The following is a 115,178-nucleotide window of genomic DNA, read 5'->3' on the forward strand; positions in this document are numbered from 1 at the left end:
TTAATGTGCATATTTCCTATCTAGATCAAAATGGAAGATATGTGGGAAGTATCACCAAAACTAACCCAAATCTCGGCCAATTATCTATGGCTATATAGAGCTATCCGGCGGCCCACCCCGCTCTTCAGTTTGCAATTTTCTAGGCAAAAACCCAGCGAAAATACAGCACATTTCGCTTGCAAATTGCTTGTGTGTAGGTTTTGGACCACTTTTTTCAGTTAGCATCTTTCTATTCCTATAATTACCACAGAAATCGCATAACAAGCGGCTGCAACAGCGATAAAAACCAAGCCGAAATATACGAAATGGGGGGAGTAGCTGAGGAAACTGGGTCAGCACTGTGGCATTATTGGTTTAGTGGATCAAACCGACAACGACTACGCAAAAGGCAATTTGAGTTGCAGAAAAACAAAACAGAACAAAAAGCATGGACCTCCACTGGCCACATTTATTAGATCAATGTCTCGGCAACAGCTAGGCAACAACGAGTAGTATCGGAGTATCGGGGTATCGGGGGCTAAGGCTACCCACAAGACTGAGACTGCTGAATAAATTGCAGAGGCTGCGGCCTACTCGAGCAGCAAGGAAGACAAAAAATGCTGGGGAAAACACAAAATCAAACGAATGACTAGCATGAGGCCAATATATAATAATGGTTAAACGCCCAGGCAGCAACAGTCGCTGCACCGCAGCAACATCTAATAACAGCAGCAACATCACATCGGCAACAAGAACAACCAACAACCAACCAACAACAACCAACAAGCAACATCAGCCAACTGCCCATTAAACGGAGCTGCAGAGAAGCCACCTCGATTGGCATTGGCGAAACAATTTAAATAGAATTCGCCAGCCTCAATGGGAAATTCGAATTGAATTTGTTGCTGATGCATGTCCATGTTGCTCCTGTTCATGTTCAATTTCCCAGCACCACCCAATCAAAAAAAAAACAGAGAGTGAAGATAATGATTAAAATAAATTTTTAGGAGATTTATATACTCTTGAGATTATAGATAGGAATTAAAACAGGAATTTAGCAAAAATAAGAGGACGAGACTTTAAAGATTTTTATTAGGATTTCCTATTTGAAGAACACACTTCTTATATAAATTTTTAAAAACTTAACATCTTACTTATCAGATAAATTTAATAATAATTTTAGTAAACCTTTTAAATTGACTGATTTTTATTTTATTTTGGAATTAAAATAAGTAAGAACCTGCCATGATTTTAGTATCCACAATTTTTATTGCAAATTTTGAAAAACCTAACACCTTACTTATCTTATAAATTAAATAATATTTAATTAAATCCTTTACTGATTTTTATTATATTTGACTTTTGTATAAAATACTGACAAACCCAATCAAAGGCTAAGTTAATCTACCAGGAAATTGCTACCATATCTCAACAGCTAGAATGTCCATTCAAATTGGATAAATATCCATTGAAACCTTCTTCGGCCAGAGTAGCTGACTGCATTTGTTGCAAACGCACAGGCACACTTGCCGCAAGATTTATATGCATGTATGATCGGTATTAGAAAATTGCCTGAGCAAATGTTTTTGGCAAGCATGTTGCACATGCTGCACAGTTGCTGCCGCACATAGTTGTAGTTTCTCCAGCAAGATCAATAAAACCTGGCCGGCTACTGACTACTGGCCTTGCCTTAGTCGGTTCCGCCTATTGCCTGCCTGCCTGCATATTAATTTATGTTTCGACATTTGCCTTGGCCTGCAGAATTTCCAAACCGAAACCGAAAAACCACACCCAACTGCAATTCGTTGTTTTTGGCCAGAGTCGCCTGACAGGCGATGCCTAAAATTCAATTAAAAATATTAAGGCTGAGCCTGGGCTACTGCTTATTAGACTTTTGGGCCGAACATTTCTTTATGGCATTTGATTTGGGGTTCTCCCGCCCTGCCCTCGCCTTTGGGCCTGTAGAACATTTTCGATCAGAGATCTGCAATCTGGTATCTGAGATCGACCCCTTGAGCCCCTCAAGCCAATGGTTTGCTCGATTGCTTTGGCTACCGATCAATGACCGAGCGATCTCCGAAAAGTGTGTTTATCCAGGCCGAACCGTAAATTATCACTGCTCGTAAAGAAAAACAGCTACGTTTTATGACTTGATGGTTAGATTTGCGGTGACGATTTCCAAGAAGTTTTTTAATAGATTCACAGACTGGCTTAAAGTGCACCCAGCAAAAAAACAAAGCAAAGCAAAAAGCAAAATTATTAGAAATCGCTTTATTGGGATATTAGCTTTATAAAAACACTAGGACCTTTAGATTTGGGATAATTTTTGAACAAGTTATAGGAGAAAAACACTAACAAAAAAAAAAAATAAAAGCAGGAAAGTGGAATCCATATATTAGCTTTACAAAACACTGCTTCTTTATCACCATTTACTAACCATTAAGCACCCTACTTAACACCTTTTCTTAAGCTGTAGATTTAACAATAAATTAAGTGTAAATGCTCATGTAGGGTTTTTAGTTCTGCTTTATGTGTTCCAACATTTCCGGAACCCCCTACCCCCCATTTGGGAACGATCCCGAGATGGCCAGCGACTCCGATTCGCGATGATCTTGACCATGTTAATTCCCTTGGGGGTGTGTGCTCTGTTACGTTAACTTTAACTGCAGGCCAAAAAAAAAAAGACAAAAAGACACGCACTGTGCACGCTCCGTTAACCGGGAAAAAAACGAGAAACGGTCGACAAATTTATGACTTCACAGTTACCCGAGGATGGAGATGCAGATCCCAGAAGGGGGATCTTTTGACTGTGCGCCCAACTACCGCACAATTTACGATCGGTTCATTTAGGTGGCCCATTGTCCACCGTCCACCATCCGATGTACCGATGTTTATGCAATGTTTTTGTGATTTCATATCGGCCAGCTGGGAATTTGTAGCAGCAACGCCTTTCGGCATCTCATTGTGGGCGTTGGGATTTGGGATCTCATCCTTTTTCCCAAAAAAAAAAAAACAAAAACCATCTCCCAATCCCAATCTTTCTCTTTTTGCGCTTCTGGGAGCGCTGGCTCATCCTAGCCAAATATGTGCGAGCCAAAAACGTGAGCCGAACAAATTGTTACTGCCTTAAATAGTAAACAGATTTTTTCGTCCACGGTTACAGCCAAAAACGGGGTCTGCGTATTACGGCAGCGGCAGCCAGAGACTCTTGGCCAAAATCGATTCTTCTCAACCGATTCCCGATTCCCAGAGGGTTGAGCTGGGTCAATCCTCGGCAGAGGTCCCCAGGAGCATTTAAAAATCAATTTGGGCGCATTTATGTTTCACACGATGGCCCAGAGAAACAGCAGAAGAAGAAGTCTCGTTTGATGATTATCTCGCTTTCGGGGCGACTTTCGGTTTCCAAGCTCGTGTTCGAGATCCATGTAGTGTATATGGTGTGTGCCTGGAAAATGGTTGGAAATGTGTGTCACCGGGTCTCTGTGTCTTTACAAAGCTGGCAATCCTCCAACTCCCATTTTCTCTGCCATTTCCATTTCCATTCCCAATTCGAAACAATTACCAATTGTTTATTTGTTCTTACAACTTGTTGTCGACTTCCCCAGTGGCCTCCTCCTCTTCGGCTCCTCCACGAATTCATCAATTGCCACACTATCTTGATCTCGAGTCAGCGCACAGAAGTTCGCTCTGTCGAAACGATCCCGAAAACCGAAATCCGAAAACTTTCCTTGGCCACTTTGACAGTCGGCACTTTATCTTCGCCGCGGCTTTTAATTTCACTAATGACAATTGATGACCGTACACGTTTATGAAAATGGAAAATCGAATGAAACTGAGTTTCCCAACGAGAGTCAAGTCAAGTAGATCCAGTAGCGCGAAGTCCAATGTCAATGTGTTCGATCAATCAGGGGTAATGTGCAAGAAGTTGTCAGTTGTCTGAGAAGGCGGCTTTAAAATCTTAAAAATTAACTTTATTGGAAAAAAAGGAAATTTTGAAGGATGTCTTGATATAGTTAAGGTTAGGAATGTTATTTTTATTATTTATAAAAGCATTAAAAACATAAGAAAATTTCACAAGTTAAATAAAATATTATTTATGTTCCAAAAATTCAAAAAGGTTAAAAAAATACTCTGAACTTTAGAAACTTCTTATTCTGTGATATTAAATTTTAAATTAAATTTTTAAATTCCTAAATGATATTTTCTGAATTAAGAATTAAATTAATTGTTTTCTGATATCCCAATTTTAAAAATATTTAAACTTTAAAATTTCTATTAACTTCTTATTCTGTGATATTAAATTTTAAATTAAATTTTTAAATTCTTAAATGATATTTTCTGAATTAAGAATTAAATTAATTGTTTTCTGATATCCCAATTTTAAAAATATTTAAACTTTAAAATTTCTATTAAAATTTCTATTAAAATTTCTATTAAAATAATTTTTTAAATTAAGTTAAAGTTTTTGATAAGCCTTTAAAATTTATTTCCTAAATTCAATAATTCTAGATCAAGATTTTACATTTAAACTAGGTTTAAATGGATTTTTAACGTACACCTTCCAATTAGCTGGGTTATTGAATAAAATGTGGCACTGCCACACACATTTGGTGAATGCTATTCTCGCGTAGGTATTTCAAGATCGCGGCACTCGTAAATCGCCGACCAGCCCACAAAACACAAAGCGAAAACCCAGAGACAATCGGCGAAACAGGGATGACTAGAAAAGTATGCCAGCAGCGTTTTGCACTCGGTATTGTTGCTGTTCTTCTGTTGCTTCTGCTGCACAGAAGTTGTCATCGTCAATTAGTTTAAAGGCAGTATAAATTTATGTTAACAGCTACCAAACATAATATCCCCCGAGAGTCGAGAGTCGCGGTTGCAAGCGGAGCGAAATCGAAACGAAACGAAACAATTTTCCCTTTTCACCAACATCAACGCGAGCTACCGTTTTCTGCCACTGTTGCAAGTTGCTGATGTTGTTGCAAGTTGCTTTTGATTTTGTGGCTCTGTGTCAGTGTTTTGGGAAGCGCGAGATTTCGTGGCCGTTATAACAGGCCCAAAGAATCCGAATCCAAGGCGGACGTTATGCCTCAATGAAGTCAGAGTCTTTCAGTTGGGGATCGGGAATCGGGGATCCCCCTTTCAAGCCCCGATCTTTGAGAGAAGAAGGCCAATTGGGTCGTGGCTGGGCCTTTGATGTTGTCGCAGTTTGTTAGAATCTGTTGTTGCGGCCAGGAGCCAACAACAATAAGCGAAAAAATTGCACATTGGCTCTGGCGTAGCATTATTTAATGTAATCGATCGTGATGGGTTTGTTCTAATTTGCGGTGATTTTGTTTTTGGCGCTTGTTATAGAACTGAGAGAACCCGAGTGAAAGAGCCAAGCGAAATCCTTTGAAGTTGGTCAACGATTTAGTGTCGTATCTTTTATGGTATATCATAAAAGTTTACGACCCGTGTTTAATTAGTTGGTGGATTGCTGGAGTTGGGACGTGTGTGGCTGAGGTGCCATAAATTGCTTTGGCCCGTCGCATTTTTGCACCGTTTCAAATTATAGTTTAGTAATTGGATTAATGAAATAGATAATCGGATGAGAAAAGCTTTTTGGTTAGATATCCTAAATAATATATGAGCGATTCCTTGTGAAACGTATCGAATTTTTCTTCAAGGTTTTAAAAGGATTTTTCATTTTGATCGCAATAGTAAACCATTTATGTGGGGGTTTAACAATAATTTTATTAATTTAATGATAACTATTTTTTTATAATAGACATAAAAGGCAGCTTTATTTAGAATTTAGTTTCTTTCTATGTATATTACTGGTTCCATGGTTTGTTCTTATTTCCAGTTGCGTATTACAGGCTAATCAGAGCTCGTAGCTGCATTATATACATATGCGAAGACTTTTCTCAATTTCCAGTTGGAAATTGCATGGACAACTAGATGGTAATTGCAGGTGTGCAACATGGTAATGACGACTTTGGCCAGCGGCCTCCTGCATTGGATGGAAGTGGAGCCCCCAATTGGGGGATGATTGGATTGGATGGGTTGGGTTGGGGCGAGATCGGGAATTGCGTTTGGAAGAGGCGGCGACTTCCAGTCGATTATGTTCATTACTATTACAGGGCACTGGTTAGCTATGATCAGATCGGAACACCCATATCATAGCATGACCCAAATTCTAAAGCGGATATAAATATGTAAACATCAAAAAAATCCCTATAAAACATATCATTTTTGTGGGATGTCTGTGGCTTTTATATCTGAACTTAATTCATTCAGAAAAGATACATCGGATACTTTGTAATCCATTATGATATATCAAATATCAGTTCAATGACCTTTGATTGAACCACCTGCCCGCTCTTAACCCCGTTTGATCCGATGCCACTGAAGTCGGCCTGCCAATCGCCTGAATTAAGTAATTTCGATTCCGTCACGTCAGTCGGCAACCCACGCGACGGCAGCTGAGTAGATAATCAAATAAAATGGATTGTTAGTCGGGTTAAAAAAGAAGAAAGAAAAGAAAAGAAAAGCGCCACTCGGGATTCGGATTATTTGCTCTTTTGAATGTCCCCACAAGGGTCAGGGACAACAGGCAGTGAGGTAAACCAAACAAATTGTATCGATGCCTTGCCAATGAAGTGAAAATCGTGATTCGCTAGCCGAAACAGCGGCCTGTAATTTTCACTAATTTCTACACGTTTTGTTTTCCTTCGCTTTGAATTAGCTTGCTTTTTGTTTTGTTAGTTTTGCCCTCGTCAACATTTTGTCGAAATGCTTCCCAAGTAGCTGAAACAATTATGCGAATTAACGGCGCAATTTCAAAAGTCCATTTCCAATTGGCAAAGAGTTCAAATCGATTGCGACTCATTTAAAGTGACGTCACAATCGCTGTGCCGCCAAGAAAGGCAATCTATCCAGAAGGAAAACACAGCCCAAGTGTCCAAGTGCAGATATCCCAGAGTTCCCGGGAAAAACTCCATAACAGCAAATGCATTCTGCATTTTAAAATCACCAAAGGGTTTTTTTTAGCCCAGAACAGTCGCACGTCCCAAGGGAACGTTAGTTGACATTTATGGAATGGGACTTCTGGCTTCTTCGAAGGTACATTTCAGGAGCATAGACAGGAATTAACAGGGGGGGTTGAAATATCTAATTAAATTCCCATTTTTGTATTGTTGATTGTTTTTTACAAAGATCAGGCCTCCACAAATAGAGTAATTTTATTGAACTAATATTACAAGACATTTTATGATTTTTTTTTATAAAAAAAGACCAAATAAAATCCCCTCTGCGGAAAATCCTATCTACGCCCCTCAAACAGTTGATGATACGGCAGACTGCTTGGAACCATCGACGTCTGAACAAGCTCATTTATTCAGCTGTTTTTGTTTCAACCTGGCTGCAGCAGAAATTACTTGAAATGGCATGTAATGAGTCGACTGCTCTTGGTTGCGCTTCTACTTTTTATGCGAGTAGCGAAGGTGGGTATGATGAGTTCCTGGAAAAGTGTTCAACAAGTAGAAGAAAGTTTTATCTATCAATTTAATATACAGATTCGATCGGAAAATTCTCTGCCGCCCATAATTTAGATGCTGGAATTAAAGTGATAACTTAAATAGTATTATTTACATTTGACAATTGTTAAACAAAGTATTATTTATTTAATTGGTCACTAACGTCTCTACCAGTAAAAAGGTAGGGTAGTTTTAAGTCGATTGTATTTCATCCTCAGGCTTGTTTTTCCATGGAAAGCTTACTCGAAGCTTTATTTGCACTTGCGCATGGAGCCCGCCATAACAAAACGGATTTTTGGCGTGCTCTGTCCAACTGGCTCGTTGGTCTAGGGGTATGATTTCCGCTTAGGGTGCGGGAGGTCCCGGGTTCAAATCCCGGACGAGCCCAAGAGAAGGTAATTTTTTTTTATATGAACCTTTTTTTTTTGCAATTCTAGGCTGTGTACGGATCGCTTGACCCTTTATCTGTGTTATACTCAGAGGAATGGATTGCCAGTCTTGTACGCCTCTGCTAAATCTGAACCATTTCTGTAAACATCTTTGTCTCGAACTGATTCCCATTGCCCGAATGGAATTTCATAAAACCCCTTTAAGCTCTCTTCATTTTTTGTTCTTTAAACCACCTCCCAAAAAAGTAAGCAGTTTTATTGCATTATGTTCAACAAACAACATTTAAAAACTTACGATTGTAAATTATTTATTGTCATAGCGCTTATTATTATGAGCAAATATTAAAAACAATTTTAAAAAAAAAACCTTCTTGGGCTCGTCCGGGATTTGAACCCGGGACCTCCCGCACCCTAAGCGGAAATCATACCCCTAGACCAACGAGCCAGGTGATCGAGGCGGTTCCCAAAATCAAAGCCAGTTTCCCACAGCAAATCATCTGCACGCGCGGTAAGCCAAGTAGGCGTTTGGACACGCTACCGGCAACTGGCTCGTTGGTCTAGGGGTATGATTTCCGCTTAGGGTGCGGGAGGTCCCGGGTTCAAATCCCGGACGAGCCCAAGGAAAAGACTTTTTTATTTTTTTTCTCAAATTATAAACATTGCTTATATTTTTTATTTTTGTTGCACAAATAACGACTTACGGGTAAATAATATTAACATTTGTTGTTTTGCCCCTCTTATTTAGTAAGATTAAGATTGCATTAATTTAGGTAAAATATATATTTGATTAATACCAATGGTTAACAAAACAAAAGTAAAATTAAATGATTTATTGTTTGTATTTTCCTTTATATGTATAATGCATTTACATGTATGTAAGCTGAAAACAATTTCGATATATTTAATACAAACGAAACAAAGGGAAGCGAATAAGCTTGATTGACCTATGAACTACATATAAACATAAATAAATGACACATTTTGTGGACATAGAGATTGGATAAACCGTACAGTAGAATAACATACAGATACAATGATAGAATAGATGATAAATACATAAATTTGGCCCAAAATTGTTCTTGTTTTTGTAGCTGTTGATGACGCAGTTGTTGTTGTTACTTTTGTTGTTGGGGGTTAGTTTTCCATTGCTCGACGTCCCTTCCACTTTTTGCATTGGAGGGGGGTGAACAGTCGTTGTTAGCTCAACTCAACTCCATATGAAATCTGAAGCTCCTCTACGCATATTTCACTCGCATGCTACATCACCAACATCATCATCATCATCATTATGATCTCCTCAACCAGTTTTGCGCTCTGTTAGAGAAATGTTACTCGTTTTATGTACATACATCATTTCGGATGTTGTGCCGTTCGATTTTTGTCTTGCATTTGGTTGCTTGGTTTAATTAATATACTTTAAATAATTATAATTATTTAGTTATTATTAGCACTAATTATTCTTTGGTTGTTCCACTGGTTCTGTTTGTTGTTTGCTTGCTCTTGGTTATTGCATTTCGTTTTTCATTTCGATTTGTTCATTGTGCTTTTTCTTCCTGGAGTTCCTGTTGCTGAATGTTAATGACGGCAGCCGTTTTAAACATTTGCTTGTGACTGGGCTTATTTGGATCGGTTGTGGGTGCTGTTTTTGTTGTTAGTTCTGATGATGCTGGTGATGTCTGTGCAGCGGACTTTCTCAAACTCTTGCCAAACGTGGAGCTGCCCCTCAGACCTGTAAAGAAACCGAGGAGAAAAAAGAGAACACACCCAGAATTAGTTTATTTCGGTTTTTATAGGATAGCTAGTTATAACATTTATATGTTTCTATCAAGAGGACTAGAGGGGAGTTAAAGAAGGACGAAAGACAGAAGAAGCAGAGACAGCCGTGATGATAATGATGTGTGTAGAATGTGGAAAGAGGAGTGCGCTGCCCCAGGAGAGAGTATAAAGAGTGGATCGTTTTCTTTTCTTTTTCTTTTACCTTGGAAGCTCAAACGATTCTGATAGATGGCGAATATATCGAAGGGCCTGTAGCATGGCTCGTAGCCATCCTCCAGCCCATCGAGATCTCGATAGAGTAGTGGGGATCTCTCACTCTGATCAGAAGCGTTTGCGGCAGACGCGGGGGAACAGTTTAGCATATGGGAGGGTATCACGAAGAGACTTTGCTCCATTTTCTCGGGTGCTGATCTGGAATCGGCGGTTTCTCTATCGGATTCGGACTCGGAATCGGGATTGGACTCAGTGTCGCTCGAGGCCGCTGTTGTGGTAGTAGTTGCTGTGGTTGTGGCAGTTGTTGCTGTTGCACCCATAATTTGTGGTGCAGGCTTGGTTGTTTGTAGTTTGTGGTGTGTTGTTTGTGTTGTGTGTTTTTTTGTTGTTTATTTTTCATTTTGTTTGGGGATAGTGGAAGATGGTAACAAAGTGGATTAGTTGTTGTCTGCTGTTGTAGTGATCAAGTGTTAGTCACAATTCGTATTCTAATCTATCTAGTGTTAATTAGGGGGTGTTTTTATATGGGCCGTAATGCTAATTTCTTACCTCGCTATCTTCACAATCAGCACCCTCTCGAGCGTCGGTGGTCAGGCCCTGCACGAAGTGAACATCGTTTGATGGATCATCGGAGGCCAAGTGGGCACGAAATTGCTTGTTTCTTTGGGATATCATATAAATTTAATTTAGGAATCATCTTAAATTATCACCAAGATCACCTTACCTCAGCTCCAATTGCTGCATTTGCTGAAAGTGCCTCAGCTTGCTGTTGGCCATATGCAGTTTCTCCTCTAAGGCAGCATTTTCCACACACTTGATGGAGTACTTCTCGGAAAAGGACAGAATTTCCAGACGAAGCTCTCCGAGATCCTCCCTAAATTGGAAAAGGTGTTAAATTAAATATTTTAACAAGAAAGGAAGCTAGCTTCGGCCAGCCGAAGCTTAAATACCCTTGCAGATCATTCCTATTAATTAACAAATCGCAAAAATGTTCAATTAATTTCATTAATTTTCCGATCGTTCCTATGGCAGCTATATAATAATATAATATATATAAAAAATAACATCCCCAAAAGTAGAAGGTGATATTTCAAAAAACACCGAAGCTAGAATTTTTTTAACGTTTTCTTTTCCGATCCTTCCTATGGGAGCTATAAGATATAGTTGTCCGATCCGGTCGGTTCCGACATATATACTACCTGCAATAGAAAGAAGACTTTTGGGAAAGTTTTATCCCGATAGCTCTAAAACTGAGAGACTAGTTTGCGTAGAAACAGACAGACGGACAGACGGACAGACGGACAGACGGACAGACGGTCAGACGGACAGACGGACATGGCTAGATCGACTCGTCTAGTGATGCTGATCAAGAATATATATACTTTATGGGGTCGGAAACGTCTCCTTCACTGCGTTGCAAACTTCTGACTGAAATCATAATACCCTCTGCAAGGGTATAATAATTTATTTTGTTTTTTTTCGACACAATATTAATTAGATTTTCCACTTTTCTACTCACTCCTTCAGTTTGGCTCCATCACCCCGCATTTGCTCGCCTCTTTGGACCTGTCGCAGGAACTCCTGCTTGAATCGAGCCACCTCCCGCTGAACTTCGCTCTGGTGTGCCTTTCTCATGGCATCCAGGGCAGCTAAGGTGGCCTGTTAAAAAAATAAAAAATAAAATACATAAAAAAAAAATAAAAACGGATGTCCCACCTGAGTCTCCTCGGCCAGCGCGGTTTCCTTCTCGGCCAGCAGGCGCTCAATCTCCATCTTGTGCTTCTGCTCCAGGTCGCAAGTAAGCCGCCTATGAGAGGTCTCCATGGCACTCAATCCCTTCTCGCAGAGGGTCTAAAATTTAACAAATTAATATTAGGTATTGGAAAAATTATAACTTAATAAATATACTATATTTGAGAATAAATGTTTAAAATTAAAATAAAAAAAAAATTTTACTTGTTAAGTTAAATTTTCGCCTCAACTGTGAGTTAAATTAGTACATATTTTCTAAGAAATTTATGAATAGATTTTTATCTAATCTTTTATTTTTTCTATATATTTATTTATTTTTGTTTTTTATTTATTTTATTTTATTTACGTTAATTTTTGTACTCACCCTTAGCTGCTCAATTTCGGTTTGGTAGCGCTTGCGGAAGCTCTGCTCATCCGCGGCATTGGCGTGCTCGGTGTGGTAGACCTCCCTCAGGCACTCCAGCTGCTTCCCATGCTCCCGCTCCAGGAGCTCCAGTCGCTTCTCGAGTCGCCGGCACCGCTCCTGCTGCCTGCCCAGCTCCTCGCTGAGTTCCCTCCGCTGCTGGAGGAGCAGCTCCTGTTCCTGCTCTTGGTTTGCGCACTTCTCCAAAGCCTGGGCGAGATCCGCCTCCCTTTGCTCCAACAGCTGCTCGCTCCTCTGCAGATCCGTCTCCGTTTGCTGCTGCAGCGCCGAGAGCTTCTCCACGCGCTGCCGGAGATCGCAGCACTTGTGGCAGGCATCCTGCAGGCAGGTGAGCTCCATCTGTTCGCTGACCATCACACAGGTTTCGGCCAGAGCCCGTTCCAGTTGTCTGAGGCCATCTTTCCTATCGTTCATGGGCGAGACGGAGCGCCGTGACCTTTGACCCGCTCGTATCTGCTGCAGCTGGGTGAGACTCTGCTCCAGGCGCTCCTTGCTGCCCAGGAGCACGTGCTCCAGGCTGTGGAGTCTCTGCAGCAGATGGGCATTTAGGGGTGAGGATTGGCTACTGGATTCACTGCTAGAGGATTCCATGGGTGGTGAACCCTCCTTTGTGGTTTCCCTCTGCAGCTCGCTTAACTTGAGTTCTAGTTGCTCTTTTCCCTTCAGGCTCAGCGATCGTCGCCTCTCGGATTTGGCCAACTTTTGCTTCAAGGCCCTCACTTGTCTTTCAGAACTACTATACTTCAAAGTCAAATCCTGAATCCGAGCTGCCATCAGCTGAAGCTGAGCTCCATCCTCGTGCTGCCGCCTCTCCAGCTTCTGCTGCAGTGCAGCCTGTGCCAGTTCCAAGGCATCATATTGATTTTGCGACTGTTTGAGTTCCCTCTTCATAGCTCGTATCTCATTCACGGCCTTCTCAAACCGCGATCTCAGTTCGTTATACTCCTCGGCCAGGGAATCCCTCTGCAGGCAATAGGGATCGATGTCGCTAATGGTGGTCAGATCGCTGAGGGAGTCCATTCGCTTGATTTTGTGACGCTGCAGGTTGCTCAGGGGAGTTGAACCACCACTGCTGCCCTGGAGTTCCCTTAACCTCTTGTAGAGTCCTTCGTTCTCCTCAATACCCTGTGCTAAACGATCCTCCAGCTGCTTGATTTGCCCGTGACTTTCGGTCAGCTGGAGTCCTAGGTTATGCATTAAATCAGAGGCACTCTGCTTGGCCTGGCTGAGTTCGCTGTTCAGCTGCTGCTGTTGCTCCTGAAGTCTAGCAGTCAACTGCTGTTCGGTTCTTTGAAGGGTGGCTAGAAGTTCAGACATTCGAGCCTCCCTCAGAGAAGCCTCTGCCCTTAACGTTTCACATTGCTGCTTGAGTTCCCTGCTTTCGGTTGGCAGTTCCTCTGGCAGAGCAACCAGGAGGGGCAACTCATCACTGGCCACACTGTCCACGGTGCTGCGTCGCGAACTTGGCGGCGAACTGCGACTCCTCTTGTGCAAACTGGCCAGGCTGCGATTGCGCAGGCAACTCCGGAGGACAGGGGGTGATGGGGACAAGGGAGATCCCCAGTCCAAGCTATCTCTTCTACCTCCCTCCGAAGCCGTTCTATACTCCTCATCCGAGGAGAAATGGGGACCTGCGGGGGTTCCTGGAGTAGCAGGACTCGTTGCCGTGGGCTGTTGCAACTGCGCCTTGATAAAGTCCTGCTCGATATCCGTCTGCTTGGGTGGCGTACTATCCACCTGGGGTAAACCCGCTGCACTCCTCAGCACAGCCAACCAACTGTTCCTCGAACTCGGCGACAGACTGGCCAAAACCAAACGCTGTTTGTCCCAAGTGGTCAGCTGAAAGGCGTGCTGTTTACTGGCCGAAGGTTCCGCCACCACGGATGTCAAGCTATTCACATCCAGGACTCCGTCAAGAACTCCTCGCTCCTCACATAAAGGATCGCGGTAGTAGAAAAGTGCAGCTCCACTCAAAGTAAACCAATGTTTGGACCAATCGCCCGTTCGATTGTCCTGCTTCATCAGCCAACCCTTCTTGGCATTCAGCGATTCCTCGGCTGCCGCTTTAACCGGCGGTTTGCCTTGACCGGAGGTTGTCTTACCGGTCGCTTTTCCCACCGATCGGAGCTCATCCGTTTTGGCCATGTAATTAACGCACAGCTCATCCAAGTTGCATCCACCATCGGGATCACCACGTTCATGTTGATAGTGTTTGGGGGATTTAAGATGCAACTGCAGCCTGGCAGTGGGCTTCGTTTTCTCACCCTGCTCCATAACCGTGGGTATCTTCTTGACTATGGCCGAAACAATCGCCGGCGTGGAATTGGAGGCCAGGGGCAGTGATTTGGGTCGCTCGTTGGTGGGATTTTGGGACTTGCTATTCGAGGACACCACCTGGAAGTCCGTCTCGTCCCGCGATGAATTCACTTGGCTGTACTGGCTGTGATGGCTGAAGTGATGCTGGTTGTTCAAAGCATTGTTGACCGCCGTGGACCAGCGCTTGTTCTGCTGCTGACTCAGATTCGTAATCGTGTTGGCAATGTCCTTGATCGTCTTCTCGTCGCGACGAATGTCCTCGATCAGCAGGCAGGTGGTGGGCTGGGAAACTGAAAAAAGTAATAGGGATATAAATATTAAAGCTCTTGAGAAATAAAAAGTGTTACTTTTAAAATAAAAAAAAAAAATAATGTTTCCTTTTCGATTTCTCAATGTCTATTTACATTTTTTCATTAGGTTCAATTGCTGTTTTCAAAATATCATAGTATAGATGGTAGAATATTATGTTAGGATTCATTTAACTGAACATTCCTAACTAGAGATTATGTTCTAGTTAGATTTGTCATTAAGAATATTCCGTTTTCTCAATGTCAAGTTAAATTTTATTCATTCAGTTTAATTGTTGTTTCGAAAAAATGTGGAATGTAGGATTCATTTGACTGAAAATTCTTAACTAGAGGTTATGTTCTGGTTAGATTTATCATTGTGAATATGTATTCGTTTTTACAAACAATTAAACTTTATGTTAACTTCTGACAAAGAAAGAAAGATTAAAAAGTAACCGCCATCAAGGCACAAAGAGAAGATCATTTAGGCAGATAATCAGGCAATTAGACGTAAACGAGCTTGGCGGTGATCAAGGATCGTAAATTGTCCATCTGCCTTAGCCCAAAACAAACCTCGGCCAGCAATCTACGCATTCTTCTCTTATAATTGGCTCAACGTCTTCATTAAATACTTTGAAATATGAGCATGTCGGTAATTTCTTTTGGCCAGCTGTCTGGGATCTTGGCTAAGCAAACCATATCAATGGCATTGACTGAAATTAACTTAGACAGAGGATCGTGAGGATGGTGGATTGGGATTGAGAACTGAGGACCTACTACTCCACCCCTAACAATATTTATGCCCAACATAGGGCCGTAAAACGCGGCAAAGGGCCCAAGTTATGTGCGCGCAAATATAATAAAATTATTAAAACGGGCACAACAACTTGGTAAGGGGATACGAGGGATCGCGATAAGGCTGACCAACCAGAGATCCCGGCAGAGTGCCATAATTTTATTAACACCCAAACTCTAAGGAGACGAACCAGAAAGGCAAGCTCCGCGATGTCCCATAAAATATGTGATTACAAAATATATATATTTAGACCTGTTCCAGCCAGCCGCCACATTTAGGTTTATTATGATTATGATACAAATTTCCGACTGGCCATAAAGTCGAGCGAAGGTACTGAACCCTAAACCTGAATGTGAACCCAAGAGTCTTCGCTTTCTGAGTGCGCATCAATTCGGTCAGTCGAACAGGTTGGTCTCTCTCGGCGTTTATCTTGATTATTGAGCTGTTGCGAAAAGCGAAAGGAGGTGGACCAGCAGCCTCTGAACCCCAGCTAAAGATCGGAATGGGTATGGGATCCAGCTGAAAACCCTGACAGAAACAGAGCCACTCTGACTGACTGACTCACCGAGCAGGTTCAAGGTTACTGTGCTAACTGCCAGTTAAAGGGGAGTCTACGGGTTACGGGAATTACCTTAGTCGATGCTTGATGGTCGATGGGCATGGGGTATGGCTTTAATTGGTCGACTTGTCGGCCCATCGACTCAAAAGACTCAAAGGGGCTAACCAAAGTGGACCCGGCGACGCTACGTCGATTAGGGTTTGGTGCCCGATCCCCGGGACTATGTCAGCAATGGAATTTATAATGCTTGTGATATTACACATAGCCCGAGAGGAAGGACAGCAGGACAATGGTGCTCTACTCCCTGAATGGGGTTCATTATGTTTATAGTGCGGCGATCAGAGATCCTCTGAAATATGAGTTTGGTTCGGGTTCGAGATGTTAAGTATACTAAAGATCACTAAAGGATTTTTAAGAAATATTAGATGAAACATAATTTTATTACAAAGGTATCAGGGTGTTTGTTTTTATGTTAAGTATTCTTCAGCCACATAAATAAAAGAAAATAATAATTTTAAAACATCCTAAAATATATACTATTCTATATTTCATCCCATAAAAATTATTGAAAAATCCAATTAAATATAAAATATAAAAGTGTCATAGCAAAAACCCTTAAGCATAGACAAATATGTGTGCCATAAATCACATTTTCTCAACAACCTCAAAAACAAACTAAAAACCATAAAGTTTATTAAAAAATCCCTGGGGCGTGGGTAATAAAAATTGCCTCTTATACTTTTAAGGGCTTACATGACAAGTTTACAGGTCATCACTCATTCGATTCTCAGATGCCTCTGCAAACTACTGGCCCATAAAACCATCCCCACTCGCTGCTTTATTATCTGTGGCTCTTTGTTTCGCTTCTTCAGCCTGCCCTTGATGTGTTTTGCACCATTTAATATTTATTGTGGCTTTTACTACGCGCTTTCAAGTTCAAGATCAAATCAGAGACGCTGTGTTCTCTGTCCAGAGTGGGGCAAAATGGCAAAAAGGCAAGGAAAAAAAAGTAAAGGTGCTAAGTGTAATTAAGTTGATAAAAACAGTGTTCGCAGATACATGGGGCTGGCACAAGTGGCTTGATGCCGCCCGTTGATGCAGAGAGCCCTATAATTATGGTTTCCTTCCCTTGCAGATGAAAAACCCTCGAGATCAGACAATGTATATAGGATCCTCAAAGGGGTATAGAGATTTTTGGAATTGTCTCTCTGGTGGCGACTGCTTTTTCATTTCTTTAATTAACAGCATTTGATTAATTATGGCCACAATTAAGCGCACTCAGAATAACCCGCTCAATCATGGCCTTCTGGCTTCCTGCAAATAACTGCCGATATTCCCCTGACTTTGCCGTATGAAGCTCCTCCCCAGACGTAATAAATAATCAAATTGCAAGTTGATTTACCTGCCCGTCGCTCTCTGCCTTTTGGGCGAACGAAAGCGAAAATTGCCTTTGGATTGGAATCGCTCCCGCCCGACCGTCCGTTAAAAAAGCCTGCCCTCCAGCCCGAGGCTCCCCTCACACGATGACTTTGAAAAATTTCTAACTGGCCAAGAAAAAATATATATATAAGACCCTGCCAGACCGGACCCCAGGTTGTTGCATAAATTTTGCTCGCAAGTCGTTACACTTATGAATATTGATTGGTTATAGGTGATGGTAGCTTCTACAGCTCCAAAGTTCTCTGCAGTTCTCTCGAGTCTCGTAAATCGCACAACCTGCATCGTTAGCTGGCGAGACGCCTCCTCGACCATCCAATGCTGTCATTTTGCATTTGCACAGAAGTTGTCCGGCCTCAATGGATCTGAAGATCGGGGGACCTGAGGATATGGGGACCTGGAACCCGGGTCCTAACCACGTTTGTTAACATGCTTTTTCTGTGTGGCTCATAATGGGGGCTCCTCAATAGAAAGATAATGAATTCACCGCCAAACTAATGGAACTCTCTCTCTTTCGAACGTCCTTTAGTATTCTACAAAGTTGCAAAGGGTTGTAATTAGCGATTGATATAGTATGAAGGTTAGGCAGCGATAACAACGCTTGGCAGATAGTTCAAATGCGAGTTCTATGTTAAACATACACTGGGAGAAAAAATTCTGTAACTATTAAAGTTGGACAAAATCGTTATAATATATGAAAGACATTAGGTATATTTATTTTTGGGATTTTATTAAGATTAGAGATATCAAGAATGTAAATTTAAAATAATTTATTTCAATTTTGAAAGCCTTTTTTAAATTGTATTATTATATAATATTATTTATTTATGAATATATTATGTGATAATTATTCATCCCTTTTTATAGAGATTATAGATATCAAGCACAAAGAATAAATTAAATACCATTTGTTAAAAAATTTATTGATAAATTTTTTTTCTACTTTTTCTGCAAATTTTTATTAACTTTCGTTCAGTGCATCTGATTAATGGAATGTGCAGCTACTTTGTTGCAATCATAAGTAGTTACTTCTGCCCGTCTTCTTGTCCTGTATAATTTGTCATTGTATTACAATCTTGCACTTAATTCTTGTGAAACGCCAACTTCTTTGGAAACTTGTTCGGTTCGCTTGTAATGGGCCCATGGGCTGATGCTTTGATTGTTGGCCTGGGATTTGTCTGGGGATTTTATATTTTTTTCGGGGCGTTTAATCGCTGGTTTTGTTGGGGAAGTTGTGAAGCTGCATTTCGTCACCTCTGCTGTTGAAATTTCTAAACTAATCCACAGAGGGCCTGCTTTCCACACACACTCCAGTCACCAGCAGTCACCGAGATTTATTTGCACTGTAATTATTCACTTTGCCGTGAAACTTTGCCCATTACAAGTCCCTAGTGTGGAGAGAGACTCCAGATGTCCAGAGGGGCTATCATGTAGCGCTGACTTGGAAAATATTTCAACTGGCCCCGGTCCCTGACATTGGCCTGCCGACGGCTATTAGGTGTAGACAGTTTATAATCTTTGTCGTTGTGCATTTTAAGAGCTTTTCCTGCCTACCATCCCATCCGCAGCTAGCTGCAAACACCCATTCAGAAAGTGCTCGCCCAATGAATTGCCTCATTTGCCGCACAATTTTGCTTATTGATGGAATGTAATTAGTCTGTGTCAGCACCAGTGAGCGAAATGCCCTAGAGTCCCGAGTTCCTAGTCCTACCTGGTAACTGATCTCGGTCTCTTGAGGTTTTCCAGACTTTCGGACCTCCAGAGCCTCCATTACTAGCCAACGGTGCATCGCTAATCGAAAAAGGTGGCAAATGTGAGTGTGAAAACTGACCACTAGAGTGGCTTTGGCACCAGAAGCGGTACTTTCCGCAGGTAAATGCAATAATGAAATGCATTCTGCACAACTATTATTATTACAATTTGTCATGAGTAAAAAAATGGGTACATTTGTAGTTCTTGCCTGACTGCAGTTTATTGTAGACGATGTATCCGGCTCGAGGGACCAACAATTAGTATTTGAAAATATTTGTTATTTTTATTTTATTGCAAAAGCCAAGATTTTTTATTTTAAATTTTCGAATCATTTTCTAGTTAATTTTCGCTTTCCATTTCGTGAACAATTCAAACTGGTTCACGTATTTAACTGGCGATTTATCAACGGAATAATGCCATTTGATGTGGATGCTGAGCCTTGAATTTGCAAGCATAGTTATAAGGAGGGAGTTCGGATCTGGATCTCTTTGGGTCCCAACCGTGATGGCACAACACAACGGATCTGAGGGCAGACACACTATAATTTAAGCGTGAATATCATTTTTCCATGAACAAGTATCCTGCAGCAATGTATGTGAGAACATTCACAGTAACTGCAATTACCGACCCACCGAACCAAGCGATCCTCACAGCGGACGAACTGGAGAGTCTGCTGGGATCTAAAGAAAATTTATGAAGCCTACCATTATACGATCTTAAGTAGTGGCGGGGATTCCTTCTCAGCCTTCTCGGCCAGCTTCACGTTTGTCCCTGTCTTTGTGTGTGAATTCAAGGTTAATTTCGTGGCTGCGGCTTTAACTAGCTGCACGCACTGCCCTCCATCTTCATCTCCATCAGCTCCACTTCTCTTTTCCCTGTGCAATCCCTCAGTCCCTTGGACTCTCCGTCTCGGGACGAGGTTGATAATTTTGATTGCTGCAAGCCATAAATGATCATAAAAATTATAGCAGCCGATACGAGCTGAAGCGAAGCCAACTCTACGCTCCTTTATTCAAGGGAACAGGAACGCGGCAGGCGGAACTGAGTTCGCGAAAAAGGGTTCAGAATTCAGAGCAAAAGATAACGAAACTTGAAAGGCATTTTCTTCAAAAAAGTAAAAGTCAGTTTCATCGGCTTTATGGCCTAAAGATTAATGAGTTTTGCGCCCTACAACTTATCACTGGGATGAGTGGAAAATTACTTGAATTATTATAGGGTTTATTAACTGAATCATAAATTCTTAGAGATTATTCTAACAAAAAATTTACCAGTTTTATTGCACGTTAGTATTTCTATGGAAATATAAAGTTAATCAATCAATCATTTCATAATTATTATATTTCTAGAAAGAATATTCCCCAAAAGCTTTCTGTCATCACAAGGTTTGTGATTTTGCTAAGCTCTAGTTTACCTGATAAACTTTTGGGGTCATTAAATTAATATTTTAATGAAAAATGGGATTGAAAAAATATAGTTTAAATGAAAAAAATTATTTTATTAAATTAAATTATTATATTAAGATAAACTCACCCCGATTTGTGATCTCGTTGCCGGCATTCCGATTGTTCTCGTCCTGGCCGCCAAGGCTGACAGTCTTTGACTTCCTGGACACCGACGTCTCATCCTCCTCGTCCTCCTCGTCGACATCCTCGCCGGTTTCCACTCCATCGTCCTCCTCGTCGTCGGCGAGAGGCGATTGCGTGGTGTTCAGTGGCGATCCACCTGTTTTCGTGGAACTCGGTCCCAGATCCAGCGAGCTCAACAGGTTTCCCGCCGACTGCGAGGACGTGAGGGTGTCCTTGTGGTAGGAGCTGTGCCGATTGCCCAACTTGGTAGATAGCGTTAAATCGCCATTACTCGACTGACGCAGACTGCCCACCACTTGACCACCGGGCAGCGTGGCACTCCTCTTGTGGCGACCCTTCGACTTGGGGAAGGCCGCCAGGATGTTGAGCCACCACTGGGACTCCTCTGAGCTGGTGCCCTTCACAAAGGTCACGCGCTCGGGGGCGGTTATGGCGATGGAGTTGGGGTGACCCGTCACCTCCACGGCGCCCGTCACCTCCAGCACTTTGGTCATGTCGACGCTCGCCTGCGGTATTGTTTCGGGCTAAAGATGGGAAATTTAATAATTTTATTAGTTTTAAAGGTTTAAATTATTTTATTAATTTTTTAGATTAAACAAATAAACTGATCAATAAAACTTAGTAAAATTTCATAAGATTTATAAATATTATTCGATACCATTATCTAATTTTTGGAATTTTAAACATTATAAATAAGAAAATATTAAACTTAATAGTTATTGTTTTTAGAAAAGTCAATAAATGTTTTAAATTAAATTCTTTTGTTTATATCCTAATAAATTTATATTATAATATATATAATATTTTAAATTGGGGATTGTGACACATATCAAAGGGTTTGTTATTGAAATTTTATGATTTCGTAAGCATGATAAGTTTATTATTTATTTAAAAAGCTTGTAAGCATGATAAGTTTATTATTTATTCAAAAAGCTTGCCGAAATAAATCAATCTAATGGCAATTAAAAATCCCCTCCAATTCCGCCACTTTATAAATAATCTGCTGATTAAACACTGGCAAAGTTCTTAGTTTTGTACACTTTTATAGTCTACCGATAACGTATACTCAGTAAGCACTTATATGGTTTCAAGAGCAAGGCCATAATTAGAACCTTTCCCTTTGCATCATAAAATATTTAACGAGCTCTCTTATCTTTTAATTCTTGACCTCACCACCTATAATAGTGTTGTATTCTTTCTACATTTTCTTGTTATCATTTAAGAATCACTTGGGCAATAGTGAAAAATTGCATAATTTTTATTGATAGTAAATAAATATTATTCTTTCCAAGTGTTAAGTAATCTAAGATTGCAAAAATGTTCAAAGTAATACTTACATAATCATCAACCGAATACGTCAGCTCGCCATCGTCATAGAGAACAAACCATCTTCTCTGCCAGCGCTAGAAATGAAAAATAAACAAAATATTTATTATAAATTAATGATAAAAAGTAAAAGCGTCATAACATAGGTAATAAATTAAATTCTCCAATCCTCTTTTCACTTTTAGCCACCTCAAAACGTTAACATGCCTTTGTTATTTATTCCTCACTTAGTCGTAGGTCGAAGTTTATCGCGATCGCTTGATCTCATCACTCTAGAACAAATTTGCATTGTCGCTTGCAATTTGCAAATATGAAGGGCGGGGGTAAATAATGTTCAACGCCCCCGACAGAAATCATAATTCCTTTATAATTCGTTCTTTCATATATTTTCTGGCGTTGTCATTCCCATGAAAGGTAACCAAGCCCCGAACGCCTTCGCACTGATTCGATGTGGATCTGGATGTGAATCGGAGTCTGAGAATCTGGATCTGATTCTGATTGTTATTGTTGGTTGCCAGAATCATAACAAACGTGCAACAGCCACAAGGGCATGGGTATAGGAATAGCTATAGGACTCAACGTGTGTCTGATATTTATGCAAATTGCTAAAAGTCAAAGCAAATTAAGCTCAACCTTCAGCGAAGATGACGTTGAATTCTGTTGCCCCATTGCGTTGCAAGTTGTAGGTTGCTAGTTGCCAGTTGCAACTCCCCAAAGTTGATTTCTCCTCAGGTGAGAGAGGCAGTGAGTGTGGAGTGCTGAGGTGTGTCGAACGTTTTATTTATAAGACCCAGAAGAAGGGAACTCGCACACGAATAATCAAGCCCCAGCACCATTTTTCACTTTACGCTCTAGTTCTTTATATTTTTCGTATTTCTTTTTTCACTTTGTCCTTTTTTCGCGATTGAATTCATAAATATTGAATCGAATCTATTGGATGTTTGAGACCACAAGAATGTAGGGTTTAATGAAGTGAGAGGTAACGATATCTTTCACATCTGATGAGCTTTCTTTCGGGTGATCAGAATTTGTGAGGGCAATAAAAACAAATTGGCAGTGATTTAAAAGAATATTACAAGTCAAAGGTTTTGAATTTAAAGGAATAGAAATTTATTTTATTACTAAAGGGTTAACAAGAAACCTAAATTCATAGAATGTAACCCATTAGAATATTTAAATTTCTAATTGTTATGGAAAATAATATCATAGAACCGTTGTGCGGTTTTCTCATAGTAAAGAAACCTGATCCGCTCGATGGGAAAGATTCTCTGCACTCAATTACGTCAAACCAGGTTGATTTCCTCCTTTTCGCCGAGACGAGAGATTGGCAAGAGTCAAATGGGTCAGGCAGTGGAATAGTAAATTAGATTATTTTGCATCGAGTTGCAATGGAAACCGCGCCCCAAATATGCATGTAGAACGCATGGCCCCCTCCAGAACCCTTTTTCATCACATTTCCCACATTCGCCGTAGTGTGGTAGTGTGGAATACTTGAGGTAATCAGCTTAAAGCCAGGGCGTTTAGAAGCCCCAGTTTCGTTTCAATAGGCAGACACAGACACTCGCAGCGGGAAGACAATGCCAGTGGCTTAATTAGCCCGCCGAACGACATCTCAATGTTGGGCGAGCGCATACTTATGGGCATGACTGTGTGAGAGCTCTGGTGTAAATCGGTTTTGACAGGTACGCCGTTGGCGTCATTACCCCCGCAGAGGTTGAATGTCACCGGCAGCATGACTTGGGGGCCAAGCCGATAAGACTCACACTGCCCACTGTACAGTGCACACGGAAAAAAATTCAATATCTTCCAGAAAAAAATTAAAATTAAAAATTACAATGTTTATGGTAAATACATTTTGTAATTCAATAAGAATTAATTTTAGATTTTTAATACTTTTTCAGTGAATATTACGTTTAAATCCCTTAAATTTAATTTATAATTTTCTAATTGTAAGGAATTTAAAAAAAAAAGTTTCAATAAATTATTACCAAAACAGAATTTTATTTTAAGAAATGTCAGCATCAAAAGCTTTCCCAAACTAACTATAGAAAATAACAAATGAATTTATAAATAAGTTCTCTTGACGTAGGTGAAAAATAAAATAAACAAAATAAAGTTTTTGTTTATTTACTTATTTGCTATGTTTGCAAAGGCCACGCGCCAATTAAATTGTCATATTTTTCACTCAGTGTAGCCAATAAAAATAAATAGTCGACGGGTTTCGATTTGCCCCTCTAAGCAGTGCGAAGATGTTAGGCACGTCTGCTGATAAGGAAAACTGTAGCCCCAGACTAGGCCAGACCATATTAAATTAACGTCTAGAGGGGCGAACAGTCATACGATGTTGTTTATACGTATGTATTGACTTCCCGGTTCCCCAGTTGCCAGTTGCCCAGTAGAGCAACTCGTTCTACCTTAGTGGGTCAATGTGGAAAATGAGTTATTGATTGTGGGAAAATTTCGAGCTGAAAATCCTTATCAGTGGCCGAATTTTTCCTAACATGCTTTCTCCAAGTGACCATGCGTGGTTTGTGTGATAACGTTGAGAGCGACCCCCAAAGATTATCAATTAAAACACTTAATATAAATAAAATTAATTAAAATAAGCAAAGTAAAAATAGATTCAGCTTTTATTGAAAAATTAAACGTCCGCATAAAGCTTTCAGAGATCCAAGCCATATAAGTCGTGACTTCTGTATAGATTCTAGCCCACAAAGTGGGTGAAAATATACACAAGTAAATAAATTTTCACAACAATAAACGGGCTCAAGTTTTTTATGCAAATTGAAAGCTTATTTCTTCCGCATGCTTATCTCTTTCGCTCCCATCACACGTGCCAATTGCTATTGCAATAGCCTCCTCCCTCATCCAATTTAACCCCTTGAGTACTTTATATGGGACTATATCTTGGATTAATTTGAAAAGGTTTTCTATAGAAAACCTTAAAAGCTTATCTAAGTAAATTTTAAAATTTTTCAATTTTATAAATACAAATATTTATAAACACTAAACAATAAGATAATAATAACAATAAGTGATAGTTAATTGTCGGTTAATATCCAGTTAAACGTATTTTATATTTATTTAAAGCTTAAAATTACCACATTTTATATTCATTTATTCATTCCAAATCCAGCAATACTTTTTTTTAATATATATAAAGAGTCAGATATTTTCTTTAGCTTTAGGCTTTTTTCCTTTTGTTATCCAAGAATGGGTTAACTTTTGAGAGCTGCACTTGAAACCGCTATTTCAGCTCGGCTACGAAGTGGGCTTGGTCGCAGCAGCGGACAAGTGAGATTGCTAATGAGTTTGTTTTAGGGGGCGTGTTGTGCTTGCTTTCCTACTTTTCTAGATTGATTCTACGCTGCCTCCAGCTATACTAAATATATACACCCCACCCCACACCCACCCAACCCCTTCGAATCCCTCGCGCTCACTATCTAAGTTACACGTATGCAAATTAAGCCGAAGTTCAATTGCGACCACAGCAACAACACAGGCTGGGATCTTTCTACACTTCTGCTAGCCATGCTTGACATTCACAAGGTTAAAGCTCTTACTGTTCTGTTTCGCGGGCTATGCACTGAAAACAATCATGTGTCTCTATTTTTGATTTTATAATTTATTTATTGCTTTATAGGATCTTTTATCATTGCTTTTTATATTATTAACAAAAAAATGTAATAACAGAATATTAATTACCTTTTATTCAATTGTCTTTTAAATTGTCTAAAAAATTATTAAAATGAATCCTGAATACGTGTCCAGTATTTTATTTTATGTACGAGAATTTTCTTGCATTAGAATATTATTATTTAATTTCCAGTGCACTTTTGTTTGCTCCATTTTCTATTGGGCCCTCACCCGGCATTTACTTGCAGATCATTTGTTTGCGTATTTTTATTGCATTTTACATATTACAAATTATTTGAGCGACGCTGCCTCCGTCGCTGTCGACGTCGACTGCAATCGCCCCCACGACGAAACAGTATTTAAGGAGCTGCAAAAGGCGAAGACGCCGATTATTGTCTCAGTGCAGTTGTCAGTTGCAGTTCAGCAGACCGGCTAACGAGTACTTGCATTTCTTCAAATTTACTCAATTGATCAAGTAAGTAATAAAGGGGGAAGCCACTTTAATTTATTTTAAGAATTGGAATAATATAAGATTATTTATTCTGAATACATCTAAAATGTATTTAATAATTGAGAATAATACAAAATAATATTCATTCTGAATACTTTTAAATTGCACTTAATAATTGAGAATAATGCTGTTACTGTCTGTGTAAACCCAATAAATTGATAATCAAATCTACATTTTGGAGGCCGGCGTCTCGCTCTCGAATTTTCCTTGGAAAATCACCTGTTAGTTAACTTCTAAAATTAGATTATTTTAACATAACCCGCCCCTGTTAACCGGCGCCGTGCCTTCGTTAGCTATCTCGAAAACCGAGGCGCGTGCAGACCAGCAGTAATTTTCCAAACATCAGACGTAGTGCGGCATAAATATCAAAACATATACAAACAAGAATACTAATCAAGCAAAAGCTTTGCCGGCACCAGATCCCAAACAAAAACAAACCCAAAGTGTGCCGAAAAAAAAACAGAAGAAATAATAAAAATAAACCATAAACTAGGCAGCGTAACGTAACGTAGTCGCGTAGAGATCGCGTAACGATAGAGATAATAAAAAAAGCTTAGCGTAACGGAAAGATCTTCCTATAAATACGGGGCCGTAACGAACTGGAAGCCTAACAACTAACGGAGCCCTCTTCCCATCGAAACACACAGATCGAAAGAGCCAACATGTCGACTACTTTGACCAACAAGAACGTGATTTTCGTTGCCGGTCTGGGAGGTATTGGCCTGGACACCAGCAAGGAGCTGGTCAAGAGGGACTTGAAGGTATAGTCTATAGAGAATCCTTAAAGGGTAAAATTATAATTTACAAAAATGTCTAACCCACTAGAACCTGGTCATCCTCGACCGCATTGACAACCCGGCTGCCATTGCCGAGCTGAAGGCAATCAATCCCAAGGTGACCGTCACCTTCTATCCCTACGATGTCACCGTTCCCATCGCCGAGACCACCAAGCTGCTGAAGACCATTTTCGCCAAGCTGAAGACCATCGACATCCTGATCAACGGAGCTGGAATCCTGGATGATCACCAGATCGAGCGCACCATTGCCGTGAACTACACGGGATTGGTCAACACCACCACTGCCATTCTGGACTTCTGGGACAAGCGTAAGGGTGGACCAGGTGGTATCATCTGCAACATTGGATCCGTGACGGGTTTCAATGCCATCTACCAGGTGCCTGTGTACTCCGGCACCAAGGCCGCCGTGGTCAACTTCACCAGCTCCCTGGCGGTAGGTCCTTCGAAGAAATCACCTCAAATATATCTTATAAAATCCCTTTAACCTCTAGAAACTCGCTCCCATCACTGGAGTGACCGCCTATACCGTCAATCCCGGCATCACCCGCACCACTCTGGTGCACAAGTTCAACTCCTGGCTGGATGTGGAGCCCCAGGTCGCCGAGAAGCTGCTGGACCATCCCACCCAGCCCTCTTTGGCCTGTGCCGAGAACTTCGTCAAGGCCATCGAGCTGAACCAGAACGGTGCCATCTGGAAACTCGACTTGGGCACTCTGGAGGCCATCCAGTGGACCAAGCACTGGGACTCGGGCATCTAAACAAAACGTGATACTACCCAGAAAAACCAACACACATAACATTAGTACTAGATATTCATGGATGGCTATAAGTCTGATTCGATGCACACTCACATTCTTTTCCCTATAATACGATAATAATAAAACTCACCAAAAATGAAAATTGAGAAATCCAAGAGATAAGCTAGTGGGCCTAATTAAAATAGGTAAATGGGAGTGGCAGTCAGTCGTAAAACAGAAGTCGTGGAAAGCGGAAAGAAAGAATATGTTCGATTTGACGGGCAAGCATGTCTGCTATGTGGCGGATTGCGGAGGAATTGCACTGGAGACCAGCAAGGTTCTCATGACCAAGAACATAGCGGTGAGTGGTTGGGTTTTTTTTAACCAGATCGAACTCAAAACTAGTTCAGCCCGAGAGTCGCTGTCGAAACTAATTAAGTTAATGAGTTTTTCATGTTCGTTTCGCGCGCTGCTACCAATTTTATTTTTCAGATTGGCATAGATTTTACCAAGGGATTTAGCACTTAAAAGTGTAAAATAATTAAAATATTTTGATTTTATATTAGGGTTTTAAAAATGGCTATCCAACAAAGTCTATTTTCGATACTATTTCTTATCAAAACTTTTATAGAAGTGGCGATATTAACCCACCCATGAAGTATATTTTTTATAGCAAGATAAACCATTTTTTGTTTAAGTATTCTAACAGCTAGTCTTTTTTATTTCTTATCAATATAATTTATAGAATTCTCTTTATTGCAATAGTATATTTTCTATAACAATGGTTATCGTAAGATAAACCATATATTGTTTAAATGTTTGTTCTCCTTTTCTTAAAAAGCTTTCATAAAAAAATAAATGGAATGGTTAATAAACAACAAATGAATTTAACTTCTTAAAAATCATTAAAAAAATTAAAATTACAAGCTTTAACTAAAGTTGTTTTTCCCTTAGAAACTTGCTATATTGCAGAGTGTAGAGAACCCCCAGGCCATCGCTCAGCTTCAGTCGATAAAGCCGAGCACCCAGATATTTTTCTGGACCTTCGACGTGACCATGGCCAGGGAGGAGATGAAGAAGTACTTCGACGAGGTGATGGTCCAAATGGACTACATCGATGTATTGATCAATGGAGCCACCTTGTGCGATGAGAATAACATCGATGCTACCATCAATACAAATCTAACTGGAATGATGAACACTGTGGCCACGGTTTTGCCCTATATGGATAGAAAAATGGGTGGATCTGGTGGACTTATTGTGAATGTTACCTCGGTCATTGGATTGGACCCTTCGCCAGTGTTCTGCGCCTATAGTGCCTCGAAATTCGGAGTAATCGGGTTTACCAGAAGTCTAGCGGTGAGATCTATAAAAAATCAATAACTTTCTGATCCCTAACTTGGTGTAATATCTTCTTTAGGACCCCCTCTACTATTCCCAAAATGGAGTCGCTGTAATGGCAGTTTGTTGTGGTCCCACCAGAGTTTTTGTGGATCGGGAACTGAAGGCCTTTCTGGAATATGGACAATCCTTTGCCGATCGCCTGCGTCGAGCTCCCTGCCAATCGACCTCGGTTTGTGGCCAGAACATTGTGAGTGCCATCGAGAGATCGGAGAACGGTCAGATATGGATTGCCGATAAGGGAGGACTGGAGTTGATAAAATTGCACTGGTACTGGCATATGGCCGATCAGTTTGTGCACTATATGCAGAGCAACGATGAGGAGGACCAAGATTGAGAATGTCGAATCAAATAAAACAACGAATTACGCCAAAAGTAGGCAATTCATTTTGTTGTACTCGTAATAATAGACCTGGGTCATAAATGGGGTGGGTGTGAATGAATATGAGTGATGATGGCGGTGTGCCCAAAAGTATGCAGGGAATTTCAATGGTAACTATAATTAGACGTCTTTATTAAGGTGGTTGGGGATACCTATTAAAAGATTTTGAGAAGTAAATAAGTGTAGTGGGGAAAATACATAAAACTAAAGGGAATTTTTGATGATCTAGTGATTATACTTTTCACATTTTTTGATCAATTGCTTTCATTTATATTTTCTCCTTTCAACCTTTGATCTAAATTGCAAATTTAAAGTCAAGACCAACTACTCAAGACTTTTTCGCCCGTCAATATCCTCAGCATTTTCGTGCACATTTCTAGACCGTCGTCTCTAGTGCATCTCAACTATGCGAATGCAGTCGAAATTTTGCTAGAGCAATGCCGTGCATTGAACTTTGGCACATTTCCAAACGCACAGCCAGGCAGCCAGCCAACCGAAGGAAATCCAATCGGGCGACCGAGAATTGAATGCGAAAACAAACAAATCTGCCGACACATTGCCCAGGAAAATGGGAGTGAGGGGCGATAGATGTACAGAGAGAAAAAAACAAGGTAAGTGTTAAAATTATCAACTTGATTTAAGTATATTTATTACTGATTGAGAGCCAAGAAATAAAATATTTCTGAAATTTTTTTAATATTTGTTGATTTCGTAATTCTCTTAATATTACCTCCTGGATTAAAATTTTTTTGTTACTGATATTTATTTATGCTAAGAAATGGCAATCATCTATACTTTTCCTATACCATTTTTTCTCTGGGTGTAGATATATGCCAACTATATAGTAGGGTGAACATTGTGGGCTTGCCGCCTTGGCATACTTCCAATTCGTGTGCGTTGTCTTCCCAGTCTTCTAGCCGGGGCCACTTGGATCGTAAAAAAATCAATAGCCAGCAGACCAAAGAGAGCCACAATGCCATCGGACATTATTGAGGACCCAACGCAGCGGAATGGAAGCAATGGAATCTGGCCAGACCATATCAAAGCATTTTTCCAGAGTGTTCCCCCCTCTGCTGCCATCCAGCAAGTTTGCTTTCCTTTCCACGGCGCAACTTAATTCCAAAAATCGATTAGTCACTGTAAGCGAACCATGCAATTGTCCAGCATTTTTCATTTATAACTCCTTTTTTTCGTTTAATTTTTGCTCGTTTCTTCCCCTTTTATTTTCTTATTTTTTGGCACACGCTTGATTAATTTGGTCGGCTGCCCGGGAGTCGAAAAAAAGGGGGGAGGACATTTAAAAATGCAGGAAGTAATCGATTGGCTAGGGCACAATAGCCAAAATGGGAGAGGCCACGGAGCGCAAAAAATGTTGGGGTAGGTTGGCTAAAAGGAAAATCTAGCAACCTAGCGATACAAGAAAAAATGCTATAGATAATAAATATTCTTGGTAGGTAATTGACCAATCAAATAATTATTTTTGACACGGATTTCTATAGCTTACAATTATTACTTATCTGTTTATCGCACAGAACTTATTTTAATGGATTAATAGATTGTAAAAAATGTGCTGGCATGCTAATTACATCTATAGATTTTTGAAAAATGTTTCCTATATTATATTTAATTATATTTATTTTTAAGAGTATCTAAGCCTCGACGAGTTCTAGTATTTTTTTTTACCACCGTAGATCGAACAAAAACATGCGACCGACCGGTTGCCGGCAGTAGGTGGAGATTAATCAACAAAAAAATGTACGGAAAAATGGAGAGAAAAAAATAACTGATGCTTTTTAAATGGCAATACGTGCCAGGTATTTTACTAATTAACCTGACGGATGCACGCCACCGCCGAAGAAGATTGTGATTATGCAACTGCATGGATCGCATCAGCCAGCTGTCTGTCTATAGGCGTTGTGAGATAATAAAGCTCCGATTCGATGGGGAGTTGTATGTACCAAAACACTGATAATGTACTCATTATGGAACGTAATGGTTAAAAAATTAAAGGTAATTAACCCAAGGGTTATCCAACTAAACAGGATGTCTGATTGTTCCTTCAAATGTTCCGCTCTGATAGAAGATATAATTATGATCTAATAAAAAAACAAAATACCTATAGATATTACTTGACCTTAATTTTTTGAAATGCCACAGGAAGCATTTTATTAGTTCTAAATTTTTTCACTGCCGATTCTCTGATCTACTTCCCCCCGGGCAGAGTTCACCAATCTCAACTCGTTCGGTAAGACAAAAAGAAACTCATAAACACATGTTAGATATGAGAACAAATCCGCTCTGAAACTCTGAAAAGCCAGGTCCCATTTGTATGGCCGCCTCGTAGACTCCATAACTGCAGAGATTTAAACCGAGAGGCCCGAGACCGGAGTCTCTGAGTTTGGAGCGGCGCATAAAGATTATCTATGGCCGCACATGGCACCAGGCGGTCAGACAAGATTATATGCGAAATGCGAAGTCAAATAACAAGTGTTACTCAAGGCAGCAAATTAATAGCCAACATTTTTCTAAACTAATCACGACAAGTGCTCCGGGTTTGGAACTGACACAGAAACTCAAACAGCCGGCTCAAAAGGCGAAAAACTTGGCCAACTGGCGGCCGAAAAATACGAAAAAGACAGATAGATCAGAGCGGTGGGGCTTAAATGCCAGAAAATGCAGTAAGCGAAAAATAAACATGAAGAAAAATGACAGGCGAAAAACGTTATTTGCCCTCCGGGGGTCGTCGCAACCGAACCACTCTGGATTTAGGACCATGGAACTCCATTCCCGATTCAGGAGTGGAGCAGAACTTGAGCCCCTGATCTGAGATTCCGACACGTGCCGACTGCGACAATGGGTCCATAACAATGGAGCTGGAGTACAAATAGCAAAACATTTTGTAAATTTGCGTCCATTGACACTTTGAATGATACAGATCTCTCGCTGCTCTCGATCTTCGGTTCTCATTTCTGATGGAGGTGGTGGGTCACCCTGTTAAACCGGGAGGGCCACCTAGCCGGCAGATTGGCCCACGCAAAGTTCTCAATCCCCATTCCTCCCCAGTTTAGCCCCCTTCTGAACCTCACTCACGGTACCCATTTCAGCCTTGAGGCAGCAACCACTTTGTATGTACAAGAGACGAATGTGAAATGATGTCGTTGCACTGCGAAAAGAAGGATCCTCGAAAAGAGGTTCCAATATTTTTGAAAAACATTTTTAAAAATTGTATTCATTTCATCATGAAAATATTTCTATAAGTAATAAATGTAAAATAAAAATGTAACCGAATTAAAAAAAATAGGAATTTGAATTCATTTTTTAAATAAATAAATATATTGAAGATTTAAAAGTCTTTTTGATTCTATTTATATCATTAAATTTTTATATCAACTGATTTATTAAGTAAACTTTTATATAATTTAAATGCATTTTATCAAAACTATTTTTATCAACAAAAAAAAAAGAGTTTAAACAAATATTAAATAAATAAATAATAAATACTAAAGTCTTATTAATTCTACATTTTTTAAAATGAGTTCAATAGATATTTTGTTTTGATAATATTTGATAACATTTCTTCAAGAATTGTTTGCATTTTGGAATATTCCGCAGTGTAAAAATAAGCAATATTCTCAGAGAGGTGGTCGCAAAGGGTGGTGGCCGAAAGGGGGATGGGGATGGGGTAACCCGGGACCGGTCCTGGGTGCATGTAACACAATCAGGAAGTAATTTTTATGCTATGTACCCATAGCATGTGTCGCCGTCATCGTCGACGTAGCTGATGTTGCTGCTGTCGCTGTTGATTTTGCCCAGTTTGTTGGTGTTGCCCCAGCCAACCGAAGTGGATGGGGAAGTGGATGTGGATGTGGATGCGAGTGATCTGGCCAGTCAGTGGAGACAGTCGCTCAGGCAGCCGAGAAGTTGGCAAGTTGAGCTGGGTTCTGAACTCAATGCCGAAGATTGTCGGGGGAATTGCATTCCCTTCTCCCTTTTGGGAGTCGAAATCGGGGGAACTGGGGGCACGGCATTGATTGCCAAGATGATGATGATGACGACGAGATGATGTGAGGCAATCGCTGAATCAATCTTGGCCAGTAGTTCAACGTTTACTGTTATTAGTTGCTGGAACATTGCATTTTGATCTTTCCCAATATGGTTTGCTCTTCGTATTTCAATAGAAAGAAGCCTGGGGCTATGAAATGGGTGTGCACTGGCAATAGAGTTTGGGTTTATATGTTAACAAAATATTAATATATTTTGGCACTATATTTTTGTCAGCATTAAAAAGGGAAATATTTGAAAATTTATTTATAAATTCATATTTTTTATTGAATTTTTTGGAATAAAATATGATGTACATTATAGTCAGTTAAGGATTTAAAAATCTTTGGTTCGCAATATTTAAGATTCAATATTCAATATTTGATAAATAAATAACATACAAAATAAAACACTTTTAGTTACTTTAGTTAAAAGGCAAAAGCCTTTTTAAAAATATAGACATTTTTACCGAGAATTTCCAGAGACCCAGTTAATTATGATACTTTAATAACCAGAAAATGAAAATGAAATCGAAACCACTCGGGCTGAACCGTCCAATCAACAACTCTATCTAAATAACAAGTATCTCGAGTGCAATTTAAGTTGCCCCACGAAAGACCTGCGAAATGGGAAACTAACGGAAAAACAACGAATTGTGAAATAATTTGGCAATTTCAAAATTGATGGCAAGCTCAAAATTGCGGCAATAGAAATCGATTAGCGCCACGCTTCAGCTGACCAACAAGAAAAGCATTTTGGACAACAAAAGAAGCCAAAAATAAAATTAAGTTATCGACAATGGGGAAAATGTTCGGTAGTACTAGTGAACTGGACTCGTGCGGAATGCGTTTGGGTTTCCCTCTCCCTCTCTCCCGGGAAAACTCATTCAGCCATTAAATGCCGTTATCTGCTGATTACACAATAAAAGCACAACCACAAAACAGCAAAGAAGCAATAGCAAATGCTACTGCAGCAGCGCCCAGAGGCCAAGAGACCCAATTCGAGGCGCATCTGTAGAAGAGTTACGGCAACTGCAACTGCGGCAACTGCAGAAACTGCGGCAACAACAGCCGCATGCTATAATATAACGTAACATTTAGAACGTCTTTGTTGTTGCGGCTGCAACTTGTGCTGCTCTTACCCACAGAAAAGCTGAAAGGCGACGCTGACCAAGAGAAAAAGCTGCCGCAACAATTTCTCGCAACATTTTGCTGCCTTGCATCATTTAGACCTGCACTCGGCAAAAATTCGCACAGTTTTCTGAGTGGTAAACATATTTCGGAATTTATTCTCATTCTCCTTTTCAAAAATTAACTTTTAAACAATTTAATAAAATAAACAAAAATAGGTACCTATTACCTTTTGGTGCAATATTATTTTCAGTAGAGTACAAATATTCTTGAAGACTTTGTTGGGCTTATTTCTTGGCGTTAAGTTTCTTTGAGAAACATATATTAAGCTTACATATTTTTCCTGTGTAAGAACTGCGTTTACTTGATGGATAAGAAACGAAGTGGCACACGGGGCTTGGAAAAAGTATGTGCAGCTGACTAAGAACTAAACGATTTGATTGCCTTCATCTTTCTTTTTGCTTTTTGCTGGCAAGGATATGTCAGGCCAGCATCCCCAAAGAAAAGACTTGGAAAAATGGCGAGGTAAAGATTAGAGAGCCTTTCACCAAGCACATTCTAATCCCCACTAAAGAGACATTCTGAAAGACGAATTCTAATTTAATGTTTGTGTACCTGATTTTTCATATTCATTTTTCTTTTTTTTTTAAACTAGACTTTAATATACATTGTTAATATGTGTCATTCATTCTCAGGATATTTGTACAACAACATCAACAGAAAAAGGCTTTTTCGTATCCTGAGATATAATATTGGTGAAAGCCACACAAAAATATTATATCCTTACAATAGTCTTTAACATTAAATAACTTAAACATTTTATTTTCGATTTTTTTAATTGTTGTACGGTTAATGAAGGTTTCTTATTATTCTTATTATTTGCTATCTAATTTTATTACAAAGATTCCCATTTTTTGAAGGTTAGGGTATCCAAGGACTGGGCTCCTTTGTCGTCAGCTTTCCTTTCTTGTTTCGTAGCCGAGAAAATGCAGTTGGCGATTGCCGTGTGCTGTTTCTGCCTTCCAACCTGGGCTGCCTTGTATCTAGGTGCAAGAAATCGAGTCTCAAATTGCGCCAAAGCCGCAAACTGGCCCGCTCCCCCTCCTCCTGCTTCTCCTCCTCCGCCGCTCTTGGCCATTAGTTATTAGAGCTTGGTCAGCAGCGTGTGTGCAGCGAGGAGTCTTTTGTATTGGTGTCTTGGAATTTTCAACAAGTTTTGCTAAAATATGATATTACCCAAGCAGGTTGCAGCCGAAAAAAACAGCAAAAATACAGCAACAAGCGCGCAAAAATATTTGTTTGGATATTTGGAAATGGCGCTCCGTTCCCAGTCCGCGTGGCTGGGTGAACAAACTCCGAAAGTGACTTTGGTTGCAAGACCCCAAACCCCAAAAAAATGCATATGAAATTGCATTAGAGGGGAGCGGAAACTATGGAGCTGACCATTGATTGACGTTGATTGTTTGTCGCGCGTTCAGTGAACTCATTTCAAGCTTCGGTTTTCGGTTTCTTTTCTTTTTCGCAGTGACACGGCATTAAATGTCAGCTGGAGTGCCTCCAAAATTTTTGTCAGCCCATCTGACAGCTCTGTGTGTGAGTTGTGACCATGGAGAAGAAAAACACTTGCGAAGGAAGATCTATCTTGAATTAAGATAGAGGCGTAGAGATATCCATGCACGTGGTCACTCCACAAAGGCATTTCGCACGATAATGAAGCTTATGCAAAGTGCCGAAGGTTGAAGGCCACTTTGCTCAGCTTCATTTTTTGTCGAGATTTTCAGCGTTTGATTTATGAAAATTGCCAATGTTTTTCCTTTGTGCAAACAAAGTGGGCAGCAGCTCCAGTGGAGTTTGGAATTTTAAGCAGTTCCACTTTTTTAAACTCTACTGCTAGTTTGGCAAAGTCGTAAAGATTAAAAACCTCATGCAAATTTTTCTGGTGAACTAGTTGAACTAGAAAAAAAAAGCTAGCTGACAGCCAGGTTTTCAAATGTTTATATTAAACTTTGCGGTTATTTCCTTAAGTATTTTTCTTTAACCGTGTCAATTGTTTTATTTTTTTGTATTTGTATGACTACCTTTGAATTGTGTAGGGTTATCGAAGGTTAATAAATCGATTGATTGTATATTTATTTCCATATTTATTTAAGTTGGCGCCTTGTTTCCAGCAAATAATATTTTTTCTAATCAGTAACATTTCATGAAAAATCTAAAAGTATTTAGTAAAAGTATAAATCTAAAAATATTTTTAAAACTTTGTGCTGTATAAATGAATTATTTTGTATGTGTTACTTCATATTTTTGTAGCTAAACCTTCATCTATTCCTCTATTATATTTAATTAACCCACTTCTGATGACTTTATCTCAGTCAGCTTGGCTTTTATTCCAAAGTTTGCGCAAATAACTCCCACAGTTCAGGGTGTATGTGTAATATGCCATAATAAATTGATGCAAATGAACTTTTGACTAACGAAGGTCAATTGTCTTTTGTCAGTGTTTCTGTGTTGTGTTTATTATGGTGTGTTGTCATAGCCACAACAGAAAATAGATGGATGGATGGATGGATTGGATGAGGTTCCCCGAACCGAACAGATAAGCTTGGGTTAATTATGAGCCTCCGCAGTACAGAAACAAACTAATTGAATCGGCCAGAGTAACGAAAAAAAAATACATACATATAACCAAAACAGAAACGGAAAAAAATCGAAGAAAAATGCCATAATGGGTTCACTAATTGCTTCAATTAGACATCGACTGGGGCCTTTGAAGGCAGCAACAGGTGTGCAAAACGACCGACAAAGTTGTGCAATATTATTGTCTATGAGGCTCAATTGCAGTCGTTGGGTCTCTCGGTTGGGGCCAAGTACTACTACTCGGATCTCGGATCTCTCTATTGTTTTCGAAAGTTCACGATATTTTTTCTGTTGTTTCGCTTTTTGCGGTCACACCTTTGTGGATTTTTCAATTAAACGATCAGCTGACCTTGATACTTGTCTTGTGTGCTTACTCGGTTCAATCTCAGTATCTCTCTCAGTTTATTCTGTTTATTTTCGATCATCACTCACCTAAAAAGAAAAGAAAACATTTGAAAAGATTCATTAGTGAGTTATTAGATGCAAGAACACGAACTTAAGGAGAACAACACACACTTCCTTATTGCCTAAGGGGAGATGCCTAATCTGGCCGGCCATTGAAAGCCAAAGAAACCCTCTTACACACTGCGAGAAATATAGCACTAATACGAAATTAAGTATAATTTTATCAGTGGTAGAAAAAAAGTAAGTAATTTATGTGTAATTTATATACTGTGTGTGTTGGCAGAAAGGAGGCTGAGATCCGGCAGAGAAAATTTGTTTTCCATGAGAATACTGATTTAGTCCTGCATATTTAATTTGGAATTTAATTTACTAAATTAAAATAATTCCCGAAAATTATTATTTTATTACCGATGAATCTTAAATATAAATATTTTTTCTAATTCTACTTATTTAAACCTTTTTTCCAGTGCTATTAACTCCTTGATGCTTAAGAGATCCCAGCAAAGAAGAGCTGGCTGGCATAATGAATTGTCAATCATTATGCAATCTTCGAGTGAAAAATGATGCAGCAGGTTTCCCTGCCCTGGTCTCGCTGGGATATCTTTTAGCTGGAGAATGCGTGGGCCGCCAACATTTAGACAGACTGCGAGACATACGGACAGACAGACGGACAATCTTGTGATGTGCAACAAGGTCTTAGATCTTTTGCCGTGGCATGTGGCGCTAGAGTAAAAGGCTTCGGAGAGAAAGAGGCTTGAACTCGAGCTCGAATCTCGACTTGGAGTTAGGCCCCATCATTTATAACACGGACAGCTTGGAACGGCGTTCCTTACCCTTTTTTTTTTGGCGTTTATTATGTGGCGTTCTCGTTTGCATTCGGAAATACATACACTCATAAAAATTAATTTCTAAATTTTGGAAATCTCGCCATTGAATCGGCCTACCTTTGAAAATAGAAAAAAAATTTCTTGTTATTAGAAAATTGGCCTTTGAATACAGAAAACCTTTCTTGATGGAAAAAATTCAAGAAAGAATTTTTCTTAAAAATAGAAAAATGAAAATCTCATATGTCTGTTTTGCCGTCGCAGCCAAAACATTTTTGTACGTATTTTAGGACAAAATCACCTTTGAATATATGAATGAAATGACCCTAGAATATAGGAAAGTAGCCATTGACTTCCTTCGGCTGCCGAATGTTAACGACAAGAAAAACGAAGTGGGACGAAGGGCCTACTCGGCCCGACTACTATCCGGCTACCGACTTCTCTGATCCCCCGAGCGTCAGTTGTGAAAAAAATTCGTGAGTGATGGACGTGATTTTCAAGCGGATAAGAGGTGAAGCCTTTTTCCGAATATTCAAAGGTATGTAAATATGTATATAATTTTTTGTATAGCGGGCGTACAATTGTATGTATGTAATTAAAGGATACATTTCAAATCTCTTTAACAAGCTTATACCAATTTAGGTGAATTGTTTTTTAGCTAAGAGCTACGTACATACATACATTTGTACATAAATTTGTGGGTGTACAGTTCTATAATAACTTTATCTTATTACTCGCATTTTATTTATTTTTCAGAGTGAAAATACCTGCAGTTGCATCAGCCAAATAATTTGTTTGTCGAAGCTGTAATTTTGTTTTAAAACCTTCTAAGGTAAGAAAAATATGTTGTATTTGTTTGACATACTTATGTATGCATGTAAATATCTATGCATGTACGCGGCTCACCCGATCTGAAACCCGATTTTCAACCCTTTCATATTCTGCTCCTCTCTCTCTCTCGCTTGACCTACGCGTCGCGACGTTTCTCTCTTCACCTTCTTAAAACTGACACGATCTGCCCTGCTTACATTCGGTCTCCCTTCGCGCAAGGGACTGTATGTAAATATATATGTATGTATGTACGTGTCTCTCCCGTGCCTCTCTCTCTCTGAAATTCGATTTTCAACCCTTCATTTTCTACCTGTCTTGCTCCTCTCTCTCGGTCGTCTGTCCAACGTGTTTGTATTTTGGCTATTATTAACATTACATTATTTCAAAAAAGGTGTTTATCAAAAAACAAATCATTGATATCCCAATAACTCTTTTTTTCCAGATGAGGAAAGCCGAAGAAAATAATTTTTTATGCCTGCAACTACATATTTGGTTATAATAATGTTTTCTTAAGTCAAAAATGTGTTATTTAAAATTGTTTAAATGTTCAGTGTTAAATGTTTTAAATTTAAATAAATAAAATATGCAAAAGAAAAAACCAAGTTACATTTTATTTTTAGGGTTTCAGTGTTAATATAAAACTTCCCTTCAAGAAATATTATTTCTTAAATCAAGAAATAAAATTTCTTGAAAGGAAATTTAAACAAGAAAGAATTTTTCTTGTTCAAAAGGTGCCTTTCTAAAAAACCCTTTCTTGTTTTAAGAAATTTAATTTCTTGAAACAAGAAACAAACCACCTTTGAAACAAGAATCGCCTTTCTTGTTTTAAGAAATATTTTTTCTTGTTTTTATGGTGGCTTTCTAAAAAACCCTTTCTTGTTTTAAGAAATTTAATTTCTTAAAACAAGAAATATTTTTTCTGGTTTTAATGGTGCCTTTCAAAAAAACCATTTCTTGAAACAAAGGTGAGGTCGCCTTTGGCAAAAATTCAAGAAAGAATTTTCTAGATTTTATGGAAATTCTTCGATTTTTTTTTATGAGTGTACGTATAATACGTATACGCATAGTGTATGTGTATCTTGCGAAGACTGGGCCCTTTTAGGAGACAAGACAAGTTGCGCGATGATGGATGCCACAAGCTGGGCTCATAAATTGAGCTTGTTTCTTTTTTTTTCAGCCGGGGCAACAGAAGATGGACAGATGTGAGGGGGCGTCTCTATTGGTTAGCCTTGTCAACACACCCAGTCTGAATGGGAAATGCCTTTGTGATCTGTGTTCGATTGCTTACGAAATAGGTTTTGACTGACAAAATGGCTGTAAACTGATTTGGAAATAACTTTTTCACGATCCAAAGTACCTAAATATTGCACATTCGCTTTAGATAAGAAATAAAACCCATGTGGGCTTGAACATGTTTATTATGTTTTTATGTCTAACTATTCAAATGGTTTTATACCATTTAATTCTATGTTACCTGAATTACTTGTAATAAAAAACCAATATTGGTTAAGCAATTTATTTGTGTCTTAAATGTCGGAAGCACTTATTTATTTTTATTACAATCTTGACTTATGACTTCCAATTCCAAACAGTTTCCACATTTTGGGAAATTTTTAATGACGTTGTTTGGCGAAAAATAGAATGCTTAGGCTAACAATCAGTGCCATTCTACAGCTTTAATTGACAATTAAAAGTTGTCCTAATAACCAATCAGACTCGATACAAACCACAAATTACATAATCATAATGAATGCCATAATGATCGAATGCGATTGGCAAAGCACCGCAGGAAGTCAATTATTGATTTAGTCATTACCAAACAGCTCGAAGCTCTCATTTTCAATATATATTCAGTCGAAAATTGATTATTTCAGCTGTTCTTGCGACTCGAGAGTGAAGGCAACTTCCTTTGGGGCGACAAAAGAGCACTTGTTGTGGTCATAAAAAGTTAATAGAGTTGCCTATTAACTTGTCAGTGGGCCCCACAGCAGCACCATTTTCTAGAGGAGCTATAGGAGGTATAGGTATTATGTATACATGAAGAATCCAGAGTTAGCAAGTCACCAAGTCGTCAATCATTTCCATTTCGTTAAACGTGTCAAATGACGGTCGCGAGCGGAAATCGTTCGCCAGTAGTTATTTTCTTTTATGGGGGAATGGGCTAACTGCCCGGCGACTGGGAGAGTTTGCAATTGGCTTATTAAATGCGCCTTAATGTGATACGTGTTAAACGGGGAGTGAGCTGGAAAAACAAAGTAGAAAAAAACAGCGAAAAACAATTGCAACATCGCTGACACGCCCACAAAACTGCAGCTGCAGGAGGCGTTTTTTTTCGTAATTAGTGCGAACGAGACACTCACCAAACAAAGTTGGAAAAACAATACCCACTGACAACATACGGTGGTAACACAAAAAAGGTAATTACGCGGAAATCAAACATCTAACGTATCTCCCTGGTGATTTTGCAAAAGTCGTTACCGTTATGATGAAAACTTTAGAGCGACCATTTCCACCATCGCCCCCTCCCCCTTCTTTTTTCACCCATATTTTCCCCCTCTCTTTTTTTGTTTGGCTGCACAATATTGCACATGGGCCAGATGACAAAAAAGCAAAGCTACTGCATCGGCTATAAAAAACAAAATGATATACAAACTTGCATACAACTGGCAGCAAATGAAAAAAGTTGAATAATACCTTAAAGGGGGGGTGGTAAAAGGGGGGTCCTCAGAAAGATGAGTAGAGATCTCATAAGCTTTCAAGTCTGCGAGTTTCGAATGGGGAATGTGCTGTAATCATAATTAAAGGGGAAGTTCTTCCCTTGATATATACTTATTATTATTTCTTTAAAGACAAAAAAAATGTATAGAACCAATACAAAATGTTTGAAATTCCATAAGAATTTTTATTAAATCAAAAAAGGTGGTAGAAAACCTTAAAAAATATTTTCAACAAGATTGATAAATGTGTAAACAATAATCATAATATTTTGTACCAATCGTTTTTTATTTTTTACTATTATTTTATTACTATAATTCGTAATAATTATATTTTAATTATATTTTATAATTTTTTAGAAGTATTCTTAATTTGAAAACGACACACTTTTACCATCCAGGGTATCCCATGGGCAGAAGCAAAAACAAAGCAACATTTTTATTAAGGCTGGCCCGCTAGGCTTGATGAGCACAATAATAAAACCACACCACAGTTAGAAATATAGCCCCTCTTTCCGCCGCTAGGCAGTTCGTCAATGCAACCACACATGGGCTGGCGAACCCCCTCCTCATCCCCCCTCAGCTGCACCACCACCCCCCGCCCATCATACATAGCTATAGAGCGGCTCCATTCAACGACAATGACGGCGTGGAAATCCAATACGCGATCTCTCCAAGTCAACGTCATCTTCGTTAGACGCTCGGTCTACGTAAGTCTCGCCTTGTCTCAGTTCGCTGTTTTATGTAATGGCAAGAAGCTAAGAAAAAAGCGAGGAAAAACACACTGAAGGCGAAGGAGACTACAGTTGGCCATATTCCATTGACAAAGCGGTATAGCACTCAAAATGATACCCATTGAAACTCCATCGAAGTTCTTGGAGTCTTTCTAAATTCGAGTAATCAGCTGGGAAACAGAAATTCCTGAGTTTCTCAAAGGTACATTTAATTCTCTTTTAATATTACAAATTTTATGATCATTTTCATTCTTATCTCCAATATGAAAAAACCTCATTTTGGCCACTTCTTTTTTTTTTGTGCCGGAAATTTTTAGATGGTTATTTTTAATTTCACCAAAAAGAAAAAGAATAATATTTTTAGAAAATACCATAGTTTTTATAAGAAAATTATGAAATGGTATTTTATTTATTTATTTTAAGATATCTTGTCAGTTAGCCATATTATTAATTTCTCGCCCTTTAACTTTATCCCCAATAGGGTATCGAAATGCCTTAGGTTTCTTTAAATGATTGTCACTTTGAAATATGACTTTAAACAATGTGGACAAGTAATTCTCTTGTCGTCTCGTTTTTGCTGACTGACAGAATGGAATGGACCCCGGGAGATGAGTTTTGTTTTCCGACTTATTTTCTCCGTTTTTGCTTTTTTTTCTGCCATTGAATTCTCGGGGATTCGTTGGTCGGAGCCTGCAGCATGTACCGTTAGCAATTGTGGGCCCTGAAAGACCCGAGCAATCAATTAACACACCTTTGGGTGGGTGGAAATAGGGAGGTGGAGGCGAGCACCCACGTCAAGAACTCCATCCACTCCATCCGTTGACAGTTGCAAATGCATCAGGCGCTCGCGAGTCGTGGGCTAATTTGCGGTTTCAGCTTGCAGCCCAACTAATTAACATATAAATTTAGAGGTGTTGCACTTTTGTATTTATTTATGAATGAAACTGACAGAGACAAAGAGACGACTGGTCGTGGAGGTGGAAGAGGAGGCTGCCAACTGGGAGAGTTTCCACTACACTGGGAAAAGTTTTTGTTAAAGAATAAAATATTTATTTGACGAATATATTTTTAAGTTTTTTGTAATTTGTTTTTTGATTAGGAATAATTTAATTTAAAAGAATTTTATACCAATTCATAAAAATATTTTACTGTTAAATTATAAAGTGTTCAGAATAATTTTAAAGAATTATATACCTTTTCATAAAAAATATTTCTTTCAAATAAACTTAATTATCCAAATGAAAAAAGTGTTATTCAAATTTTTAGCTCTTAGGTTTTTCTGTCAGTGTTCAAATCTGCAATATGCATCTCGTACTCATATGCAAGCCAAGGTCGCATTCAGTTCCGTTCAACTGCAGCAAAAACAGCCAAAGCAGCGACAGCATCGACAACCAGCGATTGCAGTTTATGGAAAAAGAGTTTAGCCAGCCCAAGATTTATTGGCATGTTATTCTAATTGCTATTTATTAGCGGTGGGAGACGGCAGAGCAGCTGCCTCGCTGTCTGACAGTCAGTCATTCAGTTAGTCATTCCATTCAATCGTTCATGCAGCCATTCTCAAGTTGGCAGGCCGTCAAGTGTGCAAATTAGTTTGTTTGGTTTGGTTTTTATGCATGTGCTTAACCCACTTGTACGCTATGTGCTCAGAATTGATCGCCACAAAAATAACTGCATAATTGCTGGGTATTTGCCAAAATGTCAAATAAAATATGGTTAATGTTGGTAGTAAGCAAACGTATTTTAAAATATTTTTATTAATTTTTTTGCAGTTCAGTATTTTTATTTTAATTGTTTTTATTTATTTATATTTTATAGCCACCACAAAAATGGCTGCATAATTGCAAAATATTATCTAAAATGTCAATAAAAATCGTTTTATTTTTTGTCTCAGTTTGGATTTCTTTTTTTTATTGCCTCGTAGTTTAATAAAACTTGTTTATCATTTTTATGTAATTAACAGTTTTGAAATAGTATTCGTGATGTAAGGATTTCGAGGCTTCTTGCTGTTCACTGTCCATCATTAACACCCAATTAACAAGCTCATAAATTCGATACAAACTTCTTTGGGCTTACAGCATCGTGATCGATTTGTTTAGAGGTGATCGATCGTTATTTCTCCACAAGCCCAGACTGCATACTCATTAGTTCTGGATTACAAATCTCCCGCCTATTCATCCGCATCACCCACAGTCGCAGTCTCACCGGCAATCCGTTTCCACTTTTCCATCCGTCCACCCATTTCGATTCGAACGCCCACAATCGGAACGGAACGACGACTGCAATCTGAAGCGAACTTAATCGATAGTCTCCATTCCTATCGTCCGTTAATTGCGACTAATGAATTTGCTTACGTGTAGACAATTTTCAGTTAATATTCTAATTTGTTTTTCTCACCCTCTCTCGCTTCGTTCGTAATTAGTTTTTCGAGAGGAAATTAGAAACGACTACGCACTCAGTGGGCGTAAGGCAAGAAAATATCAGAGCTCTGGAAAGATATGGGTATGGAAAGAGAACGGCGCTATTGGTCGTAAAATGTTGGATGCTTATTTTTATAGCGGATTCTCTCGGCTATCAAAATGCCATAAAGCGAGGAGTCTGGGTCTCTAAGCCTGACCGCAAATCGCGGCTATTACCGCTAGAGAAACTAAATTAATATGCAGCATTTCGTGTAATTCGCCCACCAAGCCAAAACACTTCCTTAATAAAGCCCAGGGAGACCGCCAACCGTAGACCGCCAACCGCCGGGCCAGCTAATGCGTGCATAATTTTTAATAAATATTTTTTCAAGATCCCCACAGCTGCAGCAGCTGTATAGTATAGCTATAGAGTTTAGACTGCCCGCGGAGGCAGGCCGAAAATGCTTCCTGGTTTAATTAATAAAGCCCCTGAGAGAGACTCAGACTCCTGGCCAACTTGTCAATCAACAACATTTCTGAGCCGTGACCATGATGATTGTGATTATCAATTTCATTATCAGAGCCTGGCTCTCAAGATCAACCCGGGGCAGAAAACACTTCCGTTTTTGAGAGAAGGGGTCTGCGTTTTTCAAGGAGCAGGTCCATTGAACTCCCCTCTCGAATGCCTCCTCACGCAAAAGTCGTCATTATGAAAATATTTCCCCAGCAAAAGCTTATCGGCTGCTGCTCAGCCAGCGCTTATGTTGCCCACGTGTCCGTCTCTCCATCCGTCTGTCCGTATGTCCATTTGTCCGTATGTCTGTCCGTCGTCTCTGGAGCAGGTTTTTCCTTTCTGGAAATTATGCACTTTGTATGCAGAAAAGTTGGCGAGGCGATAAAAATCTGCATAATTCCAAGCCGCAAGTTTATTGCCGTTTCCTAGGCTTTTGGGGCCCGGCAAAGGGAGAAAGATGCTCAGCGGGCAAGAGATAGTAAGAAGAAGAAAAAAAGGAGACCCCAGAGTTTTCCCCCCTTTATAATCGTAATCAATATTAAGTTATATGATAAATTATCGGATACCAAATTGCAGCATTTAACTTGTCAAAGGAAATTATCGGAAATTATGCTAAAAAGGGTTTCAACGGCAGACGCGGAGAAATTACTTTCGGATCTCCAGACGCTTAACTTAACTGTCGATTTGTCTTAAGGGTTATTGGGCTGGAAGCTGGAATCTGGAAGTCGACTTGGACCAGTTAGTACAAGATGGAGGATAAAATATCTTAATTGATTTGTTTAACAATTTCAGAGATTTAAAGAAAGTGACTTAAGTAGTTTTATCTCGGCTTTCTTCAGTAGAAGTTCGCTTCCTATCGTTACCACCCACTAAGACCCCCAAATCTAATCAAAAACCATGGTAAAACATGGCTAGCTAAACACCTCGAGGCCTCCTAATCAAGTTCAGGTGCATGGCCAGCAGACCCCAAACACAAGCTATCCTAATAATGTTCAAACAACAAAAAAGTGCCAATGCAAAAAGTCGAGACAATAAGAAATTGGCTGCACCTGCAATTGTTGGTGGGGTTCAGTGGTGTTCGTTTCGGAAGTCTTGGAGAGGTGGACTGCAGAGGACTGCAGACTGCAGAGCACGTAATTGCCCCACTGGTGGTACATTATGGTTCCATTATGGAAAGGCAGGAAAGGGAGCAGGCATTACTTCTTCTTTGTGGGTAACCCAGAGCCCAGAGCTGTGGATTTGCTGAAGGCAGTGAAGGAATGGGGCACCATCACTTGACGACTGGCTCGGCGGAGATAAAGAACTGATGGCCGATGGAGATATTTCCCAAGAAGCCGGGAGAATTAAGCAACCCGATACAAAAGACTTTAGTGAAATGGAAATTGAGTGGGGAATTACCATAGCGAGGGCAATTTGGTAAGAGATACTAGGTTACTTCCTATGGAGTGAGGTGATGGCTCGAATAAAAAGTGATATAAATCAAAGGAAGCACTAACCCATATTATATTATTATTTATAGAATAGAGTTTAAAGACAATATTTATGAATATTTGAAAGAGATCAAAATCTTTTTGTTAGAAATAGTATATGGATTATTTGCCATAGGTTATTATACTTTACAGAACATTGGATAAACATTTAACATTTTATATTCGGTTCATTAGGAGAATTAGTTACTTATATCGCTATATATTTTATCGCTCTCTTTTTCGAAATCAGAAAACCTTCAATATGCGTATGAATACCAGAAATTTAACATGCGCATATCGATTTGATCCCTGCTCTTTTTTTTGTGTGCAGTCAAAGCAAAAGTTTAGTGAATTTTCTGGTTAATTCAATTACTTTTGAACATTCGCCAAAAGAAAGTCACCGCTGGCCACTGGTTAGTTTGCTTAAATTTATTTCCTTCCCATTCCCGCTCGAGCACCACAATTAGCCCCGCCCTCGATTCAAGACACTTGACGATTGTCTTCCCCGCTCGCTTGAATCTGAGTGCTTTTCCCGTGCTGAGCTAGCACAACAGCTCTCGGCGGCAGAAAACAACATCCGGTTTGCGAGCGACTTCGACTGCGACTGTGCTTCTGCACAAATGTTAATTAAATACCTGTCCATCTATTAAAAAACATACGTAAATTTATGTTGTTAACAAGGAAGTGCGCTCTGCGCATGCGCACACTTTTATTATTATCATCAGCATCGCTGTCTTTTGCCGTCGCTCAGCGAAAATCAGAGGAGGAGAGGCATTTGGCCACCATTTCTAGCTGTCCAACCCACCTGCCTCCCCCTTTCCCCCCAAAAGAAACCCCTGAAACCACCTGTAACTGTTTGCAGCCATTTGCATATGTCGCCGAACGTTTGCGTTGCGGTTTTAACGATGCGCTGCTGTCGCCACGTCGCTACGTCATTCGCTAATTGGTCGAGATACAAATCGCCACGAGAGAGTGAAGTGACGACGTCCAAGTTCCCCGGTCGAAAACTGAAAACACAAAACCACGTCCAAGTCCCAAGTTCCAAGTCCCCAGGAAGAGGATGAGGATGTGAAAGAGGCGTTGCCGGTATACTGACTATCAGCTGTTGCAACTGCGGGTGCTGTTCGGTTTACTGAATGCACTGAAACAAAAATTCTACCAATTACGTATCTTAAATAAAACGCAATTTTCAGTATCCATTGACCCAGGTATTCTTTTTTTTCTTGCTTCGAGCTGAAATAACTAATAATCTAAAATAATGTATTATAAAATGAAATATCTATTAGATACCTATTACTTTTAAAACCTATTTATTTATGTAATTAAATTATTTAATCTAAATAAATAGAATATTTGACTGGGAAATCTAAGTTAAAGCTAATAGGAATATCTATGATGAATAGGAATATCTATTAGAATACTTCTCTATTTCTGTACCTAAAATTCTAAAAAAAGGAAAATTTACACTCAGAAAAAAAATCGCCCTTAATTTTAGAAAATCGCCCGTGATTTTAAATCGCCATTGAATTAAGAAAATTTTTCTAGATTATAGAAAAATTTTCTTAAGTTTATGGAAATTTGCCATAAAATTTTTTATAAAATGAATAAGAAGAAGAATAGTTGATTTTTTTCTTGGATTAATGGCGATATTTTCTTGGATTAATGGCAATATTTTCCGGACTTTTTTCTTGAGTTAATGGCGAAATCGCCTTTGATTCTAGAAAATAAATACCTATTTTTTAGGAAAGTTGTGTAATTTTTTAGTGTTCTAGTATGGTGGCCTAGCTGTTAGAGGCGTTCGGACACTAAACATGTGTACAAAAGTCGCCGCGGAAACCGCGGTTCGACTTCACGCAGGGACGAGTCTGATTTTTTTTTTTTAATAGTTATTGTTTTTTTTTTTTCGTATAAAAAATCTTTTGTTTTGGTTTTCCATTCACTAAATTGTTAAAACTGTTGTTAACAAGATTTAATTAAAGTAATTGTAATTGGTATACCAATAATACGACCGTTAACACTTTAGGCATCTTAAGCCATTGCATTGCAAGAAGCACGCGTGGCCGAGTGGTTAAGATGTCTGTCTATGGTGTGAGCGGTCGCGAGTTCGAGTTCAGGTCGAGGTAAGAATTTTTCCTTAAGTCTTTTATATGTTTACAAAAAGTTTTTTCTGTACTTAAAATGCATTGTAATTAATAAACATTTATAATAAATTTGAATTTAAATTAAATAAATAAATAAATAAATAAAAATGTTTATGATTGTCACTAAAACATGAAAGGTTTCCTCTTAGTTAACAAACCTAAATGCAAAAGTGATAAAAAAATCAGTCGGACAAAATTAAAAAAAAGGTTATAAACAAATATACTTTTATTTTTCTATTTTTAAGAAAATTTTTCTTAATTTTAGGGTTTTTTGCCGTAAAATTCAGAAAAATTGGTTATGATTTTTAGAAAGGCGAAACCGTAAATTCAAGAAAATTATTTCCCATTATTAATGGCGAATCGCCGTTGGCTGAAAATCATAGGCGATTTTCTTGAATCAATGGCGAATTTCTTGAATCAATGGCGATTTTTTTTATGAGTGTAGGAATGTTAGGACTAATATAAAAAGACTTTTTTGAAGTGCATCAAGTGTCAAACTGTCATCATCATGGCAGTGTTCCCCCTCCCCCTGTCACCTTTCCCCTCGCCATTAAGGAGCGGCACTTTCTTTGCCAACCGTCCAAAAACAAATCGGTGGCTGCGGTGCGTCGCCAGATGCTGTCAAATATTTGCTCAAGTGTTTCTGCTTTTCACACCACCCCTTCGGTAGCCCCACTCCCTCCCCTAACTGAAAACTTCCCCCTCTCCCCTTTCCATCCCCTCCCCCTGGGTGGACAAGGCTGGCAATTTGCTTTATGGGATTTACTTGTAGTGGGAATAGGTGGTTTGGCATTTTTGGGAAAGTGGACATCGGAAATTTGGTTAGCCTTAATGCATTCAAGGTGTGATTTTTTCTTTTCGAGGTGCCCCCAAACGAACTGGTTCGCCAAGTGTGGAACTCTTGGGATGAGGATCGCTCTCTAAGCAGTCAGTTTATTTGAGAGCTTGAAGTAGATGAGGTGCTAAACTTGTAGCGGTCATTAGGTTCACCACGTATTAGATATGGATCTTGGATGTTATTCTTGAACTAGTTTTAAATGGGTTTCGTACTCTAGTGAGCATATAGAATAATTGGAGATTCGCAATTGAGCTCTGAGATTTTTCTTAAAATGTTCCTGTAAAACCTGTGTTCATCTAAAAATATACATTCAAGTCTATTCCTGAAGCAGCGAATGAAACAAACACGTGGACTTGTAGGTTAAAGAATAAATGCTCTTTTATTGTCTAAGTATATTTAAACTGTTGGTACATAACTCGCGTGATCTGCGGCTTGAAGCTGACTGACTGCAAAAAGGGTTAGAGTCGCGCTTATCTACGCTTCTTTAGATTATAAATGATGAAAGAGAGATAAGCCGTTACTTTTAAGCTTTTACATATGATTCTAATCTCTTTATGATATTGGGCATATAGAACTGATCATATCATTTACATTTGTTGCTTTGATTAATATTACTTAGTTTCAACAATTCCAGTAAAATAAAACGTTTATTATAGATTATAAATTAAATCATGTCTTTTGTTTGGTTAGATTTGACTACATAAACCGAAAACATTGTTATTTTTAAAGATGTCGTAAAGATGTTAAAATCAATATTATCACTAGAACTTACCTTTGTTCTGTACAATGGATTGCTAAAGTCCCAATCTGGCGCCACAAACAGATATCCGCATTTGGAGACCTTTCGCGATGCCTAAAGAAATGTCGAAAGAGAGAAAATAAATATGTTAATAAATATGATAAACAAAAGTGTCGTATAAGACTAATAAACACATTTCAATGCTGATTTGTTATGGAATATAAATTACATAATTTTGGCTTGAAAGTCTATCTAGTGAATTATGAAAATATTTTCGAGCCGTTCGATAACGAATGTTCAATAAATTACCGAAAAATGTGTAATCTTAATTAGCAAAACAAATTTCTACGGAAATATCATTGGCGAAAAAAAACGAAAAGAAAAAGTAGACAGAGCGCTATCATATCTCGCTTATCTCTTAGCTGGAAAAAAACAAATTTAAATGTATTTTTAATTAAAAAATGCCAAATTTTCTTAGCCCCCTCTTGTGTTTTGGCTTTAACGTTGTCTGCTTATCGCGCACGTGTTACGTTAACTACCCCGCCACTCGATAGATACACTGATAAATTATTCAACAATGTGAATAAATATAATTAGAAAATATTAGAATATTTTATACATTTATTAAGTCTTAACAAATATATTTTATTTAATGTTTAAAGTCCTCAAATTAACTAACAATTAATAAAAACCGCAAAGGAAAAAATTAAAAGCAGAATGAATTTAAAATGAATATGAAATATTGGAGATTACAACCTTTTTTTTATCAGTGTACACACATTTATATTGTTCTTACCCAAACTATTCGTCTAAGCCATGACTAATGTTAATGACGTGCGCCAATTTAACTGTCTGTGTGGCTTTGGCTTTTATTTGTATTTATTTTTATTTTTTTGTGAGGGGGTTAGAGCAAATAAAATAAATTACAAGTAGAAACAACTACAAAAACCAGACCACTGGCTGCCACACATTGGTGGGGTTTCGGGGGGTCTTGGCCTTTGCACACCTCTAGTCAAAAGCAGGCGAACAATAAGCGACAATTGGGCCGCATTTAAAGTGGATTTCAGTCGTTAGTCGCGCCCGCCATTAGGCTGCTGTCGGTGGTCCCTGGTTTCGGATTGTTTTGGTCTGGTTTCGGTGGGTGTCTACTTGTACATATATTTCTTTTCGATTTGACAAAGCTGCAAATGAGAGTGCCAAGTAGGGAGGGGATAGCACAATGCTCCCTCCAATTGAACCCAACTGAACTGGCATTTAATTTAAGGCAACTCCAACGGTGGCCTAAGGTCGTCAATCAGTAGGTAATTAAGGAAAGTGAGACAATCTTAAAATGGCAATACATTATTTTTAATTGATAAAGAATGTAGTTCATAATGCACTGGACTTTAAACAGATTAAGAAACTCCCAAATAAAAAAGATATAAAAAGTTATTCATAAATGCAAGGGCCATACTAAGTAAAATTTCTCAGTAAACAATATTTAATAATTTTAAATAAATATTTTTATCAACTCTACATTGAATTTTTATTAGTGATTTTTAAGAAAAGAATACAGGTTTTAAATAGATAACTAAATATGAAATGTGAAAAAAATAAATAAAAAAACGCATAATCTTTTTAAAAATTTAAAATAATAAAAAAAATACGTAAATTTTTGTAAAATACAATTTTATTGAATTACAATTTTAGCACACTGCCTTTATACTTTACTTCACACTACTTTAGTTTCAAATGAACCACCAATTAAGTCACCTTTTGCAAATGACCAAAGCCACCTCAAATACTGCCTGGTATCCCGATTTTTGACTCGATCCCGGTCGAGACCCCGATCATGTCTTGTAAGCTGACACCATAAAATGTTAACAAAACAATAAAATAGGAAAAACAAAAACAGAAAACCAAAGCCCAAAAGTCCAAAAACGAAATGTGTAATTCGGTAGTTCCCGGCCACTCACTCGCCTCCAAAAACTATCCAACAACTTAACAAAGTCGGTCGAATGGAAAAAAATATACCTCCCACTCCTCTGCACCTCGGAGGTCTAATCGAGCTACTCTATATACAGATTTTCCCCCCTTTTTTTTTGGGGTCTCTGGCTGCCAGGTTTGCAATTACGCTGGCTAATTTTATTTATCTGGTTTGGGTTTTTCTTTTTGCATTTTATGATATTCTCTGTGGTTGTTGTGTTGGATGTTGACGGTGGTGGGTCGTTTAAATGCGCCATTAACATTGATTTATGTGAAAAGTCGCACGTTTGTATTCAAATAACTGGGGGAGAGCGAGAATGAATGAGTGAGAGACTTGCAACAGTTGGTGCAACAGTAGCTGCAATTGCAATTGCAGTTGCAACTTGGAGCTAAGAGCTCGAAGCTTTTGCAGCTGCTGTCAGCCTTTCATCAGGTTAAGTCAGTCGACACGTTTTCCACATAAATTTCAATGGGTCCGAGAAGTTAAGTGACAGAAATAGGTTCAGTTCAGGTTTTAGTGGGTAGACTAGCACCTTCTAACGACCCGTTTTGCGATCGGTGGCGGTGGCTCGCTCACACGATCGCCGAATTGCGATCTACTTTTGTCACAACATTACGGCCACCGCTAAACTGTGCGACTCGTGGGGACTTCAGTGCTCCGATGTGGAAAAGGGGGTCCCAAAAAAATACCGTTGGCTACTCGTAATACCCGAGACCACGTAGACCGACTCTACCAGACATTCAGACACTCAAACATAAATTATCAATGCCAGCCGCAGTCGCTGTTTTGGTTGTTTGCAAAAAATTATATACAAAAAAACTGATACAGGCAACAAAATAGGAAAAATTCGTGACTAAATGAGTCACAATTGTCTTCCAAATTGTGCGAACTGTTTTTCATTTTCATTGCCCCCCAGAAGAATTGATCAAATACAAAGAAAAAGAAACTACTTATATGGATGCTAATATACCCTTAGTAAACACTTTTTGATAATTGTTTGGCAAATGGTAGCTGTGGGAAAATAGTTACTTTTCATAAGGTCAATCATGCAAGTTTAAGACAACAGCTTCTTACATTAAAACTAACAAGATGATTATGAGTAGATAAAATACTAGTAATTAAAAATATATTTAGTTCAAGTATTTTTAAACAATAATTACAATTTCTTATTCCGTAATCTTTACTTTACTACCTATATATTATTTAAAACCTTGGCTACCTGTTCTTAAGTGTATTCCAAGTCTCCAAAAGCTTCATTATTCAGGAGCCAACTTCGAAGGCTTAACCCAACCCAACTTCTGTTTTTAGGGTATTTCGAATCGAAACCAAGCCACATGCTGAATATTTATGCATCGCGCATGTCGCTGCTGACACACAAATGGGAGATTTTCAAATGAAATGGGGCTTACTAAGGGGGGTGGGGGAGTAAAAGGGGGTCTTTGGGGCTGCGCGTGCAGAATTTTGAGTAAGTCTCTGGGATAATGGGCGTGGCAAACGCCCCCAGGCGCTGGCTAATGAAGCAAAGTGCGCCGTGCAAATGTGGAATGAACCAGAAAAAAATACAAAAAAACAAAAGCCCAACTGATTGATCGCGCCGAGTGAGTAACTCAGCCACAAATACGAATGCTAATGACAAATCAAAAGGTTGTGACTGCTGAGAACCGAGTATTAAGTCGGCTATAAGGCAAGGTTTTTGGGCAATTTGTTTCCAAAAAATCGTTCAATTGAAAACCATTACCATTTAGAAGGTTTTAAATTAAAGTTTACTTATTATTCTAAATATTTTAAAGAGGTTATGATTTGTTAATTAATTCAGTTAGAATATTTTTAAAATTGAGTTATAATAAATATAAGAATTCAACATGATATTTAAAATACCTAATAAATATAGGATTATAAAAACAATTTATTAAAAAATGTTTTGTTTTTCTGTTGTTGATATTTAATAAATAAATTTTTGTATTTTAACTACCTAATAAATATACATATCTAAAAAGTGTATAATGAAATGGGTGTCTTTCAATATACAACAAGAAAATGAAGTGAGAATTAAAACTTGTGCTATCTATCAAAGAATCACATACAGAAAACACTCGATATGAAGTCATGCAAACACAATTATGTATGACAGACATGGGTAACTTGGCTAGATCTTAGCGCATACTTATCCGCAATATATATGCAGCTTTATACTTACTGGTTCCGCCAGATTCGACGAGGAACGCTATTGCGCAAGCGTGCAAGATACGAATAGAGAATGCATTCGGTTAGTTCGTTCGGTTGCTGAATTAAATAGTTATAGAAAAAATAAGAGACGGGGGATGGAGAACCAAATGACTCAATTAGCAGCGGGGAAGATGTCTCAGAAGATGAGAGAGGCTGATGCATTTTGACATTTAGCCACATTCGAGATGACATTCAAGCCGTTCGAGATGAGGCCGAACCCCCGGCTGCAAATGAATTTAAATTGCATGAGAGACCGACGACGACTTGTTTTCGATTTAATTTGATAAGAAAACCCAGGGTAGTCGCATACTTATGACTGTGAAATGTCAAATCAAAAGTCACGTTTTTCACTCACAGCCAAGCCGCTGATTTATTGGCAGCAGTCGGGGCTATTAGCTGAATCGTACCGCTGGCCATAAATCGAGAGACTTCGGGCTTCCAGCTTTGAGCTTCGAGGAGCTGTGGAAAATTTCACTTTTGCTGCCGCAGCGGCTAATAAGCCAAAAAGCGATTGACAAATAAACAATTTGTGGCATCCCCTCCACATATCGCATATCACATATATATCTATCTATATATCTATCCAACTTTGTGTTTAGCTAGTGAGCCGCACGCACACGTGGATCATGTCCAAGTCCAAGTCAAAGTCAAGTCAAGTCCCAAACAACTTCGAGTTGGAGTGGAAAGTTGTTTGCAGCTTCAATCTCTTGAATATCTCGTCGAATCTCTTGGGCTTTTAACTCAATTTCAGCCTGCTTTAGCTGCTAGCTTTGTTTGTTTATTTATTTATTTTCCTTCTTTTTTTTGTTTTGTTTATTTATACATGTGTATTTTCAATCTTGCCATTGCATTTGTTGTTTCGCTTCGAGTTTCTAAGTTGCGGCTTAATAGGCAGGCCATCGGATCGGACCAACATCCTCAACCACAAAAACAACAACAGCTGACTAAATCATCATTAGCCACCACATCCATCCAGTTGGCAAAGAGATGGCAACAGGTTTTCCTCATCCGAACCCCGCTGCTATAAACAATTTTTTGTTTTCTGGTTACTAATTTCTGCCAAAGTTATCAAATAGTTTTTTTATTTTAATTTGATTTACCATTCAATAAAGCCATGAAAGTCAAGTATTATAATTAAAACACGTGCGAGCTACAAGTTATTCATCAATAAAAGTCGTTAGATTAATCTTCAATCATAACAAACAAACAGGCTTTTTTGTAAAAGTTTTTTATTGTTCGTGGAATTTAAATCACTTCCGCAAAACTCTAACCAATATGGAGTCAAAATCTGCCAAGTGGGCCACCCCTGTTCCGAAGGTCCGATTTTCATCGAACTTTTTTACTTTTCCGGTTCACAACGAAAATATAAGAACTTCATTTGAACGGTTTTGCGAAATTTTGAGTTTTACCGGAGTTATAGGGGTCAAAACATGGCATTTTTGACACTTTTTCGAAAAAGTTGCACTCAGTCATTAATTCATAACTTCGGAACGGTAAGAGATATCTTTATGATGTTGTCACTAATCGCTCAAGAATTATTATGGCTTTCCATAAAAAAATGTAAAAAAAAATTAAAATTTATTTTTCTTAAAAATAAATCAACATTTTTTTTTAGTTTTTATTTTTTTCAGTGTTCTTCACCAGCTATAGAGTTTAAAACCATTTGAAAATGAAGTTTGATTCATTACGAAAAAGATCCAAAAAAAAAAAAGAGTGGCCCGGACAAAGGTTTTTCGCAATATCGATTTGAAGAAGGGCGCACAGCGGATTCCCATACAAAACGACAAGAAGTGCCCCATTGACAGCTGCAGTCGGCTGACGCTACGCGCGCAACGGCATGTGTTGACCAGCCAATTTTCATGAGCAAGCCGTTTTTGTATGGAAAACCGCTGTGCGCCCTTCTTCAAATCGATATTGCGAAAAACCTTTGTCCGGGCCACTCTTTTTTTTTTTTGGATCTTTTTCGTAATGAATCAAACTTCATTTTCAAATGGTTTTAAACTCTATAGCTGGTGAAGAACACTGAAAAAAATAAAAACTAAAAAAAAATGTTGATTTATTTTTAAGAAAAATAAATTTTAATTTTTTTTTAAATTTTTTTATGGAAAGCCATAATAATTCTTGAGCGATTAGTGAAAACATCATAAAGATATCTCTTACCGTTCCGAAGTTATGAATTTTTGACTGAGTGCAACTTTTTCGAAAAAGTGTCAAAAATGCCATGTTTTGACCCCTATAACTCCGGTAAAACTCAAAATTTCGCAAAACCGTTCAAATGAAGTTCTTATATTTTCGTTGTAAACCGGAAAAGTAAAAAAGTTCGATGAAAATCGGACCTTCGGAACAGGGGTGGCCCACTTGGCAGATTTTGACTCTATGTTAATTTGATATAAAATTCCCTGAAACGCGGTGACAACAAAAAATCCCAAGCAACCAAAATTCTTGAGAAAACGAAACCATTTTGGGAATTTCTCTTAAATAACACTTTAGCATGGGACATGAAAATTACAGGCCATCAATTCTTATAATTGAACCGTCAAATTGTAAAGTAAATGAAGAAGAAGTCTGGCGAAGTCTGGGTCTTTGTCATACAGTCATACCTTCTGTAAAGTGGGCCAGCCGATCGAGAAAAACAAGATTGAGTGAGACAATTGGAATTACTTGACTGGCCATCAATGAATGAAAACGATTTTTACCAGAAACAGTTTTTTTTTTATTTTTTCCGGTTATAAATCGTATCAATCAATCGATGGGGAGGTTTCGGAGGAGCATAATTAATGTGTGAGAATAACTTTCTTCGCTGACCATGAATCGAAGCGCCTCTTCAGTTCCTCAGTTCGGAATTCAACTCCGGCTGAAATAAAAATGAAAGTGGCCCCCGATTTGTTGGCCAAAAGGGCCGTCGCTGATCTTAGGCCCGATTAAGCCAATGACGGCTAATCTCTGCTCATTCATAACTATAAGTATACCGTATATATATGCCCTTACCCACCACGCATGGCGGCGTCTCCGACATGAAATATGATTAATAAGTTTCGCACGATTATTAAGTCCCCCAGACCCCGATCAAAAACAACTAAAAAGAAAAAGGGACAGAAAGCTGGGAGAAGAAAGTGGTTTGCGATCAGCCAAGTCGCAGGTTGATTGACTTCAAGAGGGTAGGGACAAGGGTTAATGCCATGAGCATATTTATAAGTTTTACTATAGTAAACAAAGTGGGAGGTAAAAATACCATGCATATTCCAAAAGTTTTATAAACCTATATCTGAAGATACTAGAGGGTATATAAGAAATCCATTGATAAATAATACATTTATTTTATTTTACTAATTGAATAGATCAAACGGTTTGTTTTTTATTTTTTCTGAATTCTTGTTTTCCCATTTTATAGAAACCTATCAAGAGCTACGGGGTAACAAACGCCAAAACACTTTTGACAACTTATTCAAGGGTATGGAAAATCGAAAGTACAAAAGAAATCGAAAGCGAAACTGCGCAACACAAACGAAACTTGAACAGAAACAGGGAGACCGAACATCAAGTGCAACAAACCGATGAACCATCGAGCTGCAAAGGGGGAATCGGGGGAAAAGGGGTCGCAGTGGCGTCGACTGCAGAGGAGTGGAGAGGGGGCCGAGTGGCAAGTGCATGGCACGGCATGGCATGAAAATATGGTGTGCTATGGCACTGGGTAGCAAGTGTGACTGACCAGCAGCTGAGAGGAACTGCAGTTGGAAATGAAAGCGAATGTCGTCGTTTTAGCGGTTGTGTGTCAATGGTTCGGAGCACTGAAGAAAACAAAGAAAAAATTAAAAAAGAAAGTCCTTTAGATGTATCCCTATTTTGCAAATTTTTAATCAATATGTCTAAAAAATAAACAAAAAACCAATAATATTTATTAAATATAAAATATATATATTAAATAAATATAAAATTAAATGTTGAAAAAATAAATATATGTAATTATTCTGACAATCATTTAAATTTTTACAAAAAGGGGAAAAACTAAAAAAAAATTTCTTTTATTTATTTTTTTAAAAAAATGCAAAATTTCTGAACAATTTAGCGGACTGTCTTTTGGGATGTTTTTAAGATAGATTTATTCAATTTTCCTCAGTGTACTCGCTTGATCATCGCCTGCGGTGCGCGGTCGCGCTTCAAGCTCCATTTACGAAAAAAAGCGGATCGAAGCGAGGGCCAAAGAGATACTCGGACAGGGGGATGCCAGGGGATACCGAAGGGGGTTCAGACATACTGTCTGTTTGTTTGTCCGCTTGTCTGCCGATCCGATTCGATCCGGAACCGCTGGCAGCGATCGAATCCGATTCAGAGGCGAGTCAACGTATCCGAAACATCCGACCAGTTCTGCGTTGCATGCCAAGAATTTCGCCTGCATTGCATTGCATTGCCCAGCTAGAGTGGGAAAGTTTTGGTTTCGGGTCCAACTTTGTTGTTACCTTGTCCCATTGGCGGCATCAGAGTTATTAACATAACATAATATTGACTTGGATGGGCGTTCGCGCTCGCATTCGGCTCGGGGGACCATTGTGTAATATTTAAGAAAAACAAAAAAATATTGGAAACTTCAGTTTCTTCCGCCTCTCCTCTTTCTTTTCCCAGTTTCACTTTCGTTCGGCGCGCTCTGTGGGAAGTGTGCATCATGTGTGCATCACGCTGAGTGGGAATATGGTATCGCATCGGATGAGATCACCTGCATGGGTGACATCGTTTATGCCCGGTAATTAGTCACCATTATGGAGTGGAGAAAGGGAGAGCTTAAGAAGAAATGGATATTGGGTACGGACTAATCAAAAAAAGGTCATGTGGTTTATGGGTTAAATCAAGAAACAGCTACAACAAATTTAGTAAATATCAATGAAAAAGTATAACACTTGTGTTTTAAAATTAGTTTTAAAATTATTCCACTCTTTAACTTAATAAAACGTATTTCTTTTTTTTTTAAATTTTAAAACTAAACCTTCTACCCCTTCATAGATCTCAAAATATACGTAAGCCTTCAGATCATTGCGTAATCAATCTAATTGCGATTTCCGTCGATTTTCACATTATTGCAACCTCAATAAAAGTCCAACCGCAAAATCAAATTACAAAGCCATAAGGCAACAATTAAAGCCGAGATTACAATTGCTCGAGATTAAAGGAAACCTCGGTCCAGACCAGACCAAACTAATTAAAACTCCGCGGGCAACTCATAACAGCCCAGCCAAACAAGTCATAAAGAAGTGAATTAAATAAATGTTATAAAAATCTAGTCATCCAGGCGGTGAGGTGACCACACACAAAGGCGTAAAGCGGCATCCTTTATATTATGCTATGTTGTCTAGGAAATTACAATAGGAAAAATGTCAGAAATTGATTTCCAAAAAAGGGGGAAACAACGCACAACAAAATTACAAAACAATAGTTTAGAGGCAACATTTCACTTTCAATGGATCTGTTTTTCGTGGTGAGGAGGTGAAGAAGGGCGATGAGAAGGAGTAGGCTTTTTTTTATTGGTAGCTCCATCATCTTTCGCATCTGGATTTTGGAGAGACTTCTGCGTGGATGGATGCTGCCTGCCTGGTTGTTGCCTCTTCATTTGAAAGCTCGGCATTTGAAATCGACGTCCGATGGTGGAAAATCGTGCACATGAATTTCAGTAAGTAAAAGTAAAAATCACCTTCAACGTTCAGCGGCAGCATATGTTTGCATTTGATTGTGTTTCTTTTTTTCTGCTGTTGTGCCGATACGAGTATGTAGTTTTTATTTTTATTTTTATTGCCGCACATGAGTTTGCAAGTTGGCCGGGAAGGGGACTCAACTCAAACTCAAACTCCAACCGAAACTCAACTCGACTTTTGGGCGATAGACATCGCACATACACTCGCTCGCACAGGTCGTGTCTGGCAATCCGACTTCATGGGGCAGACGGTATTACAATTCATTTAGAAATGCATTTAAAAATACATAAAATACACTTTCAGGATCGAAGGGGTGAGAGGTGGGAAAAGGGGGCAGTGGCAAATGAAAATGAAAGCGAAAAGAATGCGAAAATGAAATGGAAAGTTTTAGCCAAGTGTGCGCCGTGCGATCATGACCATAGTATGCATCATATGTGCAGGAAAACGGGTAAGTCTTGCAGCTAAAATATTTTTTACTTTCAGTAAAAATAGTAATTTTATAAATTCAAAAAATTTAATAACTTCAGAAAAACTAATTTTTTAAGGTTTAGTGTCATTAAAAGAACAATTTAAATAGTGTCCGAGTACTATGAAATCAGAAAAAGAACTGCCCACTGTATATTTTGAAATCTTAAATAACAAATCGATTTTAAAGACCTACAGCAATTTGATCTCACACCAAATCGCCGCTAACAGATTTCCCAACTTTTTCAAAAAATGCTATGCCATTATAGGCAATTGCAGTGTGGCCAGCTTATTTAGTTATGCACAGGACAATCAAGATTTCCCCCATCACTTGCCGCTGGTTACATTACCAATCAACAGCAATCATCGTTATTTATGAGGATTGCACAACGATGATCTGTACGGAAAACAGAAATGTATAAAAGCCAAGACCCAAAATAAAAGGGGGACCCAAAGGACCACCTGGATTGATTGTCTTTAGGTATCCCCAAAATTAATCATCTGTCCGATTCCAAGGAAAGGACGCGATGAAGGGCATATTTAAAGAGAGGGGAGGGAGGAAGGCTGACAGATGACCAACAGCAAATGATTCGTTGTCGTGCCCTTGTGTGTCAAATTCATCATTAAATGTCAACGCTTCGGGGGACCTCATGCGAAACTCTCGCCAAACCGAAAAACCAATCGAAGATCGAACTGTGTAGGGGGAAATCGGAGAAGGTGCAGCCAAAAAGGTTAACAACTCGTTGCCAATTGAGTAACTTAACAAGGAGAGCCACAGGGCGCTTAAGCGGAGCAAAACAAAGGCGGAAAACTTAACAGGGCTAGGAAAAGTAGGAAGAGTTCGATTTGTGGCTACCCTGCATTAAATAAAAAAAATAATAAATAATTTTAACACGAGCATAAAGCACGAATAAATCAAGTAAAACATTATATTAGAGGCAAAACAAGAAATTCTTTCAATTTTTAATCTATTATTTATATTACTGCCAAATAAATGTTAAAAAATGAGAAAATATATATAAAATACTCAAAACTGATTGTAAATTTAAAAAAAAAATTAAATAGTATATCTAAATTTTTCATTGCATTTTGTAATATTAGAAAATAATCTCAAGTATTCACAGCACTTTGTTAAATTACAAACATATATTTAAAATATTTCCTGAACTTTGTTCAAAGTTAAATACAAATTTCCTTATTATATATGCATTAAAAGGAATTAAGTACACCTGCAATCTTTTAAACCCCTGACTGTTCCCCTAACCTTGGCAACAATATTAAACTTCCTTACGTGCAGCTTCCCTACACTGTAGATCCTATAAAAAAAGATATATAATACAGGCCCATAACAAGGCGTCTTGCAACGCGAGAAAACTTGCGGCAGGAGAAAAAAACGAAATAATTGCGCGACTGCATAAATTTTCGCAGACCAACTCACAGCTACTTTCGTTTTTAATTTACAAAAAAAAAATACCAAAATGTACGGTACTAAAGGAGGAAAAGCGCTTTGCGGTTGTGTGTATATATATACAAGAGATCGTTGATCGTCGATCGCCGTCAAATGGCAACGAACCTTCGACAGACCGCAGTCAAGTTTTGCCTTTGCACATAAATTTTGTTTGGCCAGCGAAACTAGGGGGAAAAGCCAGGGAAAACCGGGGAAAAGCGGGGGAAAAAAGGGGAAACCTAGGGTACTCCTACCGATGAAGATCGATGATTGTCATCGTCAGCGGCTGCTTTTTGCTTTTTGCCCGGCTGCCGTTGACACTAAGTGAAAGTGAACTTGATGGGGCCACGTCATCGTGATCGCCGTCATTCATGATCGAATCCGTTTGATCTTTGGTTTTCCTTTTGCCCAACCCCCCTTTTCATCCAATTAGAAATGTTTGACATTTAACATTGTTCCGGGATACGCAATCCTGCAAAACTGGGCGGCTTAGATGAAAACCAAAGCAGTTTCCCAATTTGAATGGAATTTTCGGTGCATTTCCATTTCCCATACGAGTTTGCGTTCGATTTTGGCCAAGAAAAAAAAAAGAAGGTGAAAAGTAAAATATGACAAGGGGTGGTGGTTATCTGCAGCTGCAATTCAATTTCTGGTTATTTTTCCGCCAATATCGATGTTGTATTGTACAATTTGGTTTCTTTTTCGGCCAGTTTTGATTGCACTTGGGCCGATTAGATAAGCAAATGCTAAGTTATGCGATCGTAAACTAAAGCTGCGGGTTTTCCCTGTTCAGTTTTTCCCTCTTATGTGGTTGTCGAATATAGTGAGCCATAAAAAAAAAAGAATGGGGAGGGAACAATTTACAGGGAAAGCGCTCAGGTCGCTGAGAAAATCAAACGGCCTAAATGAGCCATTAGTGAAATAAATATTTTCGGCTAAGCTTTGAACCAGGAGTCATAAGAAAACTGGGAACTTGCGGATTTCTGTACATTTTTATTGGCATTTCGGACAAAATGGGTAGTAAAAATGTACAATTTGACTGCAGGTCGAAGTCATGTTCGGGAAAATCTTTTAACGATTACAGTTAGGAAAGTAGCGGGTAATAAACTACTAGATCCTTAAACTCGGCAATTAAACAGTTGGAAGTAGTTTTGAAACTTCCTTATCTGTATTTCTGATAACCACCCATTGAAATGACCTCCAACTCATATTTTTGAAACCCACCCCAAACAAGAATTTTATCTCAATCTTTTAATTATCTACAAGCTTACGTTTGTTTTTACTTTTTTGACCGACATAGATTAGCATTTATCGCTGGTGGTTGTGTGTGCTTACCTGCAATGAGATAAAGAAAAAGGTAGAAAAATTAGTTCGGTTATGATAAATACTATAGTATTTTTTTTGTGCTAGACCACAGTCAATAGTCTTTGAGTGGTGCATTGGTAGGAAAAACTGGCACAAATGACTTTTTTGTTCGAGAGGCCGTAATTCAACAAAACAATGCACACAACACAAACACACAAGGAAAACCAAAAAGGTTGGGCTTAACTTATATGGTTTTGGGGCCGATCCGGAGACTCCGGTCGGTTGTTGTAATTACAAAATTGGTTTGGTTCGGTAGCGGCAGAGAGAGTTTACCGATTCCAAACCACCCATTCTGATGATTTTTATGAATGAAAACAGCGGCCAGGTCTATTTATGGCCAGGCAATGCCTATAAACACATTGAGTCTTTGGCCGGTTTCACATTTCATTCAGTGGAAAATCAGTTGCTCAATTAGCGAGAATCGGAAAAGTGGGACACAACCGCGTCGGCGTTGCAACTTCCTTTTTGCCCCTTCTACACTCATAAAAATAATTTTCTACATTTTAGAAAATCGCCCTAAAAAATTTTTCGCCTTTGAACTGAGAAAAATTTTCTATTTTCACGACAAATTTGCCATAAATTTAAGGCAGGATACCATAAAAAAATATTTTTAGGGTTAATTTTTCTATTTTTCTAATATTTAGGGCGATTTTTTTCGATTTGCTTCGTTTTGACCTTTTCTAAATCCAACGGCGAATTGCCCTAATTTTTTTTCTAAAATTTTTTAAATACAAGGGCGATTCGCCTTAAAAATCACTCCAAAAGTGTGAAATTCGGTAGCCCAGCGGTCTAATCACTTGCGCTTTCAACTTAGCTTTATGAGGACTAAGGTCGTGGGGTTGTGGGTTCGAACCCTGTGTGATTCAACTTGATTTTTATGTTTTTTTTTTTTTTTGTAAACATTATAATACTGAGGACATTTTTTCGTCCGAATTTTAAATTAAAGTAGTCTTTAAACCTTAAAAACGTATGGGAGTTCTGAGTTAAAAGCATACTTTGTGTTTGCGGGCAAGAAAACGGGACTAATTGTCACAGTCGTCAGGAAAAAAATATACGGTTTAGTTGCCTTTAGTCATATTATAACGTAGACCTCAAGAAAATAAGATGTGTGCAGAGTTTGTTCGTCGTCTTGCGCGATGGGTCTGTGGTGCAGCGGTAGGACGTTAGACTCTAAACCGAGATGTCGTGGGTTCGATTCTCGCCATGGCCAAAAAAAGTAAGTTGTTTTTTCTCCTCATATTTATTTCCCTAATTCATTTACAAACATGATTTTTCAGTTCTAACGGCTGTGCTGTATAGATCGGGCCCCCCTCTTAACCCGGCTCCCATATAAACTACACACCAATACAATAATATGAAACGGTGTCCTCCGCCGGTGTTGTTTAATTAAAGCAGTCCCAGTTCCCAGAATATAGACGATTAAAAAAAAACATGCTTCCCAAATTCAGTTAAGCATGCTCAAACACGATTTTTTTTAATTTGTCTAATTTTTTAGGGCATTTGCCTATAAAAACAGAAAATTCGCCCTTAATTTTAGAAAAATACACCTTAAAATTAGGGCAAATCACCCTAAAAACAGGAAAATATTTCTTATTTCAAGAAAAATCACCCTAAATTAAACCAAATTTCCATCGGGATTTTTTAGAAAATTTTTCTAAATACACGGGCGAATCGCCAGCGGATACGATTTATGGGCGATTTTCTAAATCCACGGGCGAAAAGTCAGTTTTTTAGGGCGATTTAGGGTAAAAATTTCTATGAGTGTAGGAGAAGAAGAAGTCGTCGTCGTCCGTCGCCATGCTATTTAACATAATTTGGTCATGCCATTGCAAGCGTTATTACTTTCATGACTAGCACTGTATTATGCGGGTTCCCACTTGCATCACTTGATTTAGAAGATTTTGGATTTTTTTAGAATTTTTATTATTAAGAAATTATAGAAAATATGGAAAAAGTTTTAATATTTCTGTTGTAATTTTCACAGTAAATTAATTTTGATCATTTAATAATGATAATAATTTAATTTAATGATAATAATTTAAGTTTAGTTGATTAAAAGGGTAGTTTGAATAATTTTTAAAAGTGTCAATTTTAAGTTTAAATATATATTACAATAATTAAATAATCCAATTATTTAATCAGTCTAGACTTTTCATACACTTTTTTTAAAAATCTAACAATTTATAATTTTTTTTAGTATAAACAAGCTAACTACCAAATATGTTATAGCCTTCATTAACGATCAATTAACAAAAGAAGTATTTCCAAATGCTAGGGCATTCCTAGTTCTAACTTGGAATTCCCTACCTTTTTCGCCGCATTTCGAGAGTCGTATTCTCCTTTATGGCACTTCGGGCCTCAATTCATTTCTCTACGAACGTGGATGGGTTAGGAGTGTGCCTCATTGTTGCCTGGGCAGTTATGTTTTTGTAGTTATTTTTTCTTCTTTTTCGGAATGCTAGTGTGTCAGTGGGACAAAGTGTAATGAAACGAAACTGCAGCAGTTTTCGTTATTTTTATGGATGCAATAAACCGACAGAGTTACATAAATGCCGGGCTTTTTCGACTCCGGGTGTCAAATGCATTTCGGGCCGAAGAGAAATAAAATCTGGGGACGTGGGCCGCGAGTTGGACTTATACTTTCGCTGTTATTTACGACCACATACTAATTTTCGAATCTTCAGAGCCATAAAGATTAGAGGGAGATGGAGCTGGCAGCCAAAAGCTGGAGATCTGGAGAGTTGGGAGCTGGTCAAGTACCGCTAGAATGAAGTTTGCGCGCGCCAAAACAATTCCACAGGCCCGACAACAAACAAGAATCGCAAAAAGAACCAAGGAGCCTGGGCCACAGATTCGCATGCCTTCCGTCATTGACATACAACATGACAGTTGATTTCTGTATTTGATATCCCAGCGAATTTACCACTGTTTGTGGAAAAAAACTAAAAAATAAAAATAAACCGAAGAAATGCGAAGAACGAAGAATCTCTGGAGGAAAATGTGTGATGACTGGAGACCCGGAGTCATCTTCTGGCTTTCTGCAGTTAAAAGAACATTTCGCTGGGGAAACTGGGAGTCGGCAGACTCCTCACTCGGCATCTTCGGGAACCGTTAAATGGTACAATATTGAAATTTATTTTTATGCTGATGCCGATGATGATGATGATGATCATTTGGCGATGGGGGAACCGGTTGCCATGGCCCTGCTCCTGGCCAATGCCATTGCAAAGTTGCCTGGTCTTTCTTTTATTTTTTGTTATTTTTTTGACCGGGAACGCTGAGTTTTTCTGCCGTGTCCCAATGCCAATTGGCCAAATGTCAAAGCAACGCAAATTCATCATCAAACCAGTGACAGCACAGCCGGAATGGCAGGAAAATACTGGATGAACTTTAAATATGATGGGAACGCGGGAAATGAGCTATGATGGGAATTTGGGCATGTCTGGCCATTGACTTGAATAAATTGGGAGTTTTAGAATTAGAAAAAAAATATATTTCTATCATAGAATGAGAGCATTAAAAAAATTTTGTGAAACAATTTTTATAGATTGGAAAACAAAATATAAAAATTTGAATATGTTCATAAGGAAATACTCTAAGGTTATTTATTAAAAAAAATGTTTTTAAAATGTTTGTTTTTAAAGCTAACGAAATAGAATATCCAATAAAATGTTATAAATACCAAAAATAAAACAGCCCCACATTTTAGATAGACTAGCAAATAAAATGTAGCAATAATATATTTTATAATGAATTTTAAACTGAATAAAATATAAAGTTCATTAGCAATTTTTTGTTTTATTTTAAACATTTCTATGATCAGGTTTCGACTGTAAGCTCAGTGAAAATAAGCACATTAACCCAATCCTAGGTGCCATGTGTCCCACAACCCGCACAGTGGCGATAAAACATAACCAATCCTAGAGACTTGGCTGGCTGACTGGCCAACACTGCGTGCTACTTATCGCCGTCACTTGGCCAAGAAGTCGAGGTGGAGGAAGAAAATTCAAGTATAAATTACCAAACCAAGCAAAGAACCTGCTACCAAGACTTATGACCGTATTTGATATTGCCTAATGGTCTGCTGGCTGTTTTGCTGTTTGGCTGCCTGGTTGGTTTTTCTATTAAATATTTTTCTCTTTCTGCTGGCAGTTAAAGGAGAGAAGCAACTTGGCTACTTTTCAACTAGAAGTAGGAGTTGTTGACTGGAATTGCTCAATTTGTGTGTGCAGCAGCAGCAGCAGCAAAAGCAGCAGCAGTCGCACAAACAAAGCCAAACAAGCCAACTTGGATGATGCTGACGTACATTCGGAGCTCGTCCGCCTCACAGACCGGCGTTTCTTGCCAATATCGAAGACTCTTGGTCGTTGGTGACGGCATTTCCAGCCAACATTGTTGTCCCAAACGGCAACGGAGGCAACACCAACGTAGCGCGTAAACCAACAACAAGAGAAACAACAACCACGGCAACCAACAACTTGGCAATTGCAAGTTGTATAATTTATTTATTTTTTCCTATTTTTCTGCCATTGTATACACTTCTTAGAAAATCGGGCATGGCTATCTAACAATCAAGTTTGCGTCGCCTAAAATATTATTATTATAAAAGAAGTACAAAATTCATAAAAACAAAGAAAATGGATATTCTCATAAAAACGTATATTATTAAAAAAATTTACTTAATCTTTAAAAAAATTCTTTCATAAATCTATCTTTTCAATTTGGATATTATTTGGTTAAAAATATATTTTATAGTGTTTCCTTACAGAAGTTTCTTTTGTAAAAGATTTTAAACCTTCAAATCAATCTACAATTTTTTTATCAAAAAAAAATTGTGTTATATTTTTTATCCCATAAATAACTAATCAAATTTTCCATGCAATTTCTTTGCCATAAGTGTAATCGATTTCCGTGCAACTTGTGTAATTAAATCTGCCGCCTATTTATTCCGACTCTATTCTGCTTTTTTTTTGCTCGACGTATTTTCAATTTTAAAATGTACAAAAACACTGGAGGCTGCCTGAGCCAAGTGTTGTTGCTGCGGCTGCTGTAGATCGATTCAATGAGTTTAAAATGCATTTAACTTGAAATTTAGGTCAAAAGTGGTTGCTGCTGTTGTTGCAATTGCAGTAGATGTTGCAGTTGCAGTTGCAACCGGTGTAAGGCTGGTGCAGTATCCACTGCACGTTCATCAAGTCTGAAATATTCTTTGCCTGGCATTTGGACAACAACTTGAGAGTTAGAATAGACGACTGGTTTTTGAGTTGGCTACGGGATTGCGTAGTCCCGGAATGCCCTATGCCAACGATTCCCCAACTCCCCTTATCGATTCTAATTGCACTTTTAGCACAGCCGAGCTTTTACCCCCTTTCTATCGATAACTTGAGTCTCGTTGAATTACTTAAAACAAGTTTACACTTTGCCACTTGTTGCGATTGCGATTTGCGGCTCGTAAATATTTATGAGCTTCAGATTCGAGTTTTCAACTCACCGGCAAGAAAATCTTAATCAACTAATAATTCGCTGATTTTCCAGGTGAAAACCATCTAATTAGATGAATTTCAAGTTCTATTTGTCTTGGCCAGACTTGAATGTAATGAATCAAAGCTAATTAGTCGACATCGCGGGCTTCTGTGTTGAGGCTGTGCTGCATTTACCTCGGCCTCTTCTGGCAACTTTCACACTTTCCATTTTCACACTCGGAAATTAATCAAAAGAAAAAATTAAGCACAGGCGACTCTTATTTATTTATATTTCTTTTTTTAGTTTGCCTTCGGTTTTGTTTTGGTTTTAATTCGTTGGAATGCTTTGAATGCAACTTTGGAAACTATAACAAATATTTTGATTGTAAATTGTTTTGGGCCTTAAATGGGGTGAGCGGCCAGCAACAACAATAGTAATACAATGGGCATTGTGGCCAAGTGGAAAATAAAACAAAAGCCATTGAAACTAAATAATAATACCGAAAAAAAACAGAAAAACAAAAGTAATGGGAATCTGTTTTACTAGCAAAAGAATGTGAGATGAGCGGCAGGGAAAAGTTGTTAGATATTTAAATAGATATTATGAAATTTTATTTCAAGATCTATTTTCTAGTTTTTACCATATCGAATATGAATCTGTATTTAATCGTCTGAATATTTTAAGTTGTGTAGATAAATACAACCCATTATTGCCAAACAATTCATGGGAAATAATATTATTCCATACAAAATATTCCTACTTGATAAATTTTAAAGTTCTGTAGGATTTTTACAAATTTTAGAGCGAAGCTGTCCAGTTTTCGACTATTGCATAGATCACTGCACACATGCATCGGTGGGATCTGTGGGATCTACCCCGCTACCTCATATATACCCCACTCTGGGCTAACTGCGGTTTTCACCAGAACTCTTTGTTCAATGGAAACAATGCTTTGAACTGTTACCGAGTCCAACAAAAAACAACTCGTAAATGGGTTGAGATTCGGGGGCGTTGTCGTGTGGACAAATGTGTTTTGTGTCGAATCCCAAAAGGCCAACTGGGTCAGTCACACTATCCCAAAAAAATGAGGTTCATATTAGACATCTGCATGACTGGAATCAAACAGGCTTTGAAATGATTCCATTCGAATAGAATAGAGTTGAGTAAATGCTCAGCACACTATGACTAGAATGGATTGCATCTTGGTCCGTATAGAGTATGACAGAAAAGGCCTAGAGTTAAACGAGTGATAACGAAAAACAGAATGTCATATTTGAATATGCTGAAATCATTCGAGTTATTCGAATCCATTCGATTTTCTTATATGACGTCATAAGGGCAAAATAGAAAATTAAATTTGTTTTGATATACATATATGTATGTCTATAAATAAGTATTTTTGTGAATTCTTATTTTCGAAATTACCAAGCTCCCCTTAGTTTAAACTCAAAACACATGCAAAAATCCACGAGAATTAAAAAAAAATATGGAAAAGCAATTAGTTTTATGAACATATCCCAGAACAAAAAGATCCGCCTCTATCGCCACAGATAAAAAAAGGAATGGTCTTCCTTGGACCGCGACTTCTTAGTATTGTCATCCTGGAGTTTGTTAGATAAATTCTTAAGAAGTTGCGGTCCAAGGAAGACCATTCCATTCTGCCTCTTCACTACACTATTTTGTACTTCTCCTCCTTGGTCCGCGAATTCTTAGGATTTGCGGTAGAAGGAAGACCATTCCTTTCTGCCTCTTCACTACACTATTTTATACTTCTCCTCCTTGGTCCGCGAATTCTTAGGATTTAAATATGAAAATGGCATGGTTGGATTCAGTGGCGAGCTAAAACTAAAGGTAGATTTGTAATTTAAAAAAAGACAAAAAACCAAATATTTATGTAAGTATTTCAAAACAAATTAAATTTTCCATTTTGCCCTTATGACGTCATGTAAGAACTCGAATGGATTCGAATAAATTCGTCTGAGTTGTTCGTGTACTCATTTACTCGATTCGTTTTCCATCACCATTTCTGGTTCGACTGAGTTTTACGTCAGTACACTTATTTATTCAAGCCAGTTTCCCTACACATTACAACTCATTCAACTCATTTTGAACATTGTCAATTCGAATATGTATTTTTTGTTATTCATGCAGATGTCTAGTTCATATAAATGAAAAGTATTCCAGAAAAAAACTTTCTCGCACTCGAATCTAATGGCTTTCTGAATGTCTGGAATTCTCTGCCTTCGGAGCAGGAAGTAAAAATGCAGGAATCAAACGGAGACAAGATCACTTTTCTGGACTTGCATTATCAAAAAATAAGAGAGAAAAAACAAAAGGAATGGGGGACTGGCAATGGACTGCACCGACTTGTCAATCAAGCGATTGACTTTTGCACAAAATCCGCAGACAATCTGGATGCCAATAAAGTGGAGACGACCACGAAGACGAAGTAGAAGACGACGAGGACTGGGACTACCTAGATGATGATGATATCTAAGCTGGGCTCAGGCTCAGCTCGGCACAGACCATCGATGGATCGCCGCAGTATCCAGTATAGAAGTATCCCAACTAACAGTTGAGGAACCCAGCGTAGTTCTGGCATTTCAGCTCTCCTGGCCTTAAGCGAAAAAATTATTCCTTTGCCTAATTTGGTTTAAATGGAAATTCCGCACACCATATTGTACCAAGGACTTTAAATGACTAAAGAACGACGACGACGACCCAAGAACCCAAAGACTTTGGATTCGTGTCTGGTTCTAAGTGAACTATTTTTGGTATTTCTCCTCTTAGCGGAACGCTGGCGATTTGGTTTGGGCCAAGCAGTGATCGAAGGGCCAAATTGATCTGGGGATGCGTCCAATCACTGCGAAATGATTTACGATCACGATAAAGAGATTAGTGCTGCCAGACGACTTCCCTTGAAATGAAAATCACACGGAAAAGAAAATTGACAAAAGATCAGATTGATATGTTCTGGTCAATTTTATATGTTTTAAAGATCAAGTTATTCATATCATTTTGATATGAATAAAGTTTTTTTTTTTATATTTATGTTGATATGTTTGAATCATAAATCATATCGTAGTTTTATTGATATGAAATAAGGTAGAATTGATCCTATTTCATATCGAATTTTTTTCCTGTGCACTTCTAGTAAAAAAAAACGAAAACTTTTCCGCTTGCAAATACTTGTTTATTTATAGTAATTATTTTTAGCAAATGAACTAATTGGCTGAATAAGATGTAAGCTAAAATAAACAAGGTCTGCTTCCATAAAATTAAATATTAAAAAAATTTTAAAAATGGTGTTCACCTAATGGTAATAACTTTATTTAATTTGTAAAAATGTGTAATAAGGAAACTAGTTATACCAAAATAATAAATGACCAAGATATATGGCTAAATGTAAACTTGTTTGCAATGCAGATTTAATCTTGATTTAATTAAACCGATCTATAAACCATTCACCATTGCATATAGAGTAGTAAATTAACTTTTCAACTTGTTGAGATGTTAAGTTTTCAAATGCCGTATTAAAACGTATTATTACGGGGCCACAAGATCGTATAAGTATATTTTCTGTATTTATATAACTCAAACTGCATTCAGGGCTTTTTTTAATCCTTTCTCCCAGCAACTCATCCTCCGACTTACGATAAATTCGCCGCAATAAGCCGGATTAAATATTGCAGGTCGAGTCAAAGACCAATAAAAATGCATTTAATCCCCCGACCATATAATTTATAGCCGAGAGCCAAAGGCAAAAGGCAAACAAAAGTAAAAGTACAGAGGTCCCCGCCGCCGCAGAGCCTATAAATACCGCAAACACATACGATATGGTTTGGTATGGGCCTCTGGAAACCCCAAAGAGATTGAGATACCTTCGCGTATATATATACTTCCATATATATTTTTTTAGGGACACAACGACGCATGTGGCATGCGGCATGGGGCAGCAGGCACATTTGAACTTTAACACACGACCGGGGGAACAATAAAAATTTCAAGTTTGTCCAAGAGACACAACATATGGGCAGAGGCAGACCAAAGATCCCCTGATCCGCGGGGTCAACGTTATAAAATCGCAAGCAGCAGCAGCAGCAAAAAGGCAACAAAAAAGGCAGCAACAAGCAAATAATTTATGACCAACTTGATGCATGGTGGCCATTTAAGTTATGGACTTCTCCGAAGGGTGAAGTGTGAACTGCCCGATCAGCAATTGCAAAGGCAATTGAAATTGCAATTGCAGCATATATACATACATACATATAGCAGGGTCTACAGAAGATATATAAAAACCGATGACGCATCGTCTGCGTCTGCAATGAATGCACTTTTTCTGCAATTTGACTTTCGTCTAGAGGCAGGCCAAAGTCAAAGCAGACGAACTGTCTTCGGAAGTCGAGAGGAGGGGGCTTTATTGTTCAGCTCTTTGTTTTTCGGTTAGTTGTCAAAAGTCGGGGGCCCCGAAAAGGGGTCCCAAACTGACAGACACAGCTGTCTTTCTCGGTCTTCTCCCAGCTAAAATACAAAAAGAAATAAGAGAAACTACTCGTAGTTAGCCTTCCAAGTGGGCGTGCCAGACTTTACTTAGACGCACTCCGAATTTCGTAAGACAACAATGTTGCGGGAAAAATATTACGAAAAGTTTTCAAGGAGCGGCCAAAAAAGAAGATGGGAGGCCCTCCAAAGAAAGTGAGCATTCTGAGCTATAAAATGAAAGAAAAGAAAGCCTACTACATTCAATTATTGAAAAATAAAATGTATTAGTTTACCTTAGTTTAAAATCTTTAAACCAAGTAAATTATTAAAACAGTTTCTTGTTGAAGTTAAGCAATTTCGGCAAAGATTAAAATTGGTAAAAAATTATTTCGTAAATTAAAAATGCTTGAGAATTAGCTGAACATTTCCAAACGGTTACAATCCGATCCAGCGAACTTAAAGATGATTAATGGCTCGTTGTCCGAAGGGATTTAGTAAATGACTCGTCATCCGCCTCTTCAGCCTCATTTTGCTTCTTTAATTTTGGGTTAATTAGCATATACGCATAAATGCATTTCACCGACCAAAAGTCTGAAAACTGAAATCTGTGTCACCCGGAATGATGGGGCTGAAAACTTTTGGCACCAGAATCGTGTGCAGGAAATTTACCCAATAAAAATAAACAGCTCTTCTTGCCACACAAAACAAAACAAAAGGCGAAATACGGGGAAAAATGCACATTGATGTTAATTATTTTGGCAGTTGAATATGCAGCAGCAGCCAGGCAAATTGTGTTTATTTTTATAATTCTCCTTCTCATTGCGAAATGGGCGCAAAGTGCATATTAAAATGTCAGTCGGTGGACAAAGATGGAGAGGACAGGCTGCACAAGTTAAAGAAATGGAAATAAAAATAAAAATATAAATAAAAATAAAGGAGCGAAACTTTTGAAAATTACCAACTGCCAGCTTTATTTTTGCAAAATTTGCCAAATTTGGCAGAAACAAGGCGACACAAAAAGCCGAGAACAAATAAATAAACAAAGTCAGTGCTGTGTTGAGTGCGCTCACTCAGAAAACAGTCGGTTCAGCAGAAAAGTCGTATTTATATACCGAGCGAAAAACAGTTTTTGATGCAAGATATCAAGTTGTGTCCCGAGGTAACCTCCTTCTCGGCTGCCGCAGTCGAAAAGCTGGCCCAAACCATTGGCCATTGGGTTGGGCCCCGGCCCAAGTAGACCCATTGTCGACATTCATCTGTCCGTCTGTTTTTATTGCATTCGACGGCGGCCCCTGAGCGGGCCAATTAACCCTTATGCAGGGGAGATCCTTTAAATTTTATTGTATTTTTGAGGAAGCCTCATAACATGACAAATTAAGTGGAACCTTAAGATTAATCGGTTCTACTGGCTTTCTTAAATTTAAAATATCTATTTTCAAAGCTCTTGTTGTTGAATAAATAATATAAAAATAATTCCGGTATAATATAAAAAATTGGATAGATAAATTATTATTTTTAAAAAATTATTGAGAAATTGCGAGTAGAAAGGTCGCCAAAAAAACTACAAATAATTCTCTACATTATATAGCCACACAGTTTTTGATGACTTCAGTCGATACTTTATGAATCCGAAGGCGAAATCTGAACCATATTAAGATTTTAAATTAGATTATAAATTAATTTTTGATTGCTTTTAATTTTTAAATGTACAATTTACTTGACCAACTTTGGTAACAGTACCAATACCTGAAAACGCAAATTCTTAAGCATCGTTTAAAAATAATTAATTCGACTTAACCCCATTTTCTTAAAGTTTTTTGATTGAAAATATTAAATTTAGTTCTAGAAAATAGTTTATTTGATGACTCAAGGCCATAAATGCTGTACCAGTACATTAAGCCGCGAATTCTTAAGCATCTTAAATCCCTTCTAATTAAAAATTGCTGATTAATTAATTTTTGTTGACTTCTTCAAGCGCACTTCTGGGTTAAGGCATTCCTTTTGGCTAGTCAAAAGACAATCCGACAATGTCGTAACTTGGCGCTAAGTTAAGCGGCTATGAAAGCCAGTTACTCCGCCTCCTGATCGTGTCGCTTTTGTGGCTACTTCGCCCGGTGGCAGTTCCAGTTTTGTTTTTGTTTTGTGTTTTTTTCTTTATTTTCCTGTAAGAGCCGAGAGTCAGAAGAACTGCAGACTCGGCTCATCAATTGACAGGTAACCGCTACGCTTTAGACATTGATATGATTAGCGACTTTTAATTTAACGCTTCTCTGAAGCGCGTTAGAGCAGCAAGAGTCAGGATGCCTAGGATGACTCCTCTGGGGCAGATGGGATCTCGGTTTTCAGTTTGAGCTTTGCATTTCCGCAAACCAGATGCAACACAAAGTGTGCAAGTATATACGGCGTCGCGTAACCAAAACCCAGACTCTCGAGTCGTAATTTGTCAGCTTTTAGTAATAACTTTGGACATTTACCGTAAGCGACAGCGATCGCGATAAGTCTTCAACCTGTTGTCTTGGGGCAGAGAGCTCTTTGCAGAGCACAGATAAAAGACCCGATAGCCACGATCCCCGAGATCCCTCGAATCCACAAGATACTTTTCGACTGCGGACTGCGCCTAATTGATTTTCGCATGCGACGTGACGGCCTCTTTCGACTGCCTTTCGGTATTTTCGCTTGTGATTTTCTTATTTGGTGGCATAATTATTGTCATTCATAAATTGTGGGCTCGTTATCTATAGAGTGGAGTAGAGTGGAGTAGAGTGGAGTGAAGTGGCTCGGTGCGGGAGATAAATGTGCAAATGATTTGCCAACTGCGATTTATGCCACAACGGCTCTTTTATTTCGTTCCCCCAGCAAACAGCCTCTTTCTCCCGGTTTTTATGGACTGCCATAAAATGTTCGACGGCCCGAAACTCCTCTCACCGAAACTGAATGACAAGAATTTCCAATTCGCTGGCGGGGCAACTCCACCCATTGATATATTTGATAATTGAATAAATGGTTTTGCAGTAAAAAACTGGCTTATATATAAGGAATTCGTGCTGCAGAAATTTGCGGTACCGTGTAATTTGGCCGCTGGGAGAACTTCCTACACTTTAGCTAGGCAAGGGAAAAATATTTGTAAAACAAATTCGGTAACTCTTAATAAAAAAAGTATATTTATAAAATAATATGTAGAACTTGGATGTTGGAATTTAATATATTAATTTATTCCCATTTATTTGATTAAGAAATTTATCCAAGTAAATAAAATCTTAAATTCTTGTAAACGGAAAAATATGTGTAGGTTTAATTAATCATAATAGTTTTTAAAAATTTTTTAGGATAACACTTCTTTATAAATAAAATCAAGGAAAAGTCGTACTTTTCCTCCAACCGAAAGTGTTTATTTTACCTACATTTATTTTACCTACAGTTTCCCTTTCTTCCTTTTTGTCAGACTATAATTTATTCCCCACCAAATGATTATAGCATTTTCTGTGCGAAAAACAAAAGACAACCAGTTGGTTTAAGTCGGTTATCGCTGAAAGCTCATCGCGATTACACAATTCTCTCCCCAGCACAAAAACGAACCGAACCGAAATTGCAATTGCAGCAGCCAACTAAAAAACTCCAGACTCGAGGGTAAACATTTTGTAAATATTTGCTGCATGTGAGGCTTTCTTATTTATTGAGTTCGGCTTTTATGTCTGCTGGCTGCTGCATTTTCGGTGTATTTTGGCTCCGACTCTTGTTAATTTCAATGTGAAAAAGAAGTCAAGTGAGGTCGAATCTGGGTATGAACATTTAGTCGTCGGGGGCTAATAACAACAACCTCCAAAAGAGTCTGCGACCCATTGAGGTGGGTGAGATGTTGTGGTTTTTTTGCTTCTTGCCTGAAAACTTTTTAAATTGTTTTCTGCTTGTTTTTGCGGCTTGTAATTGTTGTTATTATACAATTTGCAAAAAGAAGCAAAAAATGCCAATAACAATGTAAACTGCTAAGCAACAATAAAATTTTACAAGCACCACCAGAGGCAAAAGTTTTATTTATTTTTTTTACAGATTTTATGGGGCACTTCTTATTGCATATTTGACATTTCACTTGTGCAGCTGTAACAGTTGCAAGTTGCTAGTTGCAACTGAGGGGTAACTTGGGTTTTATTTATTTCTACTTTTTTATGTGGATTTCAATGATATTTTGTCGAGATTTTTCATGGCAAAATATTTCAGATTTTTGCGATAGATAGGGCCTTTGTTTTGTTGTTGTTGCTGCTGCAGTCCCCAGATTTATTGATTTTTCCAAGCAGATAATGTGTGATTTTTCTCATAGACTCTTGCAATTGCAGTTGTTGTTATTGTTTCTTAATGTGAGAAACTTGTGTGTCAAGAGAGCTTTACCCATTGTTGCATAAGCTTGCTGGCGCCCCTTAAGTTCCCCCCACAAAACCCAACTCAACTTAAAACCCAACCAAACTGAACCGAACCCAGGCAACCTACGACGACGTCAGTGCAACTTATATCATTATGTGAACTCCAAAAGGCTGTCTCAAAAAAAAGGAATGAAAAGATACAGAAACGTTTTAAACAGGCTAATATGACAAAATTTTCAGACAGCTTGTCTGCCAAGTTAAAAAGTGGGGGCCCTACGTTCGAGGGCGGCTCTAATATTTGCGATTTGGATAAGAGTAATAAAATAATAAAGTAGTTCATTAATTTGATTTATCAAACAATCTCCTGTTATTATAATAGATTTCTGATTATTGTTATGATAATAAAATAAATTAAATGTACCAAAATTGTATTAGAAATTTATATTTTCTAAATATTAATTTATATTTTCTATATCTTTACATTTAGTATCTTTCAGTTTCAAGTTAGCCTTTCGAGTAGATTTTTCTCTTCCTAGCAGGCAAACTCATTAAACGCCCCTCGCCACCTGCAAGGGGGAGTAACTTAAGCTGCTGGAAATGGAAACTATCTTACCCAGCCTGCGGCCAACTAACGTAAGCGTCGCCAACAGCCACCATAAAAGGTAATTTGCATAATTTCTAATTAAAATATTTTTAAGCCTGGCATGCCAAAGCTGCAGCGACTAGGAAAAGGCAAAGCAAAGTACCATTCGGTTTCAGGTTTTTGTTGTTAGTAGGAAAAACTCTTTTGGGCGTCTAGATAAAAATTTCAATTAATTTAAATTTGATTTTTATAGGCATTCACCTGCAGCAGAAGACAACGAGCGCCGACAAACGGCTGACCAAAAAAAAGGTTTAAGTCTATGCATTCGTAATTAATTAAATCGCTTTGAGCTTGATTTTTTTCGCTTTTCGATTTCAAATTAGAGGAGTGGTATTTAAAGGGGCGGTGGGGAAAAGACTTTTCTTTTTGTCAATTATTTGAAGTGGCAACGTGCTGCGGCAATGAAGTGAAAGTTGTTTCAATATCGAATCAAACTGTCTTCGCTGGAAGTGAAAAAATTAAGTAATTTTTCAGTTAAAAATAGAAAGAAAAATAATAATACGAAAATACATTACACAAAGCTCTTTGCGTTTCTCTATGCCTATAAAATATAAAAACTTGTTACAGTTTAGTTGGGGAAAAGGAAAAAAACGCAGGCTTACAATGAAAAATAATAAGAAAGAGCTGCGGCCCGATCATCATCACTTCACCTGTTTTTCGTTTATTTCTCATTTTCATTTTCTTATTTGTTCAATGCTATAATTTCGATTTTTTTAAGCAGATCCCATTGATAATGATCTTGCGCCAGTCACTCATCCGAACTTGACTCGTCAGCCGGTTTTCGTAGTGTTTTTCATTGTGTGATCGACTTTGTCCGTTTGTCAGTCAGTCCGTCAGTTTGTCCGTGTCAGGTGTATTGAAGCATTCGAAAATTGTATCGAATTATAAACCCGAACGTATTGTAATCAACTTGACTGGACTTGAGCGCAAAGATCAGAAAGGAAAATATGATATCGAATGTGAAATGTGCAAAGGTATCAAGAAAAGTTGATTAGGTATGCAAATAATTTGCAGACAACTTTAACAAAATGCTGGTGGAAAAAAAATATTTCAGCAAGCACTTATTAAGCAATTTTAATGTAGTTTAAAGCTTTCATCTCTCACATCTCAATGAACCTGTAAACCGTTGTGTAAACACTGACCTAATTAGGGTATTTAACCTTCGTCGGTGAAACGTTTCAACCTTTTTTTGCTGCTGCTGTTTTCTGACTTGCCATAATAATAAGCGCCCCTTTTTTTGCAATGCAATACAATTTAGAGCTTCTACCGACTGAACCCCAATCTCTGGCTCCGTTTATAAATCATTTCTCCGGTGGATCAGCAATTACAAACACATGGCAGATGTTTAAGGGGAGAGAAAACCCTGATTTTGATTACAAGCGGCGGATAATGGGCAGATACGATACGATACGTACAGATGCACGGGTACAGACATATAATTTAATAGAATTGTTGTAAAATGTGTTGTTTACCCAGTGCGGTTTGAGGTTTTCATTCCGATGCGACTGCGCCTTCAGTGCATTCAGACTTTATTCAGCTTTTATTACGGCTAATGATAATGCTATGAACATGAAATGCCAGCTACGCATTCGAAGGTTGCTGTTTCGCTGTTTTTCGCTTCGACTGGGGAGGAAAGTCCTACACGATTTGCATGTCTAACGGTGGTTGTTCCGCCGCTCCGAATATGGCCAAAAGTGTATCTGCCAACAATGGTGAATGTGGCTTTACATCCTACGATTATTTATTATTGCCACTTGAGACAATAAAGTCAATAATTCAATTGCACATTGTATACATTTGTATTTCACATATGTGAAAGTGCAGCAGCGGCGGAAAAAGCATTTTGGCGAAAGGCTCGGCCCCAAAAATCTAATTAGTAATGCATTAGTGAGCCCAAACATGGTAAATCGGGAAACGGTAACGGGGTTTTGCCTTATTATTTTCCTATTTTCCTGGCTAACTTTTATAGCCGCATTGAAACGAAAAGTAAAAGCTTCAATTCCCAGAAAAAAACACATACAACTTCAAAAGTCTGAAAGCCGCATTTAAACGAGATCACTGATCAGTGGGTGTTCCTCCATAAATGGGTCATGGCTATATAGCTCGATAGCTCTGATATCTGAACAATAATCGGACAGTTGGGGGCTCCTCATTACACCCGCCTTTGACACACTTTCGATCGTGCCAAGAGATCGTGAAATGGGAGCACAGCTTTTGTTTTGATAAAACTCGAATTGAAATTGAAATTGAAATCGAAATGAAATGATTGATTGATTCAATGATAATTGAAAAAGAGAGTCGAAAGATCTTTGATAGCGGAAAAGAGGCTGAACGAAGTGAAATAATGAGATCTAATAGGGCATCGATTTAAGGTTCTAAATAAATAGTTTTGATGGGAAAGCTGAGACTGAGACGAATGAATGAAAATGGAGCAGGGAAAGTGCATTTGATTGGTTCATTGTGTATTTTAGGTACTTTAAATTTAAGGACATTAGGCTTAAGAAAATATGGATTTATACTTGAGATTTCCTTTGAAGTATATTTACAAAAAATCATAATTTTTTTATTTATTTATTTTCGATAACGCTGGAAACTTTGAAATAGTTCGATTTCTTCTTAAGAATCAATATATTTTCACAAAATCATATTCCATTTATTACGTTTATACTTTTAATTTTAAAGAAATAAAGCAAAGAATCCGTGATTTTATGAAATCAAAATTTATTGATTACATCATTTAAGAACCAAACCAAAGCTAACGACCATTTGCATACAAACCTAACATCATGGGAACCATATAATAGTTTCCATTTCAATTGGATTATTTACGATTATTCTAGATTATGTCTTCCATTTCCCTTTGAGAACATCTCTCTATCGCGATGGCCGTGTTGTCTGCATAATGACGAGTCACAAAAGTGAATGAGCAGCGAAAAAAGTAGGAACCAAAATCATTACAATGCCCCAAGTCTCTTGGTCGTTCGAAAATCGAGGATGGAGACGACGACGCACACAATGCATTTGATTGAATAATGAAGCCCAAGTAATGGCAAAGCCAAACAACATCGACAGAGAAACACACCGAATAAAACCCGATTCGAGCTGAAAACCAAGGCGAAACGCAACGAGGCAAAAGTCGAATGATAAACAAATGCAGATATAAAGGAAAATAAAGAGACGCTAAGAAAACATTCGAATACAAAATAAAGTAGTTACAATTTCGAGGAAATTACATAACATTAGGCATGAGCATTTTGAAGCCGCCGCGCGATTGTTGGGCAAGGCTAAAGTCATCGCGCGAATTAATGAAGTGGAAAATAAACAAAATCGTATAATCTACAAAGGGGGGACCTAGTTTTCCCCCACTACTACTTTGGTCGACAAGGCTGACGGAAAATGAAATTAGCTACGAACAACAAAGCTACGAACACAAGAGACGATGACAATTTTCCAAACATTACATAACCCTTACTTATGCTTTGCAGTCATTAGGGTTTTCCACCTGAATATATTCCATTGTTTTTCACCTGGTCACTGGCCCCCTGATGGCTTTTTCAGTGGGTGGCTGGTTCGGCTGGCTGTTCTGGCAAATTACCTAACAAATTGCCAATGTTACACTTGTTAACTCGTTTCGATTTGCTGAGCAAGAAAGTGAACTCTGGCGCTATAACAAAGACCTTTCGTGTACTTTTTGCCTTGAACAATAAGACACTTTTTTTGGTTGAAAAATGGTGTGAAATTAACGTTGGAATTTGAATAGGAAATAATTGAGCGTTGACTTTAAAAAAATATTTAAAAAATTTACAGAAACATTTTAGTTTGATTTTTAGCTTCTAAGTTATAATTTATTTATTTTCGAATTCTTGAGACTTGACTTGGAATTTGACTCAATTATGTTGGGAATAATTTTTTTTCTTGTACCTGGCTTCAAGATCGGCGCCTTTCTGCTGATCATTCAGAACACGCAACGCAGAAGCGTAGAGAAGACAGTCTACCTCTTCACTCTTCTCAGCTTTCTTCAAACTCTTTTATTGCTTAACGCTTTGCCACGGTGAAGAAGTCTAACTGTCGTAGACAAACCGAAAAACGGGACGGAAATAGGCAAAGAAATTGAGTGGAAGAGTGCTGTGTGAGTTCTCAATGAGTTTTACAGTTAAATGTGTTTATTTTTTCCATTATAATTTCTTTAAAAAATACGAAATGGGAATGGGTCACAGCTCCCGCTCCATTTTGACCACGTGTGCTAAAAAGGCCCCGAAAATCACTTGCTATACGGCCCCTCCTTTCGACACGTTTTACCGATCGTGCCAATAAATCACTACTTTTGTCTCCATCTCTTTTCCATTTCGATAGCTGACTCTTTCTCTCTCTTTTTTCGCCTGCTGCCAGACAAAAGCAATAAATCAAATTGCAACCGTCAATTGCTGTTAATTTCTTTGGCGCTGCATGAATATATTTTGTATATATTTTTTTTATCTGATATACATTTTTTGCAAATTTTTGTATGTGTGTAAAATGCATAAATTATTTATTGCTAAAAAGCAAAATGTCATAAGTGTCTGTCCATGTGGACACTGTGGGAACCTTTCAGTTGATATTTTCTGCATGAATTGGGTTTGGGTTGGTTTGGTTTTTTTGGGGGCCCTCTCTTTCCTCGGCTTGTGTTGAAATATTTCGTCGTTTTGTTGTGTCAATTGGCGGTCTGCAGATAGATCGCTCGGACATTTGGAGACCCCAACCCCTAAAAAAAATATAGAGACCAGCTGGGCGGTTTCGTTAGTCATGAGGTCCAGGTCTCGGAGAGCTTGTTGTAAATTTTGATGTATTGATTAGAGCGGGTTCAAAAAACCCACTTATTCCGAGTGACCAAAGGGGTGAGAGGTTCGAATCGCTGGCCAAAAGACATAAATTCAATAGCTGGCTAATGCAGTGAACGGAAATAAAATCCATTTATTCTCATGTGATTTTATTGTGAATAAAATGACACTTTATGTCACTATTATTTCTTATTCTTAGCCACCTTTATTGTTACTATAACTCAACACTTTCTTTTTACTAACGAAAAAAAACATACCCCAAGGTTCTATTCTTAGAGCAACTCATATTAAAATTAATTGCTTCACATGTACGGGAAAAACCTGTTAGCGCCGGTCTGGCCGGCTTTTTGTGAGCCCTGAAAAACGGCAACAAACAAAAAAGGTCAGCATTTTTTATTGACCCAAAAAAAGGCAACAAACCGAAAACCAAAACAGAAAAAAATACAGAAACAACTTGAACGCCAACGCCAAGTAAAGTCAGGCATTTCTAGTTTTTATGCCGGCAACAAACTTTGAGATTCCAAGCGACAGTTGATAATTCTCAGTTGTCTGGGAAGAGGTCATTTAATAGACGGCGGGGATCAGCTGATAAGAACCCAAAGTCGTCGGGGTCCCGCTGTCTATTGGGATTCAATTGAATTAATTTGGTTTTTATGGTTCATTTGGATGGGCCATTTTGGGGCGCTAATTGAAGAGCCCGGATCCGATAAGCTCGTCCAGATGTGGTGGGAAAATAGAAAAATTTAGTATTTTGAAGAGGCAAACAAGAAATTAGTTTCTTTAAAGTGTCAACACGGATAACGGGGTTTTTGAAGTATCAATTACAACCTGTCACTCAAAGATTTTATTTGATGGTTTCTAATTCATGTGTATTTGGGGGTTTAAGTATTTCATAAACCCAAATGACTTGTAAAATAATTCCCGTAACCTTTCATAAATTCAATTTCGATAACCTTTAATTTGCTGATCGTAAAACGAGCCCTAAATTCATTTTTTTAAGCTGCACGAGAAGAACGAAAAAGAATTACCAAAAAATGCATATTTACGAAAACACCATCCAAAGTGCAGAAGGTAATCTTGTTTTCATGTTCTTCGGAGCAATTTTAAAAGAATTTCGCATGTTTCGGTATGAGAACCCAGGGTAAGAAGAAACCTTATGAACGAATATCATCATCACCTGGAGTAATCATAAAAATTTGCATAAGAAAAATAAAGCCTGCGTGTAATAACAGTAAAAAGTGCCTGAAATAAGAACAACAGAAGACCCAAACAAAACAGGAAAAAAAGAAACCGAGTGAAGTACATAATAATAATAATATAATTTTCTATAATAGAACTCAATGTGCCGAGTGAAAGAGATGGATAGAGAACAAACGAGCACAGCAGCAACTGATTGAGGGAACACAGCAACAGCAACAGCAACAACAGCAATAACAATAACAACATCACCAGAATACACAAACACACGAGACACACACGGGTACCAGTTCAACAACCTTTTCTCTGAAGGAGTCTCTGAAGAAAATCAACATCAGAGAGATAGTGCACTGGGAGAAAATTATCTATAAATAGATTTTAATGGAGATATTTAGCTTAAAATAGTTTTAAAATTCGTATTCCAGTTTATTATCAATATAATTATAAAGAAAAGATTGGGAAGACTACACTTGTTAATTTAATTTATTTTGTATGTGAATTTATAATAGTGATATTATTATCACAACAACATAATGCTATTATAAAACTTATTATCATAACTTAAAGAATAAATATAAAAAGTAACCTATTTTATTTTTCTTTCAGTGTAAAAGAAGAGAAAGAGAGATCACTTTGGTGGGGGGATGTTGAAAAGTTGTAGGGGAGGGCAGAGAGCCCAATGGGGCGATTACTTCACTCACACCACGCATTCGGGGCCATCCAATCCACAACTACATCGATGATGATCATCGGGAAGAATCATAAGAAACTCAAGAAGTGCAAGAAGAAGAAGCAGAGGAGGAAGAAGAGGAAGAATGAGGAGAAGACTGGGCGAAAATTGCCCACAAAAGGGCGCCAACAGAAACCACAATAACAACAGAGAACGGTACCCTCCCGGAGAATCTTGAAAATTTCACAAATCAAATCAATATAATTGTTTTTTCTCTTACTCACTTCCCAGATGGATATTGATATATGGAAAAGAAAAAACCAGATAGGAAAAGAGAAGAGGTGTAATGTATGGGGGTTACAATTACCTTGTAAACATGAGAAAAAGATTTTCGAACGGAAGTTGATAGCTCATGGCGTTTGTTCTTTTACCGAATGTGTTTGGGAAAAATCATTCTCGCCTCTATTTACCTTTAGTCTATTGCTTACTCGGTACTTTCTATTTGTTAAGTGCGGAAGCCGTGTTTACTATCAGATAGGAAAACAAAAAGATATCGGCAATTGGATTACCTTGCCCTAGGTTGTCAGTCATTTGCATTTGACGAAGATTGCGCCATGAACCGTGTCATGAGTACTCATTCACACTCATTCGCACACTCACTTCAGTCACATTTCCAATGACTTTTTGTCCGCCGACTGGCGCGTGCAAGAAATCGAAAATGACTGACAAAATAGGTATATATAAGTATGTACGATATATATGCGTACTATTCATATTCAAATCAGTTGTCCAACTTCTCCATCTCGACTGACAAACGGGGCTGCACCTAGACCTTGTCAACGGATTCGGTAAAAAAGTCCAATCGCAAAATCAAAAGCCCAACTCCTCCAATGCGCGATTCAAATTGAACGCAAAAAAACAATGAGAATTGATTTTTTTTATTTGTACGAAAAGTAAAAAAAGGAAAAAACAGTTCAAGATACCAATGCACATAACAAAACTTATTCAACGTGCTTTAAATGAATTGGGTATTTATAAAGTAAGGGTAAATGGAAAGTTTTAAGAGCTACGATTTGGAAAATAAATTGGAGATATTAAATTATATAACTAAACTAAATATTTTTGAAAAATTTTAATAAAATTGTAAACAGAATATAAAATGTAGATTTTGAAGATGGGTTTGTAAGGACTTTTTTTAATATCCAGTGAGAGCTTCTCCAAAGCTTTAAGTTTCTAGATATTTTTATTTAATCGTGTACTCAGTGTATTAACAGTTTCCATTTAATAAAAGTGCAACTTTTTCATCTTGTTAGTGGACTTTAATTTTGTTGTTGTTTTCAGCTACTTCTCCTATTGCCCGAACAAGCCACTCAGGCCATAATCTAAACGAATTGAATGGAAATAAAGTGGGCCACACACACACAGCGCACTGCCACATTTGTCAACTCAAATGAAAATGAATGAAACGCAATGAAATGTATCGAATGTGTGAGTATACACTCGGTTGTCTGTACAACCGTATCAAGTCAAAGGCCAAGCCCACCTAACGCCTCAAAAAAGTGAGTTGGAATTGGAATTTCTGTGTCAGACTCAACCTCAATTAGGTCTGTCATTCTCGAGTAGCCGTGGAATAATCATGTTAAATGCAAAATAATTTGATTAATTAAATTAAAATTACTTAATTTGTGTGAAGAAAAATATACGAGAGCCCGTCAGACTTTCACACGAAATTTAGCTCAGCTGATGAAGCGACGACATTAGCCCAATTCGCTTTGATGATTTATTAGATTTTTTCTAGGTTCTTTAAATTATTTTCTGCTGCTGTTTCTTCACTTTTTGCCCGCTTTGGCAGCAGTAAAAAATTAATTTCTCTTCTTTTCTTCTTGGCGGAAGTAGGTTAATAACTGATAACGCTGCGAAAATGTAAACATGACCAAAAATTAACGTGCAACTTTGCGGGGTAAATGGTAAAATCGTATAAAGAACCTTATTTTATTTGAAAATCATACTTGGCTCGAAGAATAAAAACGGTTTCCTGCGTAGGTTGAAGTTTCGTTCAATTGAATTTATTGTTACGGCTTTACAAACGAAACGTTGCTTTAAATTTATGGCAAATTGTTGCCCAAAAAGTTCAGCTGAGTTCGGCACATCAAATAAATCAGACAAACAAAAGAAATGAAAATTAAGTTCGTTTCTTTCTTAATTAATTAATTTTGGCTGTTTGTCACCGTTATTTATGTTGACTTTTTTGACTTACCAATAAAAACGTTATTCATTCCATTTATATGTTTTATTTATTGCTTTGGTGGTGCCTAAAAAGCTTTTTATAATTTCTGACTGATTTTATATACAGCTAATGGATGGAAATAAAAAAGGTTTGTAACTATAAAAGCATAAACATTTATTGAGCGGTTGAAATTGAATAAATTAGAAGAAAAAACTTAAAAATATACTTTAAATTATTTAAGTTCTCCAAACCTAAATGGTAAAAACCCTTATTCTAAAAATACCTTTAAAGCATCCAATTTGTTAATTTGCAAAATCTTTAATCTCGCATAAACGGTTAAGATTTTATGACTTTTCTTTTTCGTACATACCTGAAACGAGAACGTGAAGAGAAACGTAGAAACAAATTAGTAAATAGATGTGAAAAGTTTGTGTACGTGTTCGAAAGCCCTGAAGCAAAGTACAGAAAAAATCTGCGGGAGGAAAAGAGAGCTGGCTAATCACCATATAACCCAAAACACATCATCAGTATCTTCAGTAGCATCATCATCAACAGCTCAACCCGCAGAGACAAAGCCAAAGTTCTTATCGCAAATGATTCATAATTGTGCAGAAGGAAAACGTGTTTTTTTCTTTTTTTTGTTTTTGGGTCAAATATTTGCTTTCGAAAAATATTGTTATTTAAAATTTCAACAACAACTAATTATGCCCCGAAAATGCCTATTAATGGCCACCATGATAAATGGTTTGGGATTTCGGATAAGGGGCAAGAAAAGACAAATTAGGGCCGCAATTTGCAAGTCAACGTTTAGGCAGCATTATGGTAGTTAACTTTTTTGTTGCTCGATTGCGGCATGCCCCAAAACCCCACACACACAACAAAAAACACAACAAGACAATCGCACTCGCAATCGCTGGCCAAATATGGCCAAACAAGAAATATATCTAAAATATCTTTAATTAAAAGTACAAACGTACAAATTATGCAAGACGTGCTCAAATATGGCAAACACCTAAATATTTCATGAGTTTGAGTTGATAAATTACACGCATATCGCCGAGCCAAAGAAAATGCCAAGCGACACCCGCAAACAAAAAATATTTCCGTACAATTCTTTGGCATCTGGGTTCTGTACATGATATCGCCGGCTGAAGCTCGCCCATTTAGAGCCCGAAAAAGATACAGATACCAATCCACAACGACCCACGTACAGTGGAAGGCAAAAAACAAATCGAAGACAAAACATAAACATTGCAAATTGTGGGTGACTTGGTGGTTCGGTGGAGCGGGGATTATCGGGTGGTTGGGTGGCTTGGTAGTTCCAATTCCAGTACAAGTACACCCACAATCGCCTTCACAGCATGCGGAATCGAAATGCTTATTAAAAATGCATTTTTCCTGGGCTTATGTTAAATGCCTGGCCTGCGAAAATTTGGCAAGAGTTTTGACAATTTCTCAAAAGCGCAAAACAATCATCTTATATATCACAGTCAGCCTTGCATATTTATTATCTGTGTGCATAAAAGGAAACGAACATATTTCTTGATATATGCGGCCAGTTGAAAAACATGAGATGTGGGGACTTTGAATATAAATTTGTATTTAGAGTAAGGAGTATTGACTTTAAGAAACGATTATGCATTTTTGACAGATGCTCTATTCATTTTATTTATAATTAATTTTAATCTGTTTTTTATCATTATTTACCAAAAAATCAATTTTTTGAGAAAATATATATTTTATTTTAATATTCATTTTGTTCATTTTTTTGAGCACCTCCCTTCATTAAATTTTAATTAAAAGTACATGGTATGAATTGCAACTTTCCTTTTGCTTTTCTTTGTTTGTTTCATTTAAATTATTTCAATCTCCTCCATTTTTGCACCCAGTTTTTGCACCCTTTTCCCAATTCGCGATCACTCATCAATTGCATTGTAGCCGCCACAATTTACAGTAATTGCAGACCGACTTCGCTCTTTTTTTGGGCAGCAAGGCAACAAATTTATTTTATTTAAATGAAATTCCCCCGAGGGCAATGGCGGCGGTGTTTGCTATTATTTTTCTTATTTCAGGGCGCGGCTTGAATGCTGGATTTTTTTCCATACATAAATACATAGGGGGCTGTGTGTTCAGGGTGTCTGCAGCGAAGCGAAATTATCATGTCCACCTACGTAATTTAGCATGTGCTGTTGCCGTTGTTGTTGCAATTGCCTAAATTATTGGTTATAAATAAATGCTCTTGCCTGCGTCTCGTTCATTTTGTCTATTTTTGGGTCTGTAATTGCCAATTTTCTTGGGCTTATTGTTTTTGCTCAGGTTCCCCTATATGTATCAATCTTATTTTTATTTTGGGACTGTCGTTTCGAGGCACGTCTGCGAGATCAAACCCAAAAGATCTTCAAACTTCCATTGTTTCCGAAAACGACGACGCTTCCAAGAAACCCAAACCAACACACATTTTACGCACAGCTAAAAAACCAAAATCAGCCGAGAACAGCCGAATTCTAAACTGCCAAATAAATGGAATGTATTTTAGATGATTTATCTAGACGCGAGGCAGCAAGAAAACAAACAAGCCGAGGAGAGCATAAAATTGAAACTTCTACCTGGAAGTGTTAAAGCTCCTCAGCTTTATAGGCCGCACCCGGTTCGGTTCGTTTCCCCACCTGCCCGTGGATTCCTATTGAATTTCGACTTGGCTCGATCACCTTGACCGCACAGCAAACAGAAAACCAAAAAAAAAACGAAGATACTACGAGACTGAGAGAGAAAAAATTTACATATCGTCATTTGCCACGGCCCCAAAACCCGAAGAATCTTAAAAAAACAAGCTTAGCGCGAAGAAGTATGGCGATCAACAGCAATAACAACAAATTGGCCAGGTGAATTTTCGCTTGGAAAAGCCAAAGAAAATCTTTGAAAGCATCGTACATGATCATAATGATTAAAGTTGCAAAGGTGAAATGGTAGAGGCTAACAATAGATTTTATTGATATGCTAAAGCACCTTAGAATTAATCTGGAAATCAGTTATTATTGGGGAAGTATTGTAGATTAAAAATATAATGAAAAAATATAGTTTCTTTTATAGGATTTCCCATAATATCATTGAACAACAACATATCATTAATCAAAACTTTAGTCGCAATAAAAATCTTCTAGCTCATGGCTGCCTTGCTATTTGTACACACGTTTTGACAGGTGATTTTTTGATTTATAAGATCTGTCTTATGTTTATTCATGAGGAACAGGCATTCTTAGCATTCAGTAACCCTCGAAAAACCTGACTAATGCATGCATAAATATTTATTTATTTCGTTTTAATACGTTTTCTATTTTTTTCTTCGTTTTGTGTTAGTTATACAGGAAATTAGCATTTGATAGTTAATTGCAAATGCCCGAGAGGCGGGTATTTTTTGGCCCGTTTCGGTGCTAAAATATGCGCACCAATAAATATTTGGCCAGGCAATTCACAATGCACAATTCACAATAATTGCGGTCGACAAGGAGGTGTGGAAATGTGGAATTATGGCATGCAGTTCGCTTGGCGATTTCTACTCTACTGCAAAGCTTCCGATATCGTGCAAATTACTTTCCAATTAAACAGCAATTTCAAACGGTCGAGGAAGAGAAAGAGAAAGAAAGAGTGGAATGGCAAAATACAGGTTGCAGTCGTGGCAAAATCATAATTATAAACTAATTTGAAATCAAGATGCCCTTCTCAACACGTCATTATTTTCAGGAAAATGCCAAGGCGCGATCCGCGATCCTCTGGTACCTCTTGAAACCATCTTTATCGCTGGCCATCTAATGGTGTTTGGCCGGTGTTACCAGGTCTTATTATTCCACCTCTATCTCGCTTTCAAAGAAGAAAAAGAACCGTGCCCAGAGGCAGGTGTAAAGATGCCATAACTCAGAAGATTTCGCAGCGCGGCATTTGAACTGGAACTTGGGCTCCGTAGTTCTAGTATTGTTGTGTCTTGATTGAGTGAGCCCCATCCCAGGCAGAGTGGAGAATAAGAATTCAATTATGCAGCAAAATGTCACATGGGACGGCTAAGCTGGCGAAGGGCGAAGAACAATGGCCCCCCTTTTTCCTGGGGCTCTTTTAGCTCTTTTCCTTCGGCTGAAAGATAAGGATGATGCCTGATGTATGAAGTGGCAAAAGCGTTGCAACAACAAGTGAATGTGCAAGTCGGGAATCTTCTTTTTCTTAGCCAAATGCTCAGAGACCGAGGGGTATGGGTAGACTAGATGGATGACTAGATGGCACGTCTTGGAACTTGCAACTTGGAATTGCCGCGGCTACTGAACAGAATTAGCTTTCAATTTGAACAGCAAAAGGAAGCAGGGCCATCGTGATAGATTGTGCGTTTGTGTTTGTCTACAGTGGTTAAAATTGGAATTATTCAAAGAGAAATCATATAAGATGCTATTTGGTTAGGAAACTAAAAATATTTTAAGGAATTCACATAAAAGCAAGAAATGTTTTAGTATTATTTATTACAGAATCTTATTTTACAAGGTGTATATAAAGATTGTAACATGGTATCCATTTAACTAAGGAGCTACCAATTTCTATAAAAAAGATCTTAAATAAAAAGTTTTTAAATGTTTTTTGTCCAGCTCAAAAATATTTTTTAAAAATTTTTATTTTATAAATCTCCAGTTTTTCAGAAAACGTAAATATGATAGCTCCTCCGCTTGCCTTAAAAATAACTGCACAACTTTCGAGTTCGGTGTGAAAAACGATATCAGAGCTTTTCCCCCTTATCTTATCCCACTGTTGCGGTGTCTGAGAAGCCGACTTAATTAAGGCATAGCGCAGAGATAGAATAGGTAGACAAAAATATAAAAAAAGAGGAAAATAAATAAATAAAATGCCGCCGCAGCGGAAGATGTCGCCGGGAGTTTATAAACTAAACTCTTAAACTCAAGCTCAAGCCGAAGGGAGACCCTCAACTAAATCCGCGGATGGGGATCTTAGATTCAGACTTTTGCCGACTGCTCGGCTGGTTTTTATGAGGAAATCTAATAGCCAGAGAGACCTAGAGATGATGTTGGATCTGAATCCGAATCTGAAGCAGCTGCGGAGATGAAGCTGTTGGCGTTAAGAAGTCGATTTGGTTTTGCCGCTGCTGGTGGAATGGAATGGAATGATTGATGATTTGTTGGCTGTGTATCGCGATAAGGTTGGTGGGCCCCATTTGTTGTTTTTGGCCCCCATCGCTGAACAAAGCAAAAAGAGCGCCAGAGATTGGAGAAGAAAATCGGAGGCATCCAACTTTCTGGGCATTGTCTTCGGGTTACCTTTGCTCATGTTTTTTTGAGCGACAGAGAAGTTCGTGCTGATAATTGTGACACGGCCCCATGCAAAAAATAAAAAAAAACTGAAAAGAAAGACTGCGCAGAATGAAGAGCCAAAGTGCAGAGTGGCTGAAGAATATTCAGACGATGCCTCCTGCTAATTGCAACCACAGACAGGCAACTGCAGACAGACAGCCGAGTACAAATAGCAGCAACAAAGTTAGATAGATAAGTCAAACCGGCAAGTCGGGGAGAATTCTTAACTAATAAGACGATCCTCAGATGCTCTGTAGTATTATTGTATCTAGAAAACTTCTTTAATCTATTTTTAATATTTCTTTTTGTTCGATTCATAGTATTAAAGTAATTTTCAATATTAAATAATACTAAACGGTTTGACAAATAAACCTAAAATTAAAATCCGAAATTCGGAAATATTTCGATAATATGATTGAACTACAACAGTCGACCTTAAAACACCCCAAAATAAAACTTAAATATAAAACACAAACAAAAATTTAATTTTAATCAGGCATTTATAAATTTTCTCATAATTTCCTCATATTATCTTGTTAATTTTCTTAGTCATCAAGAAAAAAATTACGATAACAATTATCTCAAAGTTTCGAAATTCATTTCGCTAGAAGAATCTTTTGTAAAATCTTGAAACAACCTCAACCAAACTAGATAACCTATCCAAGAGATTTGATCCAAGTCTGGACCAGGGTTTTAACTCTAAAGGCAAAAGAGTTGACTTCTCTTATCTCGTTGAAGGTGTTTTAGAATGCGCAACTGCAGACTGTCTACTGCAGTCGAGAAGAGTGTATCTGGCAGATACGTCTTCGTAGCCTTTATTTATCTGGTCTTTAGCTAGTTCTTTTGTTTTCACACTTGCACAATTGTTTGCCTTGGCCTTATCGCTTTTGAAGTGTTGCCTTGATGTTTAACAATGCAACTAACCAACTATAGATTTAGATAGCAGGGCGAGATGACCCCAAAAGCGATTGTGGATGATACACCGGTGACGGGTTCAATGCACTTGACTCCATGGACGGCTTATACACAGCTAATTAACCTAGAAAAATGCAAATTTCTGCAACACACCCACTTCACATAGATGCGAGGCCCCCGCGACGAACTGGGAATAATTTCTAAGCCAAACAATCAATCAACGTTGCTTGTTGGCTGTTGGTGGTTGGCTGTTGGCCACTTGAGCACGTTGAGACTGAAAAGGAGGATACACGAAGGTATGTACAGGATGGGTGTGCAAAAGTAATATTTATTATGTGTATACTTCTCTGACAAACAACACAAGAACCCAGGCACACTGGCAGAAACTTAGAACTGGGAACTATCCTATCCTCAAAGGGCCAAAGGGGAAGACGAGAGGCCGCGAGACCAAGAGAATGAGGTCTATGGTAACTCCACTGGAGACCTGGAGACGGAATGGTCTCTAGAATAGCATGGTATGGGACTCGGACTCGGAGTCGGACTCCTCTCACTGATGGCATGCTGCCAATAGCTCAATAACACCCCGGGGACCAATTGAGATCTTTTTGGTGGGATAGCCAGGCACCTAGGACACCGATGGCCAACCGAGTTGGACAAACAGTGAGGCAGCGAGGGCAATATAGGCGAAAAGGGAGAATCATAGACAAATACTCAACGGGGGCATACGGTTCGAAACTCGAAATGACACCCGATTTGCGACAGTGAAACAACTTGGCCTTTTTCCATTAATTCTAAGTACTTTGAGTCATAAAATTATTTAAACAATAAGGTGTGAAATATAATTAGAAATATAAAATTTTTTTTTTTTAATGTAAGACAAATTTTAAGAAATATAAGAAATATTTTTAGAAATATTATAAATATTTTTAGAAATATCATAAATGTTCTTCGAAATATCAAATATTTTTAGATAATTTTTCTAAAAAGTTCTGTGTTAAAATCTTTATGATAATTACTGGCAAACCACTTTCAATAATATTTATCTTTATTTTTAAAGCCCATCAAATTTTATGACATTTGTTTTTCCATTTTTTTATTTTTAACAATAACGTGCGAAATATTTTAATATTGATTGTTTTAGGTATTCTTTTAAGATTTTAGATACTACTTTTCTACTTTTTCAAATGGCTGTGACCACGGTGTCCCATGCCAATTGTTTTGCCAGACAAATAGACGGCCGCCAGAAAGAGCAAAAAGTCCACAATTACTGCCTCTTGGTGGGGCCCAAGTCCTCGTCCTCGTACTCGTCTTAGTTTTAGTTTTAGGTTTTGTCTTAGTCAAAGTCTTAGTGGGGTGCCCAGTCACGCGCCCGAAGAAAAAGAGTTGCAAGATGAGATGATTTTCCCGGGGTTTTGGGGCATCAGAACCCGAAAGCCTTTGACCTGACCTGTCAACATGGCACAGCCCCCAAACAAAACCCAAGTTCGTTTCATCTTCTCGACTATAATAATGGCTTTTGAAGTGGATGGTCCCTGTGATAACTGAAATGTTCCGCTTCATTGACTTGACAATGCATTCTGACATCCGTTTTGCACCTCGTCGCGTTTTTCTTTGGCCTTTGTTGTTCTGTTTTTGTTTTTGCTCGGCTTGTACCGCCAACTACAAAGGGAGCCCCTAACGATAGGTGGTCCCATAGCTATAAGGTATAGGTCTATATGCCAGGCCATCCCAGGTAATCCGAGAGCCGTGTTAGGGACGCTTTTGCCGGCTTCATTAGCCTTCGGATCGGCTGGGCGACAGACAATGCAACAATTATGGCCCAGCATTTATGCACTAGTCAAAACCAAAAGCAGCGGACAGGCCAACATGGACACTTCTTCTTCGGGAAAAGGGAGAAAAACAAAAGCAAAAGTGTTGCTAAATTTAGAACGACTGACGACTGGCGAGTAAGAAAATCGGGGGGCCTAAGCCTGTGAGGTCTGTCGGTTGAGTAACCGCAAAAGGGGATTGCTGGAGGGGGGTTTCTCTGGGATCTTGAGGGGACTTGACGGGTCTTGAGAGGGGGCTGCCTAGCTGACTGCTGCCGACGCCTTCTAATTGCCGCTCGACGAGCGGAAGCCAAGAGTTGAGTTCTATTTTTACATACATATACATATTAGCTGCGGAGCAACTGCATTGACAAGAAGAACGGGGGAGCCAAATGTGGAACAAACCGAACAGAGCCAAAGGAGTACCAGTGCCCAGATTTGACTTTAAAATGTCTACAGCCAGAGGGGTTCTTTAATGACAACCGTAGCGAAGAAGTTCCAACGTTTTAAAAATAGTTTCTAAGATTGCCTATTTCGAACTACAAACTACAAACTAAAGAAACAAAACCAATACACCAAGATTGCTTATTTCGAACTACAAACTAAAGTTCCATTTCTTAGTATTTCTATAAAATTACAAAATTTTGAAATATCTCCCAAATATCTCCCAAAAAATACATAAAACTTTCATAGAATGTAGGATTACATAAACCATCATTTTGCTACTAAAAGTTGTTAAAGATTTTATTTTGTCTTTAAAAAAAACACTATTTTTAAAAATTTCCCAAAAAGTACTAAACACATTTCACAGCTTTGTTTACGAATTTCCCATTTTAACCCATACTTTTATGCGCTCAAGGAAATAGTTGAATAGTTTCTTAGTTAGGGTGTTTATCCTTAGATCTGTCTACTTATGGAAAACCAACCCCTGCCTTGCTCCACTTCCTCTTCTTTTCCACTTCCCCAAAACCCCCTCGTTGTCTCCTCCGCCACTGACTTGTTGACACAGTTGTTCTACCCACTGGCTATTGACTCAAATGACTTTCACACTCAAATAGTAAAGTTTATTTATTTTCTTCTTTGTGAACACTTGACTCCAACGCTTCTCGCTCGCTCAGCTCGGGTAATTCAATATTGTAACTCGAGTTATTTATAAATTAGGAAATGCGGCTGCCAAGAACAGCTAAGCCAACAAATCGATCAACTAGTTCTCCAGTTTATGGATCATATACACTTTACATACCCCCCGCTGCAATCTCATTTCATTTCACAATTCCCCAGAGGGCGACATTTTTCACGGCTGTCAAGTGTTGTTGGCCTCGGGGGCCATTTAAAGGGTATGAGTTCTCTATGAGTTCTCGCTTTGTTTTCGGGGGTCTGTGACTTCCTCAATAAATGGTTAACAATACAATGTGAACGTTTTGTGCTAATTTCATGGGGGTCATTCTGGCTCTGTTTCTGAAGATCAGTCACGCAGTTGAAGTATGCTTTTGGAAAATAAAAACTTTGGACTTCTACTCGCACTTAGCCCACAAAAAGCATTTTCGCCTGGGGCCAACAAGCTGCCTTAAAAATCTCTCGCGTATCCGTAAAATTTGTTCGGTGATCAATTAAAGAAAGACCTATTCCAATTTGGCGAGCAGACAAGAGGCTAGCCAGAAATTGCTTTTGACAATCGAATAATTAATTTTCGCAGGCCTTTTGGCCGTCAATGTGGGCTATCAGAAACTATACAGAATAATAAAACATTTGTCGACCCATAAAGCACAGACGAAAACTGCACGAAATTCCCTGCCAACGAAATTGAGAACGAGAACAGCAATAAAAGAAACAACAGATCAGAATTTATTAGGGTCAAATGTTTAAAAATACATCTTCACAAACTAGAAACGAAATGGGCACAGAAATTATAAAATATTAATTAATGATCTGACAGGGCAGATGAAAAATAAAGGGAACAAGATAGAAATAGCATTATTTCTTTTTACACTATATTAAAATAAAATAATATACCTAATACACTATATTTTTTGATTTTTCTCCTTTCTTATAGTCAACTTCCCATTTTTTCGGTATCTCAACTCTTTCCTCCTCTACATTATCTTAATCTCCCAAAGAAAAAAGATTAGATATTGTCTGCCGAAATGATGCCTAATCTTAAATCTTAATCTTTCGACAAGTGTTTAGAAGCAGTTGACATATCTCTCCCGCTGTTATTCTATCACCTTCATTTGCATAGTCCAACGAAAACCGAAACTTTCCCAATGGTAAAACTACTCTTTTGGTTAGGTTTTCTTCGATGTTTTACGACTACGATTTTATGTTTATTAAATACAAATTCCAAAACTTATCATGGGCATATAAAATAAAAAGCCGGTTGACTTGGAGACCCATGGTGTTTTAGTTCGGGGCGTTGTATTGTCGTAAATTTGTTGTAACCCAACCCCATCCCAGGGTAAACATAATAAACGATTTTCACTTTTTTCTTCGGCTTCTCCCCCCCTTTTTTTCTTTTTCGGTCTAGGTGGGTTTTTATGTTTTCTATGCTTTGATTAGTTTTTGTTATTTTAATTAGTTTTCAGTGGCATTTTTTTCTCGTATCGTCATTTTCTTTCCCGAATTCTAAGCCCAGATTCCAGTGAAACGAGAAAGCGAGAGTTTTCCTTTGTCGCGCCGCGATTTTGTTGGTTTCGTAAATGACGGCTGTCTTCTGGTCTTTTTAGTAACTTGATTGAACGAAAGATTCGAGATTAGTAGAGGTTTTTGCCCGAGGGCGATCGATGCTTTGGGTCAAACTGATGAATTAATCTTGGTCAAAACCTTTGCTTTTTCTCCGAAAATGTTTCTTGAATCAAACTAAATTGTGTCAGCCTCGACAGCTTTCAGTGGTCAAATTAAACTGTTTTAATCAAAAATGTTTTAATTAAAATTAATAATGAAATGACGAGTCATAGCTCATAAATAAATTTGAACAACCATTTACATAAATTTAGGAATATTCTGAATTTCTAAACTTTCCTTAAAAAGCGCTGCAAAGATTTGGACATACCAATTCTTGGATGAAAATAAAATCATTTTGTGTTCACTACCAACTTAATCCCTGCAATTCGAATTCCCAATAAATTTTGTAAAACTTTAAAATGTCCCAAAACTGCAGCAAGAAGCACAAAAACCAAAGAAAACGTATACTCATAGAGGAAAAGAAACAATAACAAAGAAATGCCCGCACAGCGTTTGAAACTAAATGAAGATTTATATGGAACACAAGAAAATAAATTTATGCACTAGGTTTTTTTCGAGGGAGACCTCTAAAGAACTTCAAAGTACAGTGTATATTCGTAAATTGAATATTCAGCGGAATTTTGGATTTAAACATTTAAGAGCTGAATTTTAGAATTTATTATTTTCTATTTTATTAAAATTTCGTTTAGTTCTTGTTTGTAAATGATTTTTAATATTTTACAAATGAAAGACAAAGAATTGTGGTTATGAATCAGGCGCTCTAATATCTATACCATTATATTCTATACATCATTTTATATGTAGTCAAAAATAATGACATATTTATGTGTCACACAGTGTACATTGAAATAAATAAATTGTATTTGAATAGGAATCCTATATTCTAAATATTCTAATGTTAGGCAAAGTTTGGTGGAAACGAAAACAGTTGTAAATTGGCACTTTCGTAGCCAAAACTCTTATGAAAGTAAAATGTTGGATATAAAAGTAAAAAAAAAAAAAGGAATCATATTAATTTTCGTACTGTTTCATTTTAAATTTTTTAGACTTTCTATTAAAACTAAGCTTTCTATAAGAACCTCTGATACCAGAATCCCATAGGATTGTGTGTCGTAGTATTGGATCATTAATTTTGGTAACCAGCTAAAAAAGGTAGAATTTTTGGACCTGACATCCTAAACTATGAGAACCTCTGCAGAGGTATCATGATACCATAAACTTTATGCAGCTCTATAGTTTATGATCTTAACTTTTTCAAGAGGATATAGGTATACTTTTGAGATCCCATTACTATTCCCTCAGAAATTCTGATACCACAAACCTTTCGCTGCTCTATAGTCTATGATCCTAACTTTTTCAAGATGATATACAGTTGCGAAAAAAATAATAGCACCACTTCGTCACAGGTTCTTAATATTAAAGAAATATGTGGAAAACGGGGATTTTTATACAAGAAGTGTTTTTTATTATCTTGATTAGTATTCCACCTATTTGAAAAAATTGATACGGATATCGAAAATATTGTCTACATATAATTTTTTCAGATTTTAAGAAAAATAGTCAAAAAAAGGCAGAAAAAAATAATAGCACCACTTCCGTTTTCTTTAAATAAAACGTTACGATGCGCTAATATTCATGTGTATAAAGGATATATTCTATGAGATTTGACTAAAACTAACTTTTCCTGATATCCAGACATCAAATTGATTACCATTTGGCAATACAAGGACATGTGGAAAATTTTCCAAGTCGGAAAAGAAAAATATTCAAAAAAGAAACATATTGGATGGAAAACGGTCATGAAAACCGGCTCAATTTGTTAGGTCTTGGATCATCTTTATTAAAAATGGCATAAACTTTTAAAGGATAACACAGAAAAAGCGAGTCCTGGCCCATTTTTCCTTCTAAAATGTTATATCACAAAGCACAAAGAATCTTATCAGGGCCAAAACTAAACTAAAACACGTGCTTAAAATAATGGCGAATATTTTAATAGTTGGATAATGCTTTAATAAGCAAATTTATAAAACATGCACTTAAAAAAAAAATCCTATCCGAAATGCGAAACCCATTTACAAGGGCATAGGGCTCGTCAAAAAAACTTACAAATGAATGCCCGCAAACTTATGAGAATGTGTGAAGGCAAAGTTAAATTGGGTAAGAAGAAATCCTTTTTATAAGTCATGTGTCTTCTAAACACCTAAATTGACCAAAAACATGGTGCCAAAACATCCATTTATTGAGCATGGACCTAGTATTAACATAGGCTTGTTTTTCCTTCTTGAAGTAAGATCAATACGGATGAATACATCGTTCATGAATCATCCTATGATGTAAATAGTAATACGGTAGTAATTCGTAGCTTAAACTGAATACAAAATACTTCTTAAATGAATCTTTGACCAATAAAATCCGGCCAGGATCACGGTCAGGATAGCAAAGAAAGAGTTCGAAAGTACTCAGTCAGCAATATACAGTGACTTGTGTACTCGCTTGACCATAACACAACCAAAAATCTTGGAGTTTTTTTTTAAAGACAGTTTATACAGTTAATCTAAAACGTCTTAAATCATTTCCGAACAAAATTTGAAAATATATCATGACTTTTGGGCCCCAATTCCTTTATAGGTAGGGTCCTGACTTGTTTAATCGATAGTAAGTCATTATATCCAAAAATCGCACAAGATATTTACACTTTAAACTTAGATTTACTTGTTAGCTACCGCCAACTAAAGATTAAGTTACCCATTTGTCATTTTTCTACCTTTTATTCTATTTTTAGAGAAGTGGTGCTATTATTTTTTTCGTACGTTTTTCCAGTTTTGCACGGATTTTCTTAAATAAGTCCAGAAACCTTTTATAAAGCTAACATTTTTTTTCATATTCAAATTATGTTTAGTCTTACTATTTAAAACCCGTTTTGAAAAGTTAAAAAAGTTAAAAAATGTGAGTAGGGTGACTAGTTAAAATTTTTTTGGGTTAGTGGTGCTATTATTTTTTTCACAGCTGTAGGTACTCTCTTGCGGACTCACCCTATTGCATTCCAAGGCGGCGGCCGAGTGCTCCTCCCGCTGGCGAAAGCAGTGGCTGCACTTGCTCTTGTTGAAAATGTTCGGCGTGAATTTGCGACAGTCGGCGGTGCGTGCGTTTGTTGTTGTTGCTGTTGGAGTGGGTGGTGCCGATTTTGAGGGGGCGGCAGGCACCACCGTTGTTGTTATTGTGGCGGTTGACATTTCGCGGCTGCTTCAATCAACAACAAAAAAAGTGGGTTGGGAAAATTGCAGAAAAGAAGAAGAGAGTGCGGAAATGATGAAAACTTTTAAACTTTTCCCAGGAAATGCATGGCTACTTTTTTGTTTCTTGTCAAATTCAATTTGCTTTTTTTCTTTTCGACTTTTCGCAAAGGATGCGGTGTTACGTAAACCAAAACATTGGCTTGTTTTTGTTTTGGCCTTAAAAAGGCAGCCTTTTTTGTTTACTATCTCACTTTTTGCTTGGCCTTTATCAGCTTTTGATTATTTTCTTATTTTTCGGGTATTTCGGTTACACATTCGAGTGAAAGAGAGAGAAATTATTCAATTTCGCTTTGCACTTTGATTCTTGGCTTTGGCACACACACGCACACAATTACGCACAAAACACACACAGACGCCCGAAAGCCGCACACATACACCCGCGCACGCAGAGAACCAAGCTTCTTCTACTTGGCCTTCTTCGCCGCCTTTTGTTTTGTTTTTCTCTGGTCGTATTTACTCGTAAATTTCGCTGTGGAGCTCTTGTTATTTTTTTTATTTTTTAGTGGTATTTTATTCGACACCCGGTATTATTACTACTATTATTCTCGCGCGGAAGGCGCGCTCTTTAGTTTTCGAAGCGACCGTACGCGCGCGCTGCTCAAAACGGAATGAAGCGCAAGAGCGCCGCACCGTTAAGGCCAGCAAACACCAATACAGAGGCACCCAAAGTACCACAAGCGAGAGAAAATGGTGTCTCAATGGCGGCAGGTCGACGTCTAAACACTCTTTCTAAAATTATGTTTTTACCTTTCTAGCATTCGATACCTTTTCTTCAAAATATTTGTGGGATTTTTTTAAAGGAGCTTTTAGCGAAAGAATGAAAGGAACCTTGGCTGTGTACATAAAAGTATGCTATGAAAAATAAATTTTGATTTTTAATAAAGTAAAGGTAGATCAAATGCAACTTAAAGTCTGTAGCTTTGTTTTTTATCTTCCAAAAAACGTGTTCCTTTTTCTATTTCTAACTAAAATATTAGTCAAATATTTTAAGAGTTAATAAGTAAAATGTTCATAGAAAAAACCCATAAAATGTTCTTAAGGCGCGTTACAAACATCTAGATAAAGTTAAAGTAGTTTATAATTATAGGGTATATAAATATAAATTCGCTTTTCTCACTCTCTCTGCACACGCTCTCATCGGCAATGTTAACCACTTTTAATATTTAAGATTTAGGCAGTTCTTTATTTTTATATTATTTTAATTATTTAATTATGTTTTAAGATTCTATAAAAGTTATTAAATTTCATTGTATTTAATGAAATATTTGTATTGTTCATGAAATCAACCTTTTAAATTAACATTGGCTCCAAACGGTCTATGTTAACCGGTTGAATCGCTTACATTGGGGTTTATGTTTCGCTCTCTCGCTCTCTTGCCATGTTGTCGTGCACTTGTTGCTCCATGTTGCTAAGCTAAATCTAAAGCGACAAATGTTGCTAAAAACTAAAATAAAAATAAAAAATAAAAATAAAAAAGCTTCATTTATCACAATTCAAAATCACATTATTTTTTAAATTGGGAGTATATGTAATTTTTGAAATAATGCAAATATTTTATCCTACAGGATATTACATAGTCGGGCAGCTTTATTATGACATTCTTTATCGCATATATGTCTTATCAAAACCGACCGAAACCTATGAGTGTTATTTTTTTGGAAAAACGTTCAAATATGTATGATTCATTTTAAAAGGAAAATGTATAATGTATAATAAAAAAACTTAATTAAAACCAATAATGCTATATTTTTATACCCTTGCAGAGGGTATTATGATTTCAGTCAGAAGTTTGCAACGCAGTGAAGGAGACGTTTCCGACCCCATAAAGTATATATATTCTTGATCAGCATCACAAGACGAGTCGATCTAGCCATGTCCGTCTGTCCGTCTGTCCGTCTGTCCGTCTGTCCGTCTGTCCGTCTGTCCGTCCGTCTGTCCGTCTGTCCGTCTGTCTGTTTCTACGCAAACTAGTCTCTCAGTTTTTGAGCTATCGGGATGAAACTTTCCCAAAAGTCTTCTTTCTATTGCAGGTAGTATATATGTCGGAGCCGACCGGATCGGACAACTATATCTTATAGCTCCCATAGGAACAATCGGAAAAAAAAAACTTTAAAAAATTCTAGCTTCGGTGTTTTTTGAAATATTACCTTTTACTTTTGGGGATGTTATTTTTTAAATATATCTGAATTTCGAATTAATTATTTAAAAAATCGGACTACTATATCATATAGCTGCCATAGGAACGATCGGAAAATTAATGGAAAAGTAATAGGAAATAAATTCTAGCTTCTTTGGTTTTTATTGTATTATCTTCTACTCTAGGATATGACTCTTTTTAAATATTTCCGAATTTCAATTTCAATTTAATCAAAATCGGACGACTATATCATATAGCTGCCATAGGAACAATCGGAAAATTAATGAGAAATATTAGAAAATTGAACATTTTTGCGATTTGTTAATTAATAGGAATGATCTGCAAGGGTATATAAGCTTCGGCTGGCCGAAGCTAGCTTCCTTTCTTGTTATTCATCATTTATATTGGTGAAATTGAATAAATAATAAACTCGTTTTATATTTCTTATTTTGTACCTTTCCATCAAATGGTTTCCGACATGTAATTGATGAGTTTTTTGACTCTCGAGCTGGAAAAATGAATTATGCTGGTGGAAAAATCAAAGCCGGCAAAGGCAATCATTTCATCTCACAGACAATTTGTTTACTGATCTCCCCCGAGAAGGCCGAGACAACAACAACAAAAACAAGACCGTAGAGCGGTACCAATAACAATAACAATTAACTGCACGCTTCATTAACAGCCTCGGTCAACAAATTTTCAAGTGCGATGCAGAACCATTAAGGAAAGGGGGTGTGAGATATAAGGGCAGAGACAGGGGGAGAAGGGTGATCAAGATGAACCCTTTTCACGCACGAGAGAAAGAGGAAAATAAGAAGAACACAGCGGAAAAAACTCCTTCTTTTTACAAAACAGATTTTAATATTGGCCTTAGATTTAAAATTGGCGTTTTTTTCATTAGTCTCAAATAATTACTATATACTACTATAAATAATTATTAAATCAAAAATATTTATTTTAAAAGATCTAATCTCATATTTTCCCTTTACACTGTTTAAACTGTTTTTCTTTTCATTCGGAATATTTCGATATGATAATTTAAATCTGTAATTTCCTAGAATGTTTCAAAATTGTGATATAAAAATGTGATATTTTTCTTTGTGTAGCACTAAAATTGATTAATTGCGCTTGTCGAGAGTTCTGGCATTTGAAGGGGCTTGCAGTTAAAGGCCTTAGGGAAAGGGCGAAAAGGAGTTGGCCCTCGATCAAATATTTTGACTGCCACCTACCTTTTGAGGCCCAATGTAATGGGAATAGGGTTGGGGAACCCGGGACCTCGAATCGGAAAGACTAATTTCTGGCGCTGCCCTCAAAGAACAAAAAAGGAGGAGCCGTCGAGAACAAAGGTGGAATGAAGAAGCGACGTAAATCCCTTTTTGATTGCAATGTTAATTTGTTTTACTTGTGTTTTTTAATGTTTAAGTTATTCTTATAAAGAAATAAAAATTATTTAAATTATTAAAAAAAAATATTTTTTTAATATTTAAAAAAAATAATAATAATCTGCTTTTGGAACTCTGAACTGGAAACCAGAAATAAAAATACCGATCTTTGGTAACCAGTGAGCTCGTTGACCACCTTGGCTACTGGCATTTACGGTAATTAGTTGATTTTGAATTTGATTCGAATTCGAATTCGTTGGGGGCTCTTGTGCAATTGCCGAAAATGCTTCGATTGCATTTGGCAGCTGCCTTGCCACAAAACATTGCATGATAATGGCTTCTTTTTGGGTCCATTGTTGTGTGTTTTTTGTTGTTTTTTGTTGTAATACCTGCATAGCTGAAAAATGCATTACCGAATATTGATTTCGTCGCTTGGAAGGGGGACACACTTTGTGTGTGTGTTCTTTTTTTTGTTTTTTTGGTAGCCACTGCCGCTCGTTTTGCACATTTTCCACTCTCATTCAAATGTCAATCGAGTCACGAGTTGAGTTGTCCCCTTTTAACGCCCCCTCGACCCCCCGATTCAACCCAAACCCACCGCTGGCACTCAAAATGAATTCAAAGTAATGTGGAAGACAAACAATGAAGAAGAAAAACCTATTTCCCCAAATATTTGCCAAGTCCTTACCGAATGTCTGGTCTTTTTTGGGGGGTCGTTAAAATTCTGCGCCTTTCAAATTGCCCAACAGATGAAATAATCATTATGCGCAGAAAAATGACTTCATCAGGTTTTCGGTTTTATATAAGAAACATAAAAACTACTGTGAAAAATATTGCATTATTAGAATAATTAAATACGTAATTTAAAGGTCCACTAATATGCAAAATATCAGAAAAAGGTTTCCGAAAATAATTTAAATCACAGGAAAAATTACCCAAAAGATTATTGTGTTGAATCATGACTTTTGGTTTAATTTGGGAAACATGAAAATATTTTAAAAATAATTCTGTGGTAATATAATTCATTTAATCTAGGTTTTTCTAAAAATGCTTTATATAAAAAAAGCAAAACGATATTTTAATACACAGTTTTGTCTTAAAAGAGCAAGATTTTTTATCTTTTCCAATGCATTCCACACCCATAAATGGTATAGTATCCACTAAAGTCTGCAAAAAATGTTTCCCAAACATCAAATTTCATGTATCATTAACTGATCCAATGGCAATTAGTCCGGTGGACTTACCCATGGAACTGGCGAACTGGCAACAACATGCAACATGGGGCAGTGGCAACAGCAAGTGCATCCGATCCCGCCTTCGGGGTGTGTGACCAAAAGCTTGGATCACGCTTCTTGTCGGAGCACTTGGGTTAATAAGTATCTCGTCTAGCCATGCAAATCGTGAACTGAATTGAAAATCAAAGCACTGAACTTGAGGCAATCTGAGCTGTCAGCCTCTCTTCTCTGCCCCTCGCCTTTTCGTAGTTCCAGAGTTTTTTAATCTTCGCGTGGGTTGGCACTTTCCATATCGCGTCTGAGGCATTTTCCCAAAGAAAATAAGCTTTAAAAAATCGAAAAAAAAATTATCCACACTTTGCGCCCTTTTGACAGCCAGCGAGCCTCGATTCATGGGTAATTTAGAGAGAAGAGGGCGAGGTCTAAACGCCGCACATGATGTCTGGCCGGGTTGTCGGTGCTGCTACATATTAAATTCATTGCAGCTGCAACACTTTCACTTTTTTCTATGCTAATTTTCTCAAAAAACAAAAAAAAAACGAGCCAAAGAAAATTAAGAGGAAATTTTGAGAAAAAGCCTTTTTGCATAAACGACTTGGAAACTTGTCCTTTTGTAGGGATAGTGTCCATCAAAAAGTCAAGGAACTGAGTAAATACTTTAAATGGGAAATTTATTAACTAGATATCATAAAAGATTTAGTATAAATAATTTTTTTATTTTTTTATGTAAATAATCCAATTTTTATTCCCCTTTTTCGGAAATAACCCCAAGAAAGCCTATTTGGTATATTTGGTTGAAGTTTTTGAGGTCCCAGCATTAAGAATTCTATAAATATTCTATGAAAACGACCATGATTTATGATGAACTTGCCACTAATTCTAGAAAAGCATCAAGTCTATACTTAACTCCAAGATAAATTATGGATAGATTAACTAGAAAATATGGAATATTTATAAAGTCACTATTTTAAAATATTTTATGACATTCTTCCGAAAAAGAGTTTGAAATGTAAATGTTAATTTAAGACAAAAAATCTATTAAAAAATTATTTAAGCCTTTCGATTTGCGTAATTTATTAATCTAATTAGTAATTTTTGGTAAATGTAATATTACATTTTTTATACCCTTGCAGAGGGTATTATAATTTTGGTCAGAAGTTTGTAACGCAGTGAAGGAGACGTTTCCGACCCCATAAATTATATATATTCTTGATCAGGATCAATAGGGGAGTCGATATAGCCATGTCCGTCTGTCCGTCTGTCCGTCTGTCCGTCTGACCGTCTGTCCGTCTGTCCGTCTGTCCGTCTGTCCGTCTGTATGTCTGTTTCAATACCGTTTGCGAGCTCAGTTTAAAAGCTAGCGCCTTGAAACTTTCACAGTCGTCCTAAAACATGTGTACGCAGATCAAGTTTGAAAGCCGACCCGATCGGACGTCTATATCCTATAGCTCCCATAGGAACAATCGGATATAGCTTTCACAAAAATGAAGACATTTCGCTCAGTGTAAGAGCTATTGGCATGAATCTTTCTAAATCGTATTTTTTTGTGCGTACCTTGATCAGGGTAAAAGCGCGTGCCGATCGGACGTCTATATCTCATAGCTCCCATAGGAACAATAGGGTGAAATCGGTCAAAATTTGACGTTTTTCAGGATATTTCGCGCAAAATATTAGCTATTCCCATGAAACTTTCCAAATCGTATTTTTTTGTGCGTACCTTCATTAGGGTAAACGCGCGTGCCGATCGGGCGTCTATATCCTATAGCTCCCATAGGAACAATAGGGTGAAAAATTTTAAAATTTTATTTTTTCAATTATAAAATATTTTGTTGTTTATTAATTCATGTTGCTAGTCTAGTCAAGTTTTAATTCGTAAAATCTGCAAGGGTATTAAAACTTCGGCTTGCCGAAGTTAGCTTCCGTCCTCGTTTAATATTTATTTCGAAATGTATCATTGGATTCTGTATCACACATTTATTGGAAAGAAAAAATTTAATTGCGCCCATATACTCTAAAAACCCAAGACAAGCTTTAAAGTTTAAACCCTGTTTTCTCTAGGTATTAATTTAACTTTTAAAGAAACCACCGCCACTTCCTATATACAACACGTTTGCGTTTTAAAATACGCAAATGTATTTTGCATGCAGCCATGCTTTTTGGGCGTCAAAAGTGACTACATAACTGACCGAAGCCAGCTAAAACCTATAACGAAACCGATCCAAGGCCCCAAACCGAAACATTTTGACTTGACTAACGGAAACCACCTGCGAACAATTTTCAATCGGCAGGCAGGCAGCAGCGGGCAAAACCAAGAAAAGCCAACGAAAAATGCCGCAAATCGACGTCTGACAGTCTTTTGGCTGGTACTGGTACCAATTTGGCAGCGATTCGCGGACTCACGCCAATTCCAGGGGTGTGGATCAGAGGGGGGTAAAAAGGGGGCTAAAACGGGCTGAAAGATATGGTTTTCAGGGGAAAAAGAAGGGAGGGCGGGGGCTACAAACGTCCATAGACCTTTTTGTGAAAGTGAAATTTTTCGCAAAAATCCGCTCCAGAGTGTGCGAGTCTGCAAACCCCGACTGCCAGTTGGTTTTCCTGCACTTTTATTAAGGCATTATTACACCTTTCAGCCAGTAAAAAATCGACCTTTGGGACAAAAAGGATTTTTTGCCAGCCCATTAATTTATTTAAATTATAAATGTTTTCACTTGTTATTAAAATCATAGAAATGGTCTGTATATGGTTTCCCTAAGCTTTTTAAAAACATTTAACAAGCTTTGTCTTATTAATAATAAAGCTATTTATTAAATGTATAGAAAGGAAATGTCCTAGAACTATTCACTTTTCTGTACTTTAAAAAATTTTTAAATAATTTAAAATATGAATAAAGTAATATAAATTTAAGAGAATTTGAAATGAAAAAAGCAATTAAATCTTTTTCTTTTGCGATCTTTTAGTTGTCATTTCTAAAAAGAAGCTAATATATACTCTTAATAAAATTATCAAATTAAAATTGAATAAATATCAAAAAAATTAAAGATTGATTTTGTTTTAAATGCAATCAGAAATGGAGAGCATTCCTGGTTCGATGACTTTTTCTTCCAGCGTTGCGCGCTATCCGGGCCTATTTTTTCGTCGGTTTTGATAATTGACTCTAAGCGCGTGAATAATAACAACCAGCAACGGCAGTAGTTGCAACAACAGACGTCAGCGGCAACAGGCTGCTAGGAAATCGCGTTTCATTAACATGGAAAAAGGAAAATTGAAAATTGGCAAGGGGTGGGTAAGGGCAGGGGGAAAAGCGTCACAGCCATGACACGAGACGAGACAAGAGGAGAGGAAAGGAAAATCGTTGCAGGCAACGAGCCGTCCAACATTGCGTATACTTGTTGCGGTCGCCAAACTTATCTACTTTTCGTTCGTTTTCCTTTTGATATAATACCTTTCGTTTGCTCTTTTTTCGGGAAAGCAGAAGGAAAAACCATTTTTATTTTTATTTTACATATAAGTTTTTCATTATTTTCGTTGGTTTTCTTTTGGGTGACTGCGACAACATAATTTACCGTTAACTCTTCATCAACGCAACTCGGCACGCAAAGTAACAAAATCGAGGCGCGAGGAGTTTTCCGTTTTCCATTTTCCGAGTTTCCCATTTGCTCGCTCAGTTTTGTCGTGTCCTATGATTTATTTGACATGACAGCCAAACGAACAATGATTTATTTGTCAATGCAGCATTTTTAATGAATTTTATTTTCAATTAATTCTTTTTCATTTTGTTTTATTCGCGGCTCAGCCGAATCGAAAAAGTCCAGATGCAGACCAAACACGCAATTTCGACGCCCAGTTGAGATGCGAGTATCCGAGTGTGAGCTAAGCTTTTCTACTCTATGAATCCGCAAACGTGGGTTTTTTCTACTAGCACCAATTTTGTGCACCTGCTGGCCAGACATCGAATAAATAAACCTAAAACACAGCCAAGTAAAAAAAAGAAAACAAAAACACAAAAACAGATAAAAGTAACAAAACAGAAATCAATTATGAATCACTGAAGCAACATTTATATTCCCAATAAAAACTTTAGCAGCTGGTGGAAGTTCTACCGTAGAACGCGAAAATATTTACCAAAATGGCAGTTTGATACACTTTATGAAGGAAAAGATATACAGAAATTAGAAATAAACAGAACATTCGTAATTAGAATATATATATATATACATATATATTAAATAAATTAAATATTTCAAAATATAATTTAACTAAATAAAATATAGTTCATTTTATTTAATTAATAAATTAATATAATTTAATTAATTTGATAAGCAATTATTTTATTTTGTTTTAACTTATGTCAAAAAAAATTTGTTAACTTAAAAATAATAATAAATAGATTTTTAACATTAATCACTTTTATTTATCATTGGATTTTGAATTTCTTTGATTAAAAATATAAAAACACATTCAAAATTACCACTTTTCAGAATTTTTGCATTAGTTAATATACATATTTTAAATGCATATGAAAAAGCATCATATTCGATGTACTTTTAAATTATCTAAATTGTTTTGCATTTTATTCATTTTATAAGTTAATTTCCTAAGCATTTTAAGATATTGAAGAACATTTTCACCTAATCCACCTTAAACGAGGTATGCCCAGGTTCATCTGCTTTTTAGCAAGGGCGAACAAATATTAATTTCACTTTTGGCTGCACTTGACCCACTCTCTTTTTAACTCAAAGTGAAGTGCATCTTCGCACAGCATCGGCAAAAGGCAACTAAAACAACAACATCGGGGGCCCAGAGTAGTATGCAGATAAATCATATAATAAACAGAACACAGCAGGATATCACTTCGCTGGGTAGGATGGTGGGGCCTCAGCCTCAGCAGACTTCAAGATTTGATTCGATGACGAGTTTTTTCCACTTGCAGGCAAAGAGATTTCGCGAGATTCAGCTGCTGAGTCACGGAGACTGAGGAAGGAGCTAAAACAAATTGAAAGCCGCCATAAAATTGCACAAGAAATCGATAAACTTAAGGCTGTAAAACAAATTAAATTATGCTCTTGAGGATTTAAAAACCGAAACCGAAAGGCAAAGTAAAAGTCTAGGCCATAAAGACTCACTTCAAATGCGTATTTAATTGAAATTTTTGATTTCTTTTTCTTTTCGCCGTTTTGCCGTTGGGAAATCGCCTTTTATAATCCCAATGAATTTTCGCCCTCCTCCTTAAATCCATCTTTTGCCATTTACAATACCTAAATCTCCTGTTGGATATATCTCTTATTTGTCTTACATAAGCCGAATGCAAGTTGCATTTGAATACAATTAGCAGTTTATGATTTTCACTTTTACAACATTTTCGGCATGAGGCATGAGGCAACTGCAACCCCACTCCCTCCCATCAAAAATCAGACATCGCAGTCCATCGATAAAGTGCAATGGCCGGCGGACAACAACACATGGTAATTTCGACTCGAACAACTCATTTTCGATTGCGAAACAAGTGGCAAAAGGGCAGGCATGGCCATCCAGAGAGTGGCGGACAAAACCCGAACTTAATAGGACAATTGATTGCTTTTGCTTTGGGAGTGTTACAAAAGCTGGGGAAAAAAACATCGAAATGCAACCAATTACAATCGGGAGGGCAGGGAACCGAAAAAAGTTTTGCTTGAAAACGGAAAATCCAAAATGATGTATGAGTATGTGGAAACCTTTCTGATCGGACATGGGTTAAGTTGGCAAATCTTTTGTGTAATCTTGGGAAACATAAATGGGAAAATTTTGTATGCTTTTCAATCATAGCATTTTTAACATGTAGCTAAAATAATTTTTAAATGCTGTCACCAAGTAATTAATATTATTTTTTAAGAAACTTCAAATTATTTCTTTATTCTTTCTTTATTTTCTCAAAAATAAATTTATATTGTTGAATTAAATATTAACACGAAAGTATAATAATTTTCAAAGAAATTAAGTTGATTTAACAATTTATTTTAAACTATTTCTCAAAGAGTTGAATTCATAGTATTGCATTTACATGCCCTACCTCTAAGCCCGCATTAAAAAATGTAAAAAAGCCCCCGCTCAAGTGCCAGAAAATTGTTTTAACCATCGGTCCGTCATCAACTTGACCCCAACACCTCATCAAGTCTGGAAGTATCACTTTAAAACAGTGGTGGCCAGCAGAGGCAGCGCTCAGGGCCCACGGGATAGGCAATTTCTCTGCCGCAGCGCTGCCAGCGTTTCGGCGCACACGTACGCAGTCAAACAGAAAAACGTCACGCACATAGGCAGCTTCGTGCTTGCAAACACTCACACAAACGCAATGCGTTCTTTTATTGTATGTGTGCTGCTTCTGCTGGCCACCACTGCTTTAAAACGTTTTACAAATTACGACTTAATCGCGTGCCAGCCACAACAAACAAAAAGTACAAGAAAACAGCGGGCAGAACAACACCAAACACCATCAAGTTCAAAGTAACAAACAGAAAACCACAAATAGAAGGGAAACTTTTTTAAGGCCTGCGGATAAGGTCATTTAAATTCTGGGTTTCTATTGGTTTCTAAAATTTAAAAAATGTTAAAAATTATTAAAATGTAAAATACTATTGGATTTACTATTATTTTTTGACTGTCGTATCAAAAAATCCTGACCTTGGCTCTAAAATACTAATGGACCTCTGGCAGCTGAATGGTGACTTTGATTGCTTGATTTGATTTTAATAATTCTAATTGCTTTTGCGGATGCATTTCCTTCTCAGTCAGGCTCTTGGCATTGATTGATGAAACGTAGCTCTGACTTTGAAATTGGTTCTTGACGTCTCTCGTCGTTGGCGTGCCAAAAGCATCATGGTCAACAGTTAATACAGATCACAAAAAGTAAATGCAAACGGCAAATTTTATATGAAAAAGAGAAAATGCCCGGCGACCATTTCACTTGTCCAAAAAAACAGAAGAGAAAAAAACAGACAAGTGTCAGGCGAAATTTCACACGACAGCAAATGGCAAACGGCAATCAAATCAGAACACCGCATGAATATGAATATTCGATTAAATGATGAATGCACTGCCGGCCAAACCACTGCACTTCTCCCCCACTTACAGTCAAACCCCTCGTCACGAACAAAGACGTGCCAAATGAATGAAAGACGGACTGGTTGACTGAATGAGGTGGCAAAAAAAGTACAGTGGGTAGAATAATATGTTTTTGTTGTCAATTGATATTTATAAAAAATTTAGGGCCGTTTTCTCGTCCGTTTGTTAAATTTAAAGTACAGTTAAGGCCTTAAAATCGTATGGCAAATCAGGGTTTAAAGCGTTTTCTGATTATCAATTTATTCAATAACTTATTTATTTTATAAGGAATATTTTTTTATTAATGCAAAGCATAAATATTTTTTTTTACAAATATTTTAATCCCATAAAAGTAGTTCTTGGCCCAGGGTATTTCCGCCAGTTGTTCGAGTGGGAGTCAAGTGGAAGTAAAGTGAAGTAGTGTAAACTGAAGAAGTGTAAGTAGCAGTAGCCACCGTCTTTCGGTTGCCTTTGGCTTCTTGGCGAAGCAGCTGTCGCTGCCGTTGGATTTTCGCTGGCTGACATACGCCAAAAAATGCCGGCCCCCGTCCTCAAAAAAAAACCGAAATCGTATTTTACTATAATTCAATCAAAATGGGAATGAATATTCCGCTGGGGAGAGTGTTTTTCACCTCCTGGCATTCATTTGCATTCGTTTTCATTCGGCGATTCGCTTTTGACAGTGTAACGGCCGCAACCTGTCATAACAGCAAAAAAAGTAACTAAAAAATGGCAAAGAGACCGGGTTACAATTTATGTTTGATGGACATTCGTCGGATTGGCTGGGTGAAATTTTGATGGTGGCGACGACGTTGATGACGTCCACAGTTGGACATTGATGGCAATGAGTGCGCTCTTTAATTAGCTGCACACAAAAAACGAAAATAAAACACCTGGGCTCAAAAAGGAAAACTTTTCGACTTTGGCTTGTCAACGCTTGAATGGGAAAACGCTGTTCGAAATGCATGGAATATGTTTTACAATCTGATCGCAGCTTGTAGATTAGCCACGGGCTCAACACTTTCAGCCAATCTGTCGACACTTGTCAGGGAGTCATAAGAAAAGGCCACACCCAGTCGGGCCTAGGCACTCATAAGTATTCATATTCCAAGCCTAGGCACTCATAAGTATTCATATTCCACGCTCTAAACTTTAAACACCACTGCGCGTTTAGGTTCGTGTTTTACATCACACATTTTATGGTCTATGTTTTTTTTTTTGGGGCAACGGCACTCTAATTTGATGCTTACAGAT

At 37.8% G+C, this 115,178-nt stretch overlaps 3 protein-coding genes, 2 long non-coding RNA genes and 3 other non-coding genes across 9 annotated transcripts; 6 read left to right on the plus strand and 2 right to left on the minus strand.

Moving 5' to 3' along the window:
- The first annotated feature begins 7,817 nt into the window (after positions 1 to 7,817).
- TRNAP-AGG (transfer RNA proline (anticodon AGG)) lies at positions 7,818 to 7,889 on the plus strand. The gene has a single exon. It is a non-coding gene; the product is annotated as a tRNA-Pro (tRNA).
- Positions 7,890 to 8,264: 375 nt separating this feature from the next.
- On the minus strand, positions 8,265 to 8,336 carry TRNAP-AGG (transfer RNA proline (anticodon AGG)). The gene has a single exon. It is a non-coding gene; the product is annotated as a tRNA-Pro (tRNA).
- A 101-nt stretch (positions 8,337 to 8,437) lies between these two features.
- Positions 8,438 to 8,509, plus strand: TRNAP-AGG (transfer RNA proline (anticodon AGG)). Its single transcript has one exon. It is a non-coding gene; the product is annotated as a tRNA-Pro (tRNA).
- A 147-nt stretch (positions 8,510 to 8,656) lies between these two features.
- Positions 8,657 to 102,693, minus strand: osp (myosin phosphatase Rho interacting protein outspread). Of its 2 annotated transcripts, XM_017151640.3 has the most exons (11): positions 101,833 to 102,693; positions 51,023 to 51,103; positions 22,127 to 22,192; positions 20,734 to 21,313; positions 11,997 to 14,662; positions 11,597 to 11,731; positions 11,400 to 11,539; positions 10,605 to 10,754; positions 10,430 to 10,541; positions 9,870 to 10,215; positions 8,657 to 9,620 (listed from the first exon to the last, which is right to left on the minus strand). In XM_017151640.3, exons 1-11 carry the CDS (start codon positions 102,031 to 102,033, stop codon positions 9,427 to 9,429), a joined length of 4,671 nt encoding a protein of 1,556 aa, XP_017007129.2. In that variant the 5' UTR covers positions 102,034 to 102,693; the 3' UTR covers positions 8,657 to 9,426. The 2 variants fall into 2 exon arrangements, with proteins under 2 accessions (XP_017007129.2, XP_070067965.1); XM_070211864.1 differs by lacking the exon at positions 9,870 to 10,215 and having other exon boundaries at positions 9,481 to 9,620.
- On the plus strand, positions 26,102 to 27,959 carry Adh (Alcohol dehydrogenase). The gene is made up of 4 exons (XM_017151644.2): positions 26,102 to 26,226; positions 26,910 to 27,023; positions 27,088 to 27,492; positions 27,551 to 27,959. Exons 2-4 carry the CDS (start codon positions 26,925 to 26,927, stop codon positions 27,815 to 27,817), a joined length of 771 nt encoding a protein of 256 aa, XP_017007133.2. The 5' UTR covers positions 26,102 to 26,226; positions 26,910 to 26,924; the 3' UTR covers positions 27,818 to 27,959.
- On the plus strand, positions 28,049 to 29,575 carry Adhr (Adh-related). The gene is made up of 3 exons (XM_017151642.2): positions 28,049 to 28,157; positions 28,751 to 29,155; positions 29,217 to 29,575. The coding sequence occupies exons 1-3, from the start codon at positions 28,062 to 28,064 to the stop codon at positions 29,532 to 29,534; spliced, it is 819 nt and encodes a 272-aa protein (XP_017007131.1). The 5' UTR covers positions 28,049 to 28,061; the 3' UTR covers positions 29,535 to 29,575.
- LOC138912061 (uncharacterized) lies at positions 38,694 to 40,392 on the plus strand. The gene is made up of 3 exons (XR_011417707.1): positions 38,694 to 39,151; positions 39,370 to 39,445; positions 39,887 to 40,392. It is a non-coding gene; the product is annotated as an uncharacterized lncRNA (long non-coding RNA).
- LOC138913844 (uncharacterized) lies at positions 59,548 to 62,717 on the plus strand. The gene is made up of 3 exons (XR_011419712.1): positions 59,548 to 59,730; positions 59,802 to 61,310; positions 61,597 to 62,717. It is a non-coding gene; the product is annotated as an uncharacterized lncRNA (long non-coding RNA).
- Positions 102,694 to 115,178: the final 12,485 nt, after the last annotated feature.

Source organism: Drosophila takahashii, chromosome 2L, assembly GCF_030179915.1.
Source record: "Drosophila takahashii strain IR98-3 E-12201 chromosome 2L, DtakHiC1v2, whole genome shotgun sequence".
Lineage (NCBI taxonomy): Eukaryota > Metazoa > Arthropoda > Insecta > Diptera > Drosophilidae > Drosophila > Drosophila takahashii.

Bases quoted from the DNA above. Each gene is read 5' to 3' on its own strand.
- Adh (XM_017151644.2), top strand. From the start codon at position 26,925: ATGTCGACTACTTTGACCAACAAGAACGTGATTTTCGTTGCCGGTCTG. The intron at 27,024-27,087 runs GTATAGTCTATA...CTAACCCACTAG, and splicing joins TGGTCAAGAGGGACTTGAAG to AACCTGGTCATCCTCGACCG. The intron at 27,493-27,550 runs GTAGGTCCTTCG...TTTAACCTCTAG, and splicing joins ACTTCACCAGCTCCCTGGCG to AAACTCGCTCCCATCACTGG.
- Adhr (XM_017151642.2), top strand. From the start codon at position 28,062: ATGTTCGATTTGACGGGCAAGCATGTCTGCTATGTGGCGGATTGCGGA. The intron at 28,158-28,750 runs GTGAGTGGTTGG...TTTTTCCCTTAG, and splicing joins TCATGACCAAGAACATAGCG to AAACTTGCTATATTGCAGAG. The intron at 29,156-29,216 runs GTGAGATCTATA...TATCTTCTTTAG, and splicing joins GGTTTACCAGAAGTCTAGCG to GACCCCCTCTACTATTCCCA.
- osp (XM_017151640.3), bottom strand. From the start codon at position 102,033: ATGTCAACCGCCACAATAACAACAACGGTGGTGCCTGCCGCCCCCTCA. The intron at 51,104-101,832 runs GTGAGTCCGCAA...ACATTTCTTTAG, and splicing joins CCGCCTTGGAATGCAATAGG to GCATCGCGAAAGGTCTCCAA. The intron at 9,621-9,869 runs GTAAAAGAAAAA...GTTTCTTTACAG, and splicing joins GAATCGTTTGAGCTTCCAAG to GTCTGAGGGGCAGCTCCACG.